This window comes from Myotis nattereri, assembly GCF_964212035.1.
Source record: "Myotis nattereri genome assembly, chromosome: 5".
Lineage (NCBI taxonomy): Eukaryota > Metazoa > Chordata > Mammalia > Chiroptera > Vespertilionidae > Myotis > Myotis nattereri.
The window spans coordinates 27,226,872-27,371,050 of NC_138080.1; the positions used below are offsets into that span (position 1 = coordinate 27,226,872).

Genomic DNA, 144,179 nt, shown 5'->3' on the forward strand with positions numbered 1-144,179 from the left:
GGGTATAGGCTTTGGTGCTTTCCCTGGTGGGCAGACCCCTGTGGATGTGGGCCCAACACGTCCCAAATTTATTGCCAATAGTCTTAGTCAAAGTTCTTCATAAGTAGTACACGGTATTTCTGTAACACTAGGGAGTTTTACTGATTCATTCCCCTCCTCAGTCCCGTCAGTCCCCAACTCCAGAGAAACATCCCACCTGGGGAAACAACCTTTCTCTGGGAGGTGGCCCTGGTTAAAACACAAAGCACTAAGAGGGGGAGCAAACATATTAAGAGCGGTATGCCATATATGCCAGGTCCCTTGAAACATATGCTGTGCAGATGTTTCTTCCCTACAGCGACTGTGTCAGGTAGCACGGACGGACCGGCTTCCGGCACACTGGTACAACTGCAAGTAGGGGCTCAACCTTCGTGAGGGTTTCCTTTCAGATTATCAGCTTTATTTTCTCAGACTGGTTACCTCTACATAAAAAGAGATTGGGAAACAGGTGTTCTCACTACTCCCATCTGGCAACTTCACTACTTAATAGAAACTAGATGTATTTAAGCTCCTTTGTGTTAAAAAAAAAAAAATACTTAGAAAAAGATTCTAATTGGCACAGTCATATCTTCTTTCCTCGTTGGTCAACCTACTGTAGTCAGGACACAATGTTACTGGCAGACCCCTCAGAACCACATTTGTTTACTCAACTTATCAAACCTATTTTCACTGACTATTTACTATATGTCAGTCATTATTTTAGACTCAGCTGCCACAGGATTAAGAGAATCAAGGGTATGGGAAGGAGCATGCTGTCATATTAAAACCAGTGGTCTTCATAAACCTCACTGAGAAAGTTATATTTGTGAAGATGGTGAATAATGTTAGGTGAGTGCACATCTGGGGAAACAGTGCCCCAGGCAGAGGATGAGATTAATTCCAAGACCCTGAGGTGGGAAGTTGTCTGGAGGCAATGTGGCTGCAGCAGAGCCAGTGAGGGGAGCAGAGCAGCTCAGAGGAAGACAGGCATCAGGGGTCAGCCTGTGAGGCTTTCTCTGCCACTGAAGGGCTTTTGCCTTCATTACTCTGAGTGACTGGGGAGTCACTGCAGGGATTTGAGCAGACACATAACATGGTCTGACTTAGGATTTTAAAAAATCATTATGGCTGCAGGTTGAGCATGGATGGTAGAGTGAGGCAGACTGCTTGGACCGGCTTATGCTATGCAGGTGTGATATTGGTTGTTAGGACCAGGGTAGGGATAGTAGTGTAAGGGTTGGAAGTGGTCGGTTGTGCTACATTTTGAAGGAGGAGCCACCTGAATTTGTTGTCAGTCAGGGTGTGAGAGAGGGGAAAAGCTGAGAATGTCTCCAGGGTGTGGGGTTTGATCAACTGGAAGAATGGAATTGCACCCACTGAGACAGGGAGGTCTGTGAGTGGAGCAAATTGGGAAGGAAAGAGAACATTAGAAGTTGACATTTTGAAATGTCCAAATGGAGACATTCTGAATGGATAAGTACAATATTATTTTACTTATGTACTTTACCAAGAGCAGTGAAATTCATAGACAGAAAGTAGACGAGTTTGCCAGGGTTCTGAAAGAGTGGAGGAATAGGAACTTAGTGCTCATTGAAGCATCCATCTTATCTAAAAACTGCTGTTTGAAACTTTAACCCTGCTATTTTGGCTTCTGTAAACGCTTGCTTGCTTAAATAATAAGGAAAGTAAGACTACTCCCACTCCAGAGAGGCCATAAACTATGCCCCAGACAGAGTTGTCAGTGCTGGCGCCAGGCCAGGCCTTGAGATATGGTCTCATGGCCCCTTCCCAGCACGCAGGCTTTCTTTCTCAGAAGGCCTGGAAGTCTCATTCCAAATTTGGGAGACAAAGAACTGGAAAATGTATAAACAGAGAGAGTTTCCTCCATGTTGGGGGGGGTACAGAATTTGAAAAACACAATTTTCTCTGGGCCTGCGCAGAATTTAATAATAAAATGTAACTGCCTTTCTCTAAGTGAGGCTTGGGTTTTCTCCCGTCTTCTGTAACACAATGTATTCAGAGTTTCCGTTTGGGAAGATGGAAAAGTTCTTGAGACACATGGTGGTGATGGTTACATAACACTGCCAAGGTACTTAATGCCAAGGGTATAAACTGTACACTTAAAAATTGTTAAAATGCTACTGTAAGAAAGTAAAATACTTGGTTTCTGAGGCTGTCTTCCTTTCAGCTTGCATTTCCCCCATGGTCTTCAAGCTCCTGCTAGAGATATGCTAACTCATTAGAGGAATTCCCTTTGAGACTTGAGATTTTGGAAGAATAGCCCCTTGCCAGAAGGTGCCTCTCCCAAGGAGATGGGGAAGTTGGTGCAAAATAGTGAGTGTTTATCAAACGTCAGCAGGACTCATCAGAGAGATTTTGAGATTTCTTGCTCTTCCTCAGATCCCTGAGGGTGCCCAGAGATGTCTGCTGCCACTAATCACCTCTTGTCCCTCCCATTTTCCCTTCCCTGATTTAAAAGAAGCCTTACCTTGGGCTGGAGGAAGATGGATTTGAGGAACCTCTAAGGCCCCCACCTTCCCAATTGGGCACCATCTTGATCAATAAACCTTTCCTTACTCCAAACTGACATTTTGAATATTGGCCTTTTGAAATGTTGGGCATACTCACTTTTAAACTGGTCACAGTTCATTTTATGATATATAAGTTTAACCACAATAAAAATATCAAAGAGAACAAAATAATGAAGAAAGATGAAGCCCTTTACATTTCTCTAGTGATAGGATTGATTTGTTATTTGTGGTGGGCCCCATCAACAATGCCTGGTAATTTATACTAATGAGACATTCAAGACGGAGATTGGTCATGCCAAAAAGACTAACCAGGGAAATCAAGAGGTGGGGCTTTGGGCCACATGATGTCAGCCCAGTGGGGAGGAAAGCTGGAAACTGTGTTCAACCAAATGGGCAATAATTCAATTTATCACATCGAGGTAACAAACAAAGCCTCATTAAACCCTGGACACTGGAGCTCAGGGGTGCTACCTGGTTGGCAAGACTCTGAGTATTGTGTCACAGTGTGTCGAACTTCATGGGGAGAGGACAAGAAGCTTTCATATGGGATGCTTCAGTATTCCCTATGTCTATCTTCTTTTCACTAGTCCTAATTTGTATTCATTTTTGGTTTTGGTTTGTTTTATACATTTTTTTTCTTTATTGATTAAGGTATTACATATGTGTCCTTATTGAAAGGGCGAGGACTATGCCCTCCATCTTACCATGGGTCCTCCATTTTTGGGCAGGGCCATGTGCTCAACAAGGCTTCTTCCCAGAAGCCCAAGCCTCTGCTAGCCACACCCAGGATTTCTCTGGACTAACCAATGACAATCAAGGGAAGTGCACGCCATAGAGATGACCACATCCTGTGTAAGGAGACACCGACTTGCACCTGGCCAATCGGCAGGGCACACGGGCCCCTCTCCTACCCTTACTCCACCCCCCTATAAAACTCCTCTTTACACCGGGCTAGGCCTCTCTCTGCCACCTGCTGCTGTGTCAGTAAGGAGGGTAGGGGAGCCACACCCGGGTTTGAATAAAAGACTCTCTGCTTTTGCATCGGACTCGGCTGGCTCCCTGGTGTGGTCTTTTGGGGATCCTGAAATCTGGGCATAACACTTATTGCCTATTGCCACCCCCCCGCCCCCCACTCATACCCTCACCTCCCTGGTGTCTGTGTCCATTGGTTAGGCTTATATGCATGCATACAAGTCCTTTGGTTGATCTCTCCTCCTTACTCAGGCCCTCCCCTACCTTCCCTCTGAGGTTTGACGGTCTGATCAATGCTTCACTGTCTCTGGATCTGTTTTTGTTCATCTGTTTATGTTGTTCATTATATTCCACGAATGAGGTAACTCATGTGATATTTATCTTTCTCTACTGTAATCAAACTGTAACCATACATACAACACTGTCCTAAGTTCTGTGGCTCATGCTGGTGATTCTTCAACCTGAGGAAATGCCCTCATTCTGAGTCACTTGAGCAAATGATTGAATGTGAGGGAGACCCTGAGTTTGTGGCTTACTGGTCTGAAGTGAGGGTGGCCTTGGGGCCTTCTGAACTTGTGGCTGGTGTCTTAAGTCAAAACAGCCTTCCCGGTACTGGTCCCTCACACTCTGTGGTTATGTAAACTCTTTGTAATGAGGAAGGGCATTGGATGAAGTCAAGCCAAGTTGGAGCCCCTCAAAGGCCTCCTAAAATCACCAGGAAGGTCTGGGTTGAGGATAATCCCTTAGAGTTGGCTGGTATTGGTGACCAGATGCCAAATGTCATGGCATGTGAGATGCTTCAGAAGGAGGCATGGCCTTGGTTACCGTGGCTCTCTGCAGCTGAGGCCGGTCCCTATGGGGGCTGATGCTGAGGGCTAAGTGGTACCCCAAACACTTGGAACATGTCCCTCATAACTAAAAGGATAACTTTTCTTTTTATTGTGGTAAAATAACATAACATAAATTTACCGTCTTAACCATTTTTGTTGTTGTTGTTGTTTTTAATCCTCACCAGAGGATATTTTTCCATTGATCTTTTAGTGGATGAGAGAGGGAAAGACAGCGAGAAACACATCGATTGATTGTCTACTGCACCAGCACTGACCAGGGCCCCGAGACAGGGAGGAGCCTGCAACCAAGCTACAATCTGGTGACGAGAATCAAACTGGGACCCTTTGGTGTGCAGGCTGATATTCTATCCACTGAGCCAACCAAGGTCCTGTCCATCTTAACCATTTTAAGTGTTGAGTTCAATAGTTAAGTACATTCACAGTGCTGAGAAACAAGCACCAACATGCATCTCCAGAACTCTTTTTTCATCTTGCAAAATAAAACTCTTTATTTTCCAATTAAACACTAACTCTCAATTCCCTCTTCCCCCAGCCTTTGGCAATGAAAATTGTACTTAATGTCTCTATGAATATGACTACTTTAGGTGCCTCATATAAGTGGAATTATACACTATTTGTCCTTTCATCTTGGTCTATGTAATTGACGGAGGAGATGTTACATAGAATGGAAAAAAATTATCTGGATAATTGAGAATCATACATCCAATTATCCTAAGAAAGTCCCAGTTGGTAACTACTTATTCAAACTCAGTATTAATACCATCCCATTAAAATTTCAAAATACCCTTGCATGCATACAACATTGAATGGTAACCTATTTTCTCAAAAATATGGCCAAGGTCATGAATCAGGAAGTATATGGAAAAATAGAGAAGAATCATGGGGAAAGTGCAAAAAGAATAAATAACAACAAAGAGAGAGCTATCATTGTTTTTTAAGAATAGAAACAAGACTGCTCATGACCAAGAATCCTGGGCAATGCATAAGGAAAGTATGAGGGGTAGACTGAAATATGCTGTATAATCCTGAAGGGGTTATGACATAATTTGCGAGTCCAATACAATCTCTCAATTCCATTATAGCTGTTCTAAGAGGGAAAATTGTGTGAGCAGAAAGCATTAAGCCATATAGATACTTATGAATTGTGTGACTGCAGATTCAGAATATCTGGTTGCACGTGTATGATTTTGCTGCTTTTTCCACTCTATAAACCAAAAATGATAGCACAGGTGTAGAGATCAGACTATTCTTCTGATCATCCTCCATAGGGCCCTCTTGATGTCTCTGTTCCTCAGGCTGTAGATGAAGGGGTTCAGCATGGGGGTGACCACAGTGTACATCACTGAGGCCACTGCATCCTTCCTTGGGGAATATGACACAGCTGAACTGAGGTACACACCAAGGCCTGTTCCATAAAATAAGCAAACAACTGACAAGTGAGAGCCGCAGGTGGAGAAGGCTTTATATTTTGAACCCGATGATGGCATTCTCAGAATGGAGGACACAATTCTATAGTAAGAGAAAAGGATCCCCGAGAGTGGGACACCACCAAAGATGGCTCCAGTAAAGTAGATCAATATGTCATTGGTGGAGGTGTCAGAACAGGCAAGGTTGAAGAGTTGAGAAGGGTCACAAAAGAAATGAGGGATTTCCACATCTGCACAGAAGCCAAGTTGTGACACCATCAAGTAGTGCAGCTGTGAGTCCAAAAGGCTGAAGAAATATGACAACAGGACCAACAAGCCACAGAGGCGAGGGCTCATGATGACCAGGTAGTGTAGGGGATGACAAATGGCCACCAACCGGTCATAGGCCAGCACAGCCAGGAGTAGACTTTCCAAACATGCAAGAAGAGAAAAAAAGGTAACCTGAGTCAGGCAGGCTGCATAGGTGATGGATTTGCTGTGTGTCTGGAGGTTCAGCAGCATCTTGGGAACTGTGGTGGTGCTGAAACTGATGTCAGCCAAGGACAAATTGGAAAGGAAGAAGTACATAGGTGTGTGGAGGTGGGAGTCAGACATGACAGCCAGGATCATGAGTAGGTTCCCGAGCATGGTCACCAGGTACATGGACAGGAACAGCCCAAACAGAAGAGGCTGCACTTCTGGATCATCTGAGAGTCCCAAGAGGAAGAATTCTGAGCCCCATGTTCGATTCTGTGGTTCTATGCAGATAGGACACATTTTGAAAAAGAAGAGAGCGCTAAATAAATGAAGCAAGTGTAGAGGCGCCCATATTTTGGATTCAAGCAATTCACAAATACAGTATTTACACTTGAGGACCACATACCCTCCTCGCTCATTACCTTCAGCAACATGACTACATTGTTAACTCTTTTTAGAACTCTTTCCTTATTGATGTCTGGGCTATTCATCTGTTTCTATAGACAAACACTTTAGAGTCACTGGGTCAAAGAATATTAGAGAAGAAAGGACATGTTGAGGTAAAAAGTTCATGAGCGCATCAAAATATCAGCCCTCAACTTTTGAAGAAAAAGATATGAAATGAGATATATTATTTTATAAGACAAATATTATAATTGAAAGAAACAAAGAAGCAGTTGAAAGTACTTTATCTCACCCAAATGCAGTATAAGAAGTTTCCTTATTTTTAAATATAGTCTAGAAAGAGCTAAAACCACATTAACTCTATTCTAACCTAAAATAAAATGTTCATAATGAGATAGCATTTTGACATGGCAAATATCTTTAAGGGTTTTCATCTTTATTTGGTTTTTGACATCCATTTTCATGGAGGTAAGTGCTCACTAAAATGGGTGGGTTGTCTGATAAAAGTCCCTCAAATATAACTCATATATAAATATTTGGTCTTGGTAGACCACATATTTTGAAAAATATGTGTGTTTTTTCTTTTGTTCTTTTATTTGTCTTCTTTAATATATTTTTACTGATTTCAGAGAGGGAGTGAGAAATAGAAACATCAATGATGAAATAGAATCATTGATTGGCTGCCTCCTACACACCCCCTACTATGGATCAAGCCCACAAACTGGGCATGTGTCCTTGACCAGAATCAAACTGGTGACCCTTCGTTGTGCAGGTCAACGCTCTATCCACTAAGCCAAACCAACTAGGGGGGAAAATATGTTTTTGTTAACTGAACAAAATCATACAGCATCACTGATCCTGAAGATGATAGCAATTTACAATGCCTCAATGGTTAAATAATAACTAACTTTCATGAATACTCTGTACTTACTTTTCTTTTTGAAAGGTTATTTTCTAACAGTGATACACAAACCAAGAAAAACATCTGAGGTTCAGTTTGCACTTTACTGTTTAGTTTTATAGTGGATGGGTAACACTTCTTAAATTTGTCTCTAATCAGAAACATTTGTGACGGGTTAATTTCTCATCAAAAGCAACCCTCCAAAGAACAGTGGAGAAATTTAGGGCAAAGTTTCCTTAAACTTTAAGTTGGCTTTCTTATGCCAGCTTCAGAGCTTTCCAAGTCAGTTCTCCGTCACAGAGGGATTGCATTTCTCCTAAATTAGTCCCCGGAAGGCAACTCAGGTCATTTCTCTTGACAGGTCAAAACAGAAGTGCTATTTTCTCTAAATATTTATTCCTTTGTGTGACATGCTAGATTCCTTTGTGTATAGCTGATCATTTCTATTTTATAAACACTGCCTAAATTTACATTCACTATATCATAAAAAACTATTTTTGCTTTAAAAAATGATGTAACGGGAAAGATCAAAAGGAAAAAGAACAAAGACCACTATTGCAAACACCTGGGTACTTTGCTCCTCTGTAAAAGGGGTATATTAATTAAACTGACCTCATAGGGTTGCTGTAAGAAATAACATTGAATTATAAATATAAAATATTAAGCACTGGTTATCAATGAAAGTTGATCATTATAATTACCTATCCATCTTTTAAGCTTAATGATGGGCTGGCCATAACCTAGAACCAATTAAATCAGAATTTCTACACATATGTATTTTGGGTATATTAACATATAGCCAGTGGAGGGAACTATTGCCAGGCTATTTATAAATGTATTAAGTTATCAATTATTATCAATGTCATTTTACCCATTACCCATATAAAAATACAAATATTTAATAACACATGCTGAAGAACTCATATTTATTATTGATAAAACTTGAAGTTATTTTGCTATTCCTGCATGGTCTTCTCCTGTGCTTAGTTGTCCGAAGGGAAACATTGTCATGGATTTGCTGGATGAATTCTCTTTTCAATATTTTATGATGTTAGCCTTACGCTATGTACACATAAGCAGTTTCCTTGAAAATTTATCTAAAAACTCCCATGTTACACATATTGTTCCCTGAGTTCTTATTTTTACCACAGCATTGCATTTCAGGTCTCTCTGTGAAATGCATACATCACTTTCAGCACTTTAAATGATGATTAGTATTACCTGATGGATAATCATTTTCCTTTTCAATTTTTTATTATGCCAGGGCTAAGAAAATTCTTAAGTTCCTTTCCACATCAAACAAGTGAGAATTTTCTAAAGATATATTTAAAAACATATAATTGATTGAGTTATAAAAATTGACATATGTGCCATTTTGCTATTAATTACCTATACTTGTTTTCCCAATATAAGAATGAGACAAAATCAACTACATGCTCTCATTGCCAAGGTATAAAGTTAGAAAGTTCCATGAAGTCTGACTAGCAAGAGTCTTCATGATAGAGCCCCAGGAAAATGAACTTCTTGTACAGGGAATTACGTTTTCATATCTTGGTTTTACAAAATATACTGAGAAATGCATTGCTACTCGTAGGAAAACTATGATCCACAACATTAATGTATTAAAGGTTCCAGTAAACCACTTGGTGCATTTTGCTAATTCACAGATGAACTCATCAAATCCCAAGGAAAAGAACTGCTGATTGTGCCTTCATTTGCTCATCTGAGACTAAAGCCGGTTTGGAAAGAAATAATCATTGTGCTGCAGTGGAGGGGACAGAGCCTGGGGTGGGAAGCAGGAGACCTGTGTCTGAGTCCCACAGCTGTCACCACAAATGGCAAGTGTGGGTAAGTCCTGCCACCTGTCTGTGCAGGTATCTCTTACATAGAAATGGGAGAACAACACCCGTCTCTGCGAAATGTGTGGCACCAAACAGAGGTTTGTCCCTATAGACATTCACTGATGTCTTTAAATCAGATTGGAAGAGTGGGCTTGTTGATGAAAATCAACCCCAGGAAAGGCTGAAGGACGACATTTTATTCTATGATACGGTAGAGAGATGAAAGCCTATCATGTGCCAGGTAATTCACTCGTGGAATGAGTGGATATCCTGAAATGTGTCTCAGTCCACCCACCAGGATTTACTTCCCTTTCTCTTTCCCTCTCTTTTTTTATTTTTTCATTTTTATGAAAATCTCCACCATTTCTCTTTGTATTTAAATCTGTGGATTCTACTAAATAGAAATGAAAGTTTTCTTAGAAAATCTGTACATAGATGCGCACAAACACTGTTTTCTCCTCTGCTAGCCCCAGGAGAGGAGGCATTGCTGGAAGGAGGGAAAGTACAGGAGAGAAAGCCCTGGGGGTGAGGAAGCCTTATCACCCAAGCTCTGTCTCTGAGACCCAAGGAAGCGTCTATTCAATATTTAGCAGAGACTGTTGTTGTCTCTGCCACACAGAGTATAGGCCCTGGGGGATCAGAAAAAAATGAGACTCAGATGGTTCCCTCCAGCTATTCAGATTCTACCTTTATAAGGACAAAAATATCTGAAACGTTCCATACTGGTGCCCTCCCAGCTGTTTGCCCCAACTCTCCTGTTTGTCCTAATGATGAAAAAAAAAAAATACTCCTGACAGTCCCTTCTCCATCCAGCGCCTCCACAGTACTCACTGGGCAGTTCTGTCCCTGCTGGAGTCTGACCAAGGAGTGGGAATCCACTGCCCCTGTTCTGCCTGGCAAGCAATGAAGGTTCAGCTTCCATCAAGTCTGGCAGGACGTCAGAGTTAGTCATGGGCTCCTGATGCAGTGGATGCAAGAGGAGAAGACTCAGATGTGAAGCCCCTGGACTGAGACGGGAACCTGAAGGGCTGGAGGCACAGCTGCTTATCTATTGCTGCTTGGCCCTGGGAGCTCAATGCACAGAGCTCATAATTAGTCAAATGGGTCCGAGTTATCTCAATCTCTGAGGACCGGCTGTTGTTAATAGAAGATGAAAAGGGAATGTAATTTTTCAGGTTTGAGGCCTTCCTCTTCTCAGGAGAAAGCTCCCCTGTACTTCTCACTTCCAAGTTGCAGGAATTATATAAATTTAAAGAATTTTTTCAATTGAAAACCAGCAATATGTGCCATGTATGTCTGCACATTCATTGAATTGACCATTCCATGGAGGGATAATTATGTTTTCTATACCAAGAATATGATCTCATTTCTATTTTCTCATTTAATATTTATGCCTCTAAAGAGAAACTTCCTTTTTTTCTATAGTCTAGCTTTGGGGTTTGGGATTTTATGTGTTGAGATGTGGTTTCTCTCTTCTTATTTATAAAGGCAATCAAAGTTCTACTTTTTCTGTGGAATTTAAGCATATTTTTACATTAGACAACCATTTATTTTGATATAACAAATTGACAATTTTCTTAAATCCTATGGGGGTTTTCACAGATGTCTGTGTTCTGAATGTAGGGCTATAGTCATCTCGTCTTTTCTTTTTCTATTTGTTAAATTAAATTTACTGGGGTGACATTGTTTAACAAAAATTATATAGGTTTCAGGGTACAATTTTTTTTTTAATATCTTTTTATTGATTCAGTGAGGAAGGTAGAGGGAGAGAGAGAAACATCAATGATGAGAATTATTGGTCAGCTGCCTCCTGCACACCCCCTTTTGGGGATCAAGCTCACACCGCAGGCATGTGACTTTAACCAGAATCCAACCTGGGACCTTTCAGTCTGCAGGCTGATGCTCTATCCACTGAGCCAAACTGGCTAGGGCTCAGTGTACAGTTCTATAATACATTATATGTATATTGTATTGTGTTCTCACAACCCCAAGTCAAGTCTCCTTCCATCAACTTTTATCCTGAAACCCTTTACCCTCATCTACTGCACCCCAAACCCTTTTCCTTCTGATAATCACCATTCTGTTGTTAGTGTCTATGAGGAGGGTTTTATGCTTAATCCCTTCACCTTTTTCACCCAGCCCCCCAAACCCTTCCCTCTGACATCTGTCAGTCTGTCATCTGAATCTATGAGTCTATTTACATTTTGTTACTTAATTTTGTTCATTAGATTCCACATATAAGTGAAATAACATGGTAGTTTTCTTTCTCTGACTGGCCTATTTCACATAGCATAATATTCTCCAGGCTAACAAATATATAATAGAAAAAAATAAAAGAAAAAAAATTAAAAAAATACTCTCCAGGTTCATCCATTCTGTCATAAGAGATAAAACTTCCTTTTTTCCCCCTTAAATCCTCACCAACGGTATGTTTTTATTAATTTTAGAAAGAGAGAACAGGAAAGAGTAAGAGGGACATTGATGTGAGACATGTCAATTGGGTTGCCTCCTGCACGCACCCTGACCAGGGATTGAACCCACACCCTAGGTATGTACCCTGGCTGGGAATCGAACTTGCAACCTTTTGGTGTATGGGACAATGCTCCAACCAACTCAATCACACAGCTATGGCAAATTTTCTTTTGTTTTTATGACCTTTATTATGCTGAGGTGTGTTCCCTCTACTCCTACTTTACTGAGTTTTTATCATAAAAGGGTGCAACATTATATCAAATGCTTTTTCTGCACCTATTGACATGATCATGCGGTCTTTATCCTGTGATGTCCCAGGTTTATTGACTTGTGACTGTTGTACCAACCTTGCATGCCTGGAATAAATTCCACTAAATTGGAGTGCATAATCTTTTTAATGTGTCTCTGAATTCCATTTGCTAATATTTTGTTGAGGAATTTAACATCTATGTTCATCAGGGATATTGGCTATAATTTTCATTCATTGTACAGTCTTTATCTGGATTTGGAATCAGGATGATGCTGGCCTCTTTAAAGGAGCTAGGGAGTCTTCTCTTTTCTTGAATATTTTGGAACCATTTGAGAAGAATAGGTTTTAGTTCTTCTTTAAATAGTTAGTAAAATTCACCTGTAACATAATCCGGTCCAGGACTTTTGTTTGTTGGGAGTTTTTGGTTACTGCTTCAGTTTCATTAGTTGCAATCTATCTATTCAAATTTTTTCCTGATTCAGTTTTGGAAAATTGTACATTTCTAGGAATGTGTTCATGACATCAATATTGTTTTATTTATTGGGATATAGCTGTTCCTACTACTTTCTTAATATCCCTTGTATTTATATGGAGTAAGTTGTTATGGCTCCTCTTTAATTTCTGATTTTCTTTATTTGATTCCTCTCTTTCCTTCTTGATAAATCTGATTAAAAGTTTTTCAATCTCATTTATCTTTTCAAAAAGAAAACAGCTCTTGGTGTCATTGATCTTTTGTATTTTTTTAGACTCTATTTTATGTATTTCTGCTCTAATCTATAGTATTTCATTTCTTTTACTCACTTTGGGCACTGCTTTTTGTTCTTTTTCTAGTTCTTGTAAGCATAAGGTTAGATCATTGATGGTGAACCTTTTGAGCTCGGCGTGTCAAAATTTTGAAAAACCCTAACTTAACTCTGGTGCCATGTCACATATAGAAATATTCATAATTTTTTTTAATATTTGCAACCATAGTAAAAAAAGGTTTATATTTTTGATATTTATTTTATACTAGTGGCCTGTTGCACAAAAAGATTCATGCAATAGGCTTTCCCTTCCCCTGGCTGCAGGCACGGGTTTTCCTCTGGCACCCGGGACCCAGGCCTTTGCTCTGGTCGGAGATGCCTTCAAGCCTTCGCTGCTCCGGCCAACCGCCCCCGGCCGGGTCGCACATGGGGCACCTGGCCGGGCCTGTGGATTGCTGCTTCCCCACCCAGGCACCCAGGGCCGGGTCACACACGGGATGCCCGGATGACGGCCAGGCAGGCCAGCCGATTGCTGCTGCACCACCCAACCGCCCCGTGTTGGGTCGCACACAGGATGCCCACCGCCCCGGGTCGCAGATAGCAAGCCTGGATGGTGGCGGGGTCGCAGATAGCAAGCCTGGATGGTGGCGGGGTCGCAGATAGCAAGCCTGGATGGTTAATTTGCATATCATGCTGATAAGTCAGTGGGAGGCGTAGCGAAGGTATGGTCAATTAACATGTTTGTCTATTATTAGATAGGATATTTAAATGCCATTTAACAAAGAAAAATCAACCAAAAAATAAGTATAAAATGAAGAAAAACAGAAAAACAATGTACTTTGGTGCTGAAGATTGTCTGCTAATTCTTCGATTGCAGGTTCATACTTGGTGCACTTCAAGGCCAAGCAAGCGCCACTAACTTCATCTGTTAGCCAGTTTCTTTTTTTCATTTTAATATTATTTAATGCTGAGAACAAAGTCTCACATAAATATGTTGATGAAAAAATTGTTAGCAAAGCCATCGCTAGATTTTTTATGTCGCTAAAAGTGTCAGGTAATCTGTTCCAAGCACTCAAAATTTCTTGTTCGTAGTTGCACTCTTCTTCATTACTCAAACGATTTCATTCCAGATTTTCAAGTTTCGACCTTAAGTCGACAAACACATGAGGCCAAATGCTAGCTTGAAAATCTGCAAGTTGCATCTCTAAATCATCAATTTGCATCCATTGGAAATCCTTTAATGCCAAAGTACTATGAACAACTACATCTGGATACTTAATTATTTTAATGGTCTGTTCTAGGCTTCTAAATTGGTCAAATCTTTCGCTGAACTGTTCTAATAACAAGTTTATTATATTCTGGTAATAAGTATGGACTCCATCACACTTGTTGTAGTGGCCTTTTTGAAATACTTTTTTATCTGAGGAAAATACTTATAAGTTTTAGTTTCAATATCTCGCTTGAAAATTTTAAGTTTACTTAAAAAAGATTTGATGTATCTAAACATAGCGTCAATACTTTTGCCAAAATCTTGTAAATTTTAAGTTCAGTTCATTCATATAAACAGAGAGATCTGTAAAAAAACATCAAATTGCTGACCCACTTATGATCATTATTCTGAGGAAACATGCCAGATCCTTATTCTCAATAAATACCGTAATTTCTTCAAAGCACCCCACAAATCGCTCAACTACTTTACCTCGACTCAGCCATCTCACATTATTGGACATCAGTAGTCCACTGTTGGTTGAATCAACTTCCTGTAAAAGTGCAGAAAATTCTCGCTTGTGAAGGAGTTGAGAAGCTATAAAATTCACAATTTCTGTTACAACTGACATTAAATCATTCAATTCTGAGAATCCCGATTTGGCATACAACACCTCCTGATGGCTAATACAATGAAAAGGTACAAGTGGATGTCTAATAGCTTCCATAAATAATTTCAGGAATCTCACATTTTTTCCCACCATATTTGGTGCCCATCTGTCATGACTGACACAATTTTAGAGATATCAATGTTTAGGTCACTGAATGTTTTCATAACAACCTTACATATTTCGTTTCCTGATGTACTTATTGGCATTGATTCTAACTTTATCAACTCTTCTCTCATTGTGAGACCACCAGAATATCTAGCAATAATGGCCAACTGAGCATTTGATGTGACATCAGTAGTTTCATCAAGAGAAATCAAAAAATATTTACAACTATTTAAGTCTTTTTTTAATTGATGTTGTACGTTTTTGTTTTTTTTAAGATCTATTATTCTGTGTTTGATAGTATTTCTACTGAGTGGTAACTCAGAAATTCTTTTAATAATATCATCTTTATTTTTCATATCATGAAATAGAGCTGGTGCACATCTTAGAAATGTTTCCTTAATAAATTCTCCATCACTGAGGGCTTTTCCATGCTGAGCTATGGAGGGAGCAATACAGTAACTAGCTGATGTTAAATTTGTAGAGCATCTTACAAATTTAATAATGGAATTTGATTGACTTTTTAGGGGTGTAGCTGCCTAGAAATGTATTCCTTCCTTTCATCGATACTTTTTTCAAGAGCTGACAATGATTAGTTTCAAAATGTCTCTTTACATTCCACATTCTGCTTACTACCAGTTCATTACACAGTATGCACAATGATCTGTTGTTTCTGTCAACAATCCTGTACATCTCGGTCCATATGTCTTGAAAGGGTTGGCTACTGCTACTTCCACTTCCTTTATCATTCAATCTTGCTTTTTTAATTTTTTGATTCTCCATCACAAGGCTGCAAAAATAAATAAATATAAATCACGGCATTTTTTATAAAAGGTTGATAGGTATCTTACCTATTAACTTTTTGCAGTGTTGTTGCACTGACTCCTGGTGCAAAACAATTCAAACATAGTATGTATAGCCAACAAATATATGGTGCTGTAATCAATTATCCGAGAAGCAGAATGTCTCGTCGAGCACTGTTGCACTGTATATCTTTTTCTTCTAACCCTCCCACTCCTGTCTCCTAACGAACATGGCGATCAAGTGCGTCCGTTTGTCAAATGCACCTGAACGCACGGGAAGCTTACCCGAGGCACAGGTTGACAATAACGAGGCCGATTCCAGAATTGGGCATTTTGTCACTCGAGTAAAAATAAATGTCAGGAGTAAAGATTAATTTATAGTGCAATTCTTAACCTTTTTATATTAATGTCAATATTGGAACAATGTATCTTGGATGTTTTCACTATGTATCTTTGCTACACAACACCGATGTACATGTTTACATCCGGTTTTAGAATTGCATTATTGATCATGAGTAATGTGAGTAATAATATTACTTGAGTGAGGCCCAACTCTGGCCGTTGCGAGAGACAAATATTTGAATTATGCAATTTTTTGTCTCTGTCGATACGTGTCACCCTAAATGAGTTCGCGTGTCACCTCTGACACGCATGTCATAGGTTCACCATCACTGGGTTAGATTGTTTATTTCAGATTTTTCTTGTTTCTTGAGATAGGTCTGTAATGCTATGAATTATGTCTTGGGACTGCTTTTGCTGTTTGTTTCCAGGTATCTTTTTATTTCCTCCCTGATCTCCCCATTAAACCATTCATTGTTTAGTAATATACTATTTAGCATCCATGTCTTCCTTTGTTTTCTTTTTTTTTCTTGTGATTAGTTTTAGTTTTATACCATGATGCTCATAGAAGATGCTTGATATGATATCAAACTTCTTAAATTTATAGAGACATCTTTTGTTTGTTGGGAGTTTTTTTGTTATTGCTTCAATTTCATTAGTTCTAATCTGTCTATCAGGATATTTTTTCCTGATTCCATTTGGAAGATTGTACGTTTCTAGGAATGCACCTAATTTTATCTTACCATTTGTAACAGCATGGATAGAACTGGAGAGCATTATGCTAAGTGAAATAAGCCACTCAGAGACAGATAAATATCACATGATCTCACTCATTTATTGAATATAATGAACAACACAAACTGATGAACAAAACCAGATCCAGAGAGAAAGAAGCATTGATCAGACCATCAAACCTCAAAGGGAAGGTAGGAGAGGGTGGGGGTATAGGGGATAGATCAACCAAAGGCCTTGTATGCATGCATATAAGCCTAACCAATGGACACAGACAACAGGGGGGTGACGGTTAGAGTTCGGGGGGTTAAGGGGGTAAAAGGGGGATAAGTACACATATGTAATACTTTAATCAATAAAGACATTTAAAAAAAATAAAACATGTATATACAGTAAAGGCCTTTTTAACAAAATAAATCTTTATTGTTGAAAGTATTGCATAAGTCCCTTTTTTCACTCATTGCACACTCGCGCGCCCCCAAGCCTTCACAACCATATTGTCTGTGTCTATAGGTTATGTATATATGCATAGGAGTTCATTGGTTGATCTCTTCCCCCACTTTCTGCGCCACCACCAGTCACTCTCCCCTGCCTTCCCTCTGAGGCTTGACAATCCAACTGCATTCAGTCATGTATACATCCAGATAGTATCCTAAGGCTAGTTTCTAGCTCAGGGTAGGCAAGTGAGATGAACAGTCCAAGGACAGGGAAGAGGGTTAGGGTCTCTGATTCCACAATCCAGCTGTTGGGTCCACTGGCAGTTGCATCTTCTCGACAAACTCCTCCAACAGACCCAGTCACCAGTGTTTATAGAATGCCCAGGGCACTCCAATAAAATCCACAATTGAAAACCAGTGAACTTTATTCCTCAGAAATTACCTGAATAAATATATTTGACAGATGCAAATTTTGTATGGAAAATACTCTAGAACTATGGGGAAAGAAGTAAAGTTTAAGTATATACTAAGAAAATTGTGCATTTTACCTGGATATCAGAATCAATGAGGAGAACCTCTCATTCATTTACTATGATGTACAAAGGATCCCAGGATACTTTGCCAATTCAATTAAAGACAAATCAAAAGATGTAAAGTTCATATGTGAGGCATGGAGAGGAATGCAAACTATGTGACAAAAAAAGAATGTGACCAAGGAAAGAGTATTCACTGGTCTACATGTTTGGTTTTGTTGGTTTTACCAACCATACTCCAAAAAGGATTGCAGAGATATCCACATTAGAATGCCCTGCTGTAGAGCCTCCACAGGGCACTCTTAATGTCCCTGTTCCTCATACTGTAAATGAAAGGGTTCAGCATGGGGGTAACTACAGTGTACATGACTGAGGCCACCACGTCCTTCCTGGGGGAAGGCAACAGTCCTGAGCCAAAGTAATCTGCAATACCTGTTCCATAAAATAAGCAAACAACAGACAGGTGAGAACCACAGGTGGCGAAGGCTTTATACTTCCCACCTTTCGATGGAACTCTCAGAATGGAGGAAACAATTTTATAGTAAGAGCAAATGATTCCTGCAAGAGGAACACCACCAAAGATGGCGCCAACAAAATACATGACTATGTCATTGGTGATGGTGTCAGAACAGGCAAGATGAAGGAGCTGAGAAGGATCACAGAAGAAATTAGAAATGTTTACATCCTTGAAGCAGGTAAACTGTAATACAATCAAACTGTGCAGCTGGGACTCCAAAAGGCTGCTGGAAAATGACACCAAAACTAAGAAGCAGCAAAGGCGTGAGTTCATGATGCCTGAGTAGTGCAGAGGGTGACAGATGGCCACAAACCTGTCATAGGCCATCACAGTCAAAAGCATGTCATCCATACATCCAAAAAAACTAAGAAAAGACATCTGTGTCAGGCAGCCCCCATAGGAGATGACTCTGCTGTTAGTCAGGATGCCCACAGTCATCTTCGGAACAGTGGTAGAAATGAAACCGATGTCCGCCAAGGACAGGTTGCAGAGGAAGAAGTACATGGGGGTGTGGAGGTGGGAGTCAGAGCTGACAGTCAGGATGATGAGCATGTTCCCCAACACGGCAACCAGGTACATGGACAGGAAGAGCCCCAAGAGCAGAGGCTGCAGGTCCAGGTCATCTGAGAGACCCAGGAGGAAGAATTCTGAGACACATGTTAGATTCTTTAGTTCCATGGGGCTGAGACACATCCTGGAAAAGGAAAGATGCTCAGAGTAATGAAACAACTAAACAGGCAACAAGGGCTGAGTCTATATTTTCGATTCAGTCAAATCAAAGTGAAGCATTAATTCTTAAGGAGAGGTGGCAAACTCATTACCTCAGAGGAATTTTTCCTCATTGATTTCTTGGGTATTTACCTGTTTCTACATATACCTACTTTAGAGACACTAAAGTTAATAGAGTTAATAAAGTCATGAACACAGTAAATATTAGTTTCCTCCTGAAAGAAATATATGGAATAAGAAATATCTTTCTCCCTTAAAAGAAATCACTCCAGCCCTGGGCGGTACCTCAGTTGGTTAGAGAGTCGTCCTGATACACCAAGGTTGTAGGTTCAATCCCTAGTCAGGACACATACAAGAGTCAACCAACGAATGCATAAATAAGTGGAACAACAAATTGATGCTTCGCTCTCTCCCTTCCTCTCTCTTTAAAATCATTAATAAAATTTTATTTAAATCACTCCAGTTCAAAGACACTGGGAAGCAAATATACTTTAATCTACCCAAATACTATGCCAAAAAAGTCTTTAATTTGGAATATTTATGCATATGTATATCATTACCAGCATTCTAATTTAAAGTCAAATGTAATTAATCAGAATTTTTATATGATAGTTATCATCCTGGATTTTACTATCATTTGGTTTTCCCCAATATCCATCCTCAATGGAAATAAGTGCTCACTCAAATATTATTTTTCCTTTTTAATATATTTTTTATTGACTGCAGAGAGGAAAGGAGAGAGAGAGATAGAATCATCAATGACGAGAGAGAATCATCGATTGGCTGCCTCCTGCATGCCCCCTACTGGGGGGTGGGGGGATTAAGAACACAACCTAGGCATGTGCCCTTGGTCAGAATCTAACCTGCAACACTTTAGTCCACAGGCTCACGCTCTATCCACTGAGCGAAACCGGCTAGAGCTGTGTTTTCTTTTGAAAGTCTTCATAGTGACTGTACCAGTCTACATTCCCACCAGCAGTGCATGAGGGTTCCCTTTTTTCCACAACCGCTCCAACACTTGTTATTGCTTGTCCTGCTGACAATGGGCACTCTAACAGGTGTAAGGTGGTATTTCACTGCAGCTTTAATTTGTATTTCCCTAACTGCTGGTGGGGTTGGACATCTTTTCATATAGCTATTGGCTGTTTGTATGCCTTCTTGGGAGAGGTGAATTTTCAGGCCATCTGCCCACTTTTTGATTGGGGTGTTTGTTTGGTATTGAGCTTTATGAATTTTTATACATTTTGGAAATTAAACCTTTGTTGGAGCTACTTTTTGCAAATATCATCTCCCATCTGGCTGGCTATTTGTTTTGTTGTCAGTTTCTTTAGCTCTGCAGAAGCTTTTTAGTTTGATATAGTCCCATTCAGTTTTTTTGTTTGTTTGTTTGTTTTTTGGTTTTTGTTGTGTGTTTTTTTTTTTTTTTTGCCTTTACTTCCCTTGCCTTTGGGGTCAAGTTTGTAAAATGTCCTCTATGGCCCAGGACCATAGGTTTGGTACCTATATTATCTTCTATGTGATTATTGTTTTGGGTCTTATATTTAGGTCTTTGATCCATTTTAAATTCATTTTTGTACATGGGGACAAACTATAATCCAGTTTCATTCATTTTCATGTGGCTTTTCAGTTTTCCCAGCAATGTTTATTAAAGAAACTATCTTTATTCCATTGTGTGTGTCTGGCTCCTTTGTCAAATATTATCTGTCCATATATAGACTGATACATCCACTATGGAATCTAGTATGGCCAGTCCTCAAAAAATTAAGAATAGAGCTACCATATGACCAGCAATCCCTCTCCTGAGTATATAAATAAAAACTCAAAATCATGTATTTGCAAAGACATATGCACCCCTATGTTCCTTGCAGCATTATTCACAGTGGCCAAAACATGGAAACAACCAGTGTCCATGATAGAGGACTGGATAAAGAAGATGTGCTACCTATACACAATACAACACTACTCAGCCATAAGAGAGAATGAAAGAATGCCATTTGCAACAATATGGAAGGACCTTGAGAACATCATGCTATGTAAAATAAGTCAGAAAAAGCTAAGATCTATATGATTTCACTCATATGTAAGATATAAAAATGAAACTTGTAAACATAAACAGCAGTATGGTGATTGCCAGAGAGAAGCGGGTAGGGGAAGAAGGGAGTTCTAATATGTGGTGACAGGAGAAGGTTTCACTCTGGGTGGCGAGGACACAATGTAATATACAGATCTTATAACATAGAAACCCACACCTGAAACCTATGTGTTCATGTTGACCAATGTCACCCCAATCAAATAAATAAATATTTTTTAAAAGATGCAAAAATGTATTTTCAAATATTAATTCTACCCCTAGGCTTTTCAGGCAGGTTATTTATATCACACTATACAATCTCAGGGAGTCTTTGCAACTGCTCTTTGCTCTGCTTCTCTCCACATGTAGTGGCTAGGTTAAAGTGTTTAAACATGCTTCTAATTTTAAAATTTGTGAAACATTCTTTTTTCTCATCAAATCAACCAACTTATTTACAGTTGGCGTTTCACACCCAAGGGAAGACCGAAAGCTATGTCTAAAACTCAGTCTTTTTAAGTCTAGTTGAAAATTGTTTATGTCAAGCCTTCCTACTAACAGGAATTACAGTTCTCTTTAAACCAGCTCCCTGAAGACAACTTGAAACTCCCTTTCTGCTGGCCGGTAGCAATATGATTTAATTTGAGAAAAGTGCAAATAGGGAAGCACATAAAATAATATAACAAAAGCCTGGGTAGTTTCTACATTTATAAAATGGGGATAAAAATGGAACCTACTTTATAGGGTTATTGCAAGAAATTTAATTAAATCAATATAGACCAGTGACTCTCACTTCTGATTGGCCACTACAGTTACCTGTGGATCTTTTAAAATATACTGATGCCCTAGCGACAGCCTACAAACAGTTAAATAAGAATTTCTATGTGTGAGTCTGATGGTGATTCTAATGTACAGCCAAAATTGAGAATCATTGTGTTAGAATATTACCAGGCACTTAACAAATGTTTTATTAATGTTATCTATTATCATTGTACCCACTCACCATATTTAAAATGTGACCATTCAGTAATATTTGCTTCAGAACTTGTATTTCATAGAGATTTGAAATATTACCAAGAACATTTCAGTTTTGTTTCTGTCCCATTCCCCTGCATACCTGTCCCACAAAGTCAACCTTGTCAGTGAATTTGGTGGGTATATGTTCTTGCCAATGCTTCCATGGCATTAGGATTGATTTTGTACTCATAAACAGTCTTCCTGAAAATTTAGTTGTAAAGTATCATACTACACATGTTATCCCTGAAATGTTCTCATTAAAACTTCCTGTTTTTTTTTTAAAAAAAAAAACTTTCATATTTTAAATCTTTATGTGAAGTACATGCATCTAGTTTAAACCTTTAAGCTAATGATCTTATTGCCAGAGGAATAGACTTCATTTTATTTTTAATTCATTATAATGACAATTCTATGCAAATTGTGTTACCTGTCCAAATCACACAAGTGAGAATGTCTATAGGATAGATATGTGTGACGTATAATTGTCTGCTTTGTAAAAATCAGTGCACATTGAATTTTACTATTAGTTGCCTAAACTTTTCTCCAATAAACGAAATCAAATACAATCAATTACCTGCTCTTATTGTTGAGATATAGATCCAGGATGTCCCCGAAGTCTGTCTAGTAATAGTCATCTCATGATCCCATGAAATTCTCAACTTGTAGAGGAAATAATGCTTGCATATCTTAGACTTCCTAAGTGAGATGGAAAAAACATTACTATTTATAAAAAAAATCCTATAGACCGCAATATATATTCCAGAAGGACCCCTATGAAACACTTTGTCTATCCCCTGATTCATAGATGACCTCACTGAGTCCCAATAGGAGAAATCAATTATTTTGCCTCTGTTTCCTCATCTTACACCAGCGGTTCTCAACCTGTGGGTCGCGACTCCTTTGGGGGTCGAACGACCCTTTCACAGGGGTCGCCTAAGACCATCAGAAAACATATATATTATTACATATTGTTTTTGTGATTAATCACTATGCTTTAATTATTTTCACTTTGTAACAATGAAAATACATCCTGCATATCAGATATTTACATTACGATTCATAACAGTAGCAAAATTTCAGTTATGGAGTAGCAATGAAAATAATTTTATGGTTGGGGGTCACCACAACATGAGGAACTGTATTAAAGGATCGTGGCATTAGGAAGGTTGAGAACCACTGTCTTAGACAAAACAAACATGAGAAAAAATATATTTGTTCAGGTCTAGTGGATAGGAGAGATTCCTGGGACAGGACTCATGAGATGAAATTTGAGTCCTGCATCTTTCACACAGTAAAGTTAGAGTGTGTGCAGATATCTCAACCTCTCCCTGATGGCATTTTTTACCTATAAATAGGGAGACTAATACCCCCAAAAGTTTGGCAATTAATATCTTCACCTATTGCTTTTTAATCAGAATTCAATTATTCTTGCAGTAGCAGGTTATTGATTAATTTAATCTCAAGAAATATTTAATGACTTTTATTTAATCACATGGCAGAGAAGCCAAAGCCTTCCTTGTCCCAAGGAACCTGAACACGGAATGACTTGGCATCCTAAATGTGAAATCCTAAAAGTGTCTCAGTCCACGAAGTAAGATTGATCTTCTCCTTTCCCGTCCTTTAAAATTGTTCAGTATTTAAAATCGCCAGAATTTTTTGGCAATTGAATGATGTATGTCTTATAAAGGAAAATAGTAGGTTCATAGGAAGTTCATGTAATAGATACACATAGTCCCTATTGCATCATGTCTCTAGTCCTGTGGAATATTGCTGAACGGGATGAAAGGACAGGCAGAACAGCACCCAGTGGGTGGAAGCCTTTTTGCCTACTCTGTGCTGCTCTAAGCTAAGGATCTAGTTCATGTTTGACAGGGATTTTTTGTTTTTATTGGCTACTCTGTGCCAAAGACAAGATAGGCTCTGAGGAATCACAAATGAATGAGATTCAGTCACTTCCCTTCATTCAATCAGTATCTATTTGTACAAGGACTAAATAAAATGTCTTGTCAGAGCCCTACCTGGTTTGGCTCAGTAAATAGAGCATCAGCCTGTGGACTGAAGGATCCTGGGTTCAATTCCAGTCAAAGGCATATGCCAAGGTTGTGGTCTCGACCCCCAGTAGGGAGTGTGCAGAAGGCAGCCAATAAATGATTCTCTCCCATCACTGATATTTCTAACTCTCTCTCCCTCTTCTTTCCTCTCTGAAATCAATAAAAATATTCTTTAAAAATGTCCTTCAGAGATCCAGGTAAGCTCATACCTTCAAATCACAGAATATTTTAATCAAAGTGCATAAAGCTAGTCTGTTGATATTAATAATGATAGTTTAAATGTATTTTTCCTTTCTCTATACATCCATCACATACATAATCGCATATGTTCTTTCACTATATTGTTTAATCCTTGTGGCAGTGCAGTTGTGACAACTAGGGATCAACTCAGATGACAATGTTGAGGTTCAGAGATACCCAGAACTTGCCCCATATTGCACACGATAATAAGCAGAGCAGACAAAATTAAACTGAATTGTCAGTCTCCAATTGCCCATGTGATAAATTTCTTCACTCTGTTTCCTGACACTTCAGAAAGATGAACACAGAAGGTCAGGGGTCTTTACCAAAAGTACAGCTAAGATCCATCTTTTCACTGGTTTTAGTTTCCTAAATAGAACTCAAGACCCTCAATTTATGTCTCTTCTGGAAATTGAGAGGCCTAAGGTACAGAAATGAAGGAGGAGGAAGACAGTTTAAGGAGTGGGGGCAGGAGCAAGATCTGCCCTAAATTATAATCTGCTAATTTTTCTATGATCCCCACTTTGAGCTCAGCTATCCTCCTTTTCATCAGTGCAGCAAGGGGCATCCATTACTCTCTGCTGGGGTCCACAAGGAACCCCCAAAGGAAAGAGAACAGTGAACAGGGGGGTCTCTGCCTGGAGTGACCTGACAAGTTAAATGAAAGGTTGGCTTGGAAGGAGAGAATAGTGGTTATGTGTTCTGTGTCTACAGTCTGATGCCTGGATTCAAACCTGAATTCACTCCTATTTTACCACATAACCTCTTACAAGCTATATTTATATGCTGTGCTCTTTTGTTCATTTGTAAAATGATGATAATGTGCATTCCTGTTTGTTGGGGAGTGATTATGCTGATGAAATGGAACAAGCTGTACAACACTCAGCTCAGAGCCTGGCTCTTGGGAAGTCCTCAGTGACCATTCATGGTATCTGGCTTACTGTCTTCATCCTCCTCCTCCTCTTCATCATCATCAACACCTCATGATTTTGGATTACTTAGGGAACAGTTCTTGTTATTTACTATTTGTTTGTTTATTTATTTGTTTTTTTTATTTTTGGTTAAGGCTAAATCAAGGATATTTTTCCATTGATTTTTAGAGAGATGAAAGGGAGAGGGAGAGACAGAGAGACACATTGATGTGAGAGAGACACATTGATTGGTTGCCTCCTGCACACACCCCAATCAGGGCCAGGGAACTTGCAACCAAGGTACGTGCCCTTGACTGGAATCAAACCCAGGACCCTTCAGTCCGCAGGCCAACGCTCTATCCACTGAGTCAAACCGGCTAGGGCTTAGGGGACAGTTTAGAAAGGACTTTTCTGCCATCACGGGGGTAATTTCCATGGGAATTAAAGCTATTGTTAGAGGAAAGCAGAACTCTGAATGAAAGTTCTTGGACTCCCACCAGAACCAAGAACATAAACTTCATAGTGCTTGGAATAGGAACTGCATTTTGGTGCCCTACCACCTGTCTACCCCAAATGTCCTGCTTGTCCTGAACATAAGCAAACAATGCTCCCCAGGCCCTCCTCCCTCCACTGTCTCCCATGGCACTCACTGGGCTGGGCTGCCATTCTGCTGGTGCATGACCAAGGAGGGCCAGTCCTCTTCTGCCTGGTGAGCAATGATGGCTGAGGCTCTGTCCCCAGGACTGGCAGAAAGACAGACTTGGGCCAGACCTCCTGATGGAGATTACTGTTCTGAAAGGAAGAGGCACAGATGTGAAACCAGCTGGACAGAGACTGGAAACCTGACAGGCTGGAGACACAGACTAATTATTTATGGTGGTATGCCTTTGAGCACTCAATGCACAGTCTTCTTAATTAACCAAATTGGTCCATGAACTCTATTCCCTGCAGACTTCACAATCTTAGGGAACCACGGGAGGAAAAAGTCAGTGTCCTTGGTCCAGCTCAATTACTTCTGAGCCCTATCCCATCCCAGGGGGAAGTTCACTTGCCTGCCTCTAGTCACCTATCTAAAAGGAAGACTCTCCTTAGATTTATTATTTCCACTTAAAAATTCACTTTCTGCCCTGGCTGGTGTAGCTCAGTTGTTTTCATGTCTTCCCATTCACTGAAAGGTTGCTGGTTTGATCCCTGGTCAAGGGCACATACCTGGGTCGTGGGCTCAGTCCCCAGTAGGGGGCGTGCAAGAGGCAGTTTACATATTGATGTTTGGCTCTCACATCAATGTTTTTCTTGCCCCCTCTCTCTTCCTCCGTCTCTAAAAATAAATTTAAAAATGTTTTAATCTCACTTGCAATTTTGATGTTCTGAAATGCATTTTCTATGCTAGAATATGAAAACACTTCCATATTTGAACATGTTTATGTCTGCAAGAAAGCTTCATGCTTTTCTTAACATGAATTCTCATTTCTTATGGAGTTCATTCCTTGGTAATTTTTTTGTTGCTAATTTAAGTAACATTATTGGTTTCATTTATTGTTCATTGATTTATATTGGCATATTAGAACACAATTAAATTGTATATTTCCATTATCTAGCACTCTCCTTTTTGTTTTATTGTTGGCAGTATCACAGATGTCCCCCATTTTCCACCACTTTGCCTTCCTCCAACCAGCCCCATCCTACCCCAGGCCTTCACCACATTTTTGTCTGTGTTCACAGGCTACGCTTATACACATATATGTCCTTTGGTTAATCTAGTCCAGTCCCCCGCCTCCCCTCTATGATCTGTCATTCTATTCCATGTATCCATGCCTCTAGTCCTATTTTGTTCATCAGTTTATTTGGTTAATTAGATTCCATATATAAGTGAGATCATGTGATATTTGTCTTTTTTTTTTTTTTTTTGACTGGCTTATTTCACTTAGCATAATAATCTCCAGGTGGATCCATGCTGTTGCAAGAGTGAGAGCTCCTTCTTTTATACAGCCACATATTACTCCTCTGTGTAAATGTACCACAGCTTTTTTATCCACTCATCTACTGATGGGCATTTGGACTGTTTCCAGATCTTAGCTATCTATACATAAAAAAGGCTAAGCGACTGCCCGACCGGCCGGTAGCTATGATGCATACTGACCACCAGGCGGCAGATGCTCCACTTAGGAGCTGCTGAGCAACGGCAATTGTGCAGGGTGCCTTCTTGCACTCCGGGACCCTTTGGTGAATGTCAGACTTCTGATTTCAGCCTGATCCCTGCAAGCCAGGCCAAGGGACCAACCTGCTGGAGGGACCTCACTCACTCCACAGACCCCCTTTGAGCCCTGGCACCACCCCAGGTGCAGCCGGCTGGGGAGGGACCACAGGAGGTTGGCTCCAGGGTGTGTCCAGCCTGTCTTGCCCAGTCCTGCCTCACTGGCCACCTTCTAATTAATTTCCTTTCGATGTGCACGAATCCGTGCACCAGGCCTCTAGTTGTAAATAATGCCACTATGAACATAAGGGTGCATATATTCTTTCTGATTGGTGTTCCAGAAACCTTAGGATATATTCCCAGCAGTGGGATGGCTGGATCAAACAGCAGTTTCCTTTTTAATTTTTTGAAGAAACTCCATACTGTTTTCCACAGTGGCTGTACCAGTCTGCAGCCCCACCAGCAGTGTACTCGGGTTCCCTTTCCTCCACATCTTCATCAGCACTTCTGTTTATTGATTTATTGATGGTAGCCATTCTGGAAGGTGTGAGGTAATACTTCATTACAGTTTTAATTTGCATCTCTCTGAGGATTAGTCACATTGAGCATCTTTTCATTAGCCTATTGGCCATCTGTATGTCCTCTTTGGAGAAGTGTCTCTTCAGGTCTCTATTTTTTAAATTTATCTTTATTATTAAAAGTATTACAGATGTCCTCTTCCCCCCATTTGACCCCCTACAGCCTGCTCCAGCCCCCATTTGTATTCCTGGTGTTGAGTTGTATAGATTCTTTATATAGTTTGGAAATGAACCCCTTATCAGATATACCATTGGTGAATATGTTCTCCCATACAGTGGGTGCCCTTTTAATTTGCTGATGTTTTCTTTCTACTGTGCAGAAGCTTTTTCGTTTGATGTAATCCCATTTGTTTATTTTTTTCCTTTGCTTCTCTCAGCCTAGGAGATCTATAAAAGAAAATACTACTCTGTGAGATGCCTGAGATTTTACTGCCTGTTTTCCTCTAGGATTTTTATGAGTTTATGACATATATTTAAATCTTTTATTCGAGTTTATTCTTGTGTATGGTATAAACTGGTGGTCTGGTTTCTCTCTTTCTTTCTTTCTCTTTTTTTTTTCTTTTGCATGTACCAGCCCAATTTCCCAATACCTTTCATTGAAGAGATAGTCTTTATTCTGTTGTATGCTCTTGCCTCCTTTGTCAAATATAAATTAACCATAGAGATGTGGGTTGATTTCTGGGCTCTCTGTTCTGTTCCATTAATCTACATGTTTGTTCTTGTGCCAGTACAAGGCTATTTTGATTACAATGGCTTTGTAATATAGTTTGATAGCTGTTTTGTGATCACTCCAACTTTGTTCTTCTTTCTCAAGATTCCTGCAGCTATTTGGGGTATTTTGGTTCCATATACATTTTTGGAATATTTCTTCTAGATCCATGAAATATACCATCGGTATTTTACTAGGTATTGAATCTATCGATTGCTTTGGGTAGTATGGACATTTTAATAATGTTAATTCTTCCAATCCATGAATACAGTATATGCTTCTACTTGTTTGTATCTTCCTCTATTTCTTTTTCAACATCCTATAGTTTTCTGAGTACAGGACTTTTACCACCTTGGTTAAGTTTATTCCTTGGGACTTTATTTTTTTATTGTTGCAATGATAAATGGGATATTTCTTTTTAGTTTCTGACAGCTCATTATTGTGTATAAAAATGCCACTGATTTCTAGATATTAGTATTGTATCCTGATACTTTGCCAAATTCATTTCTTAAATCTAGTAACAGTATTTCTTGGTGGAGTCCTTAGTGTTTTCTATGTACAGTATCATGTTATCTACGAATAATGACAATTTTACTTCTTCCTTTTATTTTTTCTTCTTGTGTGATTGCTGTGGCTAGTACTACCAGTACTGTGTTAAATAAGAGTGGTGAGAGCAGACAGCCCTGTCTTGCTCCTGATCTTAAGTGAAGCACTTTTAATTTTTTCCCATTGAGTGTGAAGTTGGCTCTAGGTTTTTCTTATGTGGTCTTTATTATTTTGAGGTATGGTCCCTGTATTCCCACTTTGCTGAGTTTTTATCATAAGTGGGTTTTGGATTTTGTCAAATGCTTTCTCTGCATCTATTGATAAGATCTTGTGTTTTTATCCATTTTATTTAAATGATGTATCACATTTATTTATTTGCAAATATTTTACCAACCTTGCATCCCTGTAATAAATCCCACTTGATTATGGTGTATGATCTTTTTAATGTATTGCTGGATCCTAGTTCCTAATATTTTGCTGAGGATTAACATCTATGTTCAACAGGGATATTGACCTATAGTTTTCTTTCTGTGTAGTGGCTTTATCTGGATTTGCAATTAGGATAATGCTGGCCTTTTAGAAACAGCTTGGAAGTCTTCCTTCATCTTGAATTTTTTGCAATAGTTTCAAAAGGATAGGTATTAGTTCTTTGAATGTTTATAATTTTCCTGTGAAGTCATCCAGTCTAGGACTTTTGTTTGCTGGGAGGTTCCTTTAATAACTGTTTCAATTTCATTAGTTGTTATTGGCCTATTCAGGTTTTCTGATTCTTCCTGGTTGGGTTTTTAAAAATTGTATGTGTCTAGGAATTTGTCCATTTTGCCCAGGTCATGTTTTCTTATCCATTCAGTTACTGTGTCTTTTGATTGGAGCATTTAATCCATTTACATTTTAGGTTATTATTGGCAAGTCCTTACTTATTCCATTTTTAGTCTCTATGCCTATGTTCCTTTCTCTCTATTTTTTCTTCTTCTTACAGCAATCCCTTTTGCAATTATTGCAATACTTGTTCAGTGGCAATAAACTCCTTTAGCCCTCTTCTGTGTAGAAAGCTCTTTATTTCACCTTCAATTTTAAATGATAGCCTAGCTGGATAGAGTAGTCTTGGTGTAAGATGCTTGCTTTTCATTAAATACTTCATGCCATTCCCTCTGGCCTAGAGTATTTCTGTTGAGAAATCAGTTGACAGCCTAATGGGAACTCCCTTATAGGTTACTATCTCTCTTTTGCTGCCTTGAAGATTCTTTATCTTTAACCTTTATCATTTTAATTATGGGTTTATCTGGATTGGGACCCTCTGTGCTTTCTTGAATTTGTGTGACTTTTTCCTTCATCAGGGTAGGGAAGTTTCCTGTCATTATTTTTCACACACATCTCTATCCCAATCAGTTTCTTCTACCTCTTATACCCCCAGGATGCATTTTCCCAAAGTTCCCTTAAACTACCCTCATGCTTTTTAATCATTTTCTTTTTCTAGAACTCTTTGAGTGGTTCTTGCTGTTTTCCAGGAGTACAATCATATTATCTGAAATTACTCATTATTCTGGTCCTTTTCCTTTTTTACGTTTCTGTCCTAATGCAGAGTTTACCTCTTCTAGAAATAGTGATAGAATGAGCTTGTAACTTTATTCACTATGATGAACATGATTCCAAGTTTCCTGCATTAAACCTCATACTAGTTCTAATTTAATGTACATATTTTGTTCTTTATATTCTTGTTCTGTTAATATTTCTAATCTGGAAGGGTTATAATTTACCAAATGCCATTTTGACATCTCTAGAAATTTTGTGTATTTTTTTTTCCTTTGGCCTCTTAATATGATAACCACAACTTCCACCATTGATGCTTTACTATGTGCCACTGTCCTAAGCAGTTTACATACATTTTGTTTTCTCCTCAGCATAACCCCATAAAGTGAACAATATCCCAATAACATCAAGAAAGGGTCAGCAAATTTTCCTGTAAAGAAGCAGGTAATAAATATTTTAGGCTTTTTAGGCCATATGGTCCTTGTTATAACTACTCAACTCTGTCATCATAGTACAAAAGTAGCCATCAACAACACATACATGAATGAGCAAGGCTGTGTTCCAATACAATTTTATTTATGAAAACAAGGTGGCACCCTAGTCTTAACCCAAAAATCATACTTTGTAATAAACTTAGAAGTTAGGTGAAAGGCTCAGGATCACAGCTTGAACTTGTCCAGGATCGTAAAGATAGCAATATCAAATTAATTTTGAATTCCTGGGATTCTCATTTTAAATGGAAACATATAGAAGTTATAAAAATAGATACATTTGATGTAAACTTGCCATATGACTGATAGATTTTATCACATTATGTCTAATCTCCATAGTGACCTTAGAAGTAGAGTTGCCAGATAAAATACAGGATGCCCATTGAAAACTGAATTTTCAATAAACAACGAAGAACTGTTTGGTACAAGTATGTCCCAAATGCATTGTTTTCTGAAATTCCAATTTGGGAATGTTTTGTTGTTTTTTTCTTGCTAAATCTGGCAGTCCTATTTGGAAGGTAAATTAAGTTCATCCAAATTTGCTATTAAAAATCTGAGGCTCAGAGAAGAGAAATTTGCACACTCATATTTATTGCAGCATTATTCACAATAGCCAAAAGGTGAAAGCAACCTAAGTATCCATTCACAGATGAATGGATAAAAAAAAAAAATGTGGTGTATACAGGAATGGAATAGTAGTGAGCCTTAAAACAGGAAATTGAATTCATATACATGAATTGAATCTTCATAAAATTATGCTAAGTAAAATAAGTCACAAAAAAGACAAATACTGTATGATTCCACTTACATGAGGCATCTAAAGTAGTTAAACTCATAGAAACAGAAAGCAGAATGATGGTTACCAGAGGCTGAGAGGAAGGGGTGGTGGGGAGTTGTTGGTTGGGTATAGTTTCAGTCACGAAGGACGGGGATGAGGAAGTCTGGGGATCTGTTGCACAACAATGTGTACATGACTGACACTGTACTGTACACTTGAACGTTTGGGGGAGGGTGAGTTTTGTTTCATTTTTTGCCACAATAAAAAATCAAAACAAGGGGGGTGAAAGAACAAAATGAGAGGATTACTGAAGGAGGACATTCACCTGGAAATCAGAAGCAGTCAATTTGTAAAATTAAATTTTGCAATTAATTTTTTTAAATCCTTACCCAAGGATATACTTATTGATTTTGGAGAAAGGGAGAGAAAGAGAAACATTGATTGGTTGCCTCTCACATACACCTCAATTGGGGACTGAACCCACAACCCAGGCATGTGCCATGATGGGGAATCAAACCCGTGGCACTTTCATGTGTGATGACACTCCAACCAACAGAGCTTCACCAGACAGGGCTAAAGTTTAAGTTTTTATGTTAACAAAAAAAGTACATAACTAAGAGGATCCATGAGTATGTGGCACATGGTACATTTTTTTAAATGTTAACTATTACAAATTACTGTTCAGGCGTTGTACTTTGAGTTAATATTGAAACTAAAGAATGTCAGCATTTATTGCTGTGCAACAGATACTATTTCCACAAATTACTCTTTTTAATAATATGTAGTGGGTAAAATGTGAATTCTGAAGGCACGCAGATTTAGCTACTCACAAGCTATAAGACCTTGGGCAAGCTGTTTCTCTGCCTCTTTTTCTTCATCTGTAAAATGTAGATCATGACAGCATCTATCTCAATGTGTTTTTTGTGAAGAGTAATCCATTATAGCTATAAAGTGCTTCAAATAGTGTCTGACATAGTAATCACTCAATAAACCGTAGCTATTTTGGTCACATCAAACTATCAATCAATACATATATAATAATAACAATGTACCCTATGTTTTCACTCAAAGATACAAGCAATCTTGGTCTCTCGTATTTTATTGACTGGATTTTCTCCTTCCTTTTAACATTCCTTCCATAACATCGAGAGCCCATATGATATGGATGGTTGAAAAGATAGTGCTTGCCTAAAAGATGCCATTAACTATGAAAAATTCAAGAGCTGTTATTATGCCTAACGGTGAAATATGGAACACTGTCCCCTCAGATCAGAAACAAGGCAAAGATGTCTGTTTACATCATATCTATTCATCACTGTAAAGCAATGAGGCAAGAAAAATAAAAGATAAAGTTTAAAATTTTTTATTGTTATTGACAGGATTGTATACACAGAAAATCTAAAATAAGCCATAAATACTTGAATAAATAATTAAATTTATAAATGTCACAGGGTAAAAGATCAATGTACAAAAAGAAATTGCAATTCTATGTGCTAGCCTGAAAAATCAAAAAAGAAAATAAATAAAAATATTTACAAAGCAAAACATACTACATACCTAGAAATAAATTAAATAAATGTATGCAATACCTCTTCAATTAAAACTACAAAACACAGTTAAAAGAATTAAAAGATGATCCAGGTAAATGGACAATTATATTACATTTATCATTTGTAAGACTTAATATTATAAAGCTGTTGATTTCATTCAGGTTATTCCATAAAATCATTCAGGTTATTCTATAAAATCAACTCAATTCCAAGCATGGTCCCAGTTTTACTTGTAAAACTGATAAGGAAGTTCTAAAATTAATATAGAAACAAATGATGACTAGAGAAGGCAAGTATAGACTCTACTCTGGCTTCTGGATGAGTGTAGAAGCCAGTCTAAACAAATTGGAGTTTTACATTCCATTGGATAACAGTAGGCAAGTGAGACAATAAGTTTCAATTGTAGTAATCATATTGATATTGTCCCAAAGGACTATCACTCTCTTCTCCCTGAGAATCCAACCTGGAAAGAAAGCAGCTTGAATCTTCTGGGGACCACTATGAAGAGAGACAGCATGACAAGAAAAATAGCGAATACAGGAAGATGTACAGCAAGATACTGAACCAAAATTCATCCAGATAATTTTTTTAGCCCCAGGATCTAGCCATGCCTGAAACCAGTTATACCCAAGGACTTTCCAGTAATCAAACCAACAGATTCCCTTTATAGCTAACAAATATGAAAAGAGTGAAGACACAAGCCAGAGACTACAAAAAGTTTCCTGCAATGTATGTATATATAATATACATATTATAACATATATATAATATATGGCATGTATACTAGTATATATGTAACTATAGAGATAGACACACATACAATAAAGGACAAGTAACCAGAAAGAAAACCTTCAAATAATAAAAAAAAAAAATGTATAAATGCTTCAACAGATGCCCTCATTAAAAATATCTAAAGAGCCAACAAGCACATAAAAAAAGTATTCAATATCATTACATGTCAATACAAATTACAACCAAAACAAAAAACCAGCACCCATTTATGATAAAAATCCTCAGCAAAGTGGCAACAGAGGAATCATACTTCAACATAGTAAAAGTCATATATGAAAAACCTAGAGCCATCATACTCAGTGGGAAAAATCTAAAAGCATTTCCCTTAATATCACGAACAAGACAGGGATATCTGCTTTTACCACTCTTATTCAACATAGTATTGGAAGTCCTAGGCACAACAATCAGACAAGAAGACATCCAAATTGGAAAGGAGGAAGTAAAACTGTCATTATTTGCAGATGACATGATAGTGTACATAGAAAATCTTAAAGATTCCACCAAAAAAACTACTAGATCTAATAAATGAATGCAGCAAAGTAGCAGGATACAAAATTAATATTCAGAAATTGGTAACATTTTTATTTTATTTTAATCTTCACCCAATCATTTATTGATTTTAGAGAGAGAGGAAGGGAAGAAAGAGAAATATCGATGTGAGAGAAACATCGATCAATTGCCTACCATATGTGCCCAAAAGGGGGATCGAACCCACAACCTAGGCATGTGCCCTGACCAGGAATCGAACACATATCTTTTGGTGTATGGGACGATACTCCAACCAACTGAGCCACCTGGACAGTAGCCTTTTTATACAGCAACTGGAGGCCCAATGCACGAAAATCATGCAAGAGTAGGCCTTCCTTCCCCCTGCTACCAGCACCGGCTTCCCTCCAGCACCCGGGACCCGGGCGGCTTCCCTATAGCCACCAGGAGGCACCTGAAACCCGGGCTTCACTCCAGCCCCAGCTTCCGGAAGTCCAGTCTAATTAGCATATTACCCTTTTATTATTACAGATAATGAACTATCAGAATGAGAAACTAAGAAAACAATCCCATTTAATATTGCAACAAAAAATGTAAGGTACCCAGAAATAAACTTAACCAAGGAGAAAAAAAAACCTGTACATGGACTGGAAGAATTAACATCATTAAATGTCCATACTACCAAAGCAATCTGTAGATTCAATGCAATTCCTATTAAAATACCAACTCATATTTCACAGACTTAGAACAAATATTTCAAAAATGTACATGGAACCAAAAAAAAAGCCCCAAATGACATCAGCATTCTTAAGAAAGGACAAAGCTGGAGGGATCACAACACCAAATATTATACTACAAGGCCACTGTCATCAAAACAGCCTGGTACTGGCACAAGGACAGGCATACAGACCAATGGAACAGAACAGAGCCCAGAAATCAACCCACATCTCAATGGTTAATTCATATTTGACAAGGGAGGCAAGAACATACAATGGAGTAAAGACAGTCTCTTCCATAAATGGTGCTGGGAAAATTGGACAGGTATATGCAAAAAAAAAAAAAAAAAAAAATGAAACTAGGCTACCAACTTACACCATATACAAGAATAAATTCAAAGTGGATAGAAAACTTAAAAGTAAGTTGCAAAACCATAAAAATCCTAGAAGAACATAAGCAGTAAAATTTCAGACAATTCATATAGCAGTATTTTCACCTGTACATCTACTAGGACAAGAGAAACAAAGAAAAATATAAACAAATGGGACTACATCAAACTAAAAAGCTTCAGCACAGCAAAAGAAACTATCAACAAAATAAAAAGGGAACCCACTGTATGGTAGAACATATTTGCCAATAATACATCTGATAAAGGGTTAATTTCCAATATCTATAAAGAACTTATAGAACTCAACACCAAGAAGACAAACAATTTGTTTAAAAAATGGGCAAAGAACCTAAATGGACACTTCTCCAAAGGACATACAGATGACCAATAGACATATGAAAAAATGTTCATCATCCCTAATCCTCAGAGAGAAGCAAATTAAAACTACAATGAGGTATTACCTCACACCTGCCAAAATGGCTGCCAACAATAAATCAACAAACAACTAGTTCTGGTGAGGATGTGGAGAAAAGGAAAACCTGCTACACTGCTAGTGGGAATGCAGACTGGTACAGCCACTGTGGGAAACAGTATAGAGTTTCCTCAAAAAGTTAAAAATAGAACTGCCTTTTGAACCCAGTGATCCCACTTCTGGGATCCTAAGAATCTTAAAACATCAATCAGAAAAGACATATGCACCCCTATGTTCACAGCAGTGTTATTTACAATAGCCAAGGTCTGGAAAATGCCCATCAGGAGTGGATAAAAAAGCTGTGGTATCCCTGAACAGTTTGGCTCAGTTGGTTGGACATCAACTCATGCACCAAAGGGTTGCCAGTTCGATTCCTAGTCAGGACACATGCCCAGGTTGTAGGCACCATCCTTGATGGCGAAGGGGGCGGGGGGCATGTGCAGGAGGCAGTTGATCCATGTTTCTCTCTCACATTGATGTTTCTTTCTCTTTTTCCCTCTCCCTTCCTCTCTCTACAAATCAATTTTTAAAAATCTTTTTTTAAAAGCTGTTACATTTACACAATGGCATACTATGTAGCCATAAAAAAGAGAAAACTCTTACTTTTTGCAATAGCATGGATGGACCTGGAGATTATTATTCTAAGTGAAATAAGCCAGACAGAGAAAGACAAATACCATATGATCTCACTTATATGTGGAATCTAATGAACAAAATAAACTGATGAACAAAATAGAACCAGAGGAATGGATACATGGAACAAACTGACAGCTGTCAGAGGGAACAGGTAGGGGGACTGGATGAAAGAATATATATGCATAACCTATGGACACAGAACAGTGTGGCGATGACCAGAGGGAGGGGAGTGGGGGCTGGATGGAAGTGGGTAAACCAGGGCAGGTGGGGGGAATGGAGGACATCTGTAATATTGTCAACAATTTTAAAAAGAAAAAAATATATTACCATATCTTTCATTCAATGGCTAAAATTAGAAAGTGCTGGCCAGATATTTGGAACAATTGGAATTTTCATGCATTGATTTTACAATTATAAGTGGAATAAACATATTTGAAAAAGCGGAATACCTACCAAACTAAACATGAAGTCTACCCTTTGATTTACTAATCTTATTTTCACGTACAAAGCATTTACCAAGAGAAATAAGGGTAAGTCTGCCAAAAGAACAATTAAAAGGCAAAGAGACATTATGTTGAGAAAAGCCAAACATATAACTATACATATTGCATTTTAACATATTTATAGAGATCAAGAATAAGCAATCCTAATAAGTTGTAATAAAAGTCAAAATTGTGGTTGCTCTTCTTGTTTTGAGATCACAATGAACTTACATAGACGTACCTTCCCCTTTGGGCAGAGTGACATAATGGGACTGGACTATAGAGATAACAGTGCTGCTCCAAACTGGGGCCAACTCTATATAATCAATTGATGTGCCAATTGGGGGACTGTGATAAATCAGCAAAATGATAATGCTAAAACTTGCCAAAAAATCTAAGAGACTATATACAGCCATGATAGAGAAACTTACAGAGATGTTCATAGAACTACTGCTTGTGAGGAAACTTAAGCACTTACTATTCCATTTAAACCAATATGGATTGGTAAGACCAATAATTAGGAAAATGACTGGAAATTAGAGCCCACAGGCACTTATGCATCTGTCTCCCTGTCTCATGGTCCCACTAAACTAAAAATAAGGGAGTCTATCCTCTGCCTTCTAATGATCAAACAAACTATTTTCGACAACTCTAACCTGGAACTGCATAAGGAAGTAATTCTGGGAAATGAAGTCCCAGCCATGCCCAAATTAACACACAGAAGCCAGCCCAACCAGCTTTACTTCTAGTTTTCTTGTCACAAGATCTTTTTACTCTGAAAACATTGGGTCCAATTCCCAGCCATGAGCAAGGCCAAAGAACAAAACACAAAAACTACATATCAGATGAGACACTTCTTTCAAGACCTTCACACTTATTAATTTCTGCTGAAATTACTTATTAGACAGAAAAAGCTTTGAGTAGTAAAAACTGATAACTTCAAAAACAGTAATTTCTTAGTAAAAAGGGGAAAAATATTGAGTAGGCAATTTGCAGTATCTGTTGTACTAGATCAAAATGAAATTACCAAGTACAAAAGAAAGTTACAAAAGAAACTACAAATACAAGAGTCCATACCATAACCACTGCACACTTATAGAGCAATGAGAATTTATCAGAAACTAATTTTTTTTAAAAAAGGACCACTTTTGCCTGCATGTGAAAAAATACACTTTAAGACTTAGTAATGGAAATAACGTTTACATCTGAACCAAAATAAAAGCACCTCAGAATAAAACATATTAGAGCTAAAAGGTATTGGAGGGAAATTTATCACCCTAAATATTCATTTCAGAAAATTAAAACCAGAACCCTGGCCAGGTAGCTCAGCTGGTTAGAACACTGTCCTGATACCTCAAGGTTGTGGGTTCAATCCTGTTAGGGTACCTACAAGAATCAACTAATGGATACATAAATAAATAAAGCAACAAATTGATCTCTCTTTCTCTCTCTCAAATCAATATTTCCCTGTTCCTTCCTCTCTCTAAAATCAATAAATAATTTAATTTTTTTTAAAATTACGTAACTAAAAACCAGAAATCATTGAGCCAACATTCCACATTAAGGGTAAGACACTGATCTTTGCTTCTAGTATAAATTTTCTTATAGACTTATTTCTTATGAATTTTGACCAATAAAATGTGATATTCACGAAGGTGTTACCACATGGTTTACATACAAAGGGTTTCACTCAGTTGTAAATTCTCAAGACTTCATAAAGATGAGCGACAATTTCCTTTCTTAGTAAGAGGATGTCTCCACAGTGTGAGATCTCACATGTTGCCTAAGATTTGAAAAGCTTTGCAGACATTCCCATACTGCTTACATTTATGTTTTCTCTAGTGTGAGTTTTTACATGTCTTCGAAAGTAGGCAGGGCAAACAAAGGCTTTCCCACATTCCTTACATTCATATGGTTTCTCTCCAGTGTGGCTTCTTACATGTCTTCGAAAGGATGAGGGACAACTGAAGGCTTTCCCACATTCCAGACACTCAAATGGTTTCTCTCCAGTGTGCATTCTGGCATGTACAGTTAGGTATGAAGAATGACGAAAGGCTTTCCCACATTCCTTACATTCATAGGGTTTCTCCCCAGTGTGCGTTCTCATATGAATCCTAAGAGCTGAAGGATAAATAAAGGCTTTTCCACATTTCTTACATTCATAAGGTTTCTCTCCAGTATGAGTTCTTACATGTACTGTAAGGTGGGAGGAACTAATAAAGGCTTTCCCACATTCCTTACATTCATAAGGCTTCTCTCCACTGTGAGTTCTCAAGTGTTCCGTGAGGGATGAGGAACGACTAAAAGCCTTCCCACATTCCTTACATTCGTATTGTATCTTTCCTATGTGATCTCTCACATGTGCTCTGAAGGATGAGGGACAACTAAAGGCTTTTCCACATTCCTTACATTCATAAGGTTTCTCTCTACTTTGATTTTTCACATGGGTATTCAGAGATGTTAGAAGATAGAAGGCTTTTCCACATTCCAGACATTCATAGGGTTTCTCTCCAGTATGTTTTCTCATGTGGATACTTAAGGAGGAGGGACAATTGTAGGCCTTCCCACATTCCTTACATTTATAGGGTTTCTCTCCTGTATGTGTTCTGACATGTACAGTGAGTTTTGAGGACTCACTGAAGGCCTTTCCACACTCTTTACATTCGTAAGGCTTCTCTCCAGTATGAATTCTTATATGTATTATAAGGTGAGAGGAAGAACTAAAGGCCTTCCCACATTCCTTACATTCATATGGCTTATCTCCACTATGGATTCTTTTGTGTTTGGAGAGTGAGGAGGAGCAACTAAAGGCCTTCCCACATTCCTTACATTCATATGGCTTATCTCCACTATGGATTCTTTTGTGTTCTGTGAGGGATGAAGAACAGCTAAAGTTTTTTCCACATTCCTCACATTCATAGCTTGTCTTTCCAGTGTGAATCTTCATATGTGCCCTAAAGAATGAAGAACAGCCGAAGGCTTTGGTACACTCCTTACATTCATAGGGTTTCTCTTCTGTGGGAGTTTTCATATGCTTCTTGAAACAAGCGAGAAAATGGAAAGCTTTCCCACATTCCTTACACTGATAGGGTTTGCTTCCAGTGTGAGAGCCAATGTGATTCTTAAGGGATAAATGATCCATGAAGACCTTTTTACATTCATGGCATTCATAGGATTTTATCTCAGTAATTCTTTTGGGCATACTAAGATTTGAAATTTGGCTGAAGGTTTGTCCAGATTGATTTTCTTCATTATGTTCATAGATGTCCTCCACCACATTACTTCTTTCAAAAATAAAAAGCACATTATTAGTAATAAATACATTTTTACCATTTTCAGTGACTATGTGTGTTTTTTGCCCTGTCAAGTTATAAGATGAAAGTTCTCACAAAGGGCTCTACAATAGCAAATATCTATCACTGAATTTTTCACTAATCGGATTTTTCTCATAATTGCTTACAACTGTCAAACATTGAAGATCTGTCTCATTTGTGGGGGGGAAAAATATCTTGTGAAAATTCTTTCTGCAATCACAATTTCTGATCAAGTTTTATGAACATGGTTTTTAAATGTCATGACGTTTTAAGATTCTCTTCTGAGGTACCACTTTCTTTTATATGAATGGCACTCACCTCAAATGTCTCTTGGGGTTTTTGTTTTTATAACCAATGCAATAGTATTCCCAGTTTTTGTATAAAATGGATGACCAGGAATCATCCTTTTTCAATTTTTCTTTTCTCTGTTGATTGGAAGCTTTTTCTCCATAAATATCTTGCGAAGTGACTGATTCATTACTTTTAAGTTGAGTCTCCAAACCTGAAACAAAAGGTAAAGGTACCCCTCAGCAAAGGGCTTTTGGCACTAAGGCTGTTTCAAGACTTTGGTAATAAGCACAAGGGTCAATATGTTAAACAACTGACTAAGAAATAATTCCATGAAGATTGAGACTGATGGTAACATGAATAGGGTATTATTAGAATAAAACAAAAAGGAACTGGATAAAATGTACATGACCAAATACTAACTTACAAAGAGGGAAGTCTTTTCCAAAAACAAAGAAAGTGTGAGAGGACTAATAAAATGTCATAACAGTAATCAATGGTATCTGTGAAAAATCTGCCTCTCAGACAAAAGTTTCATTTTGCTTTTATTTTATGTTTCCAAATGTAATATCCCCCAAACAGGACAATTTCTCACAAGAATTCTTGCCTTCCTGGTGCTCCCCATGGATAGTCCCTCTCTTTGTTATCTCCAGGTCCTCCTCTTGTTTCCACGGGAAGATCAGACAGGGTGTATGTAGTGGATACCCTATTGATGCAGAAAGGCATATCATATGAAAGAAAACAATGAGGAACCATAAACATTTCCATGAGACAAAGCAAAACTTTGGTCTTCTGATACTATAAAGATGGGGCAAGTGTGAATTTAATTGCAACAAAATGTTTGTCCAAAAAAATTTTTAAGGGGAGGAGGAGTTGTAACATAGCTTCTGATGTCTAGAACTGATCTTTCACATCTAATCCTCAGTATTACTAGAAGTTGGTCTGATACTTACAGCCAGGACATTTTGTTCTCCTGCTGAACACAGATAATCTCACAGAATACCAATCTTAGACAAGGTTACTCTGACACCATTGTAAAATGAAATAAGACCATTTTAAAATTTAGTCTAAGGACAGGAAAAAATTTAGTCTAAGGACAGGCACTATGCCACCAACAAAATACTCAATAGAATTTTCCCCACTTTCTATTAGCATCCAATCTACCCAAGTGAGTTCAATCCAAGTGGGTTGAACAGTGTCCACCCAAAATCCACATCCAGCCCTGGCCAGTGTGGCTCAGCAGTTGGAGCATCAGCCCACACATCAAAGGGTCATGGGTTCAATTCCTGGTCAAGGGCACATACCTGGGTTTCAAGTTCGCTCCTCACCCCATATGGGAAGCAACCAGTCAATGTGTCTCTCTTACATTCTCATTCTCATTCTCTCTCTCTCTCTCTCTCTCTCTCTCTCTCTGTCTCTGAGTCTTTTCCACTCTCGCAGCTTCCCACCCTGTCTCTGCGCTCTCTCTCACTCGCTCTCTCTCTCAGTCTCTATCTATCTCTTTCCCACTTCCTTCCGTCCTTCCACTCTCTCTGAAAAAAAGCAATGAAAAAATATCCTCATGTGAAAATTAACCAAAAAAAATTTATTTTTAATCCATGTCTAAATAGATTAATGAAACAGAATAGAGTTCAAAAATAGGTCCATAAAAATAGTCAACTCATTTTTTAAAAAAGGAACAAAGGCAACACAATGGAGAAAAAAAAATATTCTTTTTAACAAAGACTAGAACTAGATATTAACATCCAAAAAAATGAATCTAGACACAAACCTTATACTCTTCACAAAATTTGATTTTACAGACCTAAATTTACAATGTAAAACTATAAAACTCTTAAAAGATAATAGGAGAAAAATCTAGATGACCTAGGGCTTGGCAATGACTTGCTAGATACAATACCAAAGGCATCATCTACAAAAGGAAGAATTGGTAAGGGCACATACCCAGGTTGTAGGCTCAATCTCCAGTAGGGGGCATGCAGGAGGCAGCCGATCAATGATACTCTCTCATCATTGATGTTTCTATTTCTCTCTCTCCCTTTTCCTTCCTCTCTGAAATCAATAAAAATACATTCTTTTAAAAAATAGTTTAAAAAAAAAAAAAAGCAATGAGATACCACCATACACCTATGAGAATGGCCAAAATCTGGAACACTGACAACACCAAATGATGATTAGGATGGGGAGCATCAGGAATTCTCACTCATTGCTGGTGAGAATTCAATATGGTGCAGCCACCTTGGAAGACAGGCTGGGGTTTTTAAATAAAACTAAACATATCATTCCCATAGAACAGACAATCCTACTCTTTTGAATTTACCCAAATGAGTTGAAAACATATGCAAACAAAACTTGCACACACATTTACAGAAGCTTTATTCATAATTGCCAAAAGTTGGAAGCAGTAAAGATGCCCTTCTGTAGGTGAATGGATAAATAAATGGTGGTACATCAAGACAATGGAATATTATATTCAGTGCTAAGAAGAAATGAACTGTTAAGACATAAAAGAACTTTAAATGCATGTTACTAACTGAAAAAAGCCAATGTGAAAATGCTACATACACATACTGTATAATTCCAAATACATGACCTTCTCAAAAAGAAAAAACTATGGACATAGTAAAAACATCCATACTTGCCAGGGTTTAAAAGGGAAGGAGGGATGAATCGATGGGGCAGAGGATTTAGGCCAGTAAAACTACTCTGTATGATATTATGACAGTGGGTATGTCATTATATGTTTGTCCAAACCATAGAAGGTACAACACCAAGAGTGAAGCCTTATGTAAACTATGGACTCAGGTGATGAGGATATGTCAATGCAGGTTCATCAATTGTAACAAATAACCCACTCTGATGGGGGATGTTGTGCATGTGTAAGGGTAAGGGGTATATGGGAAATCTCTATACCTTCTGTTCAATTTTGCTGTGAGCCTAAAACTGCTCTAAAAATAAATAAATGTTTGGGTTTTGTTTGTTTTTTAATTCATGTGCTGAACCTCAGAATGCTTCCTTATTTGGAAATAGGGTCATTGCAGATATAATCACGTTAAGCTGAAATTATACTGGAGTAGGGTGGGCCCTAAATCAAATAACTAGTGTCCTTATACAAAGGGAGGGACTTAGAGACCGAGAGAAGACAGAGGCAGAGATTAGAGAAATGTATCTGCAAGTCAAAAACACCAAGGATTTATTTCTCGCCACCACCAGAAGCCAGGAAGAGACAGACAGGATTTTTTTCCAAAAAGCTTTCAGAAGGAGCAAGACACCTTGATTTTGGACCTCCAGATCCAGAAATGTGAAAGAATAGATTTCTTTTGTTTTTAGTCATCCAGTTTGTAGTATATTGTTACAAAAGGCCCAGTAAACTAATACAGCCTGCTTGCATAGACCCATCCCCAAATCACTCAAAGTTCAAATCCTATCATATGTACTTTCTAAAACCCTCTTACTATGACATCCCACAGCTCCTTATGTTATGTATTCTCCCTTGCTGCACTGAGTAATTAACCCAACTTGTTTTACGTCAGGTATGTTGCTGGGGGTCTTTTAATAAAGGGCATTGATGGCAGCAAATTCTCAAAAGGTCCCAAACCATAAACCTCCCTGGGTCCCTAAGAGACCCCTTAAATATATATATATATATATATATATATATATATATATATATATATATATATATATATATATATATTAGAGGCCTGGTGCACGAAATTCATGCACTGGGGGAGAGGGGGGGTGTCCCTCAGCCCAGCCTACACCCTCTCCAATCTGGGACCCCTCGGGGGATATAACTGCCGGTTTAGGCCCGATCTCACAATCCAGGGCTGTTGGCTCCCAACTGCTCACCTGCCTGCCAGCCTGATCACCCCCTAACCACTCCCCTGCCAGCCTGATCAACACCTAACTGCTCCCCTGCCAGGCCGATTGCCCCCAACTGCCCTCCCCTGCTGGCCCAGTCGCCCCCAACTGCCCTCCCCTGCAGGCCCAGTCCCCCCCCAACTGCCCTCCCCTGCAGGCCCAGTCCCCCCCCAACTGCCCTCCCCTGCAGGCCCGGTCGCTCCCAACTGCCCTCCCCTGCAGGCCTGGTTGCCCCCAACTGTCCTCCCCTACTGGTGCGGTCACCCCTAACTGCCCTCCCCTGCCGGCCTGGTCCCCCCACAACTGCCCTCCCCTGCCGGCCATCTTGTGGTGGTCATCTTTGACCACATGGGGGCAGCCATCTTGTGCAAGGGCGTGATGGTCAATTTGCATATTACCGCTTTATTATATAGGATTAGAGGCCCGGTGCACAAAATTCATGCACAGGTAGGATCCCTAGGCCTGGCGAGTGATCGGGGCTGTTGGGGCCTTCCAGCTGCTGGTCAGAGCCTTCCTTTGTTCCATGCCACCCCCCGATGGTCAGCGCACATGAGAGCAAGCAATCAAACTCCCAGTCTCCCAGTTGAACTCCCGAGGGACACTTTGCATATTAGCCACATATATAATTGATTTCAGAGAGGAAAGGAGAGGGAGAGAGAGATAGAAACATCAATGATGAGAGAATCATTGATTGGTTGCCTCCTGCACGCCCCCCATTGGGCATGTGCCTTTGACTGGAATCAAACCCTGGACCCTTTAGTTTGCAGGCCGACACTCTATCCACTGAGCAAACCAGTTAGGTATGCCCACACTTTCAACCACAATAAAAAGTCAGTTCAGAACACAGATGTTTATTTTCATGGTGAAGCCCCTAGACTACAGGTTCCTTGGGGTCAGTGACCATGTTTGTCTTATTCACCAATGTATTCCAATTCTTCAGCCCAAATCCTAGCATAAGGAATAAGGTTGAGTTATCAGATTTGTTTTCTAAACAACTAAATAAAGGAATGCTGCTATTCTTACCTAGCGAGGCCAGGTTCCGGAAGTTCTCCAGCATCACCTCTCTGTACAGTCTCCTCTGAGCACGATCCAGCAAAGCCCACTCCTCCTGGCTGAAGTCCACAGCAACATCCTCAAAGACCACTGAGTCCTGAAACATCCCACATATTCTGATCAGAAAGATATCAACTCCCCAAATGTGTTCAGGAGGATGGATGATGCTGACAATACAGGGGAAAGGAACCGAGAATCCAGTCATGGGAAGTTCTAAAGATTTTATGGTCTCCTAACATCAACCCCTGGACTCAGCCATCAGATCTTTCTCCCCACACATCCTTCCTAACTGATCAAATCCTGTCTCCCAGACTGAATGAAACTTCAAAAACACTCAATTTATCTCTCCATGGTTCAATGGTAAACAATTCCAGTCTTATAATGATCCAGACCAGTCCAGGGCATAAAACAAAAATGAGATAACTGGCCTAAAAATTAAATACAGCAGGTCCTCAAATGACTTCATTTTGTTATAATGATGAAATGCTGTGAGAACTTAACTATGGTGAAACTGGTTTCTGTATGCATTGTTTTGCTGTAAGTCGCAGAACCTACCAACAATGTTAAGTGAGAAACAATTTCACCTGCTTCCTTCTCTCCCACTATAGCAATCAGCACAACATGAAACAAAGGGTCAAACCCGGATGAGGTTTTAATGAATAAAAATGCACTGAGAGAAAGGGAGCTTTCCATTTTTTTCATAAACCCGAGAGGCCCAGAAGCCTGCAGACAGCACAACTTTTCAACCCAGGCCCCCAGCTGGCCATATTTTCTTGGACTTTAGTCCAGGGCTAAATCCAGCCTACCACCTGTTTGTGTAAGTAAAGTTATACTGGAACACAATAAAACATGTTTATATGATGTCTATGGCTGCTAACACACTACAGTGACAGAATTTAGTTCCAACAGAAACTCAGGCCTTTAAAGCCTAACATACTATGTGGCCCAACAAAGAAACAGATTGCTAATCCCTGCTCTAAACAATCAGATCGATGAACTGGTGAAATGGGAATATTCTTTTGGAGAATTATTAGCTCTTACCTACCTGTGTCATGTTTTTCTGTAACTCAGCAGCTCTTCTTTCTTCGTCCATTCATGAAGAAAGGCAGGCTATTGAGAAGTTACCACTGAGGCAGGAGAAAAAAGACATCATAATTTAGATCTCCCCACAATTTGCACACTCATGAGCTTGGATGCTGCAGCACATTATGAGTTACCATTCCCCCCAAAACACACACACACACACACACACACACACACACAATACCCACACATGCACATGCATACACCCAAGACACCCAAGCAAACACACGCCGATCTTGTAAGAAAGTGGAGCAATCTTACACTGTGTAGAGCTAGAAACTATGCTTTGGTTCTTGTTGGCCTCTTTTTAAAAAAAAAAAAACAGTTAATAGTCCCATTTGGCAAGTAAGTTAACTGAACTCTAAAAGCTTAGCTAATACTGAAATCAATTTGCCCATGATAATGAAAAGCATAAAAAGTTCCAGGCAATACCTTCAACCTTAAGAATCTACACTGTCTCAAATCCAAGAAAGCACTGACTAATACTGTATACCAGACTTCTGGGTGCTCCGTTCCCAATATTCCTTATTTCTGCACCCCTTGGCAAGCTAACAGGCATTACTGCTCAGCCCCTGATCACCGGACCTTCCCATCATGGGCTGCAGGATCCCTGAAACCTGGTTTATGAGAGAATCAACTAAATTCCACACACAGGAAGCAGAGAAGACTACCATGCTATAATCCTCATGCTAAATGCTGCCTGTTCAGAAGCAGCAGAAATATAATACTTAGGTGAAGTTAGCAATGTGTCATCTCTGATAGTAATATCTACAGTGCTGTTGCACAAATTTCAAATAATGAAAACAACTGTTTCTTCCACTGCAGTGGATCAAGTATGTATTTTAAAGCCAATAAAAACTGAACAGTCAACCACAGTTTTTACTATATTAATAATATGGTCCATGTGAGTAACCATGATGTGAGAATGACTTTGCAAAGAAATGCCCACAGCTTTGCAAAGAAATTATTTATATTTCATAGAAACTCTGCAAATCAGGTATTATTACAACTAATTTATAGTGGAGAAATCTTAGAGTCAATTAACCACTCACTCAGTGTTACCCAATTAGAAACCTGATCTCTCAGGCTGTGTGTGCAGGTCTATTTATCTCAAGTCCAAATGGCCAATCAGTATATTTCTGAACGTCTACCTTACAACCTAGTTGTTAGTGAGGCCCTTATTCCCTAACATTACCAGGGCCTGGCCTAGAACCCTGTTGGACACACTGTGCAGAGTAGACAAATGAAGTCGTCCATTCGAAGGTTTTATCTTTGAGCTCCTTCTCTTGACTAAGACCTATGTCTTGAGCAAGAATGGTTCTCTGAAGGCCCCTACTGCCTGCACCTTCATTGCATATTTATTTACGTAATATTTCCCCTGGTCCTATGACATGCAATCACAGGAGATGCAGCACTGAACAAAACAGAAAAATACTGAAGCACATGGACTTCATAACTTTTTTAAGGAAGGGCAGTAAATTAACAAAATATCAAGTGGTGGTATATGCTATATAAAATGCAGTGCATTATAGGGATAAGGAGATGCACACTTACTTACCTTTAGTGAGTCAGGACTACTCATATGGCAGGATAGAAGCAGAAAATTAAAATAACTGTTTCAGATAACAATGGGAATCCATAGCTGGTGTGGTATATATACTAGTATTATATACTTATAAATACCATCAATTCTCAGAGGAGAAAAAATCAGTATCAATGGGCTAACTACTGACTTATAAGGTTGGGAAAAGAATAGCATAAAGAATTAGAAAGAAAAGTGAAAACAAGGCATAATTAATGATGCTTAAAAAAACTAATAAACAGAGTCAGAAAAGGTAGCAATGTGTCCTTTGAAAACTAATGAAGTCGACAAACCCATGGCAATTTTAAAAACAACAGAGCACAGATAAAGGAAGTTATGAATGAGTCATAATCACAGATGTTACCAGGGAGACTATAACAAAAAAACTAAGGGAATTCATATGAAAACATACAGGTAATGAATAAATTTTGAGAGAGAGAAAGAGAGATATACAATTTTCCATCAATGATTTAAAATAAATATAGAACTTATTACATCCAGTCATTAAAGAAAAAAAAATCTCCAATTTAAAACATACCTATGTAAGAAACAAAAGTTACAAATTGTTTTACGAACAGGCTCAACAAATAAGTAAAATATTCAAAATCCCATTTTTTTTGGGGGGGGGGGGGGCTATTTTCTCAGATATTTCCAAGACCAGAAAAATACTACAAAAAAAAAAAAGATATCATACACATTAGTGTAAATAATATATTAGTATAGTCAAGAAGTGAAAAATAGCCCTAACCGGTTTGGCTCAGTGGCTAGAGTGTCGGCCTGCGGACTGAAGGGTCCCAGGTTCGATTCCGGTCAAGGGCATGTACCTTGGTTGCGGGCACATCCCCAGTGGGGGGCGTGCAGGAGGCAGCTGATTGATGTTTCTCTCATCAATGTTTCTAGCTCTCTATCCCTCTCCCTTCCTTTCTGTAAAAAAATCAATAAAATATATTTTCAAAAAAAAAAGAAATGAAAAATAAAGATATTAATCACAAACCAAGTTCGTTTCATCCTAAGAATAAAATGTGGTTGAAAAATGGAATCATCAACTAATAGCATTCACCACATTAGCAGAAAAACATCATACACAGTTTGTATTACTAGATAAACTAGTGACTGATCTGTATGAATGTTCATTGGTGATAACAACTTAACCCACCAGAACTAGAAGGGAACACGTTTTACTGGGGGAAAAAATCCACAAATACCTCCAGCAAACACCCTACTTAAGGGCAGAATAATCCCCTCTGGGGTCAGAAACAAGGAAAGGCTACAAATTCCATGCTCTTTTACATTGAACCGGAGGGAGGTCTGGCACCACAATAAAGTAAAGAAATACAAGGTGCAAGGGTTGGGGGGGGGGGGGGGCTGAAACTGACAGCTGATCACACTGCGTGTGAAATTCAAAAAATCTACAGATTGAAATGTGTAGCGGCGTTCGGCGCGGAGGTTCTGGGTATTTAACCCTCAGTTCTCCGCGAGGCGCCTGAACCGCTGCGCTCGCTCTGGCGGCACCTGGGTCACGTGTGACGGCGCCCGCGGGCGGGTCAGGTTAAGGGCAGCTGATTGATGTTTCTCTCATCAATGTTTCTAGCTCTCTATCCCTCTCCCTTCCTCTCTGTAAAGAAATCAATAAAATATATTTTCTAAAAAAAAGAAATGAAGAATAAAGATATTAATCACAAACCAAGTTTGTGGGAGGCGGGGGGCGGGTGGGGGCAAATGTCAGCCGCGCTCACCGCACTCGCCGCCGGAATCCACCGACCAGCGCGGAGACGACGAGGTGAGGCTCCGTCCCGGGACCCGAATGGCGGGACGCTGTTCCTTTAGGAGAGAGCCCAGGGCGCTTTGGGGGAGAATCCAATGAGAAGGTGATTCTCCGATCCCCTCCGCTCCCTCCGCCGGCTGGACCCAGCCCCGAGTTCCCGATTCCGAGAGTCGGGGACGCGACACCGAGCGGGGCGGGCCGGGCTCGGGAAACGGCTCGGCGAGGGGAGGTCCGGGAGCGGGGTCCCGGCGGCAGCCACGCTGTGATCGCCGGCCTCCCCGAGGCCGAGCTCTCCGCTTCCGACGCTGGGGCCCGGGGGCGGGCCGGACCGAGGCCGCGGAGGCTGAGGGCCCGGTGAAAATGGACCGAGGCCGGCCGCTCGCGCGCGCACGCGCAAAAGCACACATTTGCTTCCGGATTTTGCGCGGCGCCCAGCGGGAGAGGCGGGGGCTCAGGAGCTGGGAAATGGGGAGGGACAGGGAAGGTGGGGAGGAGGCGGTGGTGCTTCCAGCTGTGAGCGGCGAGCTGCCAGTTTCCTCCCAGAAGAGACACGGTTGGGTCCTGGGACCGGATCAGCGCAGAAGTTGGGGTTGGATGTCGGTGGGGCGGGACCAGGTCGGTGGGGCGGGACCAAGTCAATAGGGCGAGACCAGGTCAGTGAGGCGGACTTAATTGGCTACTCCTGTGGGGCGGGACTTAATTGAATATTCCGAGAGGCGGGGCTTACGGTGAGGCCCGGTCTAAGGGCGGGGCCAGGTCGAGGGGCGGGGCCAGCTCAGTGGGGCGGGACTTAGTTGGATATTCCGAGAGGCGGGGCTTACGGTGGGGCCAGGTCGAGGGGCGGGACTGAGGTAGATGAGGGCTAAAGGCGATGTAGGGCCTCCAATCCAGGCGCCCAAGAACTGGGAAACGGGACGGACACAAAACCTACACCAACCCACGAGACCTCCCTTCCACCCCAGTCAGTCCTTTCATTAGACTGTGCCAGCCTCTGCAACACTCCCGTCCTCTTTTTTAAAAATGGGAGTGGATATCGTTTTGTAAAAAACTTAAGGTCTACAAATTGTAGTGTGTGCCCACATTTCCTGTGGCCCCCAACCCTGATGCTGCTCTGGCCTTTTACCTCTAAAATCAGCACACCTCACAGTAGGACTCTGTTCAACCTCCTCTAGTATTCCTTTCCACCTGTTTTCCCAATACCTTTTCACGTTCACATGGCAAAACAACACCCAAGCATTCACTAAAGGCCCTTGTACTTCCTTCCCGTTCTCAGCCATAACTGTCACCCACCCCTTGCAGGCCAGGGACCCAGCATCGCAGTTCTACCCAGTGTAGCTGGTACCAACAGAACAAAACTGGGTTTGGTAAAGCAGATCAGAAAGTTTTTTTCTTTGGCCAAAGAATGGAGAAGGAGCTAAAGCTCTAAAAATCCCTTCTGCCTGATTCTGGGGAGGGGGTATTGATTCAATTATTTGATCAGCCCTAACAACTACATTGTATTATGCTAAGGGAAATAAGCCAGTCAGAGAAAGACAAGTATCACATGATCTCACTCATAGTGGAATCTAATGAACAAAATAAACTGATGAACAAAATAGACCCAGAGACATAGAACCATGGAACAGACGGAGGAATTTCAGAGGGAGGCCGGACTGGGGAGGTGGTGGTGGTAGTAGAGGGCGGGGATTAACTGGGAAAATGCATATATGCACAGCCCATGGACATAGACAACAGTGCGGTGAAAACCTGGGAGGGGCAGTGCCAAATGGAGGGGGTCAGTGGTGAAAAAAAGCAAAGGGACATCTGTAATAGTATGAACAATAAAGACAAATTTAAAAAAAAAAAAAACTACATTGAAAAGCTGAATCACCAACAGTGAATTAATGAAAAGGGCATGTAGTTATGCAGTGATTGTATCCATCATCTCCATGGGGAAAGTTTAGCAACAATGGTGCCAACAGGAGTAAGATGCATTTACTTATGCAGCAAAATGTGCATCGATAAAGACGAAATGGAACTTTAAGGGAACATAATCAGGCGGGTCCCTGGGAAGAGCTAGAGTTATGGAAGTTCTCACACTGTCATTGGGAGAACCCTACAGAAAGAACTGTTTACATAATGAAGTTCTGCGGCTCTAACTTCCCCTTTTCTTATCTCCCTTCTATGAATACCCCTCCGTCTTCGCTTGCAGGCCACATGGCTTGTCATGTCTGCATGTGCCAGGGTTTTTGTCCCAGCATCTAGAAGGGTTCAGGAATCTGGAAAAGGCTGTGTGTAGATGACATAGGAATCCAGAGACTAATAAAGAGTCTGGAGACAAGATACAATTTTGAAAGGCATTGGGGGTCAGAGGACCTTCAGCTAAAGGAACTGAAGAGTGCCTCCTTGTCTAGGACCCTTGCTTTTATTAACACAATTTGTCCTAAGGCAAGGTGGAGATAATACACTTCAAAGGGTAAGGTTTCAAAGGGTACAGAAGCATTGTCAGAATGGGGGAATTAGCCTATGGCTGTTCAAGCTCTTGGCCAGTAGGAGGCAATAACATGTAGATTAAGATGCCCTTTAACTGTCTGGCAGCCACAATCAGTTTCCTATTCAGGTTTGGGGAAATGCCTTTAGCCATTCCCAACAGCTGACTACATGTGTGACTCAACCCGGTTGAGTCCCTAAGTCTCATCAACCTTTTGACGAAATTCTTGAAATTATGACATGCTGGAATCGGTCTCCGGCATGCATGCACCGGGTTGCGATCGTTTCTTCTCCCGCCACCCCTAGCAAATTTTTAGTGATGACCATCTAGCGATCTTACTTTTTAGTCTACAGAACAATTGTTTTTCCCGTAAGATGTGCAAGAGGCAGGGGCCAGGGAAGAAAATAAACCACCGCAGTCCTCGGCCACAGCACCTTTCCTTCTCTTTTTAAATATATTTTTATTGATTTCAGAGAGGAAGGGAGAGGGAGAGAGATAGGAGCATCAATGATGAGAGAGAATCACTGATTGGCTGCCTCCTACATGACCCCCACTGGGGATCGAACCCACAACCTGGGCATGTGCCCTTGGCCAGAATCGAACCCGGGACCCTTCAGTCTGCAGGCTGACGCTCTATCCACTGAGCCAAACTGGCCAGGGCAACACAGCCGCACCTTTCATGTCAATCTCCTGGCAGGCGATTCCCGGGTTGGTCCAAACCTCCGAGGCTCCGCCCCTTACGTCGCTCAAGGAGACCTAGCGAGCGTGCGTGTGCACGTTGGCGTGTGCGCGCGCGACGGCACTGTTAACTGCGAGCGGGCGGGCCGGCGGGCGTCTGACGTAGCGGGAGGCGGGGTCACCGGGGCTGGCCTTGCGCGTTAGCCCGGCCCTGCGCGCTCTGACTCGGCCCCTCGGGCCTCCGGGGGGCGCTGCGGGGCGATTCCCCCTCCTCGGAGGGGCTCGGCCTGCGGGGTCCCCGCAGCAGCTGCGGGCGGGCGGGTCGGCCGCCTCCCCTTTAGCAAAGCCTCCAGGTCAGTCACCGTTTGCGCCCTTTCCTGAGAAGGAAAGACCGTCCTTCGCGTCGCTGACTGCGGCCTCGGGTGCCCGGTCCCCGCAGCCGGCACTCCCGTCGGGTCCGGGGCGCCCTCCGTGGATTTTCCCCCCGGGGTGTCGGTGATTGAGTTTGGTAAGTTGCGTTCCGGGGGAGAGAGGAGCCTTTCCCGGTGGCTGGGTGCACGCGGGTGAATGAAAGACTGACTCTCGCGCTGACCGCGGGGACGGCGGCTGCCTCTCGGGTCTCGAGTCTGCTCCTCGCGGAGCCCTGCAACCCCCGGCGCTGAGCGGGGCGTCTCCGGGAGAATAGCTGGTGCGCGCTGACTTCGCTGCGAGCAGAAGTCGAGGTGGAACCAGCCCTGAGTTCGGTGGGTTTGGACGGGCGGGTGGTTCTCGTTTAGAAATTCCCATCGGGAGGAACTCTGCCTGCAGCGGCAGGTGCACCCTTGATCTACAGTCACTGACGGTCACGATGTGTCTCGCTTGTCGTTCTGGATGTCGATTCTGGTGATGATGAGCCAGTGAGGGGCAGATTGCAGACACTCGCTTCACCCCTTAAACATGCGCCTCCTAAGAACGAGGGCTGTCTCCTTCCAAAACAGAAAGAAACTCCATTGTCCACCCGAGAAAATCAGATTCCTCCAGTTTCCCAGAAAAGTATCTTTGAGAGAAGCATCAGGGGGTTTTTTTGGAGCTAGCATCGATCCGAACAAGACCACACGTTGCATGTTGTTTTCCAATCTCTTTACTACGCCCAAAACATTTCCCTGCATTTCTTAAAATTTAATTTTGATTGTTGAAGATGCCAGGAGAGCTATACAGGGGTTGTCAATAGTAGGCTTACAGCTGTCCGCGGCGTTCCTTTGGGTTAATAAAGCTGTTGTAATAATCATAACATTCGCGTCTCTTTCCGTACTGAAACTGTAAAGCTATTTTTGCCAACCCCTGTATTGTAAGATGTCTGCGCTCTGATGCAGTGCTGTTTGCTGTGATTTTGTTTGACTTGTCTGCCTCTTGGAGTTCTTGTGAAGTCCATGTCGGATCCGGAGCAGTATTCTGTAATACAAATACAATGCAAGGTATACATGTAATTTAAAAAATGTTTACAAGTTAGAAAAATTAAAAATGCATGTGACTTTCTTTTCAATAATTTATGTAACCCAGCATACTCAGTTATCAATAGAAAATGATTAGTGAAATTAATAACTAATGTAGTCAATATAAAAGTATTGCTAGAACTCTTATTTATTTTTAAATATGTTTTTATTGATTTGAGAGAGAGAGGAAGGGAGAGGGATGGAGAAAGAGAAACATTGATGAGAGAGAAACCTCGATGGGCTGCCTCCTGCACGCCCCCGCCTGGGGATCAAGCCCAAAGCCCAGGCATGTGCCTGACTGGGAATCCAACCCGTGACCCCTTGGTTGGTGACCTCTTGGTTGGTGGGTGGGTGCTCAACCAGCAGGGCTAATAGAGCTTTTAAGAACTTTCACATTTCTTTTTTACTAACTGATTGAAATCTAGCGTGTATTTTACATTTACAGCACATCTCATGTGGATGCTAAATTTTCATTGGAAATTCTTCATCTGTATTTAGATTTTATAAAATTTACTGTTGAAAAAAGTAAATTTACAAACTCAGATGTTTCAGACATACTGAAAAGTTTTTTAGTAACGGAATCAATTTTATTTCTAAACGGAATTAAAAGTGAATAAAGTTAAAAATTCAGTTCCTCAGTGGCATTAGCTAGCCCAGGGGTGGGCAAACTTTTTGACTCAAGGGCCACCATGGGTTCTTAAACTGGACCGGAGGGCCGGAACAAAAGCATGGATGGAGTGTTTGTGTGAACTAATATAAATTCAAAGTAAACATCATTACATAAAAGGGTACGGTCTTTTTTTTTTTAGTTTTATTCATTTCAAACGGGCCGGATTCGGCCCGCGGGCCGTAGTTTGCCCACGGCTGAGCTAGCCTGTGGCTATCAAGTTGTACTACACAGGTTTAGAGACTTGAAAGTTTCCTGGGTGATGTGTGCTTCATCTCATTGGGAGACACTTAAATTCACTTAAATCCCGCTGTTCATTAGTGATGTTAAGCCACATTTTTCCTTGTGGTAATCTATGGGTGACACTTTGTTCCCCAAAGCCTTTTACCCAGTGGTTTTAGCATCAGTTATTGATTTTTGCCTTAACCTGTTTTTATTTTTTTAACCTATTTTTATATTAGGGGATACAAATGTGTTTTTTTCAAATTCTGTCATTCCTTCTTCATTCTTTAGCTGGCAGTCCTCTGTGAATAGGAGCTTTCCTTCCAACCCTCCCTTCTATACATTTTTCTTTTGTAGTCTCACAACATATTCTTGAACTTTCATTTACTATATTACAGTCAATAGCTGCCGATCAAGGAATCTTGCCGGATGTATGTCTGGTCAATTGGGCTGCTGTAACAAAAATGTGGCAGATTGGTGGCTTATAAACAACACATTTCTCAGCATTCTAGAGGCTGGGAAAACCAAGATCAAGGTGTCAGCAGATTTAGTGTCTGGTGAGGACCCACTTTGTGGTTAATAGATGGCTGTCTTTTCGTTGTGTCCTCACATGGCAGAAGGGGCAAGGGAGATCTCTGGGATCTCTTTTATAAGGGCAGTAATCCCACTAATCATGACCTCAAGGCCCTACCTCCAAATACCATCACACTGGAGATTAGGTTTCAATATATGAATTGGGGAAGGGGGTTGAGACATAAACATTTAACATTTAGTCTATAGCACCTAACTTTCGGTGTTTAGGTTTTTAATGGGATCTGTAATGTAGGCATGCAGCACCCGCATGACTGACGTTAGCCACTCAATTCAAAATTATACAATATTGTCCAGAGCCTCAGATCTTTATGACAGAGTAATATGTATTCAAACTCTAGCTCACCACTTCCTAATTGGTCATCTTAGGCTAATTACTACTCCTGTCTGAATAAGATTCCCTCAACTATTCAATGGTGGTAATTGGATGAGTTATCAATGTTTCTGGCACACGTTGGGTACTCTGTAAATTATTATTTATGTTCGGATGGTGTAGTATGGAGTTTCTTGTGGCTTTCACATATATCATTTCATTTTCTGCTTGATGACAGATGACTAATGATTGCTGCCTAAAGATTGAAAGTATGAGGCAAGACTTCCCATTACTACTTAATCAAGAGGAATTGAATTTGAAACATACTCTCTTGAAGAGACTTTGGGAACAAGAAGTGTTCAGGCAGGTTCCTCTCAGACTCACAGGATGCTGGCCATTGACCTTTCTCCTTGTGGTAAGTCCTTGTTGATGTTCCTTTCAGAGATCTTACTCTAGTCTAGCCCATGAACAGTTGTCTTGTGCAGGGTCTAAGCCAACCGTGGGCAAACTATGGCCGCGGGCCGTATCCGGCCCGTTTGAAATGAATAAAACTAAAAAAAAAAAAAGACCGTACCCTTTTATGTAATGATGTTTACTTTGAATTTATATTAGTTCACACAAACACTCCATCCATGCTTTTGTTCCGGCCCTCCGGTTCAGTTTAAGAACCCATTGTGGCCCTCGAGTCAAAAAGTTGGCCCACCCCTGGTCTAAGCAGTCCTGCTTCTAGGCTTTCTAGAAGAGGGAGATTAAGTAGATAAGAATGCCTAAATCCTGGGATTTGAGAAGGATGGGTATGTATGTATCTGTATATATAAAAGCCTAAGTGGCCATTACAACCCGTTGACCGAATGACTGGTCGCTATGACATGCACCGACCACCAGGGGGCAGACGCTCAATGCAGGAGCTGCCCCCTGGTGGTCAGTGCACTCCCACAGCCAACCTCCCCCAGCTGGCCAACCTCCCGTGGTCCTCCCCAACCCAGCCAGCCCCCACTGGCCCCAACCAGCCCTGATTGGCCCCAATCGCTGGCCAGACTGAGGGACCCCACCCGTGCACGAATTCGTGCACCAGGCCTCTAGTATTTTTATAAGAGAGGTTCTGCTTAATCATTTGATGAGTTTTATCATTGTTGGCAAACAACTCTGCCTCCCTGGATTTTAATTTCTTTATCTGTAAAATGGGATTATTAAATTCTTCCTCTTATTTATTAAATCCAAAACTACTTTTCTGATTTCAGATAAGATGGGCTGCTTGGGCATTTTATGGGAGCTGTATGTGTATGTGTATGTGTTTGTCTATCCGTCCATCCAAATGTGTATGTGTGTGTCCATCCATTTAGAATTAGTGTGAAATGGTGCTTCCAGGTTTGTGAATGTGGAAACTAGGCAATCTAAGTTTGTTTGTTTTTATATTTTTACTGATTTTTTTTTTAGAAAGAGAGGAAGGGGGAGGGATAGAAGATAGAAACATTGATGAGAGAGAAACATCAATCGGGGGGCAGCCTAAGTTTTCAGATTTAATTTCTTCTCAAGGTTGTCTATTTTCAGACTTTTTCTGTCTTCATTAAGAGAAGCCCAAGGGGAAAAAGATTATCACTGGATGTCTGACACATTATTCTCAGGTAAATAGGAAATGTATTCCTTTATTAAAACATATACTTCATCCTACCAGGTAGACATGTTTCCTTCTAGTGGGTTGGAGCTTCTTTTTAAAAATATATATTTTTTTATTGATTTTAGGATGGAAGAGAGAGGGGGAGAGAGAGAGAAATATCAATGATGAGAGAGAATCATTGATTGCCTGCCTACTGCACGCCCCCTACTAGGGATCAAGCCTGTAACCTGAGCATGTACCCTTGACTGGAATCGAACCCAGGACCCGTCAGTCCACAGGCTCTATCCACTCAGTCAAACCAGCTAGGGCTAGAATGGAGCTTCTTAATACAAATAGGACCTGCTAAGGGACTGAGTCCCCAGTTTAATTTTCTCAGGTCTCAGGGCTTCTCATGTGGTTGACAGATTACATAGGGAAATGATACTGTTATCCCAGTATTTACTAGTTTAGTCTGATTCTGTGCTCTAAGTGTGTGCTCTAATTTTGTTATGATACACAGAGAGTGGGCATGCCTACTCAGAATTTGTGATTCTGAGGACACACAAAGGAAAGATGTATGTTCAGGACTATGCTAAATCCTGTCAATAGAGAAAAATAAGACCAGAAGGGGTCACAGTCTAGTTGTGGGAGATAATTACATTCATTCAGGTGAAAGAAATGCTCTTAAAGCTGTGTGACTGAATGAGATTACTAGTGAATATGTCCAAGTAGAGAGAAGGGGCATGAGGACCATTGAGCCATGGGGGAGATGATGATGGGAAAACATGGAACCCTGTCAGGCATAGGGTCTCCCTCTTTCTCCAGTGAATGTTGATCGAGGCAATTGCCTGATGCTAGAACATTTGTGACAGTGACCTTTGAGGATGTAGCTTTGGAATTCAACCAGGAGGAATGGACTTTGCTAGTTTAAACTCAGAGAAATCTATACAGAGATGTGGTGCTGGGGAACTATGAGAATCTGGTTGCAGTAGGTAGGACTGGTACCATTTCTTCATTTAAATTTTTTCTGGAACAAATATTTCTTAAGTGACTCTATTACAGGCACTCTGCTGATTAATGGGAATGCCCCGGTAGACAGAGAAGTCATTGTTTCTGCTCTTACAGACCTTACTCTCAAGCGGCTTTCTCATGAAAATGAAGATTTGTTCATTGTACTAGTTTTATTTTCTCTATGGATAGAAGGCTTAAGACCTCAAAAATGTATATACAAGTTTGAGCCTGGATTTCAGGTAAATACCAGCAACCCTTTTTAAGTATATTGAGAGAGAGAGAGTATGTGTTTGCTTTTGAAAGTTTTAGTGTCATTTGGAAGTTTACTGGTATGGTAGAGTTACATGAAAATTTTGTTGTTTCTCAAGTTATAACCAACAGTATTTGATATCCCTGAAGAGCAGAATCTTGGCCCGTGATTTATGAAAGTATTTGATATCCCTTTCCATGTTCTTAACATGAAGGACCTTTCAGTGAGAGGAAGACATCAACTATGCACACGTGGTCTGATCTTTCAGGTGGAACAAAGAGAAGTGCTGAAGACAGTGGGGAAAAGTTCTTCAAAGTGAGGGAAAAGGCATATGTGATTCTTTTTTTTTTTTTTTAATCTTTATTGTTAAAAGTATTACATATGTCCCCTTTTTTCCCCTATTGACCTCTTCTAGCCCACCCCCGACCCCAGCCCCAGGCCTTCAACACCCTATTGTTTGTGTCCATGGGTTATGCATATATGCATACAAGTTCTTTGGTTGATCTCTTCAGGCACACACCCACCCTCCCTGCCTTCCCTCTGAGATTTGACAGTCTGTTCCTTCCTTCTGTTTCTATGAATCTATTTTGTTCATCAGTTTATTTTATTCACTGGATTCCACTTTTTTTTTTAAATATATTTTATTGATTTTTTTACAGAGAGAAAGGGAGAGAGATAGAGAGTTAGAAACATCGATGAGAGAGAAACATCGATCAGCTGCCTCCTGCACATCTCCCACTGGGGATATGCCCGCAACCAAGGCACATGCCCTTGACCGGAATCGAACCCGGGACCCTTCAGTCCGCAGGCCGACGCTCTAGCCACTGAGCCAAACCAGTTTCGGCGGATTCCACTTTTGAGTGAGATCATATTATACTTATCTTTCTCTGACTGGCTTATTTCACTTCCATGTTTAATTTTTTGAGGAAACTCCATATTGTTTTCCACAGTGGCTGCACCAGTCTGTATTCCCACCAACACGTACTAGGGTTCCCTTTTTCCCACATCCTCCCTAACACTTGTCATTTGTTGATTTGTTGATGATAGCCATTCTGACAGGTGTGAGGTGGTGCCTCATTGTCGTTTTAATTTGCATCTCTTGGATAATCAGTGACTGAGCGTTTTTTTCATATGTCTCTTGGCATTCTAAATGTCCACTTTGGAGAAGTGTCTATTTAGATCCTTTGCCCATTTTTTTTATTGGATTGTTTGTCTTCCTTTTGTTAAGTTGTATGAATTCCCTATATATTTTGGAAATTAACTCCTTATCGGATATATCATTGGCAAATATGTTCTCCCATGCTCTTTCATTTTGTTGATGGTTTCTTTTTCTGTGCAGAAGCTTTTTATTTTTATGCAATCCATTTGTTTATTTTCTTCTTAGTTTCCTTTGCCCTAGGACAGTGGTCAGCAAACTCATTAGTCAACAGAGCCAAATATCAATAGTACTTCTTCAAAATAGACTCGCCCAGGCCAAAAACCGACTTCTGCGCATGGGCCTCGAAGTTTCAATCGCACTGTACGTGTGCTCCCACACGTGGTATTTTGTGGAAGAACCACACTCAAGGGGCCAAAGACCCGCATGTGGCTCGCGAGCCGCAGTTTGCCGACCACTGCCCTAGGAGATGTATTGGTAAAGATATTGCTACGAGAGATGTCTGAGATTTTGCTGCCTATGGTTTCTTCTAAGACTTTTATGGTTTTACAACTTACATTTAAGTCTTATCAATTTTGAGTTTATTCTTGTGTATGGTGTAAGTTGGTGGTCTAGTTTCATTTTTTTACATGTACCTGTCCAATTTTCCAAACACCATTTATTGAAGAGACTGTCTTTATTCCATTATATGCTCTTGCCTCCTTTGTCAAGTATTAATTGAGCAATTACCTAATTATTGCCTTGTAAATTGTATAAGATATTATTGCCTCTACTAATATTAGTAATAGGCAATCATAGGAAACCAAGTATATTGAAGTATAGTGTAAGTAGCCAGAATCTTCATAAGTGTGTCCAATACCTGGAATATTTGGAGTCAGATTGGAATTCTCTTTTTGAATAGCAGAACTGACTTTTAAAACCTCAGTGTTTTCTCTTTGGGCAGTGAGTTATTTGGGGCTGGAGAGACCTGGAGCCTCTCTGAAGGGTTCAGCACAGTCCAGATTATTTAATTTTTTACATTTTTATTATGGTAAATCTATAACATAAAATTTGCCATTATAACCATTTTAAAACACACAATTCAATGGCATTAATTATATTCACAATATCATGCAACCATCACCATCTTGTTCATTTTTTAAAATTATTTTAGGGCTATTCAGTTTATATAGAGAGAGCAGCAATTTTCAACGAGTGTACCCCAAGAATTTTTTAATCCTCATCGGAGGATTTTTTTTTCCCCACTGATTTTCAGACAGAGTGGAAGGAAGGGAGGGAAGGGCAGGGAAAGAGAAAGAAGCATCAATGTGAGAGACACATCAGTTGGTTGCCTCCCACATGCACCCCAAGAATATTTTTTCCCATTGATTTCCAGACAGTGTGGACGGAAGGGAGGAGTTGGGGCGGGGGGGGGAGAGAGAGAGAGAGAGAGAGAGAGAGAGAGAGAGAGAGAGAGAGAGTTGCCTCCTGCTCTCGCCCCCCACCACAGCCAGGATTGAACCCACAACCCAGGTATGTGCCCTTAACAGGGAATCAAACCCATTCGGTCCCCGGGGCAACACTCTAATTACTGACCAAAACTGGCCAAGGCAAGATCCTTTTTGAGGCCTGGATAATGTTTATGTTTTGTCTGTGCTCAGACATGATTACAGAGTGGCCCTGTCTCTGTTGCTGTTGTTAAATCCTGAATGTCAGGGGCTGCTTTTCTCTTTACCAATACCATGTACCCTATTTGTGTTCAGTTCACTCCAAATGTCTCAAACTGTGTTTTTACAGTTGGCGTTGTTGGAATCAAGATTTAAGGTGCACACGTTGCAGTGAATGTTTATGTGTCTTTATCAGTAACAGTTCACCTGTCCTCTTTCTACCCCAAAATGGGTTGGCTAATTGTTTCCTCAGATGTCATTTAACATGTCCCTGGGTTTCTCCTCTTCCCCTTTCCCATAAACTGTTAATTAGGTTAAAGGATTTGTCAGATTGTGTTTTTTGGAGGCAAAAATATTCTATAGTTGTTGCTGTTTCTTGTTGCATCATGTCAGAACTCACATGATATCCAGATGCCTCTTTTGTGATGTTAATATTTATCAGTTGATTCTGGTGTCAGCTCAATCCTTCATTTATAAAGTTCTTCAGCTTATTTATGAAGTCTTAAATTATCCCCTAGTTAATAAGATCTTTATTAATTGCAAAAGGGAAAAGGGGTAACCCCATCTATCTTTGAGAGGCTCCTTGCTTTCTGCTATAAGATGTTCCAGGATCATCGTGAACATCTCCTGTTTTACATTGGACTCAGCTATTTCCAAAATGAGTCCTGGTTTCTCTCATAGGCAAATGGCATTTAGAAGCATTTTGACACTAGAGGGGTTCATTGCTCTTGAGTTGTTACTGACTCTAGGCATTTTTTTGTGGTTCATTTTAGGAAAAAGTTTAAAAAAATAAATAATAAATATATACTATATTCCCAATTCCTAATTGTTCTTGGATAGGGAGATATAAAATCTTAAGAGCAAACTGTGTGTATGTATATGTGCCTGTGTGTGCGGTTACTCTGCAGCTAGTGTGAGGAAGTTGCAGGTCTGTAACTGTTGACTGTCAGGCCTAGACTCTCATGGTTTCTTTCTTTTTCTCTAGCTCTGCTTGCTCAGAACTCTGCCAGGTGAGGAGGGAGACACAGAAAGGGAAGAATGGGTGCAGGATTGCTGACATCTTGGTCACAGGTATGTGGGAAATTATACTCTTTCAGAAAAAAAAAACCACAAAAAACAAAACAAAACATTGCTGTCCCCAAAGAACACATCTCTTGCCCATGACCCACAGCTTCCCAGTCCTACTGGGCCGGCCTCAGGCTTCCTCAGTTCTCTGGGCTTCTTAGAATGGGAGAGCAAATGCCTTACGAAAGGCTTCTATTACTACAACATTTGTTAATGTTTTTCCAGATAGTCCTCCAGATTGAGTATGTTTTATATACTGTGGGGTGCTATGAAGGAAAAGAGAGATTTTTCACTAGAGGAAACATTTGTTCATTTTCCAAATATGTTTTCTCATCCTGTTGTACACTCAGTCTGTACTAGATCTTGAATAAGATTTTAAGAGTCCTCAGAATCTAAGTGTGGAAATATCAAGTCAACTGTGTGTTAGAAAAGCTGGTCAAACCATGAGCTTGAATGAGATGGTCCAGGGAGTGAGAGTGAGAGAGGAGAGTTCCAAGAACTGAGCTCTGGGGCAGACCATGAGAGGCTTCCAAAGCATGTCTGAGCTTCCAGTGCACTGAGTCTCCTTCCCCAGTCCTGGAAGCCTCTCTCACCATTCTTTTGGCTCAGTGGATGAAGAATGGTTGGCTAAGGCAGAATGTGTGTGACGTTTCAGGACTTGGTGACCTTTGAGGAAGTAGCGGTGGACTTCTCTCAGGAGGAGTGGGCACTCCTGAACTCTGCTCAGAAAATCCTGTACAGAGATGTGATGATGGAGAACTTTAGGAACCTGGCCTCTGTGGGTAAGATTGGCCTCATTTATTCATCTCTACATGCAGCAGATAGTTTATCATATATCATGTTCCAGGATCTGTGAAAAGAATAACAAGTTCTGCCAGGTGTGGCTCAGTTGCTTGAGTGTCCTCCCATGCACCAAAGGTTGCCGGTTTGATTCCTGGGTTTTAGGTTTGGTCCCCAGTAGGAGGTAGCTGATCAATGTTTTGCTTTCACATCCATGTTTCTCTCTCTCTCTCTCTCTCTCTCTCTCTCTCTCTCTCTCTCTCTCTCTAAAACTCAATTAAAAAAAATCTTTTTTTAAAATAAGAAAAGAATAACAATATGTGGTGAACCCCAAATGGGTGGTTCCTGCCCTTATGGGGCAGTCTCATGGCTTCCCATGAAAATGCACTGAATTCATTTTCTCTATCATTAAAAGATTAGGTAATTTGCATTGTATATCTGATCTTCGCCTTGGATTTCAAGGGTCAGTCCCATAAGAGACATGGAATATGGTGTTTGTTTTGGGGCCCTGTGAAAGCTCTCTGATCCGATCTGTTTTGCTGCTCCTAAAGTTGCACTTGCCACTTCAGACCAGAGTATTGGAATCAGTTTTATGGAAAGATTTCTTGCCTCCTTCTCAGTGCTCCAAAATCACATCTTTTTCATTAGCAGGGTATCATCTCTGCAAATACAGTCTTACCACTGAGCTGGAGCAGTAAGAACTGAGGCCAGGGAAGAGAAGAATTCTCCAAGGGGCCTGTTCAGGTGAGCCCCAAGCAGAAGGGAGTCACTGTGTGGAGCAGCCATAACTGGTGGTGCATTTCGGAATGGCAATATGGGAAAAGGACGCTGAGGCGATTTTGTGGGCTTTCCTTCTTTCAACATATTTCCATTCATTCCTGTTCTGATTTGATCTCAGAAAGACTTTTAATTCCTCTTTATTTTAAAAAAAATATTTTTTTTTATGTATTTCAGAGAGGAAGGGAAAGGGAGAGAGAGATAGAAACTAATGATGATGAGAAAGAATCATTGATCAGCTGCCTCCTGCACACCCCACACTGGGGATTGAGCCCCCAACACAGGCATATGCCCTGAGAACCTTGACCTCCTGCTTCATAGGTCCACACTCAACCATTGAGCCATGCTAGCGAGCTTAATTTCTCTTTCAATTTCACATTTCCTTGAATAATTTCTGTTCAGTCCTCCCTACTTTGCTTTCCAGGTAATACCCTCTCTTATTGTCTCAAACCTCCAGAATCCTTTCTAAGTAAAATACCTCCCATTTCCATTGCTTGTTCTTGTCAGTTACTCTGGTCATTGGTTTCATCTTCTCATTCACATTTTTCTTTCTATATTTAGTGTTATTATTTGAAAACAAATCCACAGAGTATTTACCTTATTTTTTCTTTCATCCCTACTTTTTTCTCCCAATAGTTATAAAAATTTTCCTCCTTCAGTTTCAGGCTGGGCTACTCAACTTAAATCAAAACATTCAATTGCTATGCAGAATGTTCCTGAGGAAAAAACTTCTAACGGCATAAAAATGGTAAGATTTACTAGGGATGGCTTTTTATATTATGAGAAGTCTGTAAATTTCAGTAAATTAAAACAGCAGCAGCACCCATACAAGGAGAGGCAGTTGAAGCAAGTGGCAGAGAGCTGTCTCAGGGAAGACTATGAATCTCTCAGAATTTGAGAAATCTCCAATCCTACCTCAACACTTGCTGCCTCACAGTAAGCAGCTTCAAAGAGAATACCAAAGAATAAACATTTACTTAAATGTGATTTGTTTTTAATTAATACATAAGTCATTTATTCCTTACTCACCATTATAGAAACTCTGTATTTAGGATGCCCTTTGATTGGAATGAATACAGTGAGGCTTGGGAAGCATTCAGCTCATTCAAATTGAAGGAATTACTAGGGCAAAAATCGTACATATGCCATAGAATTGGTAAAAATGTCAGTCATAATAATGGACTTCTTATATGTGGCAGAATCCACATGGAAACGAATTCTCATAAGTGTAATGAAAGTAAGAAAGCTTTAGTTCACCTTTTAATCCTTATTCAACAGGCACCAACTCACCCTTTGGAATTTGATCACTATGGAAAATTCTTCAGAAAGAACTGTCACCTTATTTGTACAAGATATTGCAAGGGACAGAAATGCTACAAATATAAAGAATACAGGAAAGATTTTGACCATTTCTTAACTCTTAGGAGTCATATGAGTACTCACTCTGAAGACAACATTTCTGAATTTATTGACTGTGGCAGAGTTTTCAATCTAGAGTCATCCTGTAGGGAACACTCAAGAACTCTCACAGGAGAGAAATCTGAGTGTAATCAATGTCTTCTGTCCTTCAGCTTACACTCTTCCTTTTCAGGACATGTGCAAAACCCTATTGGAGAGAAACTCTGTGAATGCAGTGACTATGGACAAAGACCTTCCCTTAGAGTGCACAAAAACTCGTGTACTGAGAAGGGAAGCTTAAAATGTGATAAACATGGGAAGGTTTTTACTGGCCCCTTGTCCCTTCAGAAATGTGAGAGACTTCACACTGCAGAGAAACCTTATGAATGTAGTGACTGTGGGAAAATATTCATTTTTCACTCTTCCCTTAAGAAACATGTGAGATCACACACTGGAGAGAAGCCTTATGAATGTAATCATTGTGGAAAATTCTTCAGCCAGAGCTCTCATCTTAATGTGCACAAAAGAACTCACACTGGAGAGAAACCCTATGACTGTAAGGAATGTGGCAAGGCTTTCACTGTTCCTTCCTCCCTCCAAAAACATATGAGAACCCACACTGGAGAGAAGCCCTATGAATGCAGCGACTGTGGGAAAGCCTTTATTGATCAGTCATCCCTTAAGAAACATCAACGCTCTCACACTGGAGAGAAACCTTATGAGTGTGATCAATGTGGAAAATCCTTCAGCACGGGCTCTTATCTTATTGTGCACAAGAGAATGCACACTGGAGAGAAAACGTATGAATGTAGAGAATGTGGGAAGGCCTTTAGGAATTCTTCTTGCCTGAGGGTACATGTGAGAACTCACACAGGAGAAAAGCCCTATAAATGTATTCACTGTGGAAAAGCATTCAGCACCAGCACTAACCTTATAATGCACAAGCGAATACATACCGGGCAAAAACTTTAAGAATGAAATGACTACAGGCTAGCTTTAAATGGCCCTTCACACCTCATTCCTCAATCTAGAACTCACACTGGAGAGAAACCTCATTGTGACCAATGGTGAAAGCCTTTAGGCACAACTCTCGACTTAACCTTATACAGGGAGCAACCTTGTAAGTGTTACAGTTCTGTGAATGTCTTTATCAGTGAGTGTTTCATCCTTAAAGTTTGACAACTCATTAATTGAGTATTAAATGTAGAAGAACCAAGATGGCGGCATAGGTTAACGCTGGAGTTTGCTGCTTTGAACAACTACTTCAAAAGTGAAACTAAAAGACAGAACGGACATCACCCAAAACCACTGGAACGCTGGCTGAATGGAAGTCCTACAACTAGGAGGAAAGAGAAACGCATACGGACACTCAGAGGAGGCGCAGTGCTGAAGTCAAATTCTGAGGTGCGGAGTGCGCGCGCAGAGCGGGCTGGCGGCGGAGGGCGCGGTTGGCGTTTTCAATCGGGAGGGAGTCGCAGACTCTGAGCTCCAGATCCGGGCGAGTCTTTAGGGACCCAGACTCAAACGGGAGAAGCGGGACTGCCTGGCTTCAGTCAGAGCGAGTGCAGCTTTCTCTCCGAGCTTTGCAGCGGGTGCTGGGACTCAGAGAGGCAGAGCCCCTGGGGACAGGACTGAGAGCCGCCATCACTGCTCTCTCCGGCCCACCCTGTTGATCCTGTGCAACCCGCCCCGCCCAAGCCCTGCACACAGGCATTTGCCGGATAGCCTCAGGCAAACGCCAGATTAGCACCTCCCTAGAGGACAGAAGTTCTCTCACTGCTGACACAGCTGATTCTCATAGCCACTTGGCCTGGAGGTCAAACCCTCCCTGGAATTAGCTACAAGATTTAACTATAAGACTGCGCACAAAGACCACTAGGGGGTGCACCAAGGAAGCATAACAAAATGCGGAGACAAAGAAACAGGACAAAATTGTCAATGGAAGATCTAGAGTTCAGAACCACACTTTTAAGGTCTCTCAAGAACTGTTTAGAAGCCGCCGATAAACTTAATGAGATCTACAAGAAAACTAATGAGACCCTCGATGTTATATTGGGGAATCAACTAGAAATTAAGCATACACTGACTGAAATAAAGAATATTATACAGACTCCCGACAGCAGAACAGAGGAGCGCAAGAATCAAATCAATGATTTGAAATGCGAGGAAGCAAAAAACACCCAACCGGAAAAGCAAAATGAAAAAAGAATCCAAAAATGCGAGGATAGTGTAAGGAGCCTCTGGGACAGCTTCAGGCGTACCAACATCAGAATTATAGGGGTGCCAGAAGATGAGAGAGAGCAAGATATTAAAAACCTATTTGAAGAAATCATGACAGAAAACTTCCCTCACCTGGTGAAAGAAATGGACTTACAGGTCCAAGAAGCACGGAGAACCCCAAACAAAAGGAATCCAAAGAGGACCACACCAAGACACATCATAATTAAAATGCCAAGAGCAAAAGACAAAGAGAGAATCTTAAAAGCAGCAAGAGAAAGAAACCCAGTTACCTACAAGGGAATACCCATACGACTGTCAGCTGATTTCTCAACAGAAACTTTGCAGGCCAGAAGGGAGTGGCAAGAAATATTCAAAGTGATGAATACCAAGAACCTACAACCAAGATTGCTTTATCCAGCAAAGCTATCATTCAGAATTGAAGGTCAGATAAAGAGCTTCACAGATAAGGAAAAGCTAAAGGAGTTCATCACCACCAAATCAGGATTATATGAAATGCTGAAAGGTATCCTTTAAGAAGAGGAAGAGGAAGAAAAAGGTAAAGATACAAATTATGAACAACAAATATGCATCTATCAACAAGTGAATCTAAGAATCAAGTGAATAAATAATCCGATGAACAGAATGAACTGGTGATTATAATAGAATGAGGGACATAGAAAGGGAATGGACTGACTATTCTTGGGGGGGAAAGGGGTGTCGGAGATGCGGGAAGAGACTGGACAAAAATCGTGCACCTATGGATGAGGACAGTGGGTGGGGAGTGATTGCGGATGGTGGGGCGGGAACTGGGAGGAGGGGAGTTATGGGGGGAAAAAAGAGGAACAAATGTAATAATCTGAACAATAAAGATTTAATTAAAAAAAAAAAATGTAATGTAGCATTCTAAATTTCCCTTGATTTACATCACAGAAGTTTTGATCAATAATGTTTTCATTGTAATTTAGTACTTAATATTGTCCAATTCTCATCAAGATGTCTTGGATCTATACAAGATTCTTGGATTTAGAAATGTGTTTTAGTGTGAAAACTGCATATTTTAATTATTTTTTAGTTATAGAATTCTAATTTAATTTCATTGTGCACTCAATATATGGTCTTCATGATATAGATTCTAAATTACACATACTCAGATAGAAAATGGTTGGAGATTTGCTTTGTGGCCTAATGTGTCAGATAGAACCAGTTGCTGTTTCATATTCATTGCTCCCTTCCTTAAAGTAACAGAACTACAATTGTGTTCAAGTTGGCAGTGTGGACAGTTTGTTAAGGAATTATCTAGCTTTCCTTGCAGCTATGAGTGCCCATGAGCCCACAGTCCTGGCCAATGAGAAAGAGTGAGAGCTGCTCCTGGGTTTTAAAAAGAAACCCATGAAATGGGAGCATCTCATCTGGTATTTTCTCATAACATTTTCCATTTATCTTTTCTCTTCTTCTTTCTTAGGAAATAAACCAAAAGGATGGCAGTCATAGGCTACTGATTATACAGCAAGGAAATACAATAGTATTTGGCTGTACCAACCCTGGGTTGCTTGTTTCTGGACTTCATGTAACATGAAAAAAAAAAAAAAAAAAAAAGCTCCAAACTGGTTTAAACCACTCTTGTGGGAAGATTCTGTTACAACAGATTTCACTCTCAATTGATAGATCTCATATGTGGCCAGGTTTTATGAATCCTTCAAGTATAGTTGAAAACAATGTATATTCTGTAATCATCAGGTATAATAGATTTATCTGATAGATAAACCTTACTCTGTTTATTAAATCTGTATCGTTACAAACCTTATCTCCTGGTCAACCAATGGTTGCTGATACCATTATGCCAATAGGAATTCCCAGTTTGGGGTATAGCAAAGAAGGAAAATTTATTTAGTACAAAACAGCTCCATTGTGAAACAGCACAGCTGTGGAATACCTTACTACTGTTATACCTCAATTATGAAGCAGCAGGACAGCATGGCTGTTTAGAGGCTCTGGGGCTAGGTGGCCCTGGGGCAAGGCCCTGCTTTGGCTAGGCAGCTCTGTCCTGCTCTGTTCTACCTCACTCAGCCCCTGTGCTGGTATGCTCAGCTCTGCTCCAGTGAGACACTTTCCAAGTTTTAGCTCCAGCAAGTCTTGTCATTTTTTTTTTTAATTATTTTATTGGTTTTTTACAGAGAGGAAGGGAGAGGGACAGAGAGTTAGAAACATTGATAAGAGAAACATCGCAAGTCTTGTCTTCAGGGGAATGGGGAAGTGTCCTCCCAGAGGCAGAGAGGACTTGACTTACATAGACAGAAGTCCCTGTCCCTGGTCTTTGGTTAATCCGCCCTCATGCAAAGGAGGACTCCAAATCCTTGCAGTTTGACTGGTCTAAAAAGCACTGCCCTGACTGGTCCCAAGGGAGCTATTCTGATTGGTCAGTGAAGATGTTGATGAATATGGCTGCACAGCTCCTATTGGATGGGAAAATCTCAGTCCTATTGGTTGAAATAGGATTCTAGGAATTCCTCTGTGAGGACTGGCTTGCAGAAACACAGTGCAGGAAGCTTAATGTGGGCTTCTCCCTAAAGTGTGGTTTGTGTGAGAGTACTCTGTATAGAAATGGCTGCTAGGCTCTGTTTAAAAAATCAAGTCCAGTTAAGCCACCAGGAGCCCTTCTTAGTAGGTATCTTCTTTCTTAGGGTCCACACAACTTACCCTCAAGTAGTTCACCAAAAAATGTATGTCTTTAGAGAGGGAACCAACACATAAAATGCTAAAATGGATAAATCTACTTTATAGTCCTGGGCCAGTTGTGGGATAGGCACAGAATCAGCAAGGAAGTGTGCACTCCTGTGGATTGGCTGTGGGCAACAGATTGGAAAGTGCATGCATAGATAAGTGGAAGCTCCTGGGGTTCAATGGTGCCTGGATATTCTCTCGTTTGTTTAGTAGTGGAAATAGCCATGTGGAAGTTAATCTAAAGTTCCAACAGACAGACAGGAATGGGGGCAGCCTTTTGTCAGAGCTGGCCCAAAGCTATTAACAGGCTAACTATTTTGTCTTTTTCTCTCATTCTCTGGTGTTGTAATTTAATTTAGAGCATCTCAATTTTTTTCTTGTTGGTTTCAGAGTTAGGAATTTCTTCCTGAGGGATGTGTTAAATGTTACAAGGACCCTACTCCTCAGAATCAGATAGGAAAAAAAAAAATGAAGTGAATGAGAGAGGTCCCTATTTCTAGAAAGAGACATTGCAATTTCATTAGTGACATTGCTACTGTAAAATCAAGCATTTTGAAAATATCCCCTAGTATTTCTTGGGTACATGATGTCACTGCTGACCTCAACGAGAACAAATGTGATGGAGGCAGAAAGATGCCAGATGAGTTGAAGAGAGTGGAAATGGAAAGTATAGGCCTATTTTTTTTTAAAATCCACCAAGTAAATTTGAAGAATAGGCTTTATTGAGTGATAAAGGAATCAGCCAGCATCCCATCCAACAACCAGAAGGGTTGTGCAAGTGGAGGTTTTATTAGGGAAAAGGGTGAGGCAAATGAGTCATTAGCAAAAAGGGGGGAGGTATTTTAAGCCAAGCCATCTTCTTTTGGGAGAAGGGAACTGCAAAGTCTAACTATCAAGGTCTTCACACAAGTGACCCCATTTTAGGACTGTGGTTTTCTCATTAATAGCCGCAATATCCAAAAATTTGCAACAGTACCCAAAGAAAAATGTTTCATTTTCATTGAAAGATAGGGGAATGTAGAAGATTCCTATGACATTAGACATGATAATATTGCATGCAAACTTTGGGGGAAAACTGGATAAGGAAGGAAAAAGTGATAGTGTAAATTCCCTGGAACGTTCAGAAGAGATGGAATAATTATACAAATAATCATTGAATGACAGTGGTGGTTAATGTTGTGATGGCATAGTTTCCAATGAGAGCATATAGTTTCCAATGAGGCCCTATAACTGAGAACTGAAGAATCCTGGGTGAGATTCAGCCAAGCATCAGCTTGTCGAACTGCCAATTCCCGAAGCAGCAACTTCTTCTCATTCTATACAATTACTTTATTTACACTGCCAACCATGCAGACAGATGGACACCAGACCAATATAATTGACCTCTGAGATAATAGGTCCTGTAGACCCCTCAACTCAAAATTAAACTGACATTTTTCCTCCCTAAAATGTTGCTTTTCCTTTTATTACCATCACTGTAAAAGCTACACCATTAACTCTGGCACCCATGCATTTGTTTCCAGTGGTTCTCAATGAGGCTGAGTTTGCCCCTACAGGACAATTGGCAATGTCTGGAGATGTTTCTGGTTGTAACAGTACAGAGTTGGCATCTAGTGGGTAGTCCACAGGAACCTCTTAAAAATCTCACAGAACATGAGACAGCTACTCACAAATAATTATATAGACCAGAATGTCAATATTGTCATGAATTAGAAATGCTAATAGACTCTTGAGAACTAATGCTAAAAAATTTTTCTAAAAAATCCCAGCCATCGTCTTATTTTATAATGATATTAAAAATATTATCTGAAAGAAATCTCACAGTCTTGCTCTGTTGTTCTATTGCATCTTTTTTATTGTGGTTAAATATACATAACATACTAGTAAAATACACTATTTTAACCATTTTTAGGCATACAGTTCTATCGATTTGACATCAAGAACATTCAGTCTCCAGCCAATGAGGTTCAGTGGTTGAGCGTTGACCCATGAACCAGGAGGTTGCTGGTTTGATTCCCAGTCAGGGCACATAGCCCAGGTTGTGGGCTTGATTCCCAGTAGAGGGCGTGCAGGAGACAGCCTATTGACGTTTCTATCTCTCCCTTTCTCTCTCTGAACTTAGTAAAAACATACTTTTTTAAAAAAGAACATTCACTTTGTTTTACAACCATCACCACCATCCATCTCCAGAATTTTTTCCTCTTCCCAATTGAAACTCTACCCATTAAACATGAGCTCCCCAGTTCCTCCCTTCTTCTAGTCCCTGCCAATCACCACTCTACTTCTTATCTCCATGAATTTTACTACTATTGATACCTCATATAAGTGGAATTATACAATATTTGTTGTTTTGGGACTGTCCCATTTAGCATATTTTCATCCACATTATACATGTGTAAGAATTTCATTTTTAAGGCTGAATAATATTCTGTTATGTTCATACCACATTTGTTTATCCATTCACCTACTGATGGGTACTCGGGTTACTTACACTTTTTATTTATTGTCAGTATTGCTGCTGTAAACATGAGTGTTCATAGAAATATCTGTTTGATTCCCTGACTTATATTACTTAGTTTCCATAGCTTCTTTCACAATTAAACTGTATTTATTGATTCACCTCTTTATTTTACTCTTCACTGGAGAGTAACCTATATGACAACAGAGACTACTTCACAACCATGTTCCTAGTCCCTAAAACATTGTAAGTTCTCAGTAAATATTTATTGTATAAAATAAAAGGATCAGTCTTCTAAAAGTCTGTGTTTTATAATTACAGTTGACCCTTGAACAATGCAGGGGTTATAGACACTGTTATGCCCAGATTTCAAGATCCCCAATAGACCAACAGGAAGCCAGCCGAGTCCGATGCAAAAGCAGAGAGTCTTTATTATTATTACAGACCCGGGTCTGGCTCCCAGCTTCCACCGACACAACGGCGAGACGAGAGTGCCAGCCCTGTGAGGAAAAGGGTTTTAATAGGGGGGTGGAGTGAGGGGAGGAGAGATGACTGTGGGCCCTGCTGATTGGCCAGGTGCAAGTCGGGTCTTGTTACACAGGATGTGGTTATATCTATGGCGCGCACGTCCCTTGATTGTCATTGGTTAGTTTAAAGAAATCCTGGGCGTGGCTAGCAGAGGCTTGGGCTTCTGGGAAGAAGCCTGGCCGAGCACATGGCTGCTAGGGTAAGATGGAGGGCGTAGCCCTTGCCCTTTCAGGCACCAACCCTCTGTGCAGTCAAAAATCTGTGGATGCTCAAGTTCCCTATATAAAATGATATAGATCAGTGCATACAGTCAGCTCTTCACATCCACAGACTCCTAACCAAAAACTGAAAACAGTACAGGTATTATATATAAATGGACACCCATACTTCAAACCTGTGTTTTTCAAGGACACTGATTTTTTTACCCAAATATCACTCACTATGAAGCAGCCCCACTGATAGCTAAATTTTAGATAACTAGACTTAAGTAATAAATCCAGAACTTCTGGGGTTTGCATAAATCATTCCATATGAGAGTATATAAGAAGCAAAGACAAGATCTATGCCAGGGTTCATGTTCCAGCATCAAGAAGGGTTCAGAAATCTGGAAAAGGGGCTGCGCGTAGATGACATAGGAATCCAGAGACTAATAAAGAGTCCAGAGACGAGATACAATTTTGAAAGGCATTGGGGGTCAGAGGACCTTCAGCTAAAGGAACTGAAGAGTGCCTCCTTGTCTAGAACCCTTGCTTTTATTAACACAATTTGTCCTAAGGCAAGGTGGAGATAATACACTTCAAAGGGTAAGGTTTCAAAGGGTACAGAAGCATTGTCAGAATGGGGGAATTAGCCTACGGCTGTTCAAGTTCTTGGCCAGTAGGAGGCAATAACATGTAGATTAAGATGCCCTTTAACTGTCTGGCAGCCACAATCAGTTTCCTATTCAGGTTTGGGGAAATGCCTTTAGCCATTCCCAACAGGTGACTACATGTGTGACTCAACCCTGTTGAGTCCCCAAGTCTCATCAACCTTTTGATGAAACTCTTAAAATTATGACATGCTGGAATTGGTCTCCGGCAAAGATCACCTGGGCTGTCACCTATGTGTCTGTTTCCTTCCTAGTTATGGAAAGGTGGTAGTCACTGGAAGAGACTAGGGAAATAATCTAAAGGTTGCCTTATAAAATGTTCATGGAAGCTTTTTTTAACACCTGGAGCTCTGCCAGACTTCCATGGCATTGGGAGTAAAACATGTTCAACAAAACCTAAGGTTCCTCTGACCAAATGGTCTCTATGTTTGCAGTGCACGACTCTGGCTCTGTGTGGAAGGACACATACCTCGTAAAGAGTTCACACCTTTTCTTCCTGAAAAGATTTGCTAGCATCTTCACTGATAAACTCCACTTAGATTTCAGAGCAACCTTCCTGCTGAGTCACTGGGCTCTCCTGCCCAGTCTCTCTCCCAGGGTGCCCCCGTGTCCTGCCCATGGTCTTGCATATTCACACTTGTTCCTTTGAGGATCTCAGCCATCTTCCAGGCCTCAAAGCTAAATATGTCTATAACCTTTCAATTTTTACCTTCAGTACAGACCACAAACTGCAGACTCTACTGAAATTTCAAACAAACATCTCCATACTTTTCACCGTGGTACAATATACATAACCTAAAATTTACCATTTTAACTATTTTTAAGTGTATGGTTCCATGCTTTAAGTACATTTACATTGTTGTGCAACCATCATGACCATCCATCTCCAGATATTTTTCATCTTCCCCAAACAAAACTTGGTACCTATTAAATACTAACTCCCCATTCTCCTTCCTCCCATCTCCTGGTAATCTATGTTAACTTCTGTGTCTAATGAATTTGACTGCTGTAGTTATCTAATGTAAGTGGAACCTTATATTTCTCAATTTGGAATGTCTCAATTTGAACATTTCAAAACCTGAACTTCTAATGTTTCCTTTCCTTCCAAATTTGCTCCACTCATAGCCCTCTCTGTCTCAATGGATGCAATTGCATTCTTCAGTTGTTCAGGTCTCCAACCCTAGAGACATTCTTGGTTTCTCTCTTTCTCTCACATCCACATCCTCCTGCTTCTACCTTTAAAATGTAGCCTAACTGACTGCTTCCCAACCCTTACACTATTATCCCCACCTTGGCCCTAGCTACCTACATCACACCAGGATAGCATAAGTCAGCTCCAAGTAGGCTGCCTCACACCCTACAATCCATGCTCAACCCAGCAGCCATAATTATTTTTAAAATCCTAGGTTAGATCATGCCATGTGTCTGCCCAAACCACACTGTTGGTCCGCACACCGAAGGGTCTTGGGTTCAATTCTGAGACAAACGCAGGTACCAGGGTTGCAGGTGCAATCCTGGCCCCAGTAGGGTGTGTGCAGGAGGCAACCAATTGATGTATCTCCCTCACATCAATGATTTTCTCTCTTTTTCCTCTCCCTCCCTCACTGCCTCCCTCTCTCCCTTCCACTCTCTAAAAATCAAGGAAAAAATATTCTCAGGCGAGGATTAACAAAAAATAAATAAACCCCTGCAGTGAGTCCTCAGTCACTCAGATGCCTGTCTTCCTCTTAGCTGCTATGCACCCCCATGGCTCTGCTGCAGCCACATTGCCTCAGACAAACTCCCACCTCAGGGTCTTGGTATTAACCTCACCCTCTGCCTGGGGCGCTGTTTCTCCAGATGTGCACTCACTTAAATCATCCACCATCTTCACAAAAGTAACTTTCTCAATGAGGTTTATAAAGACCACTGGTTTTAATATGACAGCCTGCTCCTTCCCATACCCCTGATTCTCTTGATCCTGTGGCAGTTGAGCCTAAAGTAATGACTGACAGATAGTAAATAATCAGTAAAAATAGGTTAGACAAGTTGAATAAAAATGTGATTCTGAAGCGGCTGCCAGTAACATTGACTCCTCATCACAGATTGCCCAACGTGGAAAGAAGACATGCCTGTGCTGATCAGAATTTTTTTTTTTTACACATAGGAGCTTAAATAAATCTAGTTTCTATTAAGTAGTGAAGCTACCAGTAGTGAGAGCAGCGGTTCCCCAGTCTAAGAAAATAAAGCTGATCATCTGAAAGGAAATCCTCGCAGTGTTTGAGCCCCTATGTGCCGTTGTGCCAGTGCACAGCTGAGCCAAGGATTCATGCACAAGCAACTTTATTGGAAGAAGCAAGGAACACGGAACATGAGTTAGGCAGAGGAGATGTGATACAGGGTAGAAAATACAGCCAATAAAATTTACCGTGTGTCATTTCCCACAGCGAGTAAGCTGAGTTTTCATCCTGAAAGGAAATTCTGGAAAGTGGCACAAGATTCAAACTTCAGAATTATCTCAGCTAAGGTGTGAAGGATAATGTTACACCCCACGTCTCTCCATCAAGAGCTGTCCCTGGGGGCATGATTCCCTGTCACCTCTGCCACCATGTATTGGGAAAAGTAAGTTCCACCTGGCGCTGACCATGGCAGTCAGGCTGGTGTGCGATGCCAATACTGAGAGGGTCTCAGAAAACATGGGAGCAGTGCTGACGAATTTTAACAGCTCTTACGACTTCACCCTTCACTGCGAACACAATTCTGTCAACACTCTTCTCAACAGTCCACAACGTGTAACTGCTATTCCTGATGGCACCTCCAGAGAGCACCCTCCCCCAAAGATAAACCACTTGACTCAAGTCTTATTCTAGTGTATTCATTATTACATGTTTTAGGATCTTGGGGTATCTTAAAACTACAATGATGTGAAATAAAGATACAGTAAAAGAGAGTGAAGAAGAAAGGAAGAAAGGGGGGAAAAAGGAAGGAAGAAAAAAGGCAAAGAGTGGAGCAACATCTAAGAGTTATCTATGCAATATATTAAAATGAATCACCTGAACAAACTGGCTTTCAAATCTAGCTTCCTATTCTTGAAGTTGAAAATCTCAGCACTGTTACAGGAAAGTTGTGCTAGCTCAGGACTGTGGGTTCAGTGTCAGGTTAGAGTCCCTCTCAATCTCAACCTCTTTCTCTGAAAAATGGAGTAAATGAGGTAAAATAGCTCAAAGAAATGTTGTCATAACCACATAAAATTATACATGTAAAGCAGTGATTTTCAACCTTTTTCATCTTATGGCACATAAATTACTAAAATTCTGTGGCACACCAAAAATGTATTTCTTGCTGTTCTGTCAAAAAAAAAAAAACAGGTATAATTTCTATTCATTCACACAGGACAGCATTGTTGGTTTTGGCTGTTGTCATCTTTTTTAATATATCCTTTTATTTCAGAGAGAGAGAGAGAGAGAGAGAGAGAGAGAGAGAGAGAGAGAGAAACACTAATGATGCGAAATAATCATTGATTGGCTGCCTCCTACACACCCCCACCGGGGATTGAGCCCACAACCTGGGCATGTGCCCTGACTGGGAATTGAACTGTGACCTCCTGGTTCATAGGTCAGTGCTCAACCACTGAGCACGCCAATCAGGTGTTGTCATTTTTTAAATTTGACAACCTAAAGGAAAAGAGGTCAGTGCGTCTGACTAAATAGTCAGGTACTGCAAGTTTTAAAAATTTTTGCAGTTGAAAATCACAGATGTAAAGCAACAAGCGGAGTCTTGATATGGTAAGCAATTTTTATGATTAGTGTGTGATTTTTGTTCCATTTCTTCCAGAGAAAAATAAACACACAACCAAACTAAGGTGAAGAATATCAACATTTGAGAGGATAATTTGGGGGAGGGGACCATGTCAGCACTTCATATAAGGGCTTTAAATCTAATGTTAGAAATCTCAGGAATGGCTGTAAGAAAGATAAAAACTCAATGGGCTGCAAATAGAGAAAAAAAGACAAAAAGAGTTACTGAAGGAAACAAAAACAAAATAAACAAATCAACAAAATAGAAACAGACTCAGAGAACAGACTAGTGTTTGTCAGGAGAGAGGGAGTTGGGGGACTGGGTGAAAAAGGTGAAGGGAGTAAGAATACAAATTAATAGTTACAAAGTACTCATGGGATATAAAGTACAGCATAGGGAATATAGTCAATAACATTGCAATAAATATATGTGGTGCCAGGTGCGTACTAGAAATATTGGGGGAAAACACTTTGTAAAGTATATAATTGCCTAACTGCTATGCTGTATACCTGAAACTAATACAAAATAATACTGATGTAAACTGTAATTGAAAATTAAATTTAAAAAGAAAAGAAAAAGAAAGTCATCGGAGCTTTGAGAATAGAAGAAGTGAAGCATGTGTTTCAGGAAAGGAAAAGAATCAGATTTAAATCCATGACATTGGCCTTTGGGGACTTCAGTGTTTACTTAGTTCTGAGGCAAGTGACCCATCACAGACAAGGGGCTCCTTGCCTAAGGAGCCTACCCAAGGCCCCCTTCACATCCTTGTTCCTCAGGCTGTAGATAAAGGGGTTCAGCATGGGGGTGACTATGGTGTACATGACTGAGGCAACTGAGTTGTAATGGGTAGAATGGGTCACAGCAGAACTGAGGTAGACCCCCAGGCTTGTCCCATAGTACAAGGATACCACAGAGAGGTGAGACCCACAGGTGGAAAATGCTTTATATTTTCCCTCTGCAGAGGACATTCTCATTAAAGAGGAGACAATCTTAGAATAAGAAAAGAGAACTCCAGTAAAAGGAAACACACCCAGTAAGGCAGTAGTCACATACAAGAAAATGTCATTGATGAGGGTGTCAGAGCAGGCCACCTTGAGAATCTGAGTCAGTTCACAGAAGAAATGTGGAATTTCAGTACCTACACAGAAGGACAACAGCCTCATCAGTAGAATATGAGTGAGGGAGACCCAGAAAATGATGAACCAACACAACAGAACCAGGAAGCCACAGAGCCAGGGGTTCATGATGACCAGGTAGTGCAGGGGATGGCAGATGGCCACATACCGATCATAGGCCATCACAGTCAGAAGGAAACCATCCAACCCAGCAAAAATCATGAAAAAATACGCCTGAATGAAGCATCCAATATAGGAGATGGCTTTGCTCTGTGTCTGGATGTTCAGCAGCATCTTTGGGATAATGGTGGAGGTGAAACAGATGCCAATAGAGGACAGGTTGGAGAGGAAGAAGTACATGGGCGTGTGCAGGTGGGAGTCAGAGCTGATAGCCAGGATGATGAGAAGGTTCCCAAGTATAGTGACCAGGTACATGGACAGTAACACACCAAAGAGGAAGGACTGTAGTTCAGGATCCTCTGAGAGACCCAGGAGCAGAAATTCTGATATTTCTGTGTAGTTTCCTGCTTCCATGTAGCTGGTGTGTCTGCTGGAGAAAGAGGCCAAATAAATGTTTAGAGAACTACCAACTGGAACATCAGCTAGTGGTCATCTTTAGATTCCACCTTTGTGAGGACATCCTTCTAATGACTACGATTCATTCAGACAAACGGTAGCCATTTTCATTTTAAATGTAATCGTTTAGCCCAGGGGTGGGCAACCTTTTTGTGAGTGCGTGCCAAAACCAGCAAAATCTCTGACTCAAAATTCTTCTGCGTGACAACTCTAATTTTTTGAGAACATGTTACACCTACTTGATATTTCTTAAGGTGTACGTATGTGAAGAACCTTGAAGAAATAATAAAATTCATTCGAGTGACAAAAACACAGTATATGATGATGAAAAATACATTTATTTTTTAATGTATACATGTACACTGATAGTCCGACAGAAAACTTTAGGACTCCGTTTGATATTATCAGTGGGACTTTTGCTGCTGCATCACTGATGACAGAGATTTTACATCAGGTTTATATTTTGCTGGAAACCTGTCCATCCTTGTTGCTTGACACAGTCGCTGCAGGGAAGAAACATCTGCACAGCATATGTTTCAAGGGACCCGGCGTATATGGCATACTGTTCTTAATATGTTTGCTCCCCTTCTTAGCACTATGTGTTCTAACCAGGGCCACCTCCCCAAGAAAGGTTGTTTCCCCAGGTGGGGATATTTCCCTGGAGTTAGGAATTAATGGGACTAAGGAAGGGAATGAATCAGTAAAACCCCCTAGTGTTACAGAAATACCATGTACTACTTATAAAGAACTTGGACTAAGACTGTTGGCAATAAATTTGGGACTTGCTGGGCCCACATCCCCAGGGGTCTGCCCACCAGGGAAAGCACCGAAGCCTTTACCCCTGGAGACCCACCGACACAGGGCAGTCCCAGGGAAGGCAAGCAGCGGGGCTGGGAGGACATAACCTTTACTGGGTAGGATAATCTCCTTTAGTCACTTCCTTGTAGCTTATCTGTAGAGCTGTAGAATAGTGACCTTGGAATAGCCCTTATAATGGAACACAGTAGGATAATCCTATCCTGTCCCTGGGGGCATGATTCCCTGTCACCTCTGCCACATGTATTGGGAAAAGTAAGTTCCACCTGGCGCTGACCATGGCAGTCAGGCTGGTGTGCGATGCCAATACTGAGAGAGTCTCAGAAAACATGGGAGCAGTGCTGACGAATTTTAACAGCTCTTACGACTTCACCCTTCACTTCAAACACAATTCTGTCAACACTCTTCTCAACAGTCCACAACGTGTAACTACTATTCCTGATGGCACCTCCAGAGAGTACCCTCCCCCAAAGATAAACCACTTGACACAGTAAAGAGGAATCATAACCATAATGGCAATAGAAAATGCATTTGAGAAAACATAACAGCCATTCCTGTGTTAGCAGCCAGGACAGAGCCTCTCACAAGGAGAGGAAACTGAGGACAATTTCTTAGCCCAGTAAAGAATAATTGTTCTTAAACTGCAGCAAACAATATATTCTACAGAAAAACACTAAAATATTTGAGTTACATTCATGAATTTAACTCAGACCAAGGCAGTCTCCTCCAGCATCAACCACTCCTGAATCAATAATCTCCAACATCAACCATTCCAATGTCAACGGTCTCCTGAATATTCCAAGAGATAGGTAAAACAAGGAAAATAAATTAGTCTGAGGACTGAAGGTCAGAAACAACTACATCATTTAGAGAAAATATTGTGGGCACTAAACAATGAGAATAAAAACTATTAAGTGCTATGAGTAAGTCCACTCTGCTGCAAAACAAGTTAGGGACTATAAGAGAAAAATCCAGTCACATGAGGAACAGCACAAACAATACCTCGTGCACAGCAGATCTCCATGAATAGTTAATAAATAAATAATTGGACACAGAATATCCAAGAAGAGCCTACAATGATGGGAAAGAGTTGGAGATCCTCTGGGAAATAACTCTTATTGGAGAGAAGCTCTAGATTCCAAAAAAGAGAGAGAAGGAAACAGAATAAGAGCTGGAAAAGACTAGTTTCAGTAGAAACTAAAGTACCTTAAAGCCACAGGGACTTCACCTTCGTAGACTTTCCTAGTTTCATTATTCTTGAGTAAAGCCCAATACTCACTCTCTCTCCTCTTTTTCTTCTGACTCAGCAGCCCTCACTTGGACACGAGGACCCTCTCTAAGGGTATCACTGAAGCTCTCTGTTCTCTGAGGTCTGTCCCAGGAAAGTCAATTTGGGTTTTCACATAGGCTGGGTCAAGTAATTATAGGAGATGGGCCATAGGGACATGTTATTATCATCTCAAGGGGTGAATTCTCAAAGCTCCTTATTAAAAAAATTATTCTATTGACTTTACTTTCTCCAAACAACATAGCTCCATTGAGGCACAAAGATAGCAGAATGGAAAAATTTCAGCCAGTATTGTGTCTGCTGAGGCAACAGTGGGGACAGACGGTATTTTCTCCAGGAGGGATTTTCTTTTCTTGGTTCAACTTAAAAGTGACAAGGTGTCCCCTAAGGAATGTTTAATTTCCTCAGAAACCAACTTTCTATGATGTTCTTGCCTTGAAGAATCAGAGATTTTAAGAGTCACTTGGTGTTCACAGTGTCGTGCAGAGAAAGAGGTCCTTTCTGAAAAGTGGTTAATAGTTTAGAGAACGGCAATTTTCACCTTGTTTTATACATTACAATCAAAAGAACCCTTTCACATTGGGTTCTGTGGAAAGAACTAACAAAATGGGGACTGAAAAACTTCCCTTAACATTTGCTAGTGGCATGGAAGCCTTTGATGATATTGGGGGGGGGGAGCCCCATTTATTACCTCTACATCCAGGAGTAGGGGCAGAAATAACTCAGCTGAAGTGGGTGGAACAGTGAGTATTGGGGAAATATAGGTTCCAAACATAAATCACCTATACATTTGTCAGCAAAGGGAAGAACAGAGGTAAAACACAGCCTAAAGGAAGTATGAAGTGTGGGAGAGTTCAAAAGTTTTAATAGACAATATGGGACCATATCAATATGTAATTTCAAGGCAGAAGATCATATTTAGTGCAGGTATTAGAATACACAGGAAGTCTGGCCACATAATTCAGGATAAAGCATTCACCCTCAATCAATGACAATGATCATGTGTTAAGCCCAGATTTCAAGATCCCCAAAAGACCACCAGGGAGCGCCATGTCTGATGCAAAAGCAGATAGAGTCTTTATTCAAGCTAGCTCGGCTCCCCGACCACACTCGCCGATGCAGTGACAAGCGGCTGAGAGAGAGCTAGCCCTGTGGGAGGAAGGGTTTTATAGGGGGGTTGGAGTAAGAGAAGGAGAGAGGACTGTGGGCCCTGCCGATTGGCCAGGTGCAAGTTGGGGTCTTGTTACACAGGATGTAGTTGTGTCTATGGCACGCACTTCCCTTGATTGTCATTGGTTAGTTTAAAGAGCAGAGGCTTGGGCTTCCGGGAAGAAGCTCCTTGCCGAGCACATGGCTAATGGCCGCTGCCCAAATATGGAGGATCTGGGGTAAGATGGAGGGCGTAGCCCTTGCCCTCTCACATGTGCTGTAGCTTCAAGTTTATAGAAATCCTGGGTCTAGGAATCAAGGATTGGAAGTAGAATCAGCCCCTTGGAGAGCATTCATGTTGGTTCCCCTGTGGTTGAGCCCATCCTGAGTGAGGCCTGCAGAAAGGGGGTGCCCTGGGGTACAGGAGGGCATTGAAGAACAGGTTTGGTCTCAGTCTTCCAGAGGCCTGCCCCTACCCCCCGTCCCCTCCACTTGTAGACAGCCAGTCTCTCAGTCTCCCATGCTGAGTTGAGTTGGGAAGTACGGTAAGGATGTGTCTGTGAGGTGTTTTCATCCTCTGTACTCCCCTCGGCAGAAACCTTTAGTCACCTTTGTGAGTTCTCTCCAGAAGGAAAAGAATGTCCACTGTGTGAGGCACACTGCTCACCCCCCAGGCCACCAGTTCTCACGGACCTGGAGGGAGTTCTGCTGAACATAGAGGGGAAACTGATCGCAGCCTCTACTTTGTCTGCATAAGAAAGTTCTCATTTGAGAATACTGTCATCTGAAAATTTGGCTTTACCTTTACCTGGTCTTTATTTTTTTATATACAGGTAGAAAGATCAAATACTTTCTTAGGTGCCAAAGGCATATTTCTGTATATTATAAACCAAGTTAATATCAGACTGTAATAAAAATAAAAGCATTTATTTGAGCCAAAGGAGTTGTAGCCCAGGAGGCACTGATTTAGTAACTGAAGTTGTGCTCCACCAAAACAAAGAGGAGGCTGTCTTTTATAGAGAAAGTTCCTGCCCGTGTTCCCAATTTTATGTCAGGAAAGTTTACAAATTGTACAGTTCTGATTGGTCCAAATCGTGCTTTGATTGGTTGGTATAGATGCAAATGAGGATACAATTGGTGTAGTTCTGACTGGACGGGACAGGTCTCAATCCATGGGTAATGGTAAAAGGAGATATGTGCCAGTGGATCAAAGTTACCTGGTGCACAACTTCAACGTGAAGAGTATGTCCTCCATGATTGAACACAAATACAAAAGCTGAGCCTGCTCTCCTCACCTCTAATGAACAAAATTCTGTCCTGCCTCAAGGCTCTTCTCCTAAAGGGAAGCCTTTCAGCTGTTATATCCTGTGGAAAGACACACTGCTTAGTAGCAGCAATTTCCTTTGTAAAGTCCCCCTTCCCAGGGACCCACTTATGTGAGAAGTAGCAGAGGAGTCAAGGAAAGAGAAAAGGTGGGAAGAATGGCCTGTGAGACAGGCAGGTTTGGTCTGAGAGTGAAGAAAGGGCCGAGCTGCACTGACTGCAGTCGCCACCAAAAGACCAAGGGACAATTCCCAAGGCACCTTCAATGGATGGCACTACTGGAGGCAGAGGGAGGCAAGATAAAACTCATCTGGGTGGAATAGGACAATGTGAAGTCTATATGATGCAGGCAAAGCTGGAGAATAGTGGGAGAGCACGCGTGCCACCATCATTACTACGTTTTGTTCACAGCGAGGCCATCATGCAGTCTCCACTGCTGTGTCCTCTGGAGGAGGCAGCCAATTTTTATCTCAGGAGTGCGCTCTCCCTTCATTGTTTTTGATTACACCAAGCACTTCCCCACAGGACATCCACATCCCTGTCAGATATAGCCTCTAGCAAGGGAGGCTCTCCCACACTGCCTGGGGTAAGGCAGCCTTCCATTTCTTGGTCTGGAAAGTGGGTACCTAGGGGCTTGTTATTCTGTTATAATTGGCACACATGGATTTTCACACTATTTTCTGTATGTATGCTGTTAATTATAAATCTTTAAGATGAGAAAACTCACAGAACAGCAGCATAGAAATAGGGTAGCAGAAACAAAAGCACTGCCTTTGTAATAGAATCATTTAACCTGTAGCTGATGTTCCAGATTGGACTTTTAAATCCTGTTAAAATGTTCACGATCAAAGTAACTAAAGCAAAAAAGTTGGAAATGAAACTAGTAAAAAATAATATTGAATGATGTGTGGTCGACAGAACAATAGTCTCCAAAGGGTATCTACGGCCTGATTCTGGGGCCTGTAAAGGTGTATTAACCACATCTTTAATTTTCTCTATTCTGATGCTTTGATAAATTGGTGACTTGCTGACATTGGAGGGTTAACCAACTCTTAGAGACAGTTACAGAAAACTCACCCAAGAACACCCCTTGAACATGCAAACCAAACAATCCAGAGCCAATAACCCAACCCCCTTCCTTTTCGGGGCTCCCAAACTCCAAGCATCAACCTGCATTAATCATCCCAGAGTCAGGGACCATCCAGGGACAGCCCCTGTGCCCAAGAGCCTGTTGAAATGACTTGAACTAGAGAATCCTAAACCTGCTTACCCTGCCTCACCTATTCCTTCTATGGCCACCTGCCCTTCCTTGCTCACACGGCCTCCAAACCAGCCCTGCTGCTTCCCTACGGAGACCCCACTGCATGGCCCGCTGTGCCTCCTGTTTCTATGGAACCGTATGATAAACTTCTTCCCTCATGGCAGTCATTTCCAGGTGTGTTTGCTTTATCATACCTGATTAAGACAAATCCCAGGACCCCTTAAAACAATACCAGGCAAAGGGAAATTAAGGTTGTACAGCAGCTGACTTTAAAACAAGGAGAGTGTCTTGGGTTATGCAGCGAGGCCCAATGCAGTTTCAAGGGTCCTTAAAAGTAGAAGAAGGTTGACATGGCAGTATGGGAAGGACTTTGATTGATGTTGCTGGCTTTGACGATAAAAATATGAATGAGACAAGAGGGATCAAGGAGCTGGAAAAAGCAAGTAAGCAATTGCCCCTAAACATAGTCCTATTGACATCTTGATTTTAGCTCAGTGAGACCTTTTTGAGACTTCTGGTGTCCAAAATTATAAGATACTAAGTTTTCTTCTGCCAGGGTTCTTGTTCCGGCATTAAGAAGGGTTCAATCTGGAGAAGGGGTTGTGTGTAATTTAATAAAGAGTCCAGAGATGAAGCATAATTTTGAAAGGCATTTGGGGGTCAGATGAGCCTAGCTAAAGAAACTAAGATCTCGTCTCAGGACCCCATGCTTTTTATTAACACAAATTGTCCTGAGGCGAGGCAGAGATATACACTTCAAAGGGTCAGGTTTCCTATATAGAAGCATTGTCAGAGTGGAAGAATTTGCCTTCGGCTGTTCAGGTGTTTGGCCAGTAGGAGGCAATAACATGTAGATTAAGATGCCCTAAGCTGTCTGGCAGCAAGCAATCCTGCCAGACATTTCCTTTTCAGGTTTGGGGAAATGCCCTCAGCCACTCCAAATTCAGCCCTGCTGTCATGCTGGAATTGACTTCTGGCATTCTTCTTTTATGTCATTAACTTTGCAGAAATTTATTAAAGTAACAATAGACATCCATTACTCAATGTAAAGCTAGAATATTGGGGTAAAGACTTTAAGGTCAGAGAGGAGTAGCTATCTTTACTGTGATGTTTAGTGAGAGCTTTGCACACTCTGTTCCACACAGTTAGCTTTTGAAAATGTCCCCAATGATATTTATGATCAAATCCCAGTCATGGGCACCAACTTTAATTCTTTTCCTATTTCACAGGCCACTACTTCTCAATCCATTTGCGACTTCCTCCCATGACCCCATCTGCTAAAATTAGAATTTCCCTGGGGCTTGCAATCCTCAAGTGAAATCATCTAATGGTTTTAAATGCCATCTATACACCGAAGACTCTCGAATGTAAGTGCTCAGCCTGATAAGGAGGTGGTTTTTCTCATGTACCAAGAAGTCTAGAAATAGGCAGTCCAATCACTTGAGCAGATACCATTGCAGGGAAGGTGACCCTGTGGTGTGTGTGTGTGTGTTTTATTGTTTTTTTCCTTTATTGATTAAGGTATTACAAATGTGTCCTTAGCCCCCGATTGTTCCGCCATCCCCGCACTCAGACCCTGTTTTTTAACCAAACCAATTTGTCTGTGGTTTCTGTCCCTATAGCCCAAAATTTACCATCCAAACTCCAGAATGTATCCCATTTAGCAGTAGGATGGAGTTGGGTAAAGGGCAATAAAAAGAAGTACCCCCCAAAAATTATAAAATGCCCCTACATCACCAATTAAATGTCCAAATATTTCATAGTTCAATGAAGACATACTATAAATGAGGAAGTCCCTAAAAGTTATACCATAATGAAAACACCAGTACAGTATACGAAATGAGTATAATATAGCAGACATTCTACTTAAGAGTGTTTTTTAAAAGCAATTAAACTTTATAATACAAAACCACCAGAGAATTAAGGACCTGGGTGCTTTCCTTGAGAATCAGACACACAGAAAGACAGTCTCATTTTCTTTTCTTTTTTTAATAGATTTTTATTGATTTCAGAGAGTAAGGGAGAGGGAGAGATAGGTAAAAACATCAATGATGAGAATCATTGATCGGCTGCCTCCTGCACACCCCAAACTGGAGATCGGTCCTGCAACCTGGGCATATGCCCTTACTTGGAATTGAAAGAATGTTACAAACTGCACAGGCCCAGCTGCCAGGCCTAGCTGCCTGTTTTATCTCAACTCCCTAGGCTTCCCCCACTAGAGATAGGAACAGAGAGAATGACGCCCTCCCTAAGGCTGTTTCAGGAGATAGCCCCAACAAAGGGCAGGCTGAGTAAACCGGGCTTCAGTCAACCTTGAGATAAACAGGTTGTAAAAACACCAGGCAGGAATGCCCTATCCCTATCAAGACACAAACCAGACCCTTTGGAATTTCTTTGTTCTCCTCTCCTGCATGCAACCCTCCCTAATGTATGATTTTTGCATATAAATAGCTGAAAGACCCCTTGCTGGGCGCCCAACTCCTCTGCTCCTGCATGAGTACCAGTTGAGCCCCAGCGCGCTGGAATAAAGCCTCTTGCGGTTTGCATCAAGTGACGTCTCCTGCGGTTGATTGGGGTCGCCGTCGATCTGTGTGACAGAGTGGGGGTCCCTCTTGGGGGGGTCTCACAGAATCAAACCGTGACATCCTGATTCATGAGTCAACTATCAACTACTGAGCCACACCAGCCTGGCAACAATCTCATTTTCATGTCATTTATTTCAACTTCTCCTCCAGGAAGATTTCTGTTGTGTACAATATGAATGGTACCTGAGAGCTTCCTAAAATTCCTCACATTCATAGCTTATCCCTCCAAGGAGTATTTTCCAAGTTTCTAAAGCAGCGGTTCTCAACTTGTGGGGCGCGACCCCTTTGGCGGTCGAACAACCCTTTCACAGGGGTCGCCTAAGACCATCCTGCATATCAGATATTTACATGACGATTCATAACAGTAGCAACATTATAGTTATGAAGTAGCAACGAAAATAATTTTATGGTTGGGTCACAACATGAGGAACTGTATTTAAAGGGCCAGAAGGTTGAGAACCACTGCAAAGGGATGTGTATGTACTAAAAGACATTCCCACACTTTCATATTCATGTAGCTTCTTTCCGGGGTACATTCTCACATGTGGTGTAAAATAGATACACCATTTCCCATGTACCAAACAATCACAATTTCTCTCTAGAGTGAATTATCATGTTACTAAAGGTTGAAAGCCAACACACCTACACTCACACATACACACAAAGTTCTTCCTATATTCTAACATTCGTAACATTTTCTGCCTCTGTGAGATTACCAAAGAATATTAACATACTAGAGGCCTGATGCACAAAATTCATGCAAGAGTAGGCCTTCCTTCCCCCGGCTGCCGGCACTGGCTTCCCTCTGGCACCTGGGACCTGGGCTTCCCTCACAGCTCTGGCTTCATCCAGAAGGTCATCCAGAAGGATGTCCAGTCTAATTAGCATATTACCCTTTTATTATTATAGATAAGACAAAAACAAAACTTTCCCACATATACTACCTTCATAAGGTTTCCCTTCACTGCATATTATGACTTACTCATTAACAACTAGACAATTTTTAATATTTCTTACATTTGTGAGACTTCTTGCACACTAAAGCATTCAGAAATCTCTAAAGGCTTTCCCAGATGTCCATATAAAGGGCTTCTCTCCACTGTATTTTGGGGGTTTTTTAAATCCTCACCTGAGGATATTTTTTCCAATGATTTCTAGAGAGAGCAGAGGGAGGAAGGGGAGAGAGAAAAACATGACGTGAGACACATTGATTGGTTGCCTCCTGCATGCGCCCCGACCAAGGTTGGGGAACATGCAACCAAGGTATGTGCCTTTGGCCAGGAATTGAGCCTGTGACCCTTCGGACCGCAGGCCCATGAAGCCAGGGACTATGTCTGTCTTTTTAATCACAGTATTCCCATTTGACAGTAAAGGTACTTAAGAAACTTTCACTTCATAAAGGACTCAGTAAAGAATGCCAGCCTTACCTAGAGTAATGAGATTCTTATAATTCTCCAATATCACGTCTCTGTAGAGGTCTCTCTGCATTTGATCCACAGTTTGGCTCAAATAAACTCACAAAATTTTTTTTACAGGTTTGAATGTTTCTTACATTAACAGTTTGAAAAAATAAAATATTCAGTGCTTCTATTCACAGAGTTGTGCAACCATCACTACAATAAATTTTAGAACAATTTCATTACCCTCTACTCCTCATCTCAGCCTAAACTGCTACTAATCTATTTATTAACTCTATGGGTTTGTTTATTCTGAGCAGTTCATATAAGTTAAAGGAAAAAATACTACATGGCCTTTTGTGACTGGTTCTTTCATGTAGCATAAATTTTTCAAGGTTCATCTATGTTGTAGTGTGAATTAGTATTTTATTACTTTTATGTGATATCAGTTGATGGTCATTTGGGTTGTTTCCACTTTTTGGCCATTGTGATTAATGCTATAAAATATTCATGTTTTGGCTACGTTTAAAACAAATGTGTAAAATTGTGAGTTTGGTACACTACTCTGAATAATTCTGCCATGCACATTGGTGTGCAAATGTCTATTGAGGGGGCTGCCCCCTCTCCCATCGCACAACGCACATTGGTGGGAACCTGGTGCTAAACCATTCCTAGACGACATGCTTCTGGGCTCGTGTTTCTAGAGCAGTTCCCTCATTCTGATCTATTGAAAGCTGGCCCTCCGTACAAAGGGGAAAAATGTCTATTTGAGTCCCTGCTCTCAGTTTGATACATACCCCGAAGTGGAATTGCTGAATTATATGCTGATTCTCCGTGTAATTATTTGAAGAACAATTTTCCATAGTAGTCACACCATTTCACATTCCCACCAACAATGTACTAGAGTTCCAGTGCCGGAAGCTGGTCCATCCTTGCTGCTTGACACAGTCGCTGCAGGGAAGAAACATCTGCACAGCATATGTTTCAAGGGACCTGGCATATATGGCATACTGTTCTTAATATGTTTGCTCCCCTTCTTAGTGCTATGTGTTTTAACCAAGGTCGCCTCTCTGAGAAAGGTTGTTTCCCCAGGTGGGGATTTTTCTCTGGAGTTAGGGATTAACAGGACTAAGGAAGGGAATAAATCAGTAAAACCCCTTAACTAAGTGCCAGGCAGGTAGTTAATCACTTTAACTATGAACAATCACGCTTAAGCTACATAATCTTTACTTAGGATAATCTCCTTTAGTTACTTCCTTGTAGCTTAACAGAACAATAGAGTAGTGACCTTGGAATAGAGATAACAAACGCCCTAACCTTTGGAATAGAATGGATAGGATTAAAATCAAATGGTATAAATACAGATGTAACAGGAAAATAGAGAGAGAACCTGGCTAGAACCTGGCTAGAGAACCTGGAGAACCTGGCTAGAGAACCTCGCTGTGCTGATCAGCTGAACACTGTCTCCGTGTTATTCCTTCTTCGCGGACTCCATCCACACCTTTGGGAACCCCTGGACCTACTGGGGCTGGACCCCAACATTCCAGTTTCTTCACATCCTCACCAGCATGTGTTATTTTCTGTCTTTTGGATAATAGCTATCCTACTAGATGTGAAGTGACATCTCATTGTGGTTTTTATTTGCATTTCCATAATGATTAGTGATGAACATCTTTTCATGTTATTGGCCAGTGGTCAGCAAACTCATTAGTCAACAGAGCCAAATATCAACAGTACAATGATTGAAATTTCTTTTGAGAGCCAAATTTTTTAAACTTAAACTATATAGGTAGGTACATTGTTATTAACTTAATTAGGGTACTCCTAAACTGACCTTTGCTAAAAACGTCCTTAATCTGATTGAGGTACCTCCACTGAGGTTGACCCCTTCCAACTCTCCCATCCACACTCGTCTTGTGTACTTGTTTCAGATAGACGAGTGTGGATGGGAGAGTTGGAAGGGGTCGACCTCAGCGAACGTGCCTCAAAACAATTTACCTCCCTCTGCGCTTCGTATCCCGCAGCCCGCCTGCGCCACATCTCCTGTCGCCCAACCGACCAACACCCCCCACTTCTTCTAACACCACTTCTTCAAAATAGACTCGCCCAGGCCAAAAACTGACTTCTGTGCATGGGCCACGAAGCTTCAATCGCACTGTACGTGCGCACCCCCACGTGGTATTTTGTGGAAGAGCCACACTCAAGGGGCTAAAGAGCCACATGTGGCTCACGAGCCACGGTTTGCCAACCACTGTTATTGGCCATCTGTATATCTTCTTTGAAGACATGCCTACTGTATTCAAGTCCTTTGCCCATTTTTTAATTGGGTTTTGTTGTTGAGTTCTGAGAGTTCCATAAAGATTCTGGGTATTAATACCTTATCAGATATATGATTTGTAAATATTTCCCCCATTTTGTGGGTTGTATTTTTACTCTATTATTGTGTTGTGATGCACAAAAGTGTGTAATTTTAATAAGGTTTAGTTTATCTTATTTTGTTGCCTATGATTTTTTAAAAATATGTTTTTGATTTCAGAGAGAAGGGAGAGGGAGAGAAAGAAACATCAATGATGAGAATCATCAATTGGCTGCCACCAGCACGCCCCGCACTGGGGATGGAGCCCACAACCAGGGCATGTGCCCTGACCAGGAATTGAACAGAAGTTCATGGAGGATGTTTAACCAACTGAGCCACACTGGTCTAGCTCTGGTTTCTCTCTTGATCTAAAACTGGCTTCACCATACCTCACCCAAAGTAATTAAAATAACGAACAGCCCTGGCACATATCTGGGTTGCAGGTTCCATCCCTGCCCTGGTCCAGGCACATGTGTGAGGAAACCAATCCATTTATCTCTCTCACATTAATGTCTCTCCCCCCGCTCCATGCTCTCCCTTTTCCCTCCCTCCCTCTCTTCCTCTCTGTAAAAATCAGTGAAAAAATATTCTCCAGTGAGGATTAACAGAAAACTAAAAATAACTGGGAGAGTGAGCAGGGTTGTTTGGCCCCAAATGAGAAAGATGCTACTGGGCTGCCCTTGGTTTGCTCACTGGATTCACTAGATGTCATAGAAGGCTTGGAAGACACCATTGCCTGCTGGGGCAATTGCACTTTCACCTCTACTACGTGCTGTTTGACTTTGGTATCGGATAATGCTAGCTTTATAATATGAATTTGTGTTCTTTCCTCTTTAATTCTTGAGAGTTTGAGAAGGTCTGTTGTTAATTCTTCTTTAAATGTTTGGTAGAGTTCACCTGTGAAACCATCTGGTCCTGAGCTTTTCTTTGTTGGGAAATTTTTTGTTTTTCTTTTTGCTTTGTTTTTAATATATTTTTATTGATTTCAGAGAGGAGGGGAGAGGAGAGATAGAAACATCAATGATGAGAATCATTTATCGGCTGCTTCCTGCACACCCCCTATTAGGGATCGAACCTGCAACCCGGGCATGTGCCCTGACTTGAATCATACCATGACCTCCTGGTTCATGGGTCGTTTCTCAACCACTGAGCCATACCAGCCAGGCTGTTGGGAGGCTTTTGATTGCTCATTCAATCTGCATATTGTTGATCTGTTCAGAATTTCTATTTCTTCATGATTAAGTCTTGGTAGGCTATATGTTTCTAAAAATTTAAGCTTTTTTCTGGGTTGTCCAATTTGTGGCTCAATGGTTGAGCATCTATGAACCAGGAGGACACAGTTCAATTCCCAGGTGGGACACATGCCCGGACAGTGGGTTCAATCCCTAGTGTGAGGAGTGTAGGAGGCAGCCGATCAATGGTTCTCTCTCATCATTGATGTTTCTATCTCTCCCTCTCCCTTCCTCTCTGAAATCAATTAAAAATATATTTTTAAAAAAGAATATATGTATACAAAGTAAATTATATTTTAATATAGAGTTGAACTGCATGAGTCCACTTACACACAAATATTTTTAAAGATAACTTTATTAAAATATAATATACAAAAAACTGCAAATATTTAGGGTATACAATTTGATAGGTTTGGACATATGAAAACACCCACGAAACTATTACCATAATCAAGGTAATAGACATATCCAACACCTCCCAAAGTTTCCTCGTGTCTCTTTTGTGTCGGGGGGAGAAGACCACTTAACATGAGATTTACCCTCTTAAATTTTGAAATGGACAATCCTGTATTGTAAACTACAGGCACTATGTTGTACAGCAGAGCTCTAGAAAATACTCATCTAACATAACTAAACTTAATACCCATTGAACAATAACTCTCCAAATGCCCAACCTCTGGAAACCTTCTATTGTATCCTCTGCTTCTGCGTTTGAACATTTCAATAGTTTTTCAATAAATATATAGTCAGCTCTCTATATCCCCATTCCACATCTGCAGATTCAACCAAAACACCATTCTCAATCCATGGGCCAACTGTATGCACTGATCTTTGCCAATTTATATACAGACTTATGCATCTATGGACTTTGGTTATCTAGTGGGAGTCCTGGAACCAATCTCCTCCAGATGCTGAGGTACAACCGGAGTTAAGTTTTTGAGGAGTCCACAGTTATAAGAAATGTATCAGGCAATCTTGACCTAGATTTTGAACTTGCAAGATGGGTGTCAGTGCTACTAACATCCACATTGTTCAGTTGTATAGCATTTAGAAAAAAAATAATTTTAGGAAAAACATGAATATGGCATTCCTAGGAAGATATCTGACAATAAATGTGCCAAACCTTCATAGAAAAATATATAAAACTTTCATACTGAGATACATTAAAGAATGCCTAAATAAATGCAGATACTGAGTTGATGGCCTGAAAGATTTAGTAACATAAAGTTGTTGACTCTACCAGTACTGATCAATTAAATTCCAGATATACCAGAATGATTTTTTGTGGACCTCTGCAAGCTTACTGTTACATGCATATAAAGAAATAAAGGGCACAGCCCTGGCCAGTGGTGCTCAATGGTTAGAGTGTTGGCCCACCCACCGAAGGGTCGTGGGTTCAATTCCTGATTGGTCAAGGGCACATATCTGGTTTGCAGGTTTGATCCCCAGCCCTCTAGGGACTCATGCAGAAGGCAACCAATTGATTTGTCTCTCACATAGATGTTTCTCTCTCTCCCCACCCCACACCCGCCACTCCATCCCTTCTACTCTCCCTAAATGTCAATGGTAAAATACTCTCAGGTGAAAAATATCCTCGGGTGAGGATTAATGAAAAAATAATTAACTACAGACTAGTCAACTCAAGGGAAACAGTAGCAGCGTTGCAGAGGGGTACAGCTGGGCCTTAATCCCTGACCAGGGCCTACAGTTCAAGGGTCCCTGTGCAGCATAAAGCTTTGTTGGGAGAGGGGGAAACTGCTGAGTGAAGGTCATGACAGCAGAGAGGAGCAGAGGCACCTCATGGGGAACAAACTGACTTGTTGTCTGAAGTCCAATGCCAGCCCCAATCTGGGCCCACACTCAGAGTGAGTGAAGTCTGACAATGAATCTGAGGTCTATGAGGTGGAGACCAGGACTCAGTGGCAGTTCTACCAGCCCCAACTGCCCTGGAGCCTGCCAAGTTAGGTTTGGGAGCCTTCTGGGGCCACTACGTGCAGCATCTGAACAACCATGAGATGCAAGAGTTACCTTTAGAATCAAACCCTTCTGACCACCCAAAGGCAAGCACAATTTTTCTGAACAAATCTGAAATGGATGAGCAAGAAAAGAGGAACTACTTAAATCGCCTATGTCCAGTGCGTCTTACTAAAAAGTATAGCTAGCTCATGCTCAACAATATTCCTACATGACAGCACAATCAGCCAGCCTAATTTTAGAACCATAGTCCAATGTGTGGCCTTAGAAATATATTACCTCATAAAAAACAGAAATGGATTGCTTTTTGGCCTTTTGCTTAAGATCAAGCATCGATATCTGTTCTTATCAGTTTAACATCTGATCCATTCTCTATTTGAATAGATTTTGGGAGGGGGGAGATGGAATCGAAGCTTGGTCCATCCATGCGGTGCATCCACCTGGCCAGGAATGGTGCAACCCCTCGGGAACAAAAAAGAAGAAAAGAAAAGAACAGAGCTGGAAGTAGATCATAGGATATATTTGATGAAAGAACACACCCATTCATACAAGAAATGATTCCAGAGGATCGTTTAAGCATAATCCTAAACCCAAATTTATATACAGAATATTTTCATATTGTTTTCAGAGCCACACAGCTAACAGCTAACTGTGCAATAGACTGATTTACTTGGAAAGGCATTTGAGTTATGCCAAGATTGACGTTTGTCCCACTAGCTGGAAAAGGATTCCTTTGGGAGCCATTATTCTTGCCTACAAGGTTTGGGACAATCGGGCTATATGGAAGGTGAACTACTGCCAGGTCCTCAAGGACATAATTACAGATAGAGACATACATTTTCCTACAAAACAAAGCCTGGTGGAGAAGACATGCCTGCACCAGATAATCCCAGGAGTTAATCACTCCAAGAACAAGCATAATTTCTAGGTGATCATCATCTAAAAATTGACCATGAGTCCTGGCCATGGAAGTACATTCAGTAAGCAGGCAGGTCAGAGTACACCTCTGTCAATCTGCGGAGGTCCCACCTGGGCCCTGTTAGGTGCTCAATGGCAAACTGCCTGCGTCTGAAGAAGGAAGTGTTAGAGAAAGTCCAGGTGCAATACTCATTGCTACTTAGAAGGTGGAAGCAGAAAGAACTTCAGGCCGAAATAAGCACCAGAGGCACATCGTATAGCCTCCATGACGGGAGGAACTACTTATTCCACTTAGGGACCTATTCCACTGGGGGACAGACCTCAGTTTCAGGTCAGCTGTGCGAGCCGGATGAGGCGTGCACTCCCTGGGACTATGTGCTGGTGGATATATTTGATGAAAGAACACATCCTTCACACAAGAAATGATTCCAGAGGATACTTTCAGCATGATCCTAACCCCAAATTTATGTCACTCAGGACCACCGCAAGAAGAAGCTTTTCAGTGAATCCCTGAATTTTCCTTCATACTAGAGACCTAAACACAGCTGAAAAGTATTATCAAGACATGGGAAAGTAACACAGAAACTAGATGTTCTGTAGGGGAAGATAATGGTTTAAAAACAAAAACACCAGAGCTTTCCTTCACCACAGTCAGAATAACTTTGCAGAAGCTCACAGATTCTTCACAGAAATTTTAAGGATTGACCCAACAAATGCGGTGACCAACAATGCCGCTATGTATCAGCTCCACCTGAGCAAACTCAATAACTCCCTGGGGGCAGCTTGAGGCATCAAGTACTCAAAAAATTAAAAATATCAGAGAACACATTGGAGCCGCATCAGGTGACTCAATGGTTGAACATCGACCCATCCACCAAGAGGTCACTGGTTTGAGGTCAGGGCACATGCCCCAGTTGTGGGATGGATCCCCAATAGAGGGCGTGTAGGAGGTGTCCAATGGATTTCTATCTCTCTCCCTTCTCCCTCTTCCTTCTTCTCTCTCTAAAATTTATTTTTAAAAAGTATTTTATAAAAATCTGGAAAATGTAATATAAACCATTCTCACTCTGTGCCTGTGTGTCTAGAGCACTTATAAATATGGAAAGGAGGTACCAAAAAAAATAAATAAAAATTATTTTTTATCACCATGTAATGTTGCTAAAGGAGTATTTAAAGGGCTATCTATGGCCTTAAATGCTTATATTAAAAACCACAAACTGAAAATTAATGTGATTTCTAGCTTAAGGTAAGGCACTTGATTGAAAAATAAGCAATCCAAAACAATGGGGTGGAAGGCACGGCGGTAGCACCGTGCGTGGGGAGCTGGTGGGCCACCTGGACTTCCTGCTCTGCCCTCTTCGCTGCCTCTGCTGGGACCATCCAGAGTCTCAGCTTGACAAGGAACAGTTGAGATATATTGAGTTAACTTATATCTGCAATATAGCTTGCATCAAGAAATGAAGAAAAATGGTGAATTAGAAAAAGAGATGACCAGATTTAAGGAACTCTTAAAAATTACAAAAAGGAAGTTAAATGAATGTGAAAATGAAAAGCTGAGTTTCCCTGGAGATTTAAAATCAAATATAATTGAAATGGAATTCAGACTAATATGTTAAAACAGAAGACACAGCATTATCTCAAGAAGCTCCAGAGCAATTAAGAGAACCATAATGCTTTAATAAGTAGTAGTTTGAACTCAGAATTAAAGAGCTGGAATCTGAACTCCAACATGACAACTCAAGACGGTAAGTTGGAAAAATATAAGCAACTCTACATAGAAGTATCAAAATGTAGAAAATCATTAGAAATAAACTACCTGAGACTAACGAGAGGCTAGCAGAGGTCAGAACCAAACTTTTCCTGCAGAAGCACCAGAACAAATCTTTACTCAGCACTCCTAATGCGAGGCCAGTCCTGGAGACACCTTTTGTTTGGAAATGCTAAGAGTTTTGTACCCAGTAGATATTCTGCTCCATGAGAAAGCTTGGTGATTCCTGCCTCAAAAAAGTTTTTTAAGAACTTAAAAAAAATGCAATCCCACATTTGCAACATATATAAAATTTCTCTCTCTCCCACTCTGAATTTCCTTGTGCAAAGGTGAAGTCCCAGCAGAAGTCTTCCCCAGGCTGAAGATACTCACATGTGAGATCAACAGGGCTTTCCCACATACTACATTCCTAGGGCTTCTCTTCACTGTGAGTTTTCACATGTTCCTATGGCATGAGTGACTACTGAAGTTTCCCAAAGTCATCTGTGGTACATCTTCTCCCCTATATGAACCCTTTTGTGGGCAGTCAGGTTAGAGTTCCTATTGAAGTTTTTCCATAGTCACAGCATTGGTAGAGCTTCTCCCCAGTATGGGTTCTCATGTGTGCCATGAGATAGAACTGCAGTCACTGCACCGATAGTGTCTCCCCAGCCTGGTCACTGCTCCTGGTGAAGGCCTTTCTGCAGCCACAGCATTCATACAGTTTCTCCCAAGTGTGTGTACCCTCTGGTGTATGACAGCTTGAGCTAGATCTGAAGAATTTCCCACACTGGTTAATACTCCTACAGTTTCCCTACAGTATGAGTTCCCAAGTGTGTCCTAAAGGATGAAGCTTTCCCATACTGAAAACAGTTATATGGTTTCTCACCAGCATGATATTGAGCATAGATTTTAAGGGATGAAGGGTAACAACATTCTTTACATTCATTGCATTTCTCTCTTGTGTAATTTCTCTTGGGGAAAAAAAATGTCCATTTCTTCTGATGCCTTTTCCACATAGAGTACATTCATGGAGTTTCTCTCCAGGTTGAGTTGATGCCTATTAGTTAAGGGATAGTGGTAACTAAAGGCTTTCTCACTTCCATTCCACTCACAGGATTCTTCCCCAGAGAAAGTCTGATATGTCAAGAAAGAAAAATCCCAATTAGAAGTTGGTACCATTTTCAGAGCATGCCTACTGCTTCCACCCTCTTTGAATTCTTTCAAATTAAGGTGAATACTCTGCCACAAGGTTCTATCACAATCATGACATGCATACAGCTCATTATGTACAGACTTTTTTCTGATATTTAAACAAAAACTGAATTACATGTTACTATTCACTGAGTCATATTTGTGGATATGCTTACTTGTGAGAATTCCCTACGAAAAAATATTGAAGTTGGTATAGAATGTTCCCCAAACTCATAACTCAGAGACACTTTTAAGGAATTACTTCTCTTGGGTGACGGTAACTGGCCCCAACTTTCTCTCCTTGTGGCTGTACTGTTCTTCTACTTCAAGGCAATCCCAGACTTCCCCGCAGAAAACCAGCAATGAGCCATGGACAGCCTTACCCTTTTCCTGCTAGTACATGGGTTTCCCCAAACTCTATTCTGCTTTGCAGTAGTCTCTTTGGTTTTAAATCTAAGTTAAGACTTCTAGTCTGAAATTAATAGGAAAAAAACCCAAGTTCTTGAAGAAATAAATGAGATAGAGGTAATTTTTAAAATAAGCTAGCCCTACTGGCATGGCTCAGTGGTTGAGTATCAACCTATGAACCAGGAGGTCACAGTTAGATTCCCAGTCAGTGTACATACCTGGGCTATAGGCTTGATCCCCAATGGGGGGCATGCAGGAGGCAGCCGATCAATGTTTCTCTCTCATCATTGATGCTTCTCTCTCTCTCTCTCTCTCTCTCTCTCTCTCTCTCTCTCTCTCTCTCTCCCTCCCTCTCTCCCGCTCTCTCCCTTCCTCTCTGAAATCAATAAAAATATTTTTTAAAAGAAATAACTGGGTCCATGCTAATTTTTTTTTCAGATATTGACCCTAAGCATGAGAAGTCAATATGACAGGGAAGAATAGACAAGCAGTTAAAGGCAGACTTCCAGGATTTTAGCAATGTGAAGAATTTGACAATGACAGGAACAAGGGGTGGAAAATGGCAGGTGACTTCCTAAGAAATAATTTTGTCAAAAATGAGATGGGAGATAATAGTCTGGTAGAGGGTACTATCAGGCAAGCTAGGTTTGGGAATGGGGGGAAATGGACAAACAAGTAGGCAAGGCTATATTCAAGTAACACTTCATTTACAAAAGTGGACATGTCCTGGAAACAGGACAAAGCTTTCACTGAGCAAAAGAACAGCAGGAGAGAAAAGAGAGGAGGAGAGCAAGGAAACCTGAGGCTTCCAGCTTCTCAGCTGAGGCTGAGATTCTCTCTCAGACAAAATAACATGTGAGAAATTCCCGGAAGGGGCTCCTTTCACCCAGGGCTCGCCTGCACTGGGGTGTTGGAGAATTCTTGTTCCTCCACAACTCCTGCTCCACCTGGGTAAGCACATTGAACTTAGAGAAATTATACCCTGCACACGTAGGAGGAATGTGAAGGTGTGAACGGGGAACTCCCCCCCAGAGCCAACATTTTCAGGAGACGGGCATGTGTGACCCCATGAGCACTGCTTGATGGTACCCAGGACCCAAAACTCAAACTAGCTAATGTCACACCCTCCAGAAAAAGGGGACCCTCGGATCCAAACACAGACACACTCTTCAGGAGAACTAAGCTTCTTATCACGAAGAGAATAAAGTCATCATAATGGAGGAATCTTCCTTCTCAAGAGAAAGCATTAGACTAGGGGTTGGAGACTACAGCCCAAAGGTGAGCCACCGATTTTTATAAATAAAGTTTTATTAGAACTCACCCTTGTCTATTTCTGGAAGTACCATCTGTGGCTGCTTTGGCACTACATTGGCAGTGTTAAGTAGTTGCAACAGAGACCCTATGGGCCACCAAACAAAAATATTTCTTCTCTGGCTCTTTAAGGAAAAGTGTACCTGGCCCTGCTCTACACTGTCACTCCTCAAAGTGTGAGCCACATATTTTTATTCACCATTCTCTTCCCAAGACCAAGAATCATTCCTGGAACATGTCAGGTACTTAAGACATATTCGCAGCAAAAATCTACCAATGAAGACATAAGGCTGGCCTTACCCACTGAGGCAAGGCTCCTATAGTTCTCCAGCATGACATCTGTTGGGCATTTTCTGAGCAGTGCCTATCAACAGATGAATAGATAAACAGAATGTATATAACTCTGTTGATGCAAAGACCCTCCTAACCTGCAGGGGACTTTTGCAAGACTTTGTCTGAGCCAAACTGACAATACATGCCAGGGAACAAGATCTCAAATGCTCCACAGAATAACAGTTTTACAGCTTCTTTTAGGAAATGTAAAATTAAGGAAGGGCTGTGAGGAAGATTACATGGAGGGGGGAAAGCAAGGCAGGAATTGCTATACAGATAGTTAACATTATGTGTTTTCTTAAGGGTGATTATGTCTTATTTCAAAACTATGTTAATCTACATGCACAGAAACAATGGATAGGGCTTGCATAAAGCAAAGATAACCCTTTTACTAAAATGTTATAGGTCTGGGGTGTGACTACTCAGAGGAGGAGGAGGAGGAGGAGGAGGAGGAGGAGGAGGAGAAGAAGAAGAAGAAGAAGAAGAAGAAGAAGAAGAAGAAGAAGAAGAAGAAGAAATATTTTAAAATATTTACAAGCCCAACCAGTGTGGGTCAGTTGTTGAGTGTTGACCCATGAACCAGGAGGTGATGGTTCTATTCCCAGTCAGGGCAAATACCTGGATTGTGGGCTCAATCCCCAGTAAGGAGTGTGCAGGAGGTAGCCGGTCAATAACTCTCATTATTGATATTTCTATCTCTCTATCTATCTCTCCCTTCCTCTCCGAAATCAATTAAAACATTTTTTAAAAGGATCTCCTACATAAAAAATATATGAACAATAAATGGAAATAAATACATATCAACAATTGAATCTAAAAAACACACACCCACAAATGAACAAGCAGAACAGAAACAGACTCAGATACAAAGAACATTTTGATAATTGCCTTATAGGAGGGGAGTTGGTGGGATAGGTGGAAAAGGTGAAGGGATTAAGGCATACAAATTAGTTATTACAGAATAGTCATGGGAATGTAAAGTACAGCATAGGGAATATAGTCAGTAATATTCTCATAACTATGTATGGTGTCAGATGACTGTGAGGGTGTGAGATTTATCAGGACCATCACTTAGTAAGTTATGTAATGTCTAATCACTGGGGTGTGAAACTAATATAATAATGTATGTCAACTGTAATTGAAAAATAATATATGATTTAAAAATAAAATTTTAAAAGTTGATCAAGAAAAACAACACCTGCAAATTTTATTCTCCTGGGCATTTGAGATATTGCACCTTGGCATATGTCCTCAGTTTGGCTCAAACTCTCAAAAATTCTCTACAATTTTGGACATTTCTTATATCAATACCCTTCGCTTCCCTTATAGAAAAGATGTCCAGGCCCAAATATAATCTTTTATTTTCTTTTGTTAATAGCTCCCTTCCCCACCCTCCTAGCACCCTTACTTGTTATATGGGATGCAGCCTGATTCATTAGCCACTTAATTAAGCCAAATTAGATCTCCAAATTTACTTGTTCAATTTTATTTTTTAAAATATTTATTGTTGAAAGTATTACATATGTCCCCTTTTCCTACCATTGACCCCTTTTGCCTACCTCCACCCGCCAATTTGGTCTTTTAACAAAACAAAAATAATGTATATAGCTGAAGCCTCACCTCTACACATGGTTAATCTCACTGATCAAGATGACTTTTATGCTCTGGCTGGTGTGGCTCAGTTGGTTGAGCATCCCCTCATGCACCAAAAGGTCACAAGTTCAATTCCTGGTCAGGGCACATGCCCAGGTTTCAGGTTCGGATGTTTCTCTCTCACATCAATGTTTCTCTCTCTCTCTTCCTCTAAGAAAAAACAAATGTCAATAAAACTTTTTTTAAAGTATGACTTTTGCCATCACACACACACACACACGCGCGCGTGCATGCATGGGTGTGTGCACACCCCAAGTGCCTTCCACTTGGAGCCCTGGTGACAACATACTCCAGACCTGAGTGCAGATTCATATTTCATTTACTTTCCACCTTTCCAACCAAAAGAAGAGCTTTTTAAATCAAACATCTATAGTCCTATGAAATGTGCCCATATACATTATCTTTAGAAGTCATGTGACACATATATTATTGTAAGTTACATGTAATGTGCCCAAGTTATTGTGTCTTTTATTGTTACCGAACAGAAAGAGTTTGTCCACTGGTGGTAGCAGAGCCAGACACCAAAAATTGCGGTAGGCATATATGGACTATTTTATTATGAATGGTGTCATCCAAGAGAACGGGAAACTAATGCTCAAAATCCTGAACTCCTCCATGGTTTACAGACAAGGGGTTTTATAGAACAAAATTATGAGTCCTCTTAAGTGAGGGTGTTGGGGACGTGTGTCTTGCTGATCGGTCAAGAGTGAGGTAAGGAAATAAATTTATTTTTATTTTTTTAGTAAATCTTAATTTGAGGTCTTAGGTCAGCTTCAGAGTCCCTCCATCCAGTTTTATGGGGATATGGCCAGGAGTCGTTCTGCTTTAGGTCTCGGGAGCTAAAATTCAACTTAGGCCATGATGTTGTCTTTAGCTTAACAGAAACGCACACCTTGGGGTTTAATTAAGGCATGGCCATTGTTTCTAGCTGTGTTTGGGGGTTAATGACTAGTAAGAGAAAGAGCTATTACAGCCCATGCAGTGAAGAAACTGAATAGAGCTCTGGGGCTACATATTAAACCAAAATCATACATTAAATCAGGACACTTGGTTTCATTGTCACCTCGTCCTGGCAGATGCCATTGTTTTCCAGACTGGTTCCTTGGCTTCCTTGTATCTCTGTGCCTAAGTGCTCCATGAGGTCCACAGAATTCTCTTGGGGAGGAAAAAAGCCTACAGAACGGATTATGCCCCTTCCCTGCTTAAGAACTTCTAGAATGCCTCCTATAGGATACGGCAAAAAGCCCAACTCCCAGCCTCAACACCCAGTGTCCTCCCTGCAGCCAAAGGCAGGTTCATGTAACAGCAAGGGTGGAATCACAAGGCAGAGCAACCAAGATCATTAACAGATCATTAGTTAGCATGGCTGTTGCCTGTGAGACCCTTTCCAGACTATCAGGCTCCAAAATCATCCCTAATCCCTGGCTCTTCAGCCTCCAGGGAAAAGGGGATTGGGGGAAGGAGCTGGTTTCCGGCAGGGAGTGGGGCTCTGGGGTCTTCCCCAGGATCACCACCCTAAGCTATCCTTTGTCAATGCAAAACTCCAGGAGGCCTGACGACATGTTCTCCGAGCCACCTGACCTTCTCCACCCAAAGGTTCTCTGCTTTCCCTCCATTAGGGACCCAATTTGCATCATTAGGTCAAGCCCAGCTGCTGAGGAGATGTGGAAGGAGCACTGGAGCCCTTCGGGCCAAATCGTGTTGGGTGGGGATTCCCCAGGTTGGGTGGGGGTTCCCTGGGTTAGGTGTGGATTCCCCAGGTTGAGTGGGGGTTCCCCAGGTTGGAGATGGAGGAGAAACTCAGCCCTGCCCGTCCATTTGCACAGGACACCCTCCGGAGCACTGGGCGGGGAGGAGGGGCTGTCTGGCTGGGGGCTCAGGAGGGGCCATGGGGTGGCTGCAAAATCACCCCTAGACCTGACCCTTTAAACACACACACTCCAGACAGCTGACACCTCTCCCTGGAGGATTCGCATGAGGAATGTATTTTCTGTCACGGGGCCACCGAGTCTCTAATTCCTCACCTTCTTCTCTGGACCATGCAATTACCGCAGTGGTGCACGTTCATCGCCCTCCTCCACCCCACCTTTCCATACACATCGGTTACTTTGCCTGGACGCTTCCTTCTTCCCACCACACTTGGCCCCACCCCAGTAAATGGCCAACTGGGATGGAGACTTGGGTGTGCGCTCCCACAGATCTAATCAAAGAATTGTTCCAAGGACTGTGGCGGGCAGGACCCATAGCCAGTTTCCCCTTTCACACCCCCCCCCCCCATCCCACCCCACCTATTGTTCTCACCTTCCCTTGTTATACTGAGAATGTGTCACTCTTGCCTGGCCCGTGCGGCTCAGTGGGTTGAGCGCCATCCAGTGCACCTGAAGGTCGCTGGTTCAGTTCCCCGGAACCGCACCTGCCTGGGCTGTGGGTTGGAGCCAAGGTTTCTCTCCACACCGATGTTTGTCTTTCTGTCTCTCCCTCTCTCCTCTCAAAAAAAAAAAAAAAAATCAATGAAAAACAACAGCAACATACCCTAGGGTGAGGATATAAAAGAAAAAGACAAGGGCAACGTGTGAGAAATATTTTCAGAAACAAGCAACCTGTGCTGCTGGATTTCCTCAAATTGTTTTTCCTCCAATGTCTCACCTGAGTGTTTAACCTCCCTGAGGAAAACAACCTCTCTCTGAGGGTTAAAGTCCATTTTCTGCTGCCAACGTTCTTAGGGCTCCTCCCTTCCCGTGGGAAGCCCTATATTTCTGATATAAACCATTTCTCTGATGCTTTAGACTTCTGTTAGGCTTTGGGCACAAGCATATACCACCAAAATCCACTTTAATATAATAATACCGGCATCAGACAAGCCCTGGATTGAAAATTCCGCGGGGCGGGGGGGTGGGGGGGGGCGTGTCCGGGAGTCCAGCTCAGCGGTGGAGCATCGCAAAGATAAGCCAAGGTTTCGGGTTCAAATCCCTGGTCAGGGCACAGGCGGGGATGCATACATAAATGGCTGTTGCTCTCTCTCGTCAATAAAGTATTTTTAATAAATAATAAAATCAAGTCAAAATATGAAAGTTACCATTCTGCAGGGACCATAGCCTCCAGAGGAGGCGGGCTGACCCGAGGCGTGCGGAGCTGGGTAATCCTCCTTTAATGGTAAGCCTGTTCTTTTCATTTCCCCCCATTCTACTTCATTTTCTTTTCTTTATTACACTTACTTGTTTACACTCACCCTAGAACCCCGAGAAAGCATTCTCCCCAATGAACTCGTCAGGCATAAATAGCTGGGGAAACGTTATGCGATCTCACTGTGATGCCGCTGGAAAAAGCAAGTCACAGGCGAAAGTCTCCTTCAAACGGAGGCAGAGAGGGGGCTCCTTGGGGTCCATCTCACCTGCGTCTCCTCACCCCCAAACCCGCGCTGTCCCACGTCACAGGGCTGGAGGCCGGACGGCGGTCAGCTCGCCTCCCACCTCCGAAGCGATGGGGCCATTACTGGGAGGACTGCGGCCGGTGGGGCCGTTACAGGGGGGACTGCGGCCGGGGGGCCGTTACAGGGGGGACTGCGGCCGGTGGCGCCGTTACAGGGGGGCTGGGTGGCGCCCGGTGGGGTCGTTACAGGGGGGACTGCGGCCGGTGGCGCCGTTACAGGGGGGCTGGGTGGCGGCCGGTGGGGCCATTACAGGGGGGCTGGGTGGCGGCCGGTGGCGCCGTTACAGGGGGGCTGGGTGGCGCCCGGTGGGGTCGTTACACGGGAACGACGGCCAGTGGGGCCGTTACAGGGGGAACCGCGGCCGGTGGGGCTGTTGTGGGGGGCGGGGCAGCGGGGAGACCGGTGGGGCCTTAAGCGGGCGCATCCCAGAGCCCCCCTCCCCCTCGCCCTCCCACCTCTCTCCTCCCCCCCTCCCCCCTCCCCCCGCGAGTGCGGGGCAGCGCCGGGCCTGCAGGCTCCTCTAGGGACCTTGAGGGCAGCGCCGGGCGAGAGGACGGGCTGGGATCCGGACCCGCCGGATAGAGAGAGGGAGCTCCGCTCCACCTGCCTTGGCGCCCGGGCCGAGGGCTCGGGGCACAGGCCCGGGTGTGGGCTTGGTCCCCGGACACCGGAGGCAACCCGTGGACATTTCTCACGTCAATGTTCCTCTCTCTCCCTTCTGATCCCTCTTTAGAGAAAATAAAAAGTAAAAGGATTTAATGCTTTTCCTTTTATTCGTTCAACAAATCCTTGAACCTTGCCTTCACAGAACTTTTATTTCAATCGGGAAGAGGACAGGTGGTGGGGGAAATACACAAGAAAACGCCGTGCGATGCCACATCAGGTTATTTCCAGTCCATTTCCGAGCTTCATTCTGTGAGGATTCAATCATTTCTCTTTAAAGCCTTTTCAAAAACTAGAACGCCCACAGAGGACAGGAAACGGATTTGTAGTGCGACGAATACTTTTAAAATCCACGGCCTGCCCTAACCGGTTTGGCTCAGTGGATAGAGAGTCGGTCTGCGGACTGAAGGGTCCCAGGTTCGATTCCGGTCAAGGGCATGTACCTGGGTTGTGGGCACATCCCCAGTAGATGGTGTGCAGGAGGCAGCTGATCGATGTCTCTCTCTCATCGATGTTTCCAACTCTCTATTCCTCTCCCTTCCTCTCTGTAAAAAAATCAATAAAATATGTTTAAAAAATAAATAAATAAATAAAATAAAATCCACGGCCATATCCATCCCGTGTCCCTTCTGTATCACAAACCCCGCTCCCCGCCGGAAAAGGAGCAATATCCTGCCTTTTATGGTAATTATGTTTTACCACCTGAGTGTTCATTCCTAACACCGCAGCGTAATTTCGTCTCTTTTTGAGTTTTATGGACTCATGCAGGGGTTTTTTTAATTTAGTTTATTTCACTGAACACTCTGAGATGGATGCATATTCCTGTGTACACTGTAGCTGGGCGGGGCCCACTGAGGGGGACACCGCCCTCGGCTGTCTTCCGGCTGAGGTACACGCCCACTTCCGGTTTTGAGTGCAGAAAGGGCGGTGCCCCAGAGGTTGGAAAGGAAGAAGCAAACTACCTTACCCGGGGGTGGGGCTACAGCGGCTCAGCGATCAGAGGGCGGGACCCGGGGGCGGGGCCGGTGTGAGGGCGGGGCTTGGGCGGGAGCTCGCTTCTAGTTGCCCAGCCCCCGGGATGCCCAGAAGGGCTGTTCTTGCTCTTCTTCTCTACATCCGGAGACTGTACAGGAGAGCACCAGGCTTACAAAGGTATCAGCCAGCCCACAGAGTGGGTCGCCTCTCCATTCATCCCATTCCTTCTTTAGGCTCTTTGAAGAAAGTTTTCATTTTCTTTCAGTAGATTGTATCTTTCAGCTAGGTTAACTCCTAGACGCTATATATACATATATATTTATGTATATTTAGTGTTTCGTTTCATTTCCCATTTTATCATTGTTGGGGAGTATTGAGAGATGAGGGACAAGCTCTGACTTAAATCACAAATATAAATCAGAGCATCCAGCTGATACAGCAGATGCTGTCCCGCTTCTGAAGGGTGAAAAGGTCTACAAATGTTAGAAATTTCTCAATTCCTGTGTTATGAAAACATAACTTACATGCAAATCTAGTAAAGAGCTGCCCTCTTCTGGCAATTACGGGTATTACATGCTATCTCAAGCAGCTGTTCTTGAAACCAGTCCACTTTCCTTCCTTATTAGAAAGGTCCTATTTTTTAAAAGCGTTTTTCAAAAATAAAATTTAAAAATTAAATAAAGCACCTTCCAGTCCCACTACACCTTTGGGTTATAACATTTTCCCAGTGTTTGGCCTGGGCGGGAAGGAGCGGTGGTAGGAGAGGAGTGACCATTGGACAGATGAAAGAACTGAGGCCCATGGTCATCTGGACACAGAATTTCTCACACTTCATCCCCGGCAACTAGGCTGAAGGAGTTTAGGGAATGTCTGCAGGTTTCTGGGGAGAGAGTGAACAGCAAGTGCAAAGGCCCTGAGTGTTTGGCCTCTTTAACCAATAGCAGAAGCCCGGTGTCTGAAAGGGTTGAAGTGAGTTGGGTAGGATGGAGACTGGAAGTAAATGAAGTAAAAAAAAGTAACAATCAAATTATAGTGGCCACCTGGACAATTATAAGAATTTGGGGTTTGTCTCTGAGTGAAATGGGGAGCCCATGAAGGGTTTTGAACTACAGAAATAGCATTATCTGAATATATATTACCCTTTTATTATATAGGATAATGCTGAAAATATTTTTAAAAAATAAAGACTGAATATGCAAATTGACCATCACACCATCACAAATATGGCAGCATCTGGCTGCATATTATCCTTTTATTATATAGGATATATATATATGTTTTAAAGATATCTTTGTCTTTTGTGGGTCTCTAAGGAGGTAAAGATCAAATCAAGGAGGAAAGATGGAGGTGGCTGGACGAGGGTGGAGGGGAAAATGGAAGGAATGGGACTTGGGTTATTAAGGCAGAGCAGATGGGTATCTGCTGATGACTTTGATGTGTAGTTTGAGGCAAGGAGTCAAGAATGACTCCAAGGATTGATTGTTTTCCACTGTCAAAAATGATTCTGGACATTAATAAAGAGAGACTTCATTTAAAAGATTATTGCAACAGGAAGAAAAGCCTACTGCAGTGAGGAGACCATAGATTCTGCATGCATCTAAAAAGGTAGGCAGGAAAAAATTCTTTTGTAGAGAGGAGTAAGCAAAGCTCAGGGAATGTCTGTGTTTAAGCAGGTGCAGTGTGGGTGCCTGACATTAAGCTTTTGATCGCTGAGGCATCCATTTCAAAGACACCCATCTTAAATAAACATATTGCTACTGCATGAATCACTTACTAGCTAAATTCACCAACAAAGAGTCAACCCTCGAAACCCTAGGCCCGCACCCTTGACCCCAATATAGGTAGAGCTCTAGGTCCACACTCTCCCTCCCTCTCTCTCTACCTGTGACCTCACTGTATGGCTTCTCACTGCTATGTACCCTCCAGGACAGTGGTTCTCAACCTTCTGGCCCTTTAAATACAGTTCCTCCTGTTGTGACCCAACCATAAAATTATTTTCGTTGCTACTTCATAACTGTAATGTTGCTATTGTTATGAATCATAATGTAAATATCTGATATGCAGGATGGTCTTAGGCGACCCCTGTGAAAGGGTCATTCGACTGCCAAAGGGGTCGCGACCCACAGGTTGAGAACCGCTGCTTCAGGACCTGTGAGTAATAAACCTTGCCTTTTCAAAGTTCACTGACAGTTGTTGCTAGGGTGTTTCTTGCAATCATAACAGGAACTACAACGGCAGGTGGAGGCACAATATTGGCTTTTGGTCAAGGGAAATGTCTGGGGGATCTCACCACAAATTGTAGGGGGCCACGGGAGTATCCTAAGTGGTTGTAGCCAACAACATCACTATCAGTAGGCTGAAAACTACACAAAACAGGGCTGCAATCTGCTTTAGCCTGAGTTAGGGGGAAACGCCATTTCTCTGGCTTCCTGCATCCAAGTATTGGGAATTTCAACTGAAGTGACAGTCCTGAGCGCTCTGCACATACACAACCACATACTTTACCTGACTAGTGGGCTTGAAAAAAGGAAAGGAGCTTCTTTGGTTCACACCCTTTTCCTCTCCCTTTGGGAGTCTGTTGGAGCCCAGAGAGAGGGTATTTTGATCAGCTGAGGCCAGGCAGTCATCACCCCGAGGAGCCTGTGGCTGACCAGCTGTGCCATGCCCAAGTAGGTTTAGCAAATTCAGGAGTAAAATCATCAGAAAGTCCTCTGGAGCCTCATGTTGAAGTCACATGCTCCGTTCCTGCTTTTATCAGTCATAAAGCTGATTAAATCATCTGTGATTCCTGTGACTGGTCTTAAACTTGGGAGGGAAATTAAGATATGTCACTGATTTTCTCCCAAGTTTCAATAGTAGACAAAGTTCTAGATTGTACACCAAACTTTCCACAATGACTCCCTCTGGGGCCTGGGATTAGAAAGAGGTTCCCCCTTTGTAATGTTCAACATCTTTGCAAGCATGTATCATTTTCCACATCAGGTTTAGTTTTAACCAAAAAGAAAAGGTGTATATTTAAAAACAAATATTCATCATCAGTGACTGCATAATACACTGTGCTATAGCTATACGATGGAATATAGTGGTCCCCCCCTAATCCACAGGGGATATGTTCCGAGACCTGCAATAGATGCCTGTAACTATGAATAGCACCAAACCCTATATATACTATTTTATATATATATGCCATAATAAAGTGTAATTTATAAATTAGGCACAGTAAGAGATTAACCAAACATATATATATATATATATATATATATATATATATATATATATATATATATGCCAAGTGACCATCAGACCAGTCACTATGACATGCACTGCGGCTGGCCAACCAACCCAATTGGGGGGCAGCCCCTCCCCCCAGACACCCTGGCCAGGCCAGATCATGGCCAACTGCCCACAGTAAGCCCTGCCCCCAACTGGCCCCCATTGGAGTGAGCCAGCCGGACCTGACCCATGCACAAATTTGTGCACCAGGCCTCTAGTTAACTTATAATAAAATAGAATAATTATAACAATTCTATATAATAAAAGCCTAATATGCAAATCGACCGAACAGCAGAACAACTGGTTGCTATGACGCACACTGACCACACAGTGTTTTATGGACCTTTATGGATGTGCACTGACCACACAGAATTCCTGCTCATTTTCACATCAGGAGGTTATGGGGACTCCTCTTTCTGGCACTGGTGCTCCAGGATGGGGAGCCTATTGTGGGGACTTGAACCCCAACCTCCTGGTTCATAGGTTGATGCCAGGAGCATCTGTCCCGAGCCCTCAGGACCCAGGCCAGCCAAGGCGGGTGCCAGCGGGGACCCCCCAGTGGCCCCGCTGGTCACCCCACACAGGGAGGCGACCAGCAGTGGTGGCAGGGGGTGGGGTTGGCGAGCAGGCGGCACCAGGCTGGCCAAGGCTGGTGCCAGCGGGGGGCCACAATCACCCCACTGGTCACCCCACAGATCAGCCCTGGTCACCCATCAGGCCTAGGGACCCTACCCGTGCATGAATTTTGTGCACCAGGCCTCTAGTATACTATAATAAGTTATGTGAATGTGGTATTTCTCTCTCTCAAAATATCTTATTGCCCCTGGTTGGTGTGACTCAGTGGTTAGAGCATCAGCCTGCCCACCAAAGGGTCATGGGTTTGATTCCTGGTCAAGGGCATGTACCTGGGTTGTAAGTTCCATCCCCACCCCAGTGGGGGTGAGTTCGGGAGGCAACCAATCAATGTGTCGTTACAAAAGAGAGCCCTAGGAATATAGAACTATTACTTTAAAGAAAAATAGCCTCAGTAGAGATGGAGATGACTGGTTCTGGAGTCCATGAGATATGGGTAGTAGAAAACATGTCTTAAGCAACCAGTTCCTGAATCCACAATCCACACAAGACAGGGACTATCATCAGATGACTTAAAATCCAGCTGTCTAATCGTGTTGTCCAGTAGAGTGGCCAGTAACCCCATGTGGCAGTTAACATTTTATACACCTATTGAGATATCCTTCACATACTATTAAGTGAATTTGTTTCTCGGAATTTTCCATATACAGTATCACATCATCTACAAAAATAAATAGCTTTACATCTTCTTTTCCAATCTAGCTGCTTTTTATTTCTTTTTCTTGCCTAATGCTCTCATTAGAACCTCTAGTACAATTAGATTATGAGATGAGAGCAAACATCATTATCTTGTCCTTGGTTTTAGAGAAATTTTTCTGACTTTTACCACTGACAACCATTGTAATATCTGCTGGGGGGTGAGGGGGCTTGTTTTTGTTTTTTAGATGTTGTGTATCAGGTTGAGAAGGTTTCTTTTTAAAATCTCCCAAGTTGTTGCCTGGCCTGTCTGGCTCAGTGGTTGAGCATTGACCTATGAACCAGGAGGTCGTGGTTCAATTCTCCACAATAGGCTCCCCATCCTGGAGCACCAGTGCCAGGAAGAGGAGTCCCCACAACATCCTGCTGTGAAAATCATCAGGGATTCTGTGTGGATGAGGTGGAGGCTGCTAGAGATTCAGGTGTCCTCCTAGGGCCAGAGCACAGTCTCACTAGCTCCCACCCCAAGCCCTAAGCAGCACCAAGGGGACAGTAGATTGAAAAGAGCATCAGGGACAAACAGGGAGGAACTGAATTGTCTGGCTTCAGAGTGAGAGCTGGACGGACGGCTCTGTCTGGGACAGCAGTGCTGGTGGAGGCCATGGTTTCTTTGTTGAGCTCTCTCCCCACCCTGCCTGCAGGCACAGGCAGTGCCAAGTCTGAGTCTCCATCAACCTGGTCACACCACTTGCCTCACCTGGTGATTCCATGAGACTGGGCTCCATGCAACTCACACAGGCCAGAACCTCCTTCGCCAGCTCTTCCTCACATGCAGCTGGCCCCTGCCTGTGCTGTGGGCTTTCCTAAAACTTCTGAAAGGTAATAAAGCCCAAACAAGCAGCTGCTGGCCTCAGAGTGCACTGTATGTCCTGCTAAGTGGTCCCAAGCTTGGGGCACAAGTGGCAGCTGCACTCGATTTGCAGCGGAGCCGAGCCCAGGCAACTCCGAGCCCAGCACAGGCAGCTACCAACTGTAGATTGCTTTTTAGCTCCCACCATGTAGCCCCAGGCGCAGTACAGGAATCCACTGACCTTGGCTTTCACCAGAGGCCTTCCCAAGAGGCCCAAATACCAACACACCTGGGCCTGCAGTGCTGTAGGAAGCATGGTGGTGGGCAACAAGTAAGGGGTCCCTAACTCCAGGGCTCCCATGGGATTGAGGTGTAAAACCACATTGAGCCCCAGTGTGTACTCTCCAGTCTATGCATTTCAAGATGAGAGGGCCCTTTGCTTGGCCAGGCCCCAACCCCATGCCAGCTTGTGGAAGCTAGGTCTCTGGAGAGGAGGTCTGCACTGTGTGCCCAGAGGTGCAGAGGCACAGCTGGCCCAGTTCCCCTGCCCAGGCCCTTGGGCCCCGTGGAGCCCCACTGCAGACTAAGAGCTGGGACATGAGAAAGGCCAGCAGCCATAGGACACAAGCGCTGACCTGGCCAGGGTCTCCATCTATCCCTCTCTGTGCCTCTCTGTGCTCCCTAAGCTTGGCCCTGTGCTGTGAGGCATTCACTGTCTCTGGCTTCAGCAGGTTCCAGGCCAAGTTTAGTTCAGCCTCTGATGCCTGCTCGGGTAAGCGCTGCATAGCTAAGAAACTAAAAGTCCTGCCCCCTTAGTTTACTCCTGGGCTCTCCTCCAGGACCTGGAACTGACCCTGGAGGGGTCCAGACCACCATTCTTAACCCACACCCAACAAGTTGCTTCTGAGTCAGGCCAACACAGGGTTCTCCCTCTCTGGGCTCATCCTTGTGTCCTATATTACATGGAAATGCCTCTCAGATTTGAGCAACAGAAGTCAGGTGACCAGGAGGGATGCTTGGGAACAAGGTGATTCGGTTCCCATGCAGCAGGAAACTCAGTGAGCGCTGAAGGCCTGGGGTGAATAGTTAGCTCAAGTGTTTGGTCTAGAATGGGGCTGGGGTCGGGTACAGACCACCTACAAGGCCCTTTCTTCCACAGTGAGGCCTTCACCTTGGCCCAACACCTCACCTCAGCTACAGATTAGGGCTACAGGAGCCTCCCTGGATTCTGGAGTTCATATTTCAGGCTGTCTTTTGCTCTCTCTTTACCCCAGGCCTAGGAAAACCCACTGTGACCCAGCCTAGCGATGACTGAACCAGGGGCCCTCTGGGCTGTAATGCAAGGAACTCAGCCCAAGAGTCCTTCAAGTCCAAGAGAAAATCAGAAAATGCACCAGGAATAATACCAAATGTGGTCTGAAGGTCAGAGAGAGAAGGGACAGGCTGAGTGTCCCTGCCCAGGTCCCTCCTCTCTGGCTTGGCCTGAGTTCCTCCTAACCACTACTCCCCATGCATCCATAGGAACCTAGGGGCAGGTGGTGCAGGAGCTAGTTCTGCTGCTCGAGTTTCTTTAGAGAAGACATAGCGAGGTCTGGGCTGAACCTTCCTGTGCCCACAGAGGAAGCTCTAATGGACCAAGGTAAGATGGGGGCAAAAATCCTTGTGAAACAGTCAGCAGGGGATGAGGACACAGAAAATCGGTCTTCCTCAGAGACAGTCCAGATGGACTCAGCCCCAACACCCCCATCAGCCTCTGCAGTCTCCTTGACCAATGACAATCTCAGCTCTGCTGGGTTCACTTGGGTCACAGGGAGCTCACTCATGCCAGTCAGCCCCTGCAAGGTTGGGTGAGCTTTTAAGGTCAAGAAAGTTCTCCTGGAAGGGAGCTAATATCCAACTGCACAGGACAATTCCTGTGGAATTGGTTCTCTCTTTGTGTCCATGAAAAACGTGTCCTCCCTCCAGCCTCAGTGATGGCACGAGTGTTTCATACATACAGAGCCTGGCATATTGAAGAGACTTAATTTTGAATGAAGGAAAATATATTAAAAAACCACAACAACAAAAATTGTTCTTCCTTAACAATTTCCTGACATAATGTCACTACCTCCCATGTTTTACTTCTGTCATTATTTTCTGATAAACATGAGGAAGTGTCTACGGGGATCCACGGGATGTGGGATTAAATCCTGGCCTTGTCTTTGACTAATCATGTTTACTTGAAAGTATGGCTTTATTGCTGTATCTCAATTTCTTCTATAAAATCTGTAAACTGAGGATTGTTTTTGGACATTTGAATGAATACATATCTCCCTTGAAAAGGGGTTGGGCATATCGTAAGTGCTTGTCAAATGTTAGCTATCATTACCATCATCTTCACCAAACTAGGATTGTGGTACCCTTCTTTGTGGCTCTCAATTGTATAGGTGACAGTTGTGCTTTAAGCATTGTTGTTGGGGAAAAGGAAAATCTGGAAACTCCTGCCATGAGAGGGAAAACCAGAGGTAGGAAAGCAAACTGGTGAAGCCCTGTGTTGCTGAGCTGGGATGGATGAATTGGTTCCTATTTTACTTATGAGGAAGGAGAGGGGTCCCATTTAAGACACAGAGTCATAGCTCTTTATTGATAGTAGGACCATGGCAAGGTGCAGGCAAAAGCTAACATGTAGATAGAGAAGGAGAATTTCGTTACAAAAATGGTCAACAATGAAGGTGTAAATAAGTCCAGAGAGCAATGCATCAATGAATCGGCTGTCAGACCTGGTGAAACCCAGGAGCTAATGACTCTGGCCTGCTTGCACTTCCCTCAGGAGTGGAGAGGTCCAGGATGCATGCAATAAATGGAAACCCAAGTCTAGGGGAGGGGTTGTAAATCCCTGACTTCTTTGTGGGTTCCAGCATTTACCATGCTGGAACTCTGGGTGTGATTGGTCCCTTGTAACCAGGTAACTGCGGAACGTGTTCTGATTGGCTGGCAGCAGCCAGGACAACAAACTTCAGTTGAGAAGCAACTGTGGCAGGAGAAGGAGCTTTGGCTGTGCTCTCTTCCCACTGTGGTTGTAGCTCTCAGCGCTTGTCGGATCCCGATCCGTTTTCAACAAGTCGTGTTGGTTGCTGTCCTCACAAACGAGTCATCCAGAGAGGTGCAGTTTCGGGGGGTGGCTGGGCCCTGAGCCCCACGTAGGGCCTGGCAGCCCAGAGGCCAAGCAAACAGTGGGTGAGCCCTGCCTGCTTGTGCGGTGAAGCCTTGGGGCTGCCTGCAGGCCTAGCCTTCCTTGGGGGGAGGGACTGCTGAGGGTTGTGGGTGGGGGAGGCGGGGAGCGGGGTGTGAGCGAATCAGCAACACCAGGGAGGAGAGGCGGTGAACCATGGGCAACTGGCGCACTTGCTGTCTGAAGCCCAGTGACAGCGACAGCGACAGCCTCAGTTCCAGCCTCAGCCCTATCCCCATACCCGGACCCAGACCCACCCCCGTATCCAGCTCCGAGCTGGATGGGGTTCCCCCAGGACCCAGACCTACCCCCGCACCCAGCTCCGAGCTGGATGGGGCTCCAGGACCCAGACCCACCCCCGCACCCAGCTCAGAGCTGGATGGGGGCTCCAGGCACGTTAAGTCAAAGTGTAAGTCTAAGGTTCATGAAGAGGCTGCCGAGGACACAGGGACAGTAGAAACAGTGCCTGCTACCCCGAAGTCTAAGAGGTTGAATTCCTTAGCCCTCAAGGGCTACCACCGGAAGAACATCAGCGCCCCAGCGATGGCCCAAGGTAAGAAACAGCAAATGCCTTCTCTTTGCGTACCTCCATCCTCCGCTGCCCCCACAGTCCCCTGGGAGGGACTCACTGCCTGGGGCTCCTTCCAGCTGGAGCCAGCTTTCCTAGGGATGGGCACCTGGTCCCCACCCCTGCTGCTTTCCCCTTTGCGGCCGGATGTGTTTCCCTCTTTACTACCTGAGCAGCAAGGTCGGATTTTGACCCTCCTGCTTGCCTGCTGACCTTCCTCAATGCTTTGTTCAGTTGAGTTTACCTGCTGGAAAGGCCACACGTGAGCAGGTGTTTCAGTTGATTAGGACAGAAGTACAAGGAATGAGGGTTCCATTGTATTGGAAGTGATGCCGCACAATAAAGCATGGGGTGTCCTGTGTGTGTGTGTTTCTTGTTTTAAGCTAATCGCTTTTGGTTAGGATGGCTGTGTTTCTCAGTTCCTTCCAGAGCCATGGGTGCCTCACAGTAGAGTGGAGACAGTAAAGGAAAAGCTACGCCCTGGCCCTCTCTTCACTCATAAGGGACTGTTTCTGTGGTGCCCATCCCACACCATAGGAGGCAGTGTGGGAATCAGTACAGCCAACACCCTATTCAGAGCTTTTATTCTTCTCCTGGCCTTTGTGAGAGCAAAATGATGTTGTGTGCTGTAGACATGTGCAATTAGGTTAGCATAATCATTTTATTTTTTAGATATTTTTTAAAGAATAATTTATTGATTTTTGGAGAGAGATGGAGGGAGAGGGAGAGAAAGAGAGAAACATTGATGTGAGAGAGTAACATTGATCTGCTGCATCCTGCACACTTCCTCCTTCTAGGGATCAAGCCCAAAACACAGGCATGTGCCCTTGACCGGGAAATGGAACTGGCAACCTTTTGGTGCACAGGATGATGCCCAAAAAACAGAGCAACACCAGCCTGGACCAAGCTAGAGTTACCACACTTTTTTTGTTGTTGAGTCTCACCCGAGGATATTAATTCATTGATTTTTGTTTGTTTGTTTTTTGGTGTGTGTTTTTTTTAGAGAGAGAGTGGAAGAGACAGGGAGACAGAAACACCAATGTGAGAGAAACACAGGACACAGGCCGATGCTCTATCCACTGAATTAAAACAGCTAGGGCAGCACACTCATTTTAAAATATAAATTTAAATAGGTAACTTTAAAAAAAAATACATTTCATTGATTTTTTGCAGAGAGGAAGGGAGAAGGATAGAGAGTTAGAAACATCGATCAGCTGCCTCCTGCACACCCCCTACTGGGGATGTTCCCACAATCAAGGTACATGCCCTTGACCGGAATCGAACCCAGGACCCTTCAGTCCGCAGGCTGACGCTCTATCCACTGAGGCAAACCGGTCAGGGCTAAATAGGTTACTTTTCAATTGAGTAAAGACCCATTGGTTTTTAGTGAGGTATTTTAGTTGATTACCAATAAGTGGTTCTGGACATTTCCAGGGAGGCTCATGAGCCTGGGGACTGGTGCCTGGCTAGAAACTGGTTCTCAGAGCGTCAACTCTTAGATCCTGGTGGTTCAAGTGAGGTGGGTATAAATGTACAATCAGACGCCACTACTGGGTAGAGGTTCAGATATGCTAAAGGTCAGCTTTTTCATCAGCTTCGTTTCTCACCTGGTCTGAATTGATTTGCCCTTTTCTTCTGTACATGGAGAGCCTTTCATTTGTGCCAAATATAGGTGATATATTAGGTCAAAAAGGAAAACTAAGTTTTTAGATTTTACCTTAGGGGGCTCATCTTTCCAGGTATTTCAAATTGTAAATTTTGTTGTAAAGTATTTAAAATGGAATGAAATGTTTCATTTTGTATGTTGTAGTCTGTCAGATAATCAGCTACTGTTATTTTTCTATGGCATTTGTATCAGAATTGATCAGTTAATTTTTTTTATTCTTAGAACAAGATGAGAAGAACAATGATGTAAGTAAATAGTTGAAAAGTTAAGAAAGATATTAATAGTTTGATATAAAGTTGTCTGCCATGATTTCTAAAAAATGTAATGGACCAATAACATTAGCATGAACATCTTTTTGTAGGTTTTCTCAATACTAATTATTCTAGCTTGAAGAAGAATTTTATCCTCCAAATGCTGAAGCTTTTCAAAAATATACCATCTGGAACTTCTTTTTTTATTTTTATTAAATCTTTATTGTTCAGATTATTACATCTGTTCCTCTTCCCCCCCCCCCCATAACTCTCCTCCTCCCAGTTCCCACCCCACCCTCCGCCCTCACTCCCCACCCACTGTCCTCATCCATAGGTGCACGATTTTTGTCCAGTCTCTTCCCGCATCTCCCACACCCCTTCCCCCCCCCCCAAGAATAGTCAGTCCATTCCCTTTCTATGTCCCTGATTCTATTATAATCACCAGTTCATTCTGTACATCAGATTATTTATTCACTTGATTCTTAGATTCACTTGTTGATAGATGTGTATCTGTTGTTTATAATTTGTATCTTTACCTTTTTCTTCTTCCTCCTCTTCTTAAAGGATACCTTTCAGCATTTCATATAATACTGGTTTGGTGGTGATGAACTCCTTTAGCTTTTCCTTATCTGTGAAGCTTTTTATCTGACTTTCAATTCTGAATGATAGCTTTGATGGATAAAGTAATCTTGGTTGTAGGTTCTTGGTATTCATCATTTTGAATATTTCTTGCCACTCCCTTCTGGCCTGCAAAGTTTCTGTTGAGAAATCAGCTGAGAGTCGTATGGGTACTCCCTTGTAGGTAACTGAGTTTCTTTCTCTTGCTGCTTTTAAGATTCTCTCTTTGTCTTTTGCTCTTGGCATTTTAATTATGATGTGTCTTGGTGTGGTCCTCTTTGAATTCCTTTTGTTTGGGGTTCTCTGTGCTTCCTGGACTTGTAAGTCTATTTCTTTCACCAGGTGGGGGAAGTTTTCTGTCATTATTTCTTCAAATAGGTTTTCAATATCTTGCTCTCTATCTTCTCCTGGCACCCCTATAATTCAGATGTTGGTACGCTTGAAGCTGTCCCAGAGGCTCCTTACACTATCTTCATATTTTTGGATTCTTTTTTCATTTTGCTTTTCCGGTTGGGTGTTTTTTTGCTTCTTCAGATTTCAAATCTTTGACTTAATTCTTACGCTCCTCTGGTCTGCTGTTGGGTCTCTGTATAATATTCTTTATTTCAGTCATTGTAGGCTTAATTTCTAGTTGGTTCTTTATCACAACATCGAGGGTCTCATTAGATTTCTTGTAGATCTCATTAAGTTTATCGGCAGTTTCTAGAAAATTATTGAAAGACCTTAAAAGTGTGGTTTTGAGCTCTATATCCTCCATTTCTGTCATGTTTCTTTGTCTCTGCATTTTTTATGCTTTCTTGGTGCACCCCCTTGTGGTCTTTGTGCACAGTCTTGTTGTAGTTAAGCCTTGATTGTTGTCGCTAATACTGGGGGTGATTTGACCTCCAGGCCAACTGGCTATGGGAATCAGCTGTGTCTGCAGTGGGAGAACTCCTGTGCTGGATCTCTAGGGAGGTGCTAATCTAGTGTTTGCCTAAGGCTATCCCGCAAATGCCTCTGTGCAGGGCTTGGGTGGGCGGGTTCCCCGGGGATCTACAGGGCTGGTGGAGCAAGCAGTTATGGCTGCTCTCCGTCCCGTCCCCAGGGGCTCTGCCTCTCAGAGTCCCAGCAACTGCTGCAAACCTCAGAGAGAAAGCTGCCCTTGAGTTCCGACCGAAGCCAGACAGTCCCACTTCTCCCATTTGAGTCTGGGTCCCTAGAGACTCGCCCGCATCTGGAGCTCAGAGTCTGAGACTCCCTCCCGATTGAAACAGACAACCTCGCCCTCAGCCGCCAGCCCTCTCCGCATGCACTCTGCACCTTAGTATTTCACTTCAGCACTGCGCTTCCTCTGAGTCTCGGTATGCTATTCTCTTTCCTCCTAGTTGTAGAACTTCCACTCAGCCAGCCTTCCTGTGGTTCTGGATGATGTCCGTTCCATCTTTTAGTTGTATTTTTGAAGTGGTTGTTTGAGGCAGCAAACTCCGGCGTTAACCTATGCCGCCATCTTGGTTTCTCTGGAACTTCTGATTAATAAGGAAAAAGTGGCTTTGCAGTGAAATAATTGAAACAAGCAAAATGGTGTTTTATACAATATATGGATCTTTCTGATTATAGGCTACTGGCAATGTAAAAATGCTCTGTATTTTGAAAGGCATTGAGTAGATTATTCCCAATCTCTTGTGCATTTGTGGGGGATGGTGATGGGGAAGTAAGAAAGCATGAAGAAAGCTATTTTCTATGAAATGAGGAAGGATGGCTCACCTTCATTAGTTTTTAAAAACAACAAAACCAAGCATATTAAAGTTATTCGTATTTTCTATATTTAAAAACACTACTATTACTTTAAATTATTTACAGTGACTAGTTATAGTCATAAATTTAAGGAAGATAATTGTCAAAACATAGTTTAGTATTTGGTTATTTCTGAATTGTTGGGCTCTTTACAAATCAATGGATACTTCTCAAATAAATGAATACTTCTAACGTGTGTTAAGGATAGTTTATTCTCTAAAGATTCTCAAAATTTTTATTGTCTCCTTCCCAGTACCACTGCAGATAAATTCTAAATTGTATCTGCAGTAGGATTTACTGCCCAGATGTAAATGATTTTAAAAACGTGTAAAGCACTCGAGCTGCTTATCTGTCCCAGGTTCTGTGCGCAGCAGCTGGAGGCAGGAGAGATGTCAGAGTCCTTCCTTCCCTAGAGAAGCTTAGGTTTCTATGAGAGGGACACCCTGTAGGCAGTTGATGCCATATGACAAGTGGTCACTCAGATGTGGGCATGTGCTGGAGAGAAGTTGGGTGGTGTGCTGCTGGCGAGGGTATCCTGGAGGTAGATGGGGAGGAGTGGAGCTGCTGGACAAGGAAGAAGAGGCCTCCTTGTAAGCAGAGAGCGCAGCCTGAGTGAGGCAGAATGGGGGTGAGTGTCAGATGATCAAGAGAACAGAATTAACAACATTTAGAAATGAATGGAAACTATTCTCTGGGGTTCTCACTTGAGAAATGTAATGATAGTCTTCCTTAAACATGAAGTGAGAGTTGAATTCTGAAAGTTGTTTTATCTGGTTTTTGGGAAAGTGAGGCTCAGAGAGACCTGTGGCCCCCAGCTTGTTAGCAAATGGGCAGCCCTGGCACACACACACCTCTGACCAAACATGCTTGTTTGTCTCTCTCTCTCCTGAATTAATATTCATTATTGGCTTTCATTTACTGTAATAAAATGGTCTTGATTTATTATTATTTAATGCATTTCATTTATTTATAGTAAATGAACAGTAGAAATAGAAAAATCTCAGCTGCTTTTCATCTCTTAAGGAAAAAAGAACAACAGTCCTGAAGTCTAATTCTAAACATTTTACACTATTATAAAGGGGATTTATAACAGGGGTTTGACAGGTTTGATTATAGGTACTTATGAAAGGCAGCATTTTATAACTCATTCCTCCAATCTCCACTGTGGAAGTTAGACTATCTACTGGGTTTACCATAGAGCCGCACATGATATCACACTCAAGGAGTTCATGGACTGTAAGAAACACCTTAATGCTTAATTGTTTGACATTTTAACCGAGAGAAAAAACACACTTTTATAGATTTAACGTACATACTGTGACATTTTCTTCTCTTTCCCTCTTCGGTAGGAATTTCCAGGGCGCCTTACTAAGTGCTATGGGTCTTGCCCCTCAGTGTTTCTCTATGATGACACTATGAGACAGCCGAATTTCAGCACCATCATCCAAGCGTGAGTACAACTAGGATGCCAGGGACTGAGTGACAGACCACTTTGGTAGAAGCATCCTATTTATACATAATTACAGTCACTTCATTGTCCTTTTCAGTGACCAGGTTAAGAAACTGGTGTCAATTATCTGTTGATTTCAAGGGCCTAAATATGAATTTTCAATTTCCACTTTACTCTTAGAGTGAATGGACGAAGGAAAAGCTAGTTAGCAAATAAGAAATTCCCCCAAAAGTATTGATATTTCCTGATGCATTTCTGTTTTTAAGACATTGTTGACCATAATGAAAAGGAGAGCTACTTTTTATTGGGAGTTCCTATTAAAGAGTATTTCTTGCAGTAGGAAGAGAAACTAGAGGCACCATTTTCCTCTTGATTTGGAAGGTCTCTCTCTATATAAATCTGTATGGAAGAACAATAAAAATAAAAAGTATTTCTTTATGAGACATGGGCACAGAACAGTGCACCTCACTTTGGAAGCTACTCTTGGAAAAAGGAACAGCTTGCCCCCTACTGGCACCAGAGTGTATCTACATTAAAATTTAATTGGATTTTTATCAGATTTTTCCCATCGTACATTTTTTCTACACTATTTCTGTATGGAAATAGACTTTTCCTACCCCCCAAAGTGGGATGTATCACATCAGTCTTAAAGAACAACTTTTTAGCCCTAACCGTCTTGGCTCAGTGGATACAGCATCAGCCTGCGGACTGAAGGGTCCCAGCTTCGATTCTGGTCAAGGGCATGTACCTTGGTTGCAGGCACATCCCCAGTGGGGGGTGTGCAGGAGGCAGCAGATTTTTGTTTCTCTCTCATTGATGTTTCTAACTCTCTATTCCTCTCCCTTTCTCTCTGTAAAAAAATATCAATAAAATATGTTTTTTTAAAAAAGAACAACTTTTCAAGATAATTCCTATATGGGTAAAATTTGTTCAACTGAAGTTTTAATTTAATAGATATATAAAATTTAATTATATATGTATAGATATACATATAAAATATATCTTCAAGTCACTATATCATTCCATATATATAAAAATCACCACAGAAAAAAATGAAAGAGGTAATTTTTGGAAACGTAGCCATAGGCAGGTTTATACTTAAGCAACCATGAACTGTGGTATGATGATGAAAAGTGTTTATTAGTTGCCCCATAGTCTACCATGGGAGATGAACTTTAAAAAACCCTAAGATGAAACCTCTAAGCTTATTTAAGAGAGAAAATACATATACTGTCCAGCTTCCTGGCTCCCATGGGGTTGTCCAAGGTACATTCTCAGTGTCTAGAATGTGAGCGCTGATTCTCCAGAACACGGTTTGGGAAATGTTTCCTGACAGTATTAATATATTCACCTTTAATTGTATTTTTCAGCCTGAAAAACACAATTAGCTTTAAAATGTCATTTTTATAATGTACCAACTTTTTGCTAATTAAATTAATAGTAACTTCTACTTTAGTTAAAACAGCAAGTTCACAATTATAATAATACTAGAGGCCCGGTGCACAAAATTTGTGCACTTGGGGGGTCCCTCAGTCCGGCCTGTGCCCTCTTGCAGTCCGGGAGCCCTCAGGGGATGTTCAACTGATGGCTTAGGCTGGCTCCCGAGCAGGCCTAAGCCATCAGTCAGACATTCATAGTGCTGCCGTGGAGGCGGGAGAGGCTCCCGCCTCCACCGCTGCACTCGCTAGCCGTCAGCCCAGCTCAGGGCTTCTGGCTCAGTGGCACTCCCCCTGTGGGAGTGTACTCACCACCAGGGGGCAGCTCCTGCATTGAGCATCTGCCCCCTGGTGGTCAGTGCACGTCATAGCGACTGGTCATTCTGCCGTTCTGTTGATTTGCATGCCTTTTATTATAATAATACTAGCGGCCCATTGGAGGAAGATTCCTGCAAGAATAGGACTTTGCTCCCATCTCTGCTGTTCCTACTCCATTCTTCTCTGCCGTTTCTACCTCACCCGTCTCTGCCATTCCTACCCTGCCCTTCTCTGCCCCTCCTACCCCACCCATCTCTGCTGCTTCTCTCCCGCCTGTCTCCACTACCTCGGCTCCATTGCTTGGCTTCGTTCTACAGTGTCTTCAGTCTTCGCTCCCAGCCGGTATATGCAAATTAGCTGTCATCTTTGTTGGTGGCATATCACTCTGATTAGCCCATGGTGGGCATAGTGAAGATACGGTCAATTTGCATCTTTGTCTATTATTAGCTAGGATAACTCTCTTCTCACATTTATAACAATAGTTGAAATCAAATTGTGTTTCAGCAAAAACTGAGCCCCATCTCTCTCTCTAAACTCCTGAGCTTTGGGACCTATTGCGTAATCACTGAATGTTTTTATTCAGCCAAGACACTAAATCCTGGAGTAAAGAATACCACCTCTCAACTTTGGATACAGTCCATAGCTTTTTTTGAATTAAAAAGATTTCTGATGTTACAGAATAATTCAAAAGTAGTTTTAAAGATTAGCCTTGCTCAGACAAGTAGGTTTCATGCTTCTTTCTCCAAATTAATCTAATTTTGGAAGTACAGTAAATTTTAATTTCCTCTCCTTAAGTTTTCAAAATGATCATCAGTACATGCACTTTTGGTGAAATAAGGGTTTGTTGAGGAAATTCATAGAGCTAATTGAATGTTAGGAATGATTTTGAAAAATGTTCGTCATGGTACATTGTTCTCAATGGGGTGTAGTCTTTACTAGAATCATTTATGCAATTTATTTCCAAACAATGTCTCTAAATACATGCATTTCACCCCCCGCCCCAACACAGTCTCAATGTCACAACCTTTGATGAGCTGAGGAAAACTGTGAGGCATGATTACATGGACAAAAGCACCCAGGGAGGTTCTGATCTTACCCTAAGTCACGTGTTTCCAACTCTGGGGCACATTGCAGCACCTGGGAGCTTTATAAACAACCCCATGCCTTCCCAATGCCAGTGAAGGCTGCACGTCTCTAGGTGGAGACAGGCAGTTTCTCCAGCTCCTCAGGGGATCCCAGGGCACAGCCAGGCTCGGGAGCCACTGCCTGGTTAGAGCAGAGGGGAGAGAGGGGCTCCTCGCTGTGGGCAGGACCTTGAGCAAGTCAGTTTCAGCCTTGGTTTTCTCACCTGTAAAATGGGTTGTTGAATTGAATGTCAAATAAGGTTCAGTGGTCCTTCTCAGCTTCTGCACTTCGAATTCTGTGACTTTAAAATCAATTTGAAGGTGAAGCTGTTTGAAGCCCAATAGAAGTATCCCTCTTGGATGCTCGTGGTGTTACAGGCCTTTTTACAGCGACTCATATTCCACAGACCTAGTTATGAAATTCAGATTAACCTCCTCTCCGTTGATTTGAGCTCCTTTTAGAAACGGAGGGCAAAGGGAAGAAGCTTATCACTTAACTTCGAGGACCCCTTTGTTGCCGATGACACCACTTCTGTGAATAACTTAAAAATCCATTCACTTACACAGGATCTGAGGACTTACATCTGACCATGAAAATTTCATGTAATCTAATTAGGAAATAAATGTTATTAATATTACACTGTGAAGCATTATGCTGCATTGTTAGCATTGCTTTGTCAGGATAGCTAGACCTACTGATGTGGGCTCTTACACTTGCCACTCAATTTCCTAATAATTACGTAAAAGTGATATTAAACAATTTTTTGGTACAGAGCATTTTATTTACTTTCAGGAAAATGGGTGTATAGGTGGATAGTGAACTAAGTCAACTGAAATGCAGGGCCTAACAACTTTTTTAAAAGTACCAAGACTACTGTATGGCTTAAATTTAAGTATGTGCACAAATACATATAACATGTACAGGATGAAAGGTCCTATGGGTACAAGGGCAAGTGATGGGGGAGTGTGTACTAACATATACAGGGTGGGGCCAAAGTAGTGTGCAGTTGCGAGTATGTGAAAGTTGATTCTTGTATTATCATTTGTTAGTTACTATGTCATTTTCCATACAAACAACTGTACACCTGCTTTGGCCCACCCTGTGTTATAATCATCAATCGGCACATGTCTCCTAACAGCATGTTTTAGCATTTTGCTTCGCCTATTTGTGCTGAAAGCAAAATAGCTAAAACAAGGAGCACAGTGCCCATATGATACTGATGGGAATGAGGATTTCAAGGCCACTGGGCAGCTGGGATGGTCTTCCCACTCCCCGCAACCCATTAAAAATTGTCCTCAAACCTAACATAATAAAATCAATTGTTACAATTGTTTTTTCTTCCACAGCGTGTCTATGGCCATATATAACAACATCAAGTACAGGTGAGCTTTAAAACCTGTATTGTTATTCTAGCTAATAAATGTATTAGTATAACATAGCAAGTTGAGTGTTATGTAGTAACTGTAGACATTTTTGGAGCAAGCTACAGAGTGCTTTTTATTCTATTACTAGAGGCCCGGTGCATGAAAATTCATGCACTGGAGGGGGGTCCCTAAGCCCGGCCTGCCCCCTCTCACAGTCCGGGAGCCCTCAGGGACGGGAGAAGACCTGGCGATCAGGGGAAGGCAATGTCCCCGCTGCTGCTGCCACTGCTGGCAGCACAAGCCTCGGCTGACCCTGGTTACCTGAGCCTTGGGTGGCCCTGGGCAGCTAAGGACTGAGGGGACTAAGGGACTCCAGAGGCAGGCACACGGCTGCCGCCCCAGCAGGACTGAGGGAACTGGGCACCAACACCTTGTGGCTGTGGGCGCCACCATCTTTGAGGGCGTGGCAGTCAATTAGCACATTCCCTCCTTATTGGCTGTGGGCGCCACCATCTTTGCAACAGTGTGAGGGTCAATTAGCATATTCCCTCTTTATTAGATAGGATTGAAGTGAGTTATTTGTTTATGTCTTAAGACCCATAACAGTTGAGTTATTGAGGATCCCAAAGAGTATTTTTTTTATGTAGGTTACATTGCTGTTTATTCTATTAGAAATTAAAATTGAGATTTAAGAAATAAGTCCATTGTATGTTTAAGAGTTTTTATAGCATTACTGAAATTCTAAGCTAGATAATCCTTTGTTGTGGCAGATTGTCTTGCCCACGATAGGATATAATGCACAAGACAATGTAAAAAAAGAATTATTTTCCACACCAAAATTTGAGTGGACAGTGTGTCATTAACACATTTTTTTCAAATCTCTTTAATGTCTAGCTTATAGAAGACACCCGATTCTCATGTATATTCTGTCTTCAATCATTTGCAATTACTTCAATCATTTTAATCCTTTGCTTCGAAGCAGTGGTATGAAAACCCAGCCCCATGTAGCTATCTGGCTAGAGAAGCTGTATTTACAGAGCCTCAGATAGTTGTGGATATTCATTGATATTGGGCCAAAAGTCCATGAGTGCTGGTTTTTTCAATTATTTACAATGGAAATTTAAATAATATCCATGAACTTATCATCAGAACTCTGTTAATAATAATTGATCTATCTTGTACACTGAACAGATCTTTCACTTGTGCACTATGTTATGATAATGTTATGCGTTGGTCATTTGGAGAGTATTGGTTCACTTTCTTTGTACAGTGTCCAATACGCCCTTTTGTGAGTATCATCATCAATCTTCCCAGAAAAATTTTTAAGTATTGAAAAGCTGCCAAGCTCACAAAGCCAAGGACACCGTTTTGCCCTGTTTGAATAGCTCAGTTGGTTATAGCGTTGTTCCATTATGTCAAGATTATGGGTTCAGTCCCTGGTCAGGGCACATAGAAGAAACAACCAAAGAATGTATAAAAATAAGTGGAACAATAAATTGATCTCTCTCTCCCTCTCTCTCTCTCTCCCCTCCTCACCCTCTTTCTTTATTTCAAACAAAAAGAAAGAGAGAAAGAATGTAAAGGACAGTCAGTACACATTTTACCAAATTCTGATTTTTTTAGGTTATATGGCTTGAATTGTGTCATTGAAAAGAAATACAATTTATTTTCCTTGAAGTGATAGGCTCGCTGTTTATTTTTGACAGAATGGCAGTTGTAATTTCAAATAAAGATGCAATTCAAAAGGAAAAAGTGGCTTGTTCTGCTCACAGCTAAGGCACAAGCGCTTTTCCTTAACACAACCACATTTCAGTGTGCAGAAGTGCGTAATGCACACTCTCCCCCTGTTGAGAATGGGAAAACAGGATCCACGTTTCATAATACTCTTCCTTTGTATCAAGGACGTCCTGAAATGAGGCAGAATTAGTTATTCAACTGCAAGTGGCAGTGAAGAATACACTGACTGCTAGCACAGTGTGGTACCACTGCCTTCATCCATGCTCACACACCAGTTTTGCTCATCTTTGATTTTATACAACATTTCAAAAGTCAGTGTCAACTCAGGCAATGCCTCAATATTCCTATACCATTAATGTTGACCGCATGGGCCTCCTGAAAAATGGTGTAGGGGGAAACCTAACCCCGGTGGCCTGCAGAGCTCACTTGTTCCAATGAGCAGAGTGTTTTAGTGCGGAGAACATTTCAGTCAAAAGACTGGTCACTTTTAAAATAGAAAGGCACCTTTTTAATTCAAACTTTTAACAGATACAAGAAAAAAATGCACAATAATAATACAGGAAAATAAGTGGAAAAACAGGAAAAAATAAACATGAATGTCATATCCACATGAATTAAAATTCTGAACACATTATAGCCCAGCACTACTGCTTTATAAAGTGTTCTTGTGTATTCCAGTGTGAGCTGGAGGGATGGAACCATATTTGGTTTACCAGCATTGCCTGTCAGGGAGGGTCAGTGTTTTTGAAGGCAACTCTCGCTGGTCATTGCAGAAAACATTCCACAGAATTTGATGTACTGAGTAAAAAGAAGTCAGGAAACCCTCTTAGAGAGTCCAAGACAACAGTTTGTAAAACTGCTTTGTTGAAAGTTAAGCTTCCCCCTGAACCCCGTCTCCACTCCTAGATGATGTGTTGCTGAGATACGAACATTTCCTGAGTAAGGTTTCTTGTTTTATAGAGTTGGAAATAAAACCACCGCTATTTTCGATGAGAGAAAGCACCCCTTCAGAGTAAGTGTCAGTTTTATTGAGGTTCTATTTGTCTCTCCTACTGTGGTGTTTATTTCATACTGGTCTGCTTTGAAATGAATTATTAGAAGAAAACGACTCCCTCCAGCTTGAAGTCAAAATCATCTTCTTTTCAGTCTTCTCCCCACGGCATGTTGTCTCTAATGATTTTACAAAAGGAGGCTTGTGTGAGGCCACGTCAGTAAGAACTGGGCCACAGCTCTGTGTGGTCAGGGAGCTAAAGTGAGTCAATGTGCCCCAGATGAGGAAGTGTATCGTTTTTAAAGAAACATCTCAGGAGCCCCAAACAATATAAATGTCTGTAAATAGACCTACAAGGTATGTTAAGACTCTGTGAAAAAACTGAGGCAACTACATAAATTTTAAACCAATTAAAATGAGAGGATTTCCTGCTTCCCTCCTCTGAAGCTCTGCAGCGACATGTAGCTGGTGCCTCCTGGGGAGCACGGCACAGCCAGAGTCTCGGGGTCACAGGAACATGAACATGTGTTTTCAGAGCTGGTTGCAGAGAAGAGTGACATGGGGTCAACATGCCTGTGAGCCTAAACATGGTTTACATTTCGGTAGACTTCTGTGGGCGGGGGGAGGGAGAAACATACGTAACTGTATGCAGGTTGTACCTGTATCTGTGTTCAGTAACTGGTGAGTATAGAATCAGTGTTGTTTAAGATCATTGTTTATACTTCAAAGACTAAAAGAGCCCTAGCTGGTTTGGCTCAGTGGATAGAGCACTGGCCTGCAGACTGAAGGGTCCCAGGTTCAATTCTGGTCAGGGCACATGCCTGGGTTGTGGGCCCCATCCCCAGTAAGGGGTGTGCAGGAGGCAGCTGATCAAAGATTCTCTCTCATCATTGATGTTTCTATCTCACTCTCTTTCTCCCTTCCTCTCTGAAATAAAAAAAAAAAAGAGTCATTATTTTTAAAAAAGACTAAAAGATATGTCACCCAATTGAAATTATTTTAGGGACAGGTGGGCAAAGTAGAAGGCTGCTAGTATGAGAGTTCTTATGTATATTTTCCTTCACTGGGTACTTACACTGAGTTGCCAGATTATTATGACCACCTGACGTTTGTAGGCAAATTAGCTATAATTTCCCGCTGAAGTTGCTAGAGGGCCAGCTCATTATAAACGTCTGAATAGCACAACATACCTAAGTATCGTTGCTGATCAGGTTCATCCTATCATGTTGATGGCGTATCCCAATGGAGATGGCTTCTTCCAACAAGACAATGCGCCATGCCACGGTGCTCCTATTGTGCAGGAGTGGTTTCAAGAACATGAGGGAGACTTTACCTTGCTTAGGTGGCCCCCACAATCACCAGATCTCAATCCAATTGAGCATTTGTGGGATGAAGTTAAAAGAGACATCAGGCAGCTGGTTCCACTACCATCAAATCTCACAGAACTGGACAGTGCTATTCATCAGGCATGGTGTCAGATTCCTCGCATCACCTTTCAACATCTCGTGAAGTCAATGCCAAAAAGAATTGCCGCAGTATTGAAGGCAAAAGGTGGCCCAACAAAGTACTGATGGGGTGGTCATAATAATCTGGCCACTCAGTGTATATTGCCTTTTTTCTCTTTTCAGCATGAAGTAATTACAACAGACCACTTTCTGCATGACCCTGACCTGCAGACTGTCTACAGATTTGTCTGTGCCCTTTTCAGTGCTGAACACCTCACCGCTGAATGTGCGATTGTGACCTTGGTAAGACAGCTCTTCCAGAGGCTGCTTCTCTGTCCCGGGCACAGGCGATGGTCCTGCTCTGCACATCAAAGCAGGTTCCCGACATGATCCTCAGAACTTTATTAAGAGAAGCTACGAAAGGGAGTAAGCCACACACAGTGGAGCTAAATAATCGTTGGGATTGAAAGTGTTACCATTGCTGTTTCCATCACAAACAATTGCTATTAAAGACATGAGGGGAGATTTCGGTTTCTTCCCCCAACTCCCCACCCAACCCCACCTCCTGACCCACAGGAGACACAGGCGCATGCAGTGCACACACACACACACACACACAAGGTGTGCCGTCGGGGAGGATGGAGGCAGTAACAAACCATCCGGCTTTGGGACAAACTGACTCAGCGTAGGACTAAGCTGAGTCCCCAGCTGTGCTCCCCAAGCAGCTCTGATGTGTGTCCTGATGGGAACTAGAGCCCGAGGTTCTCTGTTCCCTCCATGATGGGTGTTACTCCATTCCCGCTGTCCTCCGGGGCCTGCCTGCACTGCTGCCCCAGAGAATAGAGCCAGTAGCACCGGAAAAGGCTTTGCTAGTTGCCTGCTCAGCTACAGCTGCGGAAGGACTTTTGCGTCATCCATACAGAATCCCTCTGTTCATATTTTGTCACTGGAAATAGGTTCTATTCTAGGGAGCGGTGGTGGGGATGTGTTACTCCTCCCACAGCACGCCTGAAGGGGAGTGTCAGCTGCAGGGTCGGGGAAAAGACAGGTCAGTGCCTCCCCCTTGAGCATCCAGGGAAAGCTTTGAAGAGGCAGCTGTGCTTCTGAATAGAGACCCTCAGTGGGCACTGGGTGAGACGCAGGCCTTCTCATGGAGCTGCCGTCCTCTGGAGAACTGAGCACCTGCAGGGGAAAGGCAGGGGCGGTGCTTCCGTGGGGAGAGCTAAGTAACACAGCGGGGAGAGCAGCATCGGGGTTGGACGAGCGGCAGTGTTTTGTGGACACGTTAACCTTCGCTCCTGGGAGCCAGCGGAGAGGCAGTGTCTCTTAATTGTTTAAATAAATGGAATTAGAGCAAGAATCTGAGCTGGAGGTAGGGAAGTAAGAGTAGCTGTTCACATGCAGAAAAAGCATGGGAATGAAAGGTGGCAGGAGATAGAGTAACGGCAAAGAGCAGGGATTCCGTGGATACTGATGGGCTGAGCAAGCTCTTGGCAGCGTTTGGCAGTTGGCCCACACTCTCTTGAACCTCCCTTGTCTGGCTTCTCTTTGGTTGTTCTCTCCTGGCTTCCCATCACCCTAGCCACTTCCGGGGACCTGTTCCTTCAGTGCTCACAGTCCTTCCAGGTCTGCGCTGAGGTCAGAAGAGAGAACAGGTAGAACAAAATTCACGAAGACAAGAGCTTATATTCTAGTGGGGAAGACATACGTAGTTTTTTAATGAGTGTTTTTAAAGAGATGAACGCTTCAGGTGGTGTGAGCACCAAGAAGATAAAGCAGGAGGAAGTGATGAGGTGATCACAGGGGTTTCCTCTTTTAGGCAGAAAGGTCAGAAGAGCCTCTTTAAAGAGGAAGCATGGGAACCGTGACCTGGCTGAGCGGAGGAAGATGAGCTCTGGCCTGTGGGCAGGGCCCGAGGCACGCTTCTGAGACGGGCACAGGGTTAGTGTGTTCAGGGAGCAGTGAGGTGTGGCCGTGTGGTCAGAGTGTGGAAAGAGGAAAGAAGATGAGGTCACAGACAGGCAGTATCCTGTCTCCTAGGGCCTGGAGGCTTGCAGGCCATGGGAAGAAGTTACGTGATATTTGTTCGATGGGAAACCTTCGGCAGACATTGAGTTGGGGGTGAAGTGCTCTTAAGGAAAGAGGCTACTCTGGCTCCTGGGGAGAAGAGACTGTTGTTGGAAGTCCGAGTGGAGGCAGTAAAGTCAGGAGTCAGTAAGAGGCATACAGGTGAGAGGTGCCCAATGCACTGGAAAGCGGTCAGATTCCCACGGAGAAGGGGAGGCCAGACCTGCTAGCAGATCGGAGCAGGCTGGCTCAAGTGGAGGTTTTTGGTCCCAGCAGCTAGACAAGTGGCCGTGCCCCCTATGCTGTTAGGGATGGCGGGGGAGTGGGCAGTGAGATGAAGAGCTCTGTTTGTATTGCGAAGGCTCCGATGCCCTTAGCAATAGCAGTTTCAGTGGAGTGACAGCGCCAGGGGCAGACTAAAGTGGGTGAAGGAGAGAATGGGAGGTGAGGAGCAGCATCAGGGCATTTACCCTGAGCCAGATGAGAGGAAGCATTCAGGGATTTGGCGTGGCAGGAGGGGACCTAGGTAAACACATTCCTATTGGGGGAATCTGGGCAGACACGGGGGATTCTTCAAGAAGAGGCGAGTGTGGAACAGTGTTCTGCAGAAGTGGGCTGGGATCGACTTCACTGATAGAAGGTCAGCTTCGGCGAGAAGAGAATCCCAAGTCCATTGACGCGGGAGGGCAGGTGGGATGAATGAAGGAGTAATGGCGCATACTGCGTCTGCCAGTACAGGGGACGGAAGTTGGGAGGCGGTCGGTGTTGAACAAGGGCCTCTAATGATGCCCATCAACTAGAGTTGAACCTTGCAGGTAGCTCCTTCTTAGGACAGCTGAGAATGTTGGGTTTTGAGGAATGGGCGCAGCATTTCCCTCAGAACACGTCATGTTCCATAAGCATTTGTTTTTGAAAACACGGTTGAGTTTGGCAAATCTCTGCTGTCAAAAATCTTCAGGCAGTAAACACACTTTTTAAAACTGAACTTTTTGTTTCATACACTCTTCTGAAAGGCCTGCTTTGAGTAACAAGAAATCACAGCTTAGCTCTATAACCTACTGGGCTGTTACCTCGCCCAGTTCTTTGTAGAGGAGACATTGAGCGCGTGTCAACGGCATCATGAGCCTCCCCAGCTGCCTGGCAGGGTTGGAGGAGCCCAGGGACACAGAGCCTGGCAGGTCTGTCACCCCCTTGAGACTAGCAGCATTGCGTGCCCCTCAGATTATGTGAGACAGAGACATAGTTCCCACCATGATCGTGGAGATGTGAGCATGAGGGGCATGAGGAGGACTGTCCTTGGTTTGCACGTGTTCCTCACAGAGACACTAAGACAGGAACACGGGCAGGTGCACAGAACAGCCTGAAGCTCATCTGTTTGCACTGCCTGTCCTGCTGCCCCCACAGCAGCCACGGGGAGGCAACCTGGGGCACCAATTTTTATCTCCAGCTTGTACCCCAAAAGGGCTAGTGACTGTGGAGAGATAGACATAATTCCGGCATCACCAGGGATTTGCATATTCCCGTGTATGTGAGATCACGTATAAATACAAGCCAGGCAGGAAGCACTGCACCTGTAGGCACTCAAGTATTTGTTGAACAACGAATCGGTACTGGGCCTCTCTATGCTCCCTTTACAAGAGGAAAGGTAATAATGGCCCCATGCATTGCTTCAGGACGGCCTTTCCTAATACGTCTATTCATTCCTGTGACCAAAAATTGGGCTGAAAGTTCACATGGACAAAGTAGGCAACAAAAGTATCTGGTTTACAACTATGACTTGGCCTCTGGCTTTGGCTGGCCAAACAGTGTCTGTAGAACCTAAGTATAAAAGGTCTTTAACACTGGCCTATGTGGCCCAGGAGTTAGAGCACCAGCCCGCTCACTCACAGGTCCCAGGTTCCATTCCTGGTCAAGGGCACTTACCTGGCTGGCAGGCTCTATTCCCTGTCCCAGACAGGCAAGGGCGGTGCCAACCAATCACTGTGTCTCTCTCATACTGATGTTTTTCTCCCTCTGCCTCTCTCTCTCTCTCTCCGCCACCACCCCCCTCCCTTCCTTCCACTCCCTCTAAAAATCAATGGAAAAAAATAAAAAATAAAATAAAAATCAGTGGAAAAAATATCCTCAGGTGAAGAGTAACAAAAAAAAGGGGGGGGGGGATTTCAAAAAAGGATGAAATCTGTCATTTCCAACAGTTGTTATCATGGCACTTACGCGATCTACTTTTGCAGATTTACCTGGAAAGGGTTAGGCAGTATGTAACTATTGATGTGTGTCCCACTAATTGGAAAAGAATGCTTTTGGGAGCTGCTACTGTTGCCTATGAGTTGTGGGACAAACAGGCTCTGTGGGATGTGCCCTACTGCCAGCTCATCAATAACATCATTACAGTCGAGGACATGTGAGTTTGTAAGCTTTTGGTAAACTTCCTAACCATTTTCCCATACCTCATTCCCCCATAAACTTTACATGTTAAGAAATATTTTTAAAGGTTACATTGTGCAGAGAGCTGAAATAGGCATAAAATTACATACTTCTTTCTATCCACCTTTCATATACCAATTCATATTCCTCGTCATTAATTAGTTGGTCTGGATGTGTTTTTGTAAAGTGTGCATGATAATTTGAAGTGTGTTTCTCTGGGTTTGTTTTTTTATTTACAAACATTTTATGAGCTAACTACCAGAACAACAGTACAGTAACTGTCTTCGTAGCTTTCTTTCTTTCTTTTTTTTATTGATTTCAGAGAGGAAGGGAGAGACATAGAAACATCAATGATGAGAGAGAATCATTGATTGGCTTCAAAGTGGTCCCTTGTTAGCCGGTTTTGCTCAGTGGATAGAACATCAGCCTGCAGACTGAAGGGTCCCAGGTTCAATTCCTGTCAAAGGCACATGCCCGGGTTGTGGGCTCAATCCCCAGTGGGGGGGCGTGCAGGAGGCAGCTGATCAATGATTCTCTCTCCTCATTGATGTTTATCTCTCTTCCTTCCTCTCAGAAATCAATAAAAATATGTTTTTAAATGAATAAATAAATACAAATAAACAGAAGGTGTATGTTCTATACTCATGCCTTTCTTCCATGATTAAAGGTCTATTAATAGACCTTTGTTAATCCTATGAAGGCGCTCTGTTTGTACACAATTAAAAGATAGTACTGGAGGAAATATAGAAGGGATAGTAAAGTTTGTTTATTCCTGCAGGAAATAAATCCTGATTAGCTGATTATCAAAATATGATCTGATTTATGTGTCTATAGACTTATAGCCATAAGAATAGGAAAATAATTTGGAAATAGGTTCTGTTGGGTTTAAAGTTCAACAAATAAAACAACCTCCTATCGGCTCCTATTCTGACCGCTCTCCATACAGGAGAACATACACTTTCATCGACCTGTCCAGTGGGTAACATATTAAAGCTTTAACCTAAGAAAACAGGTTTGTTAGAATTTAAGCCTCTCTCATGATTGTTCTGGTGTTTGTCATTTTTTATAGAATTAACTCTATCACAGGAGAGCTGTGCAAGTAGAACATTTACTCTAATTTTATATTTATTTATTCAGCAAATGACAGGAGTCTGTCACATAGCAAAACACTGCTCCCAAATTTCCTTTTGCACTTTATTGAACTCACCCCTGTGGGCAGGCTCCCCTCTGCTCGGGAAGGGGCAGGGTTGCTGAGCAGGGCAGGACGCAGCCCCACGTGGGAGAACACAGTTGGAGTCTGACTCCGTGCACATCAGAGGTCAAGTCCTAAAGGGGGCTTAGTCCAGCCAGCTCATCTATCTTTCATGTTTCTGCTTTTCATAGTTTAAAAAGTGCAGCCTGTCCTGTCAGTAGGATTATGATGAACAGAAACTTCCCTTTTGTCCTCTGCTGTTAGTCCCATGCACTGGGTAGGGGAGGGATTTCTTTTCCCATAAAATGTGGCTTATTTATTTATTTACTAGAGGCCTGGGGCACAAAATTTGTGCACTCGGGAGGCGGGGTTCCTCAGCCCAGCCTGTGCCCTCTCACAGTCTGGGAGCTCCGAGATCACTCTGAAGAGGAAGGCCCCACCCACCCACTGCAGCCCACAGATCGCTGGCCTGGGCCTCCCTCTTTGGGGTGACCATGGAGCCCCTGGATTGCTCAACCTGCCGGTGGGTGGCCTGGGCCTCCCTCTGTGGAGCGATAGTGGGTCCCCCTTCCCTCACCAATCGCATGGGTTGATTTGCATATTATGCTTTTATTATAGAACTAGAAGCCCGGTGCACAAAAATTTGTGCACTGGTGTGTGTGTGTGTGTGGGGGGGGGGGGGGGGTCTTCAGCCCAAACTGTGCCCTCTCACAGTCTGGCACCCCTCGGGAGATAACCACCTGCTGGCTTAGGCCCGCTCCCCTGGTGGCAGATGGCATACCCAATCCCGCGGTGTCTGCCTCGTCTCCCCCAGTCACAGATGGCAGGCCTGGATCCCACACTGGGGCAGGTGGCCACTCAGATCGTGCTGCCGCCCACCCAGCCCGCCCCGCCCCCCACATGGCAGGCCAGGATCTCGCACTGGGCGGCTGGTGGCTCAGGATCATGCTGCCACCAACCCCAGGCGGGGGAGGGCAGCAGGATCTGCCTGCAGTATGCAAATTAGCCACCATCTTTGTTGCCAGGTAATTTGCATAGCATGCTGATTAGCCCATGGGAGGCGTAGCAAAGGTACGGTCAATTACCATGTTTGTCTATTATTAGATAGGCTATTTATTTATTTATTTATTTATTTTCAATGAATCCTGGTTGCCTCAAGAGTGTTGGCCCCTCAGATAGTAGTGGTGGCTTCCCATGGATCCCTTCACGGCGGTGGTGATGTGCCCTCTTCGTTTGTTGGTACCTCTCTACTTCCACAAGCCCCTTCCTGTGATGGGCCTGGTGAAAATGCCTGCAAGTTGGTTAGGGTCCAGGAGCCCCATACATCATTTCTTTCATCTGAACACTATAGCGGGCCCTGGTCAGTGAGCCAGGAGTACGAATCCACAGCCGCACTCAAGGGACTCTGAGGCCCCAAGTCAACAGCAGGAGAGCAAAAGGGGGCGGTCACCTCCTCACACTTCTCCCAATCCCAAGTGCTGGGATGCAGGAGGGACCTCAAAGAGCTGCACCTGGTTTGATGGTTAGAGTCTTAGTACAGCTGGGTGACCTTTAGTTGTTTCAAAACATAATTTAGAGTCATCCTCGTAGCTCAGAGTGATGTTTTTGAAGGTAGCCCAGATGACTAAAATGTTCTATGTTGGTTTTGTCTCCTCCTCCTCCCCTAGGAATGAGATAGAAATGCATTTTTTAAGTTACATTGACTATGATACTACTGTTCCTGCCAGTCTCTATGCCAAATATTACTTTGACCTTCGATACTTAGCCCATGAAAACAACCCACTTGCTCTAGTTAAAAATCTTTGCAAAGAAAGAGCACAGACCACAGAGGTAAGGCTGTGGAGTCACTAAGTGGGGTTTTCTCTCTGTTTCCCGAGCCAACATCTGTTAATAAATTCTATGAAGCGATGATTAGGACAATGGAAAGCTTTTTAAAATTAACACATTAAAGAAGAGCTTCTGAACCCTTTTGCATCATATCGTTGGTGCTTTATGGTTTATACAGAATCCCTCATTATTAAAAAATTCTACATCTCTTTTGTGACCCTAATTCAGAATATTCAGAATATTTTAAATCACATTTAATCTGTTAATGGTTTTCCATGTAGCACCCTACCCTTTCTTTTAACCACATATTTCTTATAATTGTATAACTAATCATGTTGACAAACATAATCCACTTCCCACTCGTAAATTAGTTTGCAAATTCATTTCACAGTTCAGTCCCATGAGTTTATTAGGCAGAATATTAGTGACTAACCTGAGGGACCTATATTTAGAATGTATAGTGTGTCTTTCAAATACTGGCTGTAGAGAGCACATGGTGTTTTAATGGAAATGGTAAAGTATATGGGATAAAGCAATATTTGTGGCTTATGAATTCCGGTGAGAATACAACAAAATTATTCACAATTGAAATGGACACTTTTAACACGGACACTGTCTGTGGTACCTTGGTGGCACTTTAGAGTAAGATGTGTTTCTACCATAATTAACGTGCAAGTGAACTCAGTCCTTATGATGCTTCAGTCATTAAACCTTCCCTACCTTCCAGTGAAGTTCAGCACATGCCCACTTCATTACAGTTGGCTTGGAGTAGAGAGTAACTAGTGAAGATTGGGAAGAATTTGAATAGCTCACAAAACACTGATTGTGCCCAAGTGTCTTTTTAGTATGTTTAAGGAACACAATGTTCAGGCACCAGATGATACTGTTCCTTGCCATCATTGAGAACCCAACATTTAAATAGTTCTAAATTCCTGTACTTTCACAATCAAATTATAGCCCTTAAGGGACTTCCTTTAGTGAATTTGCAGAAAGAGGCATCCATAGAACCTGGCAGCATAGACCTCAGCTACCCAAAGGGGCAGGAACTATGCGCTATGTAAAGGAGTATGAATGTGTGGCTATCAGTGATGCTTTTTTTAAAGGTTGGAACCCTTTTATTTTTTAATTGAGCTTTCTTTGTATTTGGTTTCCTTTCCTAGGCTATTGCCAGAGGCGTTCAAAAAAAAGACCTGGGCAGAGCTGCTATAGAAAGATCTCTTAGCGCTGACAATGTTATTGGCATGCAATGCACCAAAGCCATACTCTCTAAGGAAAATGAGGGGTTGTAACATCATGAGACCCTCATCTACAAAAACTACAGAAATGCCACCTCTCCTTCTCAAAAGCAGTGGTAACAAGCAGTTAAAGACATAAAGGAGGGGAGAAACCAAGATGGCAGCATAGGTAAACACCAGAGTTTGCTGCCTCGCACAACAACTTCAAAAATACAACTAAAAGACGAAACAGACATCATCCAGAACCACAGGAAGGCTGGCTGAGTGGAAATTCTACAACTAGTAGGAAAGAGAAAAGCTTACCGAGACTCAGAGGAGGAGCGGTGCGGAAGTAAAATACTAAGGTACAGAGGTGCACGCAGAGCGAGCTGGTGGCTGAGGGCGCGGTTGTCTTTTGCAATCGGGAGGGAGTCTCAGGCTCTGAGCTCCAGTTATGGGCGAGTATTTGGGGACCCAGACTCATACGGGAGAAGCGGGACTGTCTGGCATTGGTCGGAACTCGAGGGCAGCTTTCTCTCAGAGGTGCTTGCAGTGATTACTGGGACATTGAGAAGTGGAGCCTCTGAGGGCAGGACTGAGAGCAGCCATAACTGCTAGCCCCGCCCTGTTGATCCCACGAGACCTGCCCCACCTAAGCCCTGCACGGAGGCTTTTGCTGGGTAGCCTCAGGCAAAGGCTAGATTAGCACCTCCCTAGAGAACCAGGAGCAAGTGTGCCCAGTGGTCAGAGTGGGACCATCCAGTTTGCACCTCCTTGGACCCTTAAAGAACACACTCAAGGGGCAGACTCAGTGAGCACCAAAGCCCCATTGAAGCAAGTCTTGCCCCGGAGGGGTGTCTCTAGCACAGAAGTTCTCCCACTGCAGACACAGCTGATTCTCGCAGCCAATTGGCCTGGAGGTCAATTCTTCCCAGTGATACCTACAACAATCAAGGCTTAACTACAACAAGACTGTGCACAAAGACCACAGGGGGGTGCACCAAGAGTGTCCTCCTCAGGTAATTGGGGAGGCTGAGCCACTGGGCCCTAGAGAATACTTAGCACAGAAAACCACTTTATCAACATAGGGAAGCATAAAAAAATGCAGAGACAAAGAAACAGGACAGAAATGACAGACATGGAGGAAAGCAAACTACTGGATATAGAGTTCAAAACTACACTATTAAGGTTTTTCAAGAACTTTCTAGAAGCCACCGATAAATTTAGTAAGACCCTCGAAAAGACTGGTGAGACCACTGATAAATGTAATGAGATCCTCAAGAAATCTAGTCAGACCCTAGAGGTTATGATAAAGGACCAACTGGAAATTAAGCATACACTGACTGAAATAGAGGATATTATACAGACTCCCAACAGCAGACTAGAGGATCGCAAGAATCAAGTCAAAGATTTGAAATACAAAGAAGCAAAAAACACCCAAAAGGAAAAGCAAAATGAAAAAAGAATCCAAAAATATGAAGATAGTGTAAGGAGCCTCTAGGACAGCTTCAAGCGTACCAACATCTGAATTATAGGGGTGCCAGGAGAAGATAGAGAGCAAGATATTGAAAACCTATTTGAAGAAATAATAACGGAAAACTTCCCCTACCTGGTGAAAGAAATAGACTTACAAGTCCAGGAAGCCCAAGAACCCCAAAGAAAAGAAACCCAAAGAGGACCACATCAAGACACATCATAATTAAAATGCCAAGAGCAAAAGACAAAGAGAGAATCTTAAAAGCAGCAAGAGAAAGAAACTCAGTTACCTACAAGGGAGTACCCATACGACTGTCAGCTGATTTCTCAACAGAAACTATGCAGGCCAGAAGGGAGTGGCAAGAAATATTCAAAATGATGAATGCCAAGAGCCTACAACCAAGATTACTTTATCCAGCAAAGCTATCATTCAGAATTGAAGGTCAGATAAAGAGCTTCACAGAGAAGAAAAAGCTAAAGTAGTTCATCACCACCAAACCAGTATTATATGAAATGCTGAAAGGTATCCTTTAAGAAGAGGAAGAAGAAGAAAAAGGTAAAGATACAAATTATGAACAACAGATACACATCTATCAACAAGTGAATCTAAAAATCAAGTGAATAAATAATCTGATGAACAGAATGAACTGGTGATTATAATAGAATCAGGGACATAGAAAGGGAATGGACTGACTATTCTTGGGGGGGAAAGAGGTGTGGGGGATGTGGGTAGAGACTGGACAAAAATCATGCACCTATGGATGAGGACAGTGGGTGGGGAGTGAGGGCAGAGGGTGGGGTGGGAACTGGGTGGAGGGGAGTTATGGGGGGGGAGAGGAACAAATGTAATAATCTGAACAATAAAGATTTAATTTTTTAAAAAAAGAGAGATATAGGAGGTCTCTGGCCAGCTTGCCTCAGTAGTTAGAGAATCAGCCCACTCACCTCAAGGTCCTGGGTTCGATTTCCAGCCAAGAGTGTGTAACTGGGCTGCAGGTTTTATCCCTGGCCCCAGTTGGGGCCCATGTAAGAGGCAACAGTTAATGTCTCTCTCACATAAATGTTTCTCTCTCTCTCCCTCCCTCTGCCCTTCTTCTCTCTTCCCATCCCTCCCTTCCCCTCTCTCTATAAATCATTGGAAAAAAATATCCTAGGGTGAGGATTAGAAGGGAAAAAATACATAAATAAACAAGAGGTTTGCCTCAAATCTTAGGGCATCCAAGGCACCCCTGCAGAAGTATAAATGCTACAGATTTATAAAACACCATTTAAAATTTAATTAGAAAATTTTATGAGAAAGACCCAAGATGGCTGTGTAGGAAAACATGGGTAATTGCCGACTCATACAATTATATCAAAATTGTATATAATTTAAATATAGATTTAATATCTACCCACAATTAAAAATAAAAATAAAAAAAGGAGTCCAATGAACAAAATAAACCAATGAATAAAATAGAACCAGAAGAATGAAAACATGGAACAGACTGAAGAATCTCAGAGGCAAGGGGGACGTGGAGGTGGGAAGAGATGAACCAAAGATCTTACATGCCTATATCTATTACCTATGGCAGTGGTTCTCAACCTTCTGGCCCTTTAAATACAGTTCCTCATATTGTGACCCAACCATAAAATTATTTCCGTTGCTACTTCATAACTGTAATGTTGCTACTGTTATGAATCGTAATGTAAATATCTGATATGCAGGATGGTCTTAGGCGACCCCTGTGAAAGGGTCGTTCGA

General features: G+C 42.1%; 5 protein-coding genes across 11 annotated transcripts; 1 reads left to right on the forward strand and 4 right to left on the reverse strand.

The window, feature by feature from the left end:
- Window positions 1–5,610: 5,610 nt before the first annotated feature.
- Window positions 5,611–6,555, reverse strand: LOC308519548 (olfactory receptor 7E178-like; the record flags this gene model as incomplete). The annotated part of the gene is made up of 1 exon (XM_081091570.1): window positions 5,611–6,555. The coding sequence occupies one exon, from the start codon at window positions 6,553–6,555 to the stop codon at window positions 5,611–5,613; it is 945 nt and encodes a 314-aa protein (XP_080947696.1).
- An 11,400-nt stretch (window positions 6,556–17,955) lies between these two features.
- LOC308519560 (olfactory receptor 7E24-like) lies at window positions 17,956–18,885 on the reverse strand (the record flags this gene model as incomplete). Its single annotated transcript, XM_081091581.1, has 1 exon — window positions 17,956–18,885. One exon carries the CDS (start codon window positions 18,883–18,885, stop codon window positions 17,956–17,958), a length of 930 nt encoding a protein of 309 aa, XP_080947707.1.
- A 21,127-nt stretch (window positions 18,886–40,012) lies between these two features.
- LOC308519563 (zinc finger protein 699-like) lies at window positions 40,013–51,084 on the reverse strand. Of its 6 annotated transcripts, none has more exons than XM_081091585.1 (5): window positions 50,441–50,945; window positions 47,137–47,218; window positions 46,062–46,188; window positions 41,770–41,880; window positions 40,013–41,388 (listed from the first exon to the last, which is right to left on the reverse strand). In XM_081091585.1, the coding sequence occupies exons 2-5, from the start codon at window positions 47,182–47,184 to the stop codon at window positions 41,201–41,203; spliced, it is 474 nt and encodes a 157-aa protein (XP_080947711.1). In that variant the 5' UTR covers window positions 47,185–47,218; window positions 50,441–50,945; the 3' UTR covers window positions 40,013–41,200. The 6 variants fall into 6 exon arrangements, with proteins under 6 accessions (XP_080947711.1, XP_080947709.1, XP_080947712.1 ...); XM_081091583.1 differs by having other exon boundaries at window positions 50,493–50,916; XM_081091586.1 differs by having other exon boundaries at window positions 47,137–47,201; window positions 50,493–50,908.
- Window positions 51,085–53,834: 2,750 nt separating this feature from the next.
- LOC308519544 (zinc finger protein 177-like) lies at window positions 53,835–73,371 on the forward strand. 2 transcript variants are annotated; one of them, XM_081091566.1, is made up of 7 exons: window positions 53,835–54,177; window positions 57,173–57,349; window positions 63,580–63,665; window positions 64,315–64,441; window positions 65,088–65,183; window positions 65,876–65,964; window positions 66,495–73,371. In XM_081091566.1, the coding sequence occupies exons 6-7, from the start codon at window positions 65,920–65,922 to the stop codon at window positions 67,584–67,586; spliced, it is 1,137 nt and encodes a 378-aa protein (XP_080947692.1). In that variant the 5' UTR covers window positions 53,835–54,177; window positions 57,173–57,349; window positions 63,580–63,665; window positions 64,315–64,441; window positions 65,088–65,183; window positions 65,876–65,919; the 3' UTR covers window positions 67,587–73,371. The 2 variants fall into 2 exon arrangements, with proteins under 2 accessions (XP_080947692.1, XP_080947691.1); XM_081091565.1 differs by lacking the exon at window positions 65,088–65,183.
- Window positions 73,372–79,768: 6,397 nt separating this feature from the next.
- On the reverse strand, window positions 79,769–80,856 carry LOC308519568 (olfactory receptor 7D4-like). Its single transcript, XM_081091596.1, has one exon. It carries the CDS (start codon window positions 80,833–80,835, stop codon window positions 79,897–79,899), a length of 939 nt encoding a protein of 312 aa, XP_080947722.1. The 5' UTR covers window positions 80,836–80,856; the 3' UTR covers window positions 79,769–79,896.
- Window positions 80,857–144,179: the final 63,323 nt, after the last annotated feature.

What these genes read in the sequence shown, in the direction of transcription:
- LOC308519563 (XM_081091585.1), bottom strand. Translation starts at nt 47,184, where the DNA reads ATGGACGAAGAAAGAAGAGCTGCTGAGTTACAGAAAAACATGACACAG. An exon ending in CCGGAACCTGGCCTCGCTAG is followed by an intron (nt 41,881 to 46,061) that starts GTAAGAATAGCA and finishes CTGCATCAATAG; the next exon opens with GGTATCCACTACATACACCC. An exon ending in CCAGGAAGGCAAGAATTCTT is followed by an intron (nt 41,389 to 41,769) that starts GTGAGAAATTGT and finishes CTTTTGTTTCAG; the next exon opens with GTTTGGAGACTCAACTTAAA.
- LOC308519544 (XM_081091565.1), top strand. Translation starts at nt 63,633, where the DNA reads ATGGGTGCAGGATTGCTGACATCTTGGTCACAG. An exon ending in TAGGAACCTGGCCTCTGTGG is followed by an intron (nt 64,442 to 65,875) that starts GTAAGATTGGCC and finishes TTCCTCCTTCAG; the next exon opens with TTTCAGGCTGGGCTACTCAA. An exon ending in CTTCTAACGGCATAAAAATG is followed by an intron (nt 65,965 to 66,494) that starts GTAAGATTTACT and finishes CTTATTCAACAG; the next exon opens with GCACCAACTCACCCTTTGGA.
- LOC308519568 (XM_081091596.1), bottom strand. Translation starts at nt 80,835, where the DNA reads ATGGAAGCAGGAAACTACACAGAAATATCAGAATTTCTGCTCCTGGGT.